The 144,179-nt window shown below is 37.6% G+C and overlaps 2 protein-coding genes across 5 annotated transcripts in view; both read left to right on the forward strand.

Annotated features, from left to right (window-relative positions):
- Positions 1–17,263: 17,263 nt before the first annotated feature.
- met.L (MET proto-oncogene, receptor tyrosine kinase L homeolog) lies at positions 17,264–102,133 on the forward strand. 3 transcript variants are annotated; one of them, XM_041584854.1, is made up of 21 exons: positions 17,264–17,434; positions 41,184–42,377; positions 58,670–58,861; positions 61,731–61,865; positions 62,249–62,419; positions 66,400–66,560; positions 68,055–68,157; positions 68,239–68,375; positions 68,933–69,097; positions 73,770–73,869; positions 79,923–80,141; positions 83,178–83,324; positions 85,721–85,877; positions 85,962–86,102; positions 88,260–88,490; positions 89,766–89,846; positions 90,466–90,647; positions 90,815–90,924; positions 97,281–97,446; positions 97,835–97,971; positions 98,508–102,133. In XM_041584854.1, exons 2-21 carry the CDS (start codon positions 41,196–41,198, stop codon positions 98,716–98,718), a joined length of 4,128 nt encoding a protein of 1,375 aa, XP_041440788.1. In that variant the 5' UTR covers positions 17,264–17,434; positions 41,184–41,195; the 3' UTR covers positions 98,719–102,133.
- Positions 102,134–129,839: 27,706 nt separating this feature from the next.
- Positions 129,840–144,179, forward strand: part of capza2.L (capping actin protein of muscle Z-line subunit alpha 2 L homeolog) — a 22,597-nt gene continuing 8,257 nt past the window's right edge. Inside the window, exons 1-2 of one of the 2 annotated variants that reach the window (XM_018250920.1) lie at positions 129,840–130,601; positions 143,639–143,702. In XM_018250920.1, coding sequence (XP_018106409.1) covers positions 130,563–130,601; positions 143,639–143,702 — 103 coding nt within the window. In that variant the 5' untranslated portion in view covers positions 129,840–130,562. 2 annotated transcript variants of the gene reach the window in all.

Genomic DNA, 144,179 nt, shown 5'->3' on the forward strand with positions numbered 1-144,179 from the left:
TAATTTTCTAAGCCACCCTATGGAATTAAGTGACACACTGAGTTCTCAAAGGTAACAGCACAAAGGAGCAGCTATCGGATAACTTTAAATTGAGATACTTTAATGAAAGATCTTCTAAAAGACTGAAAAGGATTACATCCTACAGGTAAAGTCTGTTGGCATAGCTAAATTCCTTGCTGAATGATGGGAGAAGGCCATAAATATGTATATATAAAGTGTGGCCTTTCACTTACTGCATCAATGTCAAATCTATTGCCCTACTGCTGAACTTTAGCCCACATTATTCTAAGGCGTTCACAGTTGAAGGACCATCAGACTGTGATCCTGCTTACAATTGTGAAGGATGGGATGTTGCAACTTATCACTGGTTATTTACTTAAACATTAACATGGTCCCCAAACTATAACTAAGCAGCTAACTATTATTTCTATTAGTTCTAAATCAAGGGGACTAATCTGCATCTGAGAAATCTGAGTAAATGTAAGCAATAAGAATTATTTTTAGCTGTATTAAAATCAAATCAAATTACAGTAAAGCTTCCGAACCCAAAGGCAAAGTGCTAAAATAGACACAAAATTGCTCCCATATACTGTATCCTTTTGTGTATAGTGTCAATGTGCTCTTGGTGAGGACCATTTATCAACATCATTTTAATGGTGATTTTTAAAATGACAACTACTTGAATTCTATTTAACTAAAATAATGAATGCCTTATAATTTATTAAAAGCTCTGAATATAAAAAGCACAATTAAAAAAATGCTGAGTGATGAACACCTCTAAAAGTTTGAGCTTTTTGAAAAATTACTAGCACGAAAAAATCCGAAAAACTACAACATGATTATATGATGTATTTACATTCATTTGTAGCATGTTCATTTATAAACACACTGTGTAATTTATTCTAATAATATAATGATGTCTTCACAAAAATGTCTGTGAGCTCTCGGTCAGAACATCTTGAGAGGCTGCCTCCATCTGAAAAGTGCAGCAGCTGCTCTATGCAACCAATACAAATGGATTTCTTAGTAGATTAGTACAGAGGGTCATCATGTTGGACAATTATGAATTGATTTGCCTTAAGGTACAAGCCACAACAACAGGCTCAATGCTGCATCAATTAAAACGCCATAAAATAAATTATGTGCACCCTGCTACTTAGTATCAGTCATGTGTCCACTATATTGAATAAGGTGCAACTCCATGTTTGCAAGGGAACGTATACAAGAGAACATCTATAGCACATCCACATGATACCCACCTTAATGCACATGCACATTGCATGAGATTTGCACTAAGGGGCAGATTTATGAAAGTGTAAAATAGAGCTCATCAAGGAAAAATTAACCCACTTTCCATTCATTCCTATAGGATTTTTAAACATCACATAGCAATGAATAGAAATAGGTGACTTTTTCTGTGGTGAGCTCTAATCTCACATTTTGATAAATCTGCCCCTAAAGTCTAACCTGTGTCATTGGGGTGATAATGATGTAGTCTTTGATTTTTATGAAACCTAATTCTTCCTCACTCTAAACAGGAGACCTATGACAGGTAGTAAGGACAGAGTTGCCTTGCACCCCCTTGTGTCAAACTCTTAGGGGGTTATTTACTAAACCTCAATTTTTTTTCTGGTGAAGGTTTTTGGAGCAAAAATTACAATGTTTCGAGATTTATTTCCCCCCCGAAGCTGCTAAATTTCAGAAATCCGCCATCTCAAACCTGATGAGTTCACATAGAATTAAATGGCAGATGTCCCTTTTGAATTTGATGATATTGTGGTCTGCACTGGGTTTCATCCGATAATCTGAAAAAATTGGAGTTTTCAGGCAATAACCCGAAAAAATCTATTGATTTGGGTGTCAAATCCAATTTTATTCTGCTCAGCAGGGACAAAGATAAGAAATGTATCCATTTAGAGCAGTTTACAGGGTCGCTGACCCCCCCCCTCCCAGAGCAGCTTCAGAAGGTTAAAAATGACACTTTACACTTCTATATTAGAAAAACAGTCACACATAGAAAGTAGAAAGTCATTGGAAAAAGTCGTTATTTCTGGTGATCTATCTGAAAACAACTAGTTGTTTGAAGGTGAACCACCCCTTTAATCTTGCATGAGGTTCAGTGTGCAGCAAGGCCCCGGGCACAAATGCTTCTTCAGTGAGCACCAAGTGGCATGATTTCATTCTAGCACTTGCATCCAGGGCCATGCTAAATGGCCCAAAAGTTCTCATACATCTCAAATCCATTGAATCTCAGTGTGTCTGTCTGTACTGGAAAAAATGGCCATGCCTTTATAAGCAAATGCATGATACCATGATATGATTTATTAGCAAAAAAACGTATATCTCAACTCATTTCGCCTAAGGATAAACAGAAAAACATACTATCTGATTATTCGTTCAATAAAGAAATATCTATGGTTTTGTACAGTAAACAAGAAGATTTTTGACTGTCCTGTTCTGCTGAGCAGAGGAGAAAGTGATAAAAGAAACATCCAGTTCACAGATAAGCACTGTGTATAACGAGATGATCCTTACAGCAAATTACCCTGTTTATATGGTGAAAAGGGAAGTAAGTTCAGTGAAAATAAAATCCATTAGTGCTTTATATGGGACAAAAAAGGAAAATATGAATTTTTCTTATAGCCAGAATACATTTTCAACAAAAGTCCAAATGTACTTATTTTGCAAAGGTGTTTTGGGCATATACTTACGCTTAAGGTTGCTTCCCAGATAAAATAGCCTTCACAGGTATAAGCTTTTTGAGGATCTTTTGACCTCCTTTAAGAACTACATTTACTAACAGAGGGCATTTTTATTTAGACACAGCTTTGGGGATACGCTGACCTTATACTAGTGATCTCAGACATGTGGCTTGACCTTCCTGTTCATGCCTCATTGCCCACTACTTCTCTTCCCTTGTATGACCCATAACAAGTTGACAAATTTCTGGACCTGTGAAGCCATCCAACGGCTCTTGGTGCATAACAGAAATAGAAAATCCACCTAGAACAAAAGCAGCACCAATAATACAGAGAGGTTTGGTGGAAGTTCTGTTCAATTTCCTATAACCTTGCATTTAGAATTGTAAGCATGCATGTTTTACGAGAAGACGTGAATACAAAACTGTATAGGATTTCTGGTAATACATATTTTTATGAAAACCACCTGCATCCGACGCAATTGTTTGTCTTCTAACACAGAGCAAATATGAAGACACATTATCACATTATCTTTGATTAGCTTTCCTTACCTCTGTCACATCAGGCACATATACCAGTGAGTAATTTATTTTTCTCTCTTTTGCTGGTAATTTTTCACCTTATTTCCTCTTTCTAGCTTAGTTTCCAGGCACCATAAGAAGCAATTAAATGACTAAAGATGAAAAGCATTTTGAATGTTTGTTATATTTCATTGTTAGACATTAATTTTGAACCACACTACAAGGTCAGTGTTTGTTCTACTTCTAATTTCTTTTTCCAAAATATGTTTTTTCAGGTCCATGAACTACTTTATACAGTAAATGCAACATACATTTCTTGTATACTTTTTGCAATTATCTGAAGAGGGACTTGCTTTGTGCTATTCCATGTTCTTGCGTTTCAGAATTTGAAAACATTTTGACAACTTTTGTTATAAATGTGTGAACTTACTGTATTATGAAAAGAAAGAACTGAGTCAGACTATTTACTGAATCTGTTAACACAACAGAGCTTGACATTTCCTTCTCCCAAACTGTAAAAAATGAGTAGAAAGCCAAAAACTGTCTAGAAGGCAGGCTATTGCATTTTATGTTCTGGTATATCTGGAAAAAAATGTGGATCATTTCAGAATAATTATTAAAAAAAAAACAATATGAAAAATGATTTCCATAACATCTGTTGGAAAAGTTCTAAGCAGATGGAAATATCCAAGGGAACAATACAGACCAGTACCTGACGCTTTACCATCCCATTCATGCACATGTACAGCAACATAGCAAAATAGCCAACAAACTCAGCTTTACCAGGGAATATATTTGGTCTTGTTTTCCCATAAAATAAAATATGCCAAGAGATAGAAAAAACATTTCGGTGGGTGGGAAACACCTCTCCTGCCCCACTGAAACATTGATGGTACATTGGTGGCTTCTATAAATGCACTAAACTCTTTGGTTGCAGTTCTTTATGCATACGGATCATTGTACAGGAACCTGTTATCCAGAATGCTTGGGACCTGGGGGCAAATTTACTAAAGGGTGAAGTGACTAACGCTGGTGAAAATTCGCCAGCGTAACATCATTTCGGAACTTTGCCGATTTACTAACGGTTGCTGGCATAACTTCACTAGCGAAGGAGATAGACTCTAGCGGTACTTAACACCAGGCGAATTTGCGCTCTGGCGAATGGACCTAACTACGCAAATTCACTAAGATGTGGATTTTACTGAACGGTACCTCTTGCGCCAGAGTTGTCTTCGCCACCTCAGACCAGGCGAATTGCAATAGTTGAAAAATAGTTGAAAAATTTTCTAAGTCCCAAAAAACGCTGGCGTCTTTTCCTTTTTTTAGGGTGATAGGCTGCAAAAGAGGGTAACAATTTTCCACTGGGCTCATGTGTAGGGCAATATAACAACTCTTTTTTCTTTTGTTAAGATTTCCCAGGCTTGTGTAGTGTAATGTATTTAGTGCAACATATAAGTCCATTGAACTTTAACTTCCCACCGTATGCAAATTAGGCAATGCTAGCTCAACTTCGTTTGCTTGACGCAGTACCGCTATCGCAACTTCGCCAGTGTTCACCGCCCTGGACGTAACTTCAGATTTTAGTTAATTAGCGTTGTCCTGGCCAATCTATGCCTGGCGAAGTGTTGCGCTGTGAGCGAAGCCATCGCTGGCGAATTTTCGGAGGTTAGTAAATTTGCCCCCTGGGGTTTTGCAGATAAGGGATCTTTCTATTATTTGGATTTTCATAGCTTAAGTCTACTAGAAAATCATGTAAAACACTAAATAAACCCAATAGGCGTATTTGGCTTTCAATGAGGATTAATTATATCTCGTGAATCAATTACAAGGAAATGTTTTATTATCACAGAGAAAAAGGAAATCATTTTTTAAAATGTGGATTTTTTTGGATCAAATGGAGTCTTTGGGAGATGGCCTTTCTGTAATTTGGAGTTTTCTGGATAATGGATTCCCAGACCCATACCTGTACGTTATTCTTATTATTTTTATGATGTTTGTCTCACATCTAAATCTGATCAGAAATCTGCTCATCCTGATAGAAATCACACAGAGACCATGGTCCTAAATTGGCAACTTAATATCTTTTTTTTAAATTATTTCTTTTATGACTGTGGGAACTGCCTTGCAGAAATATGCAGAACTCACAGCAAATAACTGGAAAGTTACAATACACTAGTTCCATACATAAATATACAATAATAATGGGTATTATTACAGCCATTTTTCAAGATTGTGGCTTTCTTACACCCCCCCCCCCTTTTCTTTTATTAAATGAAGGTCCAGTCAACTGAAATTAATTTTGAAAAAAAAGATTCAGTTCCAGATATCCAGCTGATCACAGTTATGCTTTTTCATTCTGTCTTTCAATATAGTGTATAATTCCAGCAAACACTATGAACACAAAAATGAAATCTCCTATGATGAATTAAATAAAAAAAAACTCAAACAGAGTTCATATTCCCAAATGTAATGCTCCCATGGAGATTAGTAGTTGTGTCAGATCTAATAATGCAAAAATGTAATAAACTTTCTTACATTTTGTCAGATCTAAACAGTAGATTTGAATGCATTATGATTTATATACACAGTGCTTTCAGAACCCATGGCAAGCTACAGGAGGTGCATTTACTTGACACATAAATGTAAAGATTGGTAACGGCAACTTTTACAGGGTAAATATGCCTGTGTGAATTGCATTTTATTTTCTTTCAACAGAAACATTCCTCTCACTTAAAAAGTACTATAATAATAAGTAGAATGGACAGACCCTGTGGCTTCAGTAAGGCTGGGGAAGAGGCTATTTAAGAGACCTGGAAAAAAACAGGTTGTTAAGCTTTTTTTTCTTTTGGATTATGTGTAATACAGCTTTACTTTCTCTATACAATATGATTTTTAAATAAAAAATATATCTGCATTGGAATATATTATCATATGCTGTTCCCTTCTGAGTAGATCTGACCAGTACCATGATATACTCTCCCACGGCCTGCAGTAGAAATCATGGGGCCCTGTACAGCAAAATTTTCTACCCAAGCACCACCCAGATCTGGCCAATTACCCTGTGTATGCAACAAAAGCAATACTCTTCCCCCACCCATATATAATATCAGTGTTTAGATATACATGGGTTCAGCAGAATAACATACATATGGACAAGGAGTGCATCAGCCACAGTTTACATCAGCCCAAGGGTAGCTTACTATTATCTGCCCATAATAAAACACCACTTTGTCGGCACATTTTGCAAAGATCTGGCGATCCGGCCAAACAACCAGACCAAACATTGGACCTACTTTCCATTATTATTATTTTGTATTCGCTTAGCCACAAATAATTAAGAAATACTATTTATTATAATTCTTATAATCCTATGAACTCTCTTGTTGATTTTTTACTGTTGCAACATTCCTAATTATTTTGTTCTAATCTATCAGGTTTATTCAGAAAAGGATAGTACCTGTAGATGCTGATATAGCAGCACAAGGGTCTGCACTGTGTTGTCAACACCACTAATAGAGTGGGGGATAAAGAATTGATTTATGGGCCCTTCTAAACCTGAAACAGTTCCTACTTTAGCCTAGTAAATCCACCTAATGTGAACTAGACACTTGCAACTGACAGGATAAAATAAATATGTTGTCAAGTAGCCCATCTGTTATCCTTATCTGTTCTTACAATAACTGTTCAAGCTGCCTATCAGACTCTAAATTAGCCTCTAAATGTGAAAAAGGTTAATGATATGTGTAAATGTGTGACTGACCTTGCCTCTGTTACAACAATTGGGATAGGAAGATCATTAAAAAGTACAACATAATGTTTCCATTATATGGAGAATCAGATATCTCTGAAGACAGTGTCAAATGGTATAGTAGTTATATAGGCTTATGGCAGAGATATGAAAGGGCTGAATTTTTCCAGACTGGGATAGATGTTGGCACACTGGTGGGCCAGTCTAAAACCTGAATGTTGATAATGGTTTTCAACCTGGAAATTCGGCTCTTCTAGTGCAGAGAGCGCAATTGCGCTCTCTGCACTAAGCGACATGGACCGCCCCTGCCCTCTCCGGCGCTCTAAAGGTGAGTGCCGTGGGGGGGGGCGGCAAAAGAAGGCCGCCTCAGGTGGCATAATGGCTAGAATCGCCCCTGAGTGGAGTATCTAGTTAGCGCCCATTCAGAGGGACCTTGTCCTACCCCGCTCCCCACCTGCATCCCCCACTCGCCACCCAAAGGTTGGAGAGCAGCTAGAGAGGGGGCTTTGCTTACAACTATAGAAAAAGCAGACCCCACGGTCCAGTCCCACCCGCAACTGGGTCTATTTTCTTTATACTTATTAGGGATGCACTGAATCCACTTTTTTGGATTCGGCCGAACCCCCGAATCCTTCGTGAAAGATTCGGCCGAATACCGAACCGAATCCGAACCCTAATTTGCATATGCAAATTAGGGGTGGTAAGGGGAAAACATTTTTTACTTCCTTCTTTTCTGACAAAAAGTCATGCAATTTCCCTCCCGCCCCTAATTTGCATATGCAAATTAGGATTCGGATTCGGTTCGGCTGGGCAGAAGGATTCGGCCGAATCCGAATCCTGCTGAAAAAGGACGAATCCTGGCCGAATCCCGAACCGAATCCTGGATTTGGTGCATCCCTAATACTTATACGAGTGTTAACAGGGCAACTGTTCCTCTATATCTATGTCAGTCTACGGGGCAAGAGTTATATTAATACATATATATATATATCACTCACTGAAACTTATTTATTAATAATGTACCGCCTGTACATCATCTTGGAGTTCCATGCCCTGAATATGTTTATGGAACTCCTCTGTGACTAATATCCTTATATTTCATAACAGGGGGTACTTTATTCATTATATATTGTTAGGGCAATGGTACTTAGAGATTTTAGTTGTTCTGCCTGCCACATTATTTAAAAGCTTGCTGCAGTGTTGTCTTTAGGCAAGTATCAAATACAGAGATATCAACTGTAGCCATGCCATGAGGATGATAATGATGCCCTTTCGATGCATTTTGAGATCAGAAGGCTCATTTACAATTGGCATTGTGCAATTTTTTTTCTTTTTACCCACAATGCTGTGTATTTCCCAGAATTCCATTGTATAACCAACTGCATACTATGGGGCAAATTTACTAAAGGGCAAAGTGATTAACGCTGGCGTGATGTCATTTCGGGACTTCACCGATTTTCTAAAAGGCACTGGCATAACCTCGCTGGCGAAGGAGGTAGACCCTAGCAATACTTCGCACTCTAACGCCAGGCGAATGGACGTAACTACGCAAATTCACTAAGATGCAGATTTTAATGAATGTTACCTCTTGCTCCAGACTTGCCTTCACCACCTCAGACCAAGTGCAATAGAGTAGATAGGAGATCTTCCGTGTCCCAAAAAACGTTTCAGTTTTTCAAGGTGATAGGCTGCAAAAGATCTTAATTGTGTTTTTTAGGTTACCCGGGTTCCCCCCTACATTTCCTTACATATGGCATATAAATTATACACTGGGCTCATGTGTATAACAACTTTATTTTATTACGGTTCTCTGGGCTTGTGTAGTGTAATGTATTTTCTGCAACATATATGTCCATTGAAATTTAACTTCCCGCTGTATGCAAATTAGCCAACGCTAGCGTAACTTCGCTTTGCTTGTCGAATTAATGCTAGCGGAACTTTGCCATCGTTCGGCACCCTGGATGCAACTTCGCATTTTAGTGAATTAGCGTTGTCCTGGCGAATTTTCGCCTGGCGAAATGTTGCGATGTGAGTAAAGCTGTTTGCCCCTATGTTCCATCTATTGCCAGTGGAGTAATTATATGATGCCAAGCCCCCCCCTCAAAAAAAATCTCTGGGGGGGCCTGGGGCACACCCCCCAGAATGCCCTCTGCCCAGTTGCATCTTCCCGCCGGGTCGTGTCCCCCTCTCCCCACCCACTCAATCTCAGGTAGGAGAGAGGCTAGGGAGGGGGGTTGTTTCTACAACTATAGAGCTATAGTTTATAAAATCTATTGTTATGCCTCTATTGCAGTTGTGCACAATGTGCCAAAGCATCAAAAATTGCTGCATTTTCTTTGTACTTGTGTGTGTCACATTTTGAATACTCTTTATTTTACCCTTGGCAAGGATTTTTGCCATATTGTAATATGGTTGTTGCACGCCAAAGACTGTGTAAAGAACAAGCTCTGTTACTCCATTTTCCTGTGGTGGAATGCATTAAAAAGCCACCACACTGGAACGCATGACAAAGTGATCTGTAAAAGCTCTTACAGCATTAATTGGCTAATTAGCAATCAGTTTAGCTTCTGTGTAACCATGTGGTGCCAGAAAATGTTCTCACTACAACCAAAATAAAACATTGCTATGCTCCACATGCTGCAGGGCTAATTTAATATTTGGTTTAGATGTACAATACATGGCAGCGTAAAAAAACACCAGAATTATGCATCAGCCCTGCAGCATACAGTATGCTTGTTTGCTTCTAAATTGATGGGCTGCAAAAACAGGATTCTTCTGTGTGATCTGACTTGTAGTTCAGACTAGGGGTTGCTGAAACATTACTAAATTAGATACAATGGACAGATTTAAATGCTCATCATGTTGTATGTTGCTGCGTTAGCTCAATTGATAATTATGTAGTGCCTCAGAATACCACAAAACTAGATACCTATTAGAGACGTAATGGGTCATTTATTTTCTCTAGGGGCGCATGTGCTAGAGTGCTAAGTGCAAGCATACAAGTTATTCAAATACAATGTAAGATATGATAAAACTTATTTTGGATCACAATTAACTTATTCCTATATTTTGAACAGTATTTCCTACTTGGTCCTAATGCAAGTTAACAGCTTTTCAAAACATCTTATTTTATTTCATTGCATTCAAATAAATTGTCTGTGTCCATTTTCAACCCTTAGAAATTAACTAAAATATACTATATTTCTATAGTTAATAAATATATTTCTAGTTAATAAATTAAACCTCATATCAGTTCTCATAATCAATCTAACACTTCACAGTTCTATTGATTGTCTTCTACTGTATCAACAGAATTGATTGCTTGGATGCCTAGAAATGTCATGATCTCAAGAAGGTTTTTTTTCCACAAAAAATTCTAACTTTTGCCCAAAAATCTTGACCAAAAAAATTTGAGGTTTAGTAAATAACCCCCTCGATCTTAATTCCCATTTAATCAGGATATTGTACAACTGTCTGAATTGCTTACTCTTAATAACTATAGATATTACAGATATATTGAATTGCTATAACAAATAAATTTAATACAATAATTTTTATACTTCCCACTTTGCATCCTGCAAATGGATGTACTGAAAATGAGTATAGGCTTTTTTAATGTTAGTAGTTTGGGCACTACCCCTTGCTACTCAGGGCCCGGATTTCAGACTTGGGTGCCCCTAGGCTAGCCCCTACCCCAGCTGGGTCCTAGTGCCCTCACGAGCATACCAGACCCCCCACCCCCTGCGCACGTGCAAGCATGCGCTGGAGCACTGGGGATTTCTCGTACAGGAGAAGGCATAATACAAAAACACTATTATAAAGGCCCTAATAATATCTCTCAGGAGGGGAGTCCTGCCATAAAACTTCGGAAAACAATTAAACCTACCATTAATAAGGCTGTGCCCACTTGGTAACACAGTGAACTATTATTATAAAAAGCCTAATAGTCACCCTACATAAATATAAGGATGAATTAATAATAGCAAAGGTAAAAGTGAAAAACGAAATAAGGACATTATGCTTGCCAAACATTTTTTGTCACAGATCAGATTGCAAATACTACAAAAAAGGCCAAAATAAGGCCACGATAACAAGACATTGTTACTTCAAGGCAAGCATTGTGTTTATTTAGACATTATTTAAGTGGCCAGCTCATTTATTCTTTCATCACAGATAAAATAAATATGAATATGCATGAATAAACATCAGGGACAAGTATTCATGTTCCCCTTCCATTTTCGTGTAGAGTAAGACATTATGCTTATAACATTTGCTTGTTACATTTGACTGCTGCAACTTTGTAACCATTACTTTACTTGTAGACTGTTTGAAATATTTTTGGATATACACGTGTCATGAATCATGGATGTTTAACTTCATTTTACCTTGGACTGTTCAGTACATAGATTATATGTGTATATTAGACGTGTTATGGACTAGCTTTACTTAACGGGATTGTTCATCTTCCACACTTTCTTCAGTTCAGTTGTTTTCAGATTGTTCACCATAAACAAAGACTTTTTTCAACTGCTTTATATCTTTTATTTTTTACCGTTTTCCCACAATTGAAGTTTAAAATTGAATGATGGTGTCTCAGCTCAGTGATCCAGGAGCATCTGAACTGTTACAATTTGCTACATTTAGTTGATACATTTCTCAGCAGTATTTGTGGAATATTAGCAACTATTGTATCAATTCTAACAGCTGCTTTTACTCAGGGATTCGGCTCAGCAGGGACAAATATAACAAATGTATCAACTAAATGTATCAATTTAAAGGTTAAAGCGTCGGCCACCTCTCCCTCCCTGAGCTGATTTAGAAGGTGAAAAATTAAACTTTACACCTCAATATTAGAAAAACGGTCACAAATAGAAAATAGAAAGTAATTGGAAAAAGTCTTTATTTCTAGTGATCTATCTGAAACCAACTGAACTGGAAAAAGTGTTTGAAGGTGAACAACCCCTTTAAAGGAATAAACACCCCAGTATAATTCCATATACTTCTTCTTTTTTTTGCCTACTAATTATGCTAATTGTTGGTTTATTCATTTTGTAAATTTGTGTCATTTTTAAATTAACCTCATCCCTGATCTTTGTGCTTGACAAAGGGACATGTCCCTGAAACATTGCACGCCTGCATTAAGCTTGCAATACAGCAAACCCCGGAACAGGGGGCTCAGACCACAGAGTCAGCTGTATCTTAGTCCCCCCTCTCCTACCTTCAATTAAACAGGATGGCACAAGCAGGTAACTGGCAGGGGAGATGGGACTTTTCATGTCAGCCCCTCCAAAGAATTTTTTATGGGGGGCCTGGTGTGTGAGCACCTTCCACATATGCCAGATAAAAACAGGCATAACTAAAAACTAGCACAGGGAACTGGCAGACAGGTACAGATGCTAATAAAAAATACAGACACAATTAAGGGGTACACACTGGAATCACACCATAGCATATATGTAAGCCAGCCAAAAAATTCATGGTCCTGCACCTATATAGTACTACTAGGGATGTAGCGAACTGTTCGCCCGCGAACTAGTTCGCGCGAACTTCGACCGTTCGCGTCCGCCGAATGTTCGCGAACGTTTGGGAACGTTCGCATTTTGAGTTCGCGTTCGATCGTTCGACCATTCGACCATTCGAATTCCTTCGACCGCAGTTACACTTTCACCATCCACATGCCATGTGGCAAAATATTTCATATGCAAATATTTCCAATATTCAAGGATACAAATTAGCCATTGACTTTTAAAATACATAAACACACATAATAAAATCATAACTTGTATGATGTATAAGTAAGACTTTGCAAGGGCTGCACCCCTCCTCTGGGAACTCTCTCCCACGGTCTGTCCAAATTTCTCCAAACCTTTCTGCTTTCAAGAAATCTCTTAAAACGCACTTCTTTTTTAGAAGCCTACCCTCACTCTGCTTAACTACCAAACGCTACACCACATACAGTACTACATTTCTCACCCACTTAATTCGATCTTGCCCACTCCCACACCTTGTGTATTACTCCCTTCCCTTTAGAGTGTATGCCTATGCATAGGGCCTTCCTCACCTTTTTTTGTACCTGTATTGATTGTGATGTATGTAACTCCATATGTTCTATGTATATAATTCATGTGATTTAGTTGTATAATCACATTTACTTTACAGTGCTACGCAATATGTTGGCGCTGTATAAATACATGTTAATTATAATAAAATAATAATAAGTAATAGCTAATTAAAAACAGAAACTGAGAAGGTATTGGTTTTTGACTGAATCAATGAAAATGAATTTTGAAAAGCAATAGAAAATTAAAATGACACCTGGCTAAATAAAACCTGTAAAAGATGTGTGTGTGTGTTTTTTACATTTTCAAAATTGCAAATACATCTTTTGACATTCAATCTATATGATCTGGAAATGTAGCCCCAAAAGATTTAAAACCAGTGTATTTTGGCAACTGGACAAGGTGCTCAATGGTCTATGCTAGAGATGTAAAAAAAGAATAACAGGACAGAATGTCAATGAGTTTTAAAGACTGGAGAAGATATTTTTCTTGAAAGCTCATAGATGGGCTATATTATAAAATATCAAAATAAGAATAACTGTTATAAAACGCATGCCTGTATTGTTGTTGATATTTCCTCCATTATATGAAAACATAAAGTTTGTTATCTAGAAACTCATCAATACTCTGGCACAACAACCTATATATATATATATATCTATATATATATATATATATATATATATATATCTATATATATATATATATATATATATATATAGATAGATAGATAGATAGATAGATAGATAGATAGATAGATAGATAGATAGATAGATATATGATGTTTTATGTTTGTTTTCAATATTCTAACTGCTCTAGAACTCCTACCCAAAACATAACAGGAGTGTGCCAGACAGACGGTAGAGCGACTGGCAGTCATAATTTGGTGTTAAAGTTGGGCACCTAGCAACTAATAAAACAGGGACAATGGGGTTAAAGTGCACTGTGGGCACTAGATGAGTCCCTACTACAATGTAAGAGTGATCAGAGTTTTATGGCAATGCACTGTGGTGCTGTTGTGTGTGTGTATCATGAGAACTGGGGTAGGAACCTCTGCAATGGAATGTATACATAGGGGTTTTCTTCAACTTATGATAAAGACACTGTAGGAGAATCCAAGAATTACAAAATTATTATCTACATTGGTCTTAGCAGAATCTAACCATGATGGAAAGACTGCAATGTCTAATGATCATTTTATGCAGTGCTATGCAGTTCCAGTAGAGAAAACAAATGTAGCAACTCTGGTCACATTGATGTGAGGATTAAGTTTTTACTGTGGTACAAAGGTACTACCAATTTACAGTAATGTTGGAAGAGCAGAATAATTCTGTTAGAGTATGATTTTATATACCAAAATTTCAGTGGAAGGCTGCAGAAATCAGTTGGGTACTGTGCACTAAAAGAGATGAATACTGGAAGATGCAGTGTGCTAAAGAGCCACCAGATCTGCCATATTGCAAAAATGCCAACGTCCATAGCAATTAAATTAAAAAAATAAATATGTTTAATGAACATACAATGGAAAGTTGCTTAGAATTAGATTTTCCTACATCTCCTTTCAACAATTTTATTTTGGGGGTTACGTCCCCTTTAAACAAACAATTCTTCATTTTTGTATTGATTTGCTTTTTTTCAGTAATTAAATAGGCCCACATGCTTGCTTGTAACTAAGTTAGCAGACTTTCAGACATGTCAACTCACCAGCATTTTTCAGAGTACCTGATTTAAGCTCCTTTACATGGTCACCTGCAGTAACAGCTCCATCACCTGCAGTCAATAATTTGCATGGCCTAGATGCACCCAGACCACAGATCTGGTTTGGCATTTCTGTACATTCATATTGATGGAAAAACAATCTTTTTTTTTTTTTTGGTTTTTAATGCTTAAATATTTATTGGTAGTGTTAAAGGGGAATTCAACCTGAAAAATAAATATGGCATGAAATGCTGTATTTTATATAGCACACTTACTCTACCAGCCTAAAAGTTGGATTTTCTTAGTAGTGACACACATGTGCTCAGTTTGTTCAAAGTATAATGTGCAAAACATAATGTGTTTCATTTCTCCCCTACTTCTTTATAAAGCCTTACTTCTCTATTAATGCATATTCTCCTCAATAAATAACGTCTGTAATCCAGAAAACTCCAAATCCCAAACTTTGCAATAACAGACACCATACCATATACAGCAAATTTTTTTCGGAGACAAGTGAATGTATAAAACAAAATATATAAATGCTTTTGCTTTAAAAGGTTTGTTCACCTTCCAACACTTTTTTTCAGTTCTGTTGGTTTCAGATAGTTCACCAGAAATAGATATTTTTCATTTACCTTCTACTTTCTATGTGTTTTCTAATATTGATGTGTAAAGTATATTTTTTCACCTTCCGAGCAGCTCTTGGTGGGGTGGTCGCCGACTCTGTATCTTTGTCTCTGCTGAACAGAATCCATGCATTTCATTAAAGGCAGCTGTTAGAACTGATACAATAGTTGCTAATACTCCAGAGATGCTGCTGAAAAATGAATCAACTAAATGTTGCTAAATTGTAACAGTTCAGAGTCTGCACCTAAATTACTGAGCTGCCAGACTCAAACACCAGAGACAGGAAACATTCAACTTTATACTTAGATTTTGGAAAAACAGTAAAAAATAAAAAATGGTTTGCAAGGTGAACAACCTCTTTAATTAATGGTTTATTCATCTCTTTCTCAAGAGATAAAAAATAAGTTTCATGATTGGCTGCATGAACCAAAAATGTATTCTAGTTTTGCAGCATCAGGAGGAGACATTTGGCTGTGCTAAAGATAAGGGGCGATGACTATGAAAGATAATCACAAATGAGACATCTGTGCAAAAAAATGCAAAACATCAACTTTTAGATGAAAAGCCAATGTTTCCATTATAAAGAGGATAAAAGTGACCCTAATATTCAGAATGTGTAAAAGTACTGTTGCACAAGGGCTCTATGAAAGGGTGGTTCACCTTTAAGGTAAGTTTTATTATGTTATAGAATGGCCAATTCTAAGCAACTTTTCAATTGGTTTAGATTATTTTTTTATAGTTATTTGCCTTTTTTTCTCACACTTTGGAGCTTTGAAATGGGCGTTGGTGATTTCCTTCTAAAAACAAATGCTCTCTAAGGCTACAGATTTATTGTTACTTTTTATTACTGATCCTTCTATTCAGGGCAGGCCCTCTCCTATTCATATTCCAGTCTCTTATTCAAATCAATGCATTGTTGCTAGGGTAATTTGGACCCTAGTTACCAAATTGCTTAAGATGCAAGTCAAAGAGCTGCTGAATAAAAAGCTCAAAAACAACAAATAATAAAATATGAAAACCAATTGCAAACTGTCTCAGAATATCACTCTCTACATCATACTAAAAGTTATCTCAAAGCTGAACAACCCCTTGAAGGAATACACTGTATAACTTATTAGAATACACAAAATTCCATGAATATCTTGTAAATTATATCCTTATAAACGGTGAGTTCTGATGTCATCAGTTATAAACGGTGAGTTCTGATGTCATTTCTGTCACATGACTCACTGAAATGTGTGTATTATAATAAATAAAGTACCCCCAGTTGCAAAATATGAGGATATTAGAAGTTACCTCGGAGTTCCATGGCCTGTATAAAAACACTCGGCCTTCAGCCTCGTGCTTTTATATGGTTATGAAACTTCTCAATAGCTTATAATATCCTTATATTTTACAAACGGGGGTATTTTATTCACTATATTCACTTGATGATACTATAAAATGTCCTTACTCTTAGAGACTAAAGTAAAGTACAATAACACTAGGTTCCAAACTGTGGCTGTAGCCTTTTTCTGCGCTGACTGCACTAACTGCAATGACTGCACCCTCACACGAGTTCATTGGAGTCACAGAGAGCTGCTTCAAGCCTATCTGGAAGGATGATAATTCCGAGGAATGTTTAGTACAAGATAAAGCAGCTGTTTTCCATCTGCAGATTATCCCTGCCCCTCTTTTTTCTGCCAACACTAACTGGAAATGAAGTATCAGTTGCTTGAAACTTGTCTAGACTCCGCTGCTTCTGCTTCTGCTTCTGCTGCTTACACTGTGTCCCTAGCAACCCTGCCTGTTAGCTCCCTCTTTCTCTCAGTCCCGGAGAAGGGGAGGAGACACGAGGCTAAATTGCTTTTCTATTGGCCGCTCTGTGTTGTCGCTCCTCCCCTTCTTTCTCCCTGTGTGAGTCAATGATCAGAATCCCATGTGGGCAGGAGCCACAGATATCGCTTAGTTTTCTCACTGTGGGATTGCCCGGTGCTGCTTATCGGCTCTTAGGTGTGTGTGCCCTGGATTGAACGAGCATGCCGAGACTTTCACTTTGAGCCCTTCTCTCTTCCCTGCCAGCGATCCACATTTAGGTGCAAGGTGAGTCTTATATATATATATATATATACAGTTATGGCTAATAATAATGTGCATATTCCGGTGCCTTATTGCTATAGGACAGGGCTGGCCAACCTTTAACCCCCAGCACTTGTTGGGTAAATTCTCCCACTCGACTGACGGCTGTTGGAGTTCGCTTAAAGAATTGGTTGCACTACAGCTTCATGTGCACTGCTTGGGCAGCTCTGGCAGAGACTAGCGCACTGGAGGAGTGGTACTGAGTATCTCCTTATGGGTAGTTGTGCCCAGCTGCTTTAGGGAATGTTGGGGGAATCTATAAATGTGATGCTTATTGTGGTGTTACTACTTCTTATTGGCTGCCAGGAGCCACAGGGCACAAAGGTGGCAGTGAGCAGGAGCCACAGGGCACAAAGGTGGCAGTGAGCAGGAGCCAGAGGGCACAAAGGTGGCAGTGAGCAGGAGCCACAGGGCACAAAGGTGGCAGTGAGCAGGAGCCACAGGGCACAAAGGTGGCAGTGAGCAGGAGCCACAGGGCACAAAGGTGGCAGTGAGCAGGTGCTGGGCACTGGGAAAGCTGGTGAATAGAGAATGAGAATTGATATTCTTTTGCAATAAAGGAACCAATAATGGGCACTTCTCAGTCAGAATATACTGATGAAAGTATGCAATGCTGCCTAGCGGAAAGTTGTGTGAAAATTAGAACTCGCTTGGACTGTACTGAGTGGTTTAGGAAGGGGGAATCCAGATTAAGGGCACATATCGGATTATCATAAAACTGTCAGGTGCCAGACAGCCCCTCCTCTTCCCCCAGTTCCCTGCCCTGCACTCTTGGCACACACAGGGTTAACAGTCTCCATAGGAATATGACAAAATTGCATTATTCATCTAATTACAGCGATTTCCTTGCATTGAGTAGTGACTCCAGTGTTGGTGCCAAGGGTACAGAGAAAGGAAAGTCACAGGGGCTTCCCTGCCGAGTGGGTTGCTATTCAGTTTAGCTCTCCTGATAATAAACATGAATACATCCAGAGTTGGTGCTTTATAATTAATAGCAGTAGTATTATACTTGTTAATATTTCATTTGTAAGACAAATCAGTCAGTCCTGCTTTTAGAACTGCTGCTGGATAACTGCCTGTACATGTAAATGTTATTGTTAAATGTTATTACATTATATAGTGTTATTGTTAAATGTTATTAAAATATATATTGGTGCTAAGAACCTTTCCCTATGATGCAGGAATGAATTTGCGTAAAACAGGAAAGCAGACTGTGCATGGGGTTTGGGAGAGGGTAATCTGTTGGGTGATGCCCTGACACCTTTGGCTATCTTGCAAATTCAGGGACAGTATGCAAATATATTTTAGTTAGGCAATTAGGGCTTGCCAACTGTAAACATTTAATTTGCTTATTCATTATTTATCTAATCAAGGATCTGTATAGAGGGAATCTGAAATGTCTACAGTGTACTGTATAGAGTAGAAAGCATACAATGTACACAATTATAATATATATATATATATATATATATATATATATATATATATATATATATATATATATATATATATTTATTTCTTTATCTCTCTCTCTCTCTCTCTCTCTCTCTCTCTCTCTCTCTCTCTCTATCTATCTATCTATCTATATATATATATATATATATATATATATTTTATACATTTTAAATGGTATACCTATTCAGTACAATTAGCACTGTAGTGTAGGAGGAAGTCTAGCACAGATTTCCCATTTACATGTTAGCCTAGAGACTGGCACAAGGTGTTAAAAAAGCCTGCCATTTTTACACTTATTAACATTGTGGCTTGCTAAGCTTGTGGGACGCTCCGTCTCATTTAAATGGAAATTATAATAAAAAAAACGTGCCTTGTTAAATCTGTCATGAGGAGCATGACTGGTAGCTGAAATTTACTTGCTTTACACTTGCTTAAATAACAACTTAACAGATTTTTTTTAATCACTGTGAATTATAAATATCTGCATGGGTTTTTTTTTGATACTTGTAAATTATTTCTTTTTAGAGTGGTCCCTTTCTAGTCAGCGAGCCTGCTGCTGTGTCTGAGTGCTGTGCCCTAGGCATGCCATGCAAATTAGTGATGCCATCTCACGTAGGTTGCTAATTATGGGTGTGTTGGGCAGGCATGCACCTGACTCACACCTTGCAAGAAAGGGCATTTGAAAACAGTAAATGCAAATCAGGGCTGCCAAACCATAGCTGTCAGTGTGGAGAGCTAATAGGAAGAATGGGCTCACAGGTTAAAGGGGATGCAAACCCTAGTTGGTGCATCTGTAATGCTATCATTTGAGAGTAATGGTGGCAGTACCTGTCTCAGATGAGCTACTGACTTATTCACTGTAATATTCCATGGAGAAATTTCAGTGGATTCCCCTCATGTTAGCTGTGGTGCAGTGTGGTAGATGGTCCTGCAGTCGATCTGGTACCCACACATTACCCACACCTACAGGTTGCATGAAGAACTTTAAAATTCGGGTTGGTGGGTCTGTGGGTTTTTTCCAGCCTCCCACTTTTGATGATGTCACTCCCGGTTTGCAGCAACAACACTTCTTGGTTAATGGTGGTCACTGGGTCCTGGGTTGGGTTGCGGATAAGGCAGTTGCATCTCGAGTTGAGGAGCATGTGAAAAAGCAGGTTGTGGGTCTTGGTTGGTTGCGGCTTTGAAAAAAATGGACCTGCACAGCACTCTACTTAGCAGCATGTTGCCTTTTAATTATTTTTTTCCTTTACATGCATGTGTAATTTTGCAGAAATGCAATGCTTTTCCATGTATGAGATTATTGTTCACTCTGCAGAATTAAATACACTTAATTGGGCATTCCCCACAGGTATTTAATGACAATGCCACCCAAGATATGTTAAATTGCACCTGTAGTGTTGGCAGAATCTTCTTAGTGCCACTTGCAATTTGTGTTATAGAGATTGCCAGTACAATGTAGTTTGGAGTTTATGGGTTACAAAGTCTTATTGTCTCATTAAGCAATATGTTTCTCTCCTGCTTTTGTCAGCAACTCTACCCTGGGAGCCCACCCTTTATTTGAGAAACCATGGATCACTGGCTTTATTTGCTTTGCTAATTGAATTTGAATAATGGATTTTTGGATAGCAACTCCCATACCTGTACTGTACACAAATAATACCACCCTTAAAAATGTCATTGGGTTAAGAATATGATGTGATGCCTGATTTCTCACATTCAGAGTTAGTACCATTAGGCCACATAGAGGGGGGCTGGTCAACAAAGAAAGTGTATTTATGTACACTCTGCAGAGCAACTTTCAAAGCTATAGCTCTTCTGTCAAACCAGCTGCTGATAGTAAAGAAAAGGGGATCCTATGTAAGATGAAAAAGCCAGGGCCAGACTGGCCTGCCATAGACTTATAAAACATCTGCATAAAATATCAATATCTATATTTAATTGCTATGAAATTGGACACTGGATGTCAGATTCTCTGGAAGGACCTAGGAGGCCCATTCTGGCAATGAAAATGATAATTTGTGATTATAATAGAAACTTGAACACCTAGGTCAGCAAATGTTCATATGAATTATAACAAATATGCTAGCAAATTAAAAATGTACCTTCTCTCCTACAATCTGCAAAGACTATTTAAACCCCTGTTTGTGCTTAGCAAGGAATTCAACAGGACATGGCAGCCATTGCTGCAGTCATTGTGCAAAGATGATGTGGTGGCAAGATTGAGCAAGGCTAGGAAGGTTAAATAAATGTCAATATATCTGCGGAAAAAAATCCCAACCTTTAGATATCCTGGAATTAGTGTAAGTATATTTTAGAGTGACTAATCAGTTGGTTCTCTGCCCCTTGGAGTGAAGGCAGTGTGGTAACTAATGGCACCAAACAATCGTTGACTTTTCAAACCTTACAGTTAGAAGATCCCTATTTTTTTAACGTGTTTTTTTCTTAGAGTGACTTCCGCCAGAACTTACTTACAAAGGGCTAATGCGGTGTAAAATAACAGCAGAAAATCTGGCGTTTGCATGGTATAAAATAAAACACACCTTCATAAATTCGGCATTTATTTTATACAGCTTTTTATGCTTTTTTTTTTTTTTTTTGGTGAATTTCAATTTACACAGCATAATAAATAGGCCCCTTAGATTTATCAGTTGTCGAGTTGATGGAAAACGCCATCATGGGAAAGAAGTGAAAAAACACATGCAACATTTATTCCATTAGTGCGTTTTTAAATATTTTGGAGCACTTTTTTATTAGATCATTTTAAAAATTAGAATTATTATCTTAAAATGGACTCTATGGAAGATGGCCTTCCTGTAATTCAGAGCCTTTTAGATAACAGGTTTCCAGATAAACATTTGCACGCTTGTATTCAATACTGTAACAGTACAGCCAGTAAACAACAAATAAATAATATTCCTCTATAAGCCAGTTTATGTTTCAATCTCCTTCAATCCTCAAAGCTTTAATTGAGTAAAGCAATAAAATTAATGCAATTTAGTAGACCGCACATTAATTGAATAAAACTGTAGATGTAATGTAATCTAGAGAACAGCATAGTAAATTGCATGCATGAGAGAGGCCGTAAAACCTTTCAGCAGTGGGGGCTGTGTTATGAAAATGAACAATTCTGCATATTCTATACCAATGCATATGACCTAAAGTGCACTCGTGTTCTCTTTCTGCAGATGTTGTGTCACTAAGTGAAACTTGTTTCAAAACATAAAGGTTTTAAAAGTCACTCAGGACATGACAGTTGACATCAGTAAATAGTACAGGTATGGGATCTATTATCTGGAATGATTTGATCTGGCTCTCTTTTAGATTAGGGATCTTTCCCTAATTGTATTAATCATACCATCATTTTTAAAAATCATTTAAAAATGAAATTAATCCAATATCAATGGATTATGGCTTAATGCACTTAGTTACCATCAAATGCAAGGTGCTGTTTTCAGACAGAAAATAGCAACAGTCAAAACACCCCTTTTAGACCATTTCCCATGTAGCGAAAATGCTCTGCCTACGGCTGAACATTTTCGACGTTATGGACCTCTGCTCGGAAATCAGTCGATTTACCATGCAGTAATACATCTGTTTAGGGTTTTCTGAGCAAGGGTATTTTGACACCCATAACTGGTGTTATCACTAATGTTATAATGTTGTCTCTTGTGATTAATATGCTCTCTCACCCCACCTGTAACAATGTTCTTCTTCACCACAACTACTGTATACTGGTGTTCTTTCTAATGACATCAGAACCAATTTTATCTTTTTGTAAAAAAAGAGATGCTCTCTGACCAGAATGCACTGATGTTCTCCCATTTACTGAAACAGTACAGATGTTCTATCTTACACACTAAAGGGTTTAATGTTATGAGTAATGGGCCACTCAGGTTTGTTTGTTTTCACTTGACATTGAAAAGCAACGCCCTTTAGGTTTACTCTTGGTTATTTAGTTAATTAATATATAACCTAGCCAAGCTGAAAGTGTCCATGCTTCACCAGTCTTCATTTCCAAAGCAGGCGAGCTATAACAGCAAAAACAACAGCACAATCCAGTTCCAAACACCAATAACTAAACTGTGAAGCACTTAATTATTTTTAATTTGGAAGTTCAAACTCTGTCTACATATCAGCCACAACGCTAACGGCTGCAAAATTGCTGCTCTTAGCTGTTGGTTACCATTGGAAATCTTTAGTTGCAAATCCTTTACAACCTGGAGACATATCCCGTTGTTTTATTTTTTTGTTTTCAGTATCTAGTTACCCTTTTCTTTGTGTATGTGAATATAAAGCTTGTGGCATTTGCAGGTATCATATGCAGATTTAACTGCATAATATTTTTTGTCAGCAGAAACAAGTATTCTTTCCTTTTATCCTATTATTATGAAATGTCTATTAAAAAAATCAGAAGGATAAAAACATATTGATGTGAATATTTTTGAATAACTTAATAGCACAATTTACACCTTTATATTTTTTTTGCTGAAACATGCCCTTTGATAATGAAGCAATTTTAACAGTTTTGCACTTTGAATTCTCTTCTTTTCTAAGCTACTGATCATCGAGATGTGACAATATTTAGCAAGTGAAAACAATATCAACAGAAATGGTGACCCCCCCCCCAAAAGCGAACACTTCCATTAAAACTGATTAGACTTGATATGAAGCCTAATGTTTGGTTTTTTGTTAGAATGTGTGGTTGTAGGATATAGTAGTTGCCATTTATTAAGAAGCCCAGTGTAACATATTTACACTAATCTCTGGTTAAAAGTACAGGTATGGGATCTATTATTTGGAAACCCATTACCCAGAACATTTTAAAGTATAGGCATTCCTTCAATTGTAAGCAAGCAGTTCTTACATTCTTAACATGGTTTACTTTTCAGTAATCATAAAATAGTACCTTTGTACTCAATGGTAACTAAGATAGCATAAGTTTTTTTCTTCATAAAATTAAGGTATGGTGAACCAAATTATGGAAATATCACTAATCCAGAATTCCCCATATCCCAAGCATTCAAGATAATAGATCCCATACTAATATGTAGTGCCTCTGTTGTGCCATGTACTGGTAGAGTTTTACTTATAGGAACTCCAAATACTGGCAGTCTGTGACTGCTGTTTCATGGGTACTCAATCATAACTGACCTTCTTCCTCTTACAGTGCCCATTTAAAGGGGACCCGTCACCCAAAAAAAATATTCAAAATCCTATTTTATTAGATTAGTCAAGGAAAATGAACTTTAACTACACTATATAAATTATTTGAATCTTGTTTCCTTCAGTCTGGGATTTCATAATTATAGCAAGCAGGCAGCAGCCATTTTGTGGACACTGTTATTAAGGCAAGCCTTGCATCATCTCAGAATCTTGTTTGTGCACCAGAATGGGGGCCCTGATGTCCATTCCCATGCCCTGACCACACAGTTATATGGTGAAGAGAACTGGGGGAATGTGTGGAGAGCAGTGACATCTAGGAAGTGCTGAATTGAAAGTGAAAGTAATTGTCTGCCCCGCCTCTATGCCACGGGCATAGAGGCGGGGCAGACAATATTTGATTGACAGTGGAGATTTTTAAATGAGCTTACAACAGCTATGAATGCTTAAATAAAAAATAGAAATTGGATTTCATGTTTAATTTGAAAAGGACTTTTATTATACAGATTTTTGTGTCTGGGTGACAGGTCCACTTTAATTAATAATCCATGGTTAGGGTTGCCACCTGGCTGGTATTTTACCGGCCTGGCCGGTAAAAATGATGGTTGATCCCAATGTTATTAATAGGGAAAAAAGATAAATATATAGGAAGGCCGGTATTTTTTTCCAGAAAGGGTGGCAGCCCTATCCATGGTAGGCAGGGATAACACTGGTATAGCATAGACCTGTATTTATTAATATTGCCTGAGAAACCCCTCCTATGACATATATCTCTTACTGGGATAATTATTCAGACCATGGGATTTATCTGCTTGAATTGTTGTTCTTGTGCAGAGCTAATACTTGACTAAGGATTCTGGGAGTGGAATCTTAAAACAGATGAAGGGAACTATGGCTATAGCTTCAGACTCATATTTCTGCATTTGAAATTGCCTGTTTGATTGAGTTTATGGTGCCCAATGTCTAGTTTAGATTTACTACTGTACTGCCTTTGTGTACAAAGTAAATATACGTATCGGCAGGAAATACCACATCATGGTGACCCTCTAAACTATGCGCTGGGGGCATGCATGCACAAGTTTTGACACAAGCACAGAGCAGTGGTTGGGTCCAAGACTATATTAAATGATGTGTGTGCAAACAATTTCTTTGCACCTACAAAAAATCATCTTACAGATCACAGCCTGCAAAAAAATAAAAGATTAGAATGTCCAAGACGACCTGTTCATGAGTGAGGACCTTTAGGTTAAGAACTTCTGATAGAGAGAAGTGCTGAATTAGGTGAATATTGTGAGGTACAATTCTGCAAAAATTTAAACATCTTTATTATAAACATCCTTTTTTATGTTCTTTGTCAAAGGCTTGTTGTGCCTTGACCCTCCTGCTTCAGTGCCCTTAGTAACGGAGGTATTTCAGTCCTGAAAGCATCATTAACATGAGTCTGGTCTGAACTGGCAGCAAGCTCAGAAGTGCAGTGTATCCTTTTGTCAAAATATATTTGCTCACCTGTCTAAACTGGGTTTGTAATGTAAAATGACTTAGTGAGTTTCACGTATACTTCATAAATCCAGAGGCAAGTTATCTGACCTTTCCTGCAACTCAGCGTTATTAGCAAAATAAGTAAGAGATGGATTAAGATGAGCATACATTCCCAGGACCAGAGCTACCTTATTATCAGTTTGTTTCCAATGAAGCCAGCAACATCTCTGACGACCCATATGGCCAGAGGCTTTTACTTTGTAAAACTAAGCAATCCCACTGCCATTTATTATGACAGTCTGGCCACTGGGTATTATCTCTTTGAAGCATAAAAGTACAGAAGAAGCAGTAGGACATCACCACAAAAAACAGATGAAGCTACCATTCAACAGAAGGCTAGTGGGCTTGAACTTGTAGATAATCACAGTCTAATTTTATAGTTCAGAATTTCTATATTCATTCTGAGCAGTTTCAGTGAGATGCTGAAACACAATTAACTGTATTCTTATGTTGTTTCATGAGATGAGTGTTTAGAGCATGGAGAGGTGGGAATTTAGCTCCCCATTTGCACAGCCATGCAACATGCATCTACCTTACTGTACTTGCTAATGAGCCATTATGCCTGGTGTCCAGGTTTAAAGGGATAAGGTGGCAACCTTGACATATCTTGAATAGTTTTCTATGCTTCTTTGGAGAACTTTGCCTTCATAAAGTATACACTATACATTTTTAGTGCGTGTGTAACATTTCAATGATTAGAATTCAGATGGCTCAAAGTTTTCGGGATATTGCAACAGTTCCAGGAGCCAATCCCCAACTGACTCACTTGATGTTAATGTTTAACTAATCTAAGTATGTTTCACTGGAATGCTAAGAGGAGATTACTTCCACAGTAAAATGGTTCATGCCTATTTTCATTTACTTAGTGACACATTACCTGGTCTCTGTGAGCTTCAACACTGAAAATATGTACTGCAAACTGACTGTGAGGGTTCTTCTAAGCTTCAAAATATTGGCAGTTGTAGTTTTTGGTCTTTCTACTGCCTCCTATAGATCCAACTGGAGGTGATTGCAAAAAAGAAAAACTTACACTCGCACACCCTGGCCGTCCAAACTCAAACGACTCCCAGGTGCTCGATGTTAGAGGGATTGGGAAACCTCAAAAACAGCGTAGACACAGAACACACCGGCACAACATGGGTAATTCTAGCAGGTATAACCTTGCTCGTTTATTGCGGATGCAACGTTTCGGGGCATGCTTGAGTAAGGGGTCATGCCCCGAAACGTTGCATCCGCAATAAACGAGCAAGGTTATACCTGCTAGAATTACCCATGTTGTGCCGGTGTGTTCTGTGTCCAACTGGAGGTGAGGCATAAGTCTGTACCCAAAGGAGCTTACAGTTGCCTTTTGCAATGCAGTTTCGTTATAGTTATAGTGTTCCATTGCAGCATGGTATTGCATTTTGTGGTGTTTATATAAATGGCCTGCGGGTGTCACTGTGCACAGGACTTGTACTGTGCATACACAAGACTTTCTGTACAGCTTGAGAGTGTTAAGAGTTTAAGCTTACTGTTGTGTAATGCCTGCATGACTCTGCTAATAAAGCACTGTTATACTCTACTCATCCTCGGCTACCCAAAACATAACACATTTCATGTGTAAACTGTTCCAACTCTGCATTGCAGGTCTCTATTTTTGCATTTAGCATTTCTATTGCTCCAATGGGTAAAAATATATGGAAGATTTAAAGGAGAAACCAAACTATTTTGCCAAATACATCTGGGAAGATCAGAGTCAGCATTGATACTGTATAAGGAGCATGTCATCACTGGTGCCTTAACATAACACTCAATACATGTTCCACTAAGCAGGCAACAGAGGTCGAGCAACGAGGAAGGGTCTAATGCCAACCAGTGCTACAAAAGAAAATACAATTTGTCACAAACTGATTGAAGATAGCAGTATCTAGCAAACATCAAAGTAGATATAGGAAAGTAAAACATACCAAAGGTTCAGTGAGCAGAGACAGTAACCTTGTACCTATTCTTAAAAAAAGAAAACCTGGCAGAACATGGTGGCACAATTCTTCCTCTGCTCCCAGGTCATTGACCTTCAACATCCAGATAGCATTTTCAGTTGCAGTTTGGAAATAGGCTTCAAAATAACAAAAAAAAAAGTATCAAAGGTTGTTTAGAATATTTATGTCTTGTCTGTGTTTTGGCGGGTTCCCCCCACACTCCAAAAACATACAGGCAGGTTAGCTCTTGATAAAAGTGATCTTTTTTTAATGAATTTAATAAGGCTCCCAGTCTGCATTTGTTATTGTCGCATCATCATTTTCATATAATCTGGCCCTCGAGCATGCGATGAAAGAATCATCCTAATAAATGTAAAAGTTTAACAGCACTCCCTTTAATTATCAGGGATTTATATGAATTAGGTATCATCTCTGTATAGCGTAGCAGCATAGGTTGGTGCTATCTAAACAAAGAATAATAATATTAAAAAAATGTTAGCTTAGTTAACAATACAAAGAATTCCCTTTTTATTTTACAAAAAATAAGCAGATCAGACAAAAATGAAGGATACTATGGGAACTAGCAAAATTGTATTTGGAGCTTTCAGTATAACAAGTTTCAGAATAAGAGATCCCAATGTTTAATTTCTATATAGTAAAGTCAAGTAATTGCCATTGTTTTTTCAATTAATGATAACATCTTTGAAGGTAGATTATATCTGGAGGTGGCAATCTGTCCACAAGTGATTTGATTTATTAAACACATGACAATTCCCTAGTTACAGTATATTAATCACGTCCATGCTCTTTCCAAAGATGTGTGGAGGCCAGCCCAGATTTACGAGCTACATTCTTTGGACGCAATACCTTACAAATCCTGCTGGTTTCTGCATTCCTGGGACGCAATAACATTGTCCTTTCCTGAATGAGAACAGAATTGTCCAACAAGTGCACAGCAGGGAGGCACATCTTCAGTGTGGAACTTGGCTTGGCTCAGCATCTTTCTTTCAAGCAGGACAATGATGATAAAGCTCTTTACTGTACACGGCTACGACATTCTCTGCAGGCACAAAGTGGTAATGTGCAATTTTCCAGCCAGCTGGTCACCATCAGCACTCAGCATGGTTTGCGCTATGGTAGTTTGGGCACTGAAAATGAGAGGTTCAGATCAGTAAAAGGATTCTGACAGGCATATGATGTATATTCTTTCCCATTGCATTGAAAACACTAATTGATTCTTACTATAAAGCCTTCTAATCCTTCTGTCCCAAGGACCTAAATGCCACAATAGCTAATAATAACAATGATAATCTCCTATAACATCTAAAGTCCTTATTACAGAGAAACCTCATACAGTGATTGTAAAGGAGAACGAATAACATTGTATTTGACATTGTAGCCATACTGAGGAGCTCCAGAAAATGCCCAATGCCTCTGTGATGGAAGAGGTCTGTAATACAGCAATTTAATACTGTAATTTACTATAAACACTCAGCTCTTACGTTTTTATAAATTGTTGTCAAACATTAACAACATAAAAAAGTGAAGATGTGATTACTGCTAATACTGAATCCCCCACACTCCTTTTGGCTGAATATAAAAGATTTGTTGAATAGAGGTTCATGTGTATCCTCTGCATTCCTTCTGGTTTCAAGGGATCCCTTTCATAAACACCTTCAGATGCCCTTGCTGATAGGTTATCCATTACATGTTTTTCATGTTATAGCACAGAGAGCAGTCTCATGATTTTTTTTCTTTCTATTTTCTTTTTTTGTTTGTTTCAAAATGAATCTGATTTATTTTCACCAGTATCGCTCAGTAAGCCAGAACATTGACTAGCTAGACTGTTAAAATGTTATACAGGTATGGGACCAAATTACAAAAAGATTACAGATCTTTTTGTAATTTGGATCTCCATACATTAAATCTACTAGAAAATCATGTAAACATGAAATAAACACCCAATAGGCTGGTTTTGCTTCCAATAAGGATTATTTATATATTAGTATGGATCAAGTACAAGGTACTGTTTTATTATTACAGAGAAAAATTATTTTTTTTAAAAAAAAAATTGCATTATTTGGATAAAATGGAGTCTATGGGAGACGGCCTTTCCCTAATTTGGAGATTTCTGGATAACGGGTTTCCGTATAACGAATCCCATACCTGTACATTTGTTAATGAGTTTCTCAGCAGAAGCTTAAGCCCTTACTGGGCATACTCTTAGGGGTTTATTTACTAAACTCCAAATGCAAAAATCACAAACATTTTTATTTTTCGGAATTTATTTAACCCCGAGGATGGAAAAGTCCGAATATGAAAATCCGGCATCTCAGACCTGTCGAGGTTGCATATAAGTCAATGGGAGAAGTCCCTATGATTTTTTGATGTGCGCTGGGTTTTGGGCAATAACCCGAAGTTTGCAGAGTTTTCTGGTGAAAATTATGAAAAAAATTTGAAAATCAGATTTTTTCCCGCAAAGCAAATTTTGCTTTATAATTTATAATGAGATAAATTCGTACTTTGATAAATAACCCCCTTAGTGCTTTACTAAAATCTGTTACAGAGCAACTGTTACTAATAATTCCTATCTGAACAAAAGTGGGCAACTTTTGTTACAAAGTTTATATGATAGGGAGGGTATTTCTAAATGTTAGAAAAACAGTACATTTCAGGTATACTGTTTGTAAAAATCACCTGCCCCTTAAATGCCAGTGTTAATGATTATTGTGAGAGCATTGCAGCCTGTAGCGTGCAACTATTTAAACTACTAGCTACTTTGTTTTTACTTTACTGATGGTTATTCTGTATAGCTACCTCTATTTCAGATTTTTTTGTATTACCCTTCTGATTAAACATACTAGTTCTAGCCTACCTTCTCCTCTGTAAAATGCTTCCAGCATGAACTCTGTTGACTCCCTAGATTTATTTAAAAATTATCTTATCTCCTCTGTCCCTTCTCTTGACTCTGGAATGCTTGTTATCTTTGCTGACAGGTTAAGGTTGGGGTCAGGTGGGCAACCTATTTTGCCATTCACCAGAGAGCTGCTGGCATTTAATTGAAACAGCAGAACTTCTTGGTCTGCTAGTTCAGCATTAATAGAATACATGCACCAGACTACAAAATACTGCAATGCAGAACAACTGCATGGTTCTTCTTTTCCATCTCTATCTTAGGTATACTATTTATGCAGCAGCAGCAATGCACAAAAGAGGTAATTTATAAAAGCAAGTGCACAAATGCATTTTACATTACTTGCACTTTCTATCAAACCCCAGTTAAAAATGCCTTGGTGAATTAGGTGCAACTTACAGTGTACATGAATACAAGGGAGCCTTCTTCATTTGCATGTTGTACACTTAAAGCATATTTATTAAAAAGCGTGATCCCAGTTTTCCCAAGATTAGCAAAAATAACTGCAAGAAGCTACTCCACCTGCCGTGATACAGTTGAAGTTGATAATAAGTATATTGCAACATTGAAGCAATCAGTGAGGCAATACCAATTTGTTAGGCATTCCCCATTGCTTATAATTGCTTACCTCCTTTCTAGTGCCTTCACTGCTAAAAAATATAAGCACACAGCCCAGGTGCGGAGCAAAGATCCTGAAACAAGAAAGAAGGTGACTCACTAGAATAAACATCAAGAAACACTTGCGTCTCTGCCATATCTGCAGTCTGTACCTTTCACCAGAGTGCAGCACCAGCAGGAGCAAGGTAGCCCTGTCCTTAACACCTGTCATAGGGTGTCTATGTGCAAAGTGAACTTGTGTTTGTGAATGAGGAAATAAATATTTCTCCTCTGCAGCTCATAACAAGAGGCCTAATGACATGGCACATCAGAAAATACCTGTGGTAGTTTTAATGGCACTTCTTTCATTGGAGTGCAGTTTATACTATAGTGTGCACTAACACCAGGTGTAGAAAGCTGCTAGTATAATTCTAAAACATATATTATTTTCGGTATGCCCCAAGTGAAATCATATTTCTTATGTAGAATGTGTGCAGTCAGGGTTGGATGAGTCACTGCCACTACTTAGCTCATGAATACATCTGGCTTATTTTATGTGGCATTGCCTGTCTTCCTTACAACAAAGGTCTATGTTGCATTCTGAATTCTGTACCTTAGCCCTTCCAGCAGCTAAAGCCAGAATAAAACAGAGGCAGAACAATACGGCTCCTTAAAGTATGTATAATATATTATTTCATCAGCTCATAATATCAGCATAAATGTTTCTCCTTCAGCAGTTTTTTCTTTGTCTTGCTCTTGGTGCCATATTAATGTCAACTTCATCTTGCTTTGAAGCTCAGTAATTCTGCAGATATGTCCTTCTCATCAATTTTGCCTTAGGTCTATGACCTGTACTGTACATTTTGGAGTCGGCTCACATCACATAATAGACGACATTTATTAAAATTCATTTTATGCAGTTGAGCTCCTTGTGACCGCATAGATGAAAACAGCAGGGGATTTTCTCTTGCAGATGTGTTTTTGTGCTTTCTTGTCTGAGACATTGTGGCTACCAGCTTGAAATGTCATGTTGAATATTATTCTACTATAAAGAGTGTTTGACATTGTATTTATTTTATTCTGCTTCAAGCCCTGTTTCCATTGCTTATAATCCTAGGGGTGTATTGTAGCGCTGCATGTTGCCTTTGCTAAACCATGACACATAGTCATGACTGAGTCCTGTTTTAAAGATTCAGATCTTTAAAGGTCATAAAAAAGATGAATAGCAGGCAAGCCAAGTCATAAGAGCTCACAGTCTAGGTGATATGGAATATAAACACTTCCATTTCCAGCTGTAGACAGTAAAGAAACCTGTTCAGAACACAAGGGAAGGGTGCCTAAAGGTGGTATAGTAGCTTTATGCAATATAAATAGCAGTGAACGGTTAGTACAGGTATGTGATATATTATCCATCTCCCATAGACTCCATTTTAATAAAATAATTAAACATTTTATAGCATATTTCCTTTTTCTTTGTAATAATAAAGGAGTACCTTGAACTTTTACGAAGATCCAAATTATTGAAAGATCCCTTATCTGGAAAATCCCAGGCTCTGAAAATTCTGGAAACAGGTCCCATACCTGTAGTTGGTGGGATTTGTGAAGAGTGGAATGGCAACAGAAATATAAACTTGAGTACAGTTGTGTATGGTTATTCAGGGAAAAAGGAGGAGAAGAAGTATATATCATATGTAGTTACAGGGCAGATCTTCCTGAAAGGTGGGATTTTCAGTGAACTTTTAAAACTGGGAAAGTTGTACATACGTCTCATGGGTGTGAAGTAGGGAATTCTAGAACTTTTTTTATAGGATGCGAAATGTCCTGTAGACATAAAGGAAACATTTTGAGGAAATCAAGTAAGAAACTGTATGCAGTTGGGGGAGGATTACATTAATAATAAAGTAGTAATCCAAGAGGAAAAAGCATCTAAGTGCCAATCTTGGTTGTTTTGTATTACCTGTTTACCTGCACTACAAAGATGATGCTGTTTGTGAATTCCTTGCCATTTGCAAATAGTATATGTATCTATAGATACATAGGCGCAGATTTTCTTAAAGGGTGATATGGACGTCGCTAGCGAAAATTCTCCATAAATCCATCCACAGGGACATTGGCAATTTCCTAACATGCATGGAGGACAATTCACTAGCGAAAGAGACCGTCGATATCGCAGTTTCACGTCCTTTTGGCAGGTGCATTATCGCGAACAATCATTACTCCGCAAATTTCACTGAACGTTACCTCTTTCATGATAAGCTGAAGCTATATCCTGCTCAATCTTGTCTCAGTGACATAATATCCTGTATGCCGTAAAGCCATAAAAAAAATGTAAAACGGCGTTTTTTCATATTTTAAAGCAGGATTGTCTTTAAAAGTTAAACTATTAAAAAAAAATATTTTAAACTTTTTTTTACCATTTGAGGGGCATGCCACATTTGTTTTAGGGTGGACTCATGTCTAGGGCATTAGAGATTCTCTTTTGCCTTTATTTTGCTTCCTTGAACATTCTTAATAATAAGTGGCCACTTCAAGCATTTTCACTATCTCTAATAAGGTCATATATGCGAAGTGGCGTGAAGTGTGGCAACACCTTCACAGGTGAATTTGCCCCATATTGTTTGTGTAATACATAACATTTTCGAGCTTGTCTCTAAAGCTACACCACTAGAAGAAGGTTCAGAAAGAAAATTGGACCCTGCAGCATTTCACCATACAAGTCACATTGTCTGATGAGTCTAATAAGCTTTTACTCACTATCAAGTCATAATCAGCCAATCACTTGGCGCCTGCATGGGGAGTCTTTGTTCTAGCTGCTGGCCTCAAGCTGTCTCATCCACTTGTTTTGATGACAGCAGTAATGCCACTTATTGTTTATTTTTAAAAAATAAAGTATGCAAAATGCATTTAAAGCATAAGCCCTAATATGAATTTTTTATTATTTGCACGTTGTGTCTAAATACAACTAAAACATCCTCTAGAGTTATCTTGTGTTTTGTTTTTCTTTCAGCTAAGGTGTTACTAGTCAGTTATTTGGAGCCATAATTTGCATGCAGCAGGTGATGGTATAAATCCTTTGTTATTATAGGGGCCCTTTACCAAATAGTGGAGTGGAACCTTTTCACATTGCAGATAAAGATGTTCTCCTCAGTTGACTATATAAGCAATAATTAGTGATAAATCAACCAAGAAAGATTTTAACATTTGTTTGCCGCAAAAGACAATGGCACAGCATTTTAATAATACAGTGGCTGTTAAAATGTAAAACATCTAAAATATTTTGATTTGTGGTTCCTGCTGATTTGTATATGAATAACAGTGTACAATGTTTGCTTCTTTTGTTCTTGATTCCACTTTTGTCGCAAAGCAATTGCAAAGTCAGACAGCAGCATTTAATACAATGCAGAGTGTATAAATGTGAATGAGTGTCTTTGGATGATTAATCACTATCCCTCTTCTCATATTATTAAAGATGTTAATTGTCTGTCACTGTATTAAAGCAGCCCAGCATTTGAATAAGAGCAAATAGAACTGTATGATTTTATTTCTCCAGTGAAACAAAACATGTCAGACGTATGAATGATGGGTTTGATTTAATATTGATACAAGCACATTTTATACACAATACCCACAAATTTTGCCTACCGACAGAATGAGGAATATATAAAACATTATCTGTAAATAACCTATAAAATATAAATTCCTTTATTGATGTCGCCTTGCATCACTTGACCTTTGTAAGAGCAGCACTCATCTTGCAGACTCATGCCTTTGTTTCATCATTAAAATTCCCTGGTAAATAATACTTTATATATTTTACAAAGGGGGTATCCTTCATATAATAGCACTAATTATAATTATAATTAACCCCTTTGCAAAAACATGCCATTCATTAAAGGTTCTTGCTTCAAAAGCTGCTCTTTTAACTTGTGTATATCGTAGTTGTGTTTGGAGCACAACGCACCTATTGATACAGGTAAACCCCAGAGCTACTGCCAACTCCCATTCATATATTAGCCCTATAGTGTTCATCACTGCGTATCTTGACAGCGCTATATAAATAAATGATGATCATTCAGTAAATTATCCCTGGTTTCACATATATTAATAGATCTAATTGATTTTTGATCCAGAATATAGATATGTGTATATTTTTTATGGCACAACTTGTGCACACAGTGCAGTACAGTAGAACAATACATTAATATAACAAACAGGAACAATACAACAGCAGTAGAAATGGGTGGTGTGGATGGTGGTGAGACCAGGCGGTGGCTCTGAGAGGAACGGAGGAGGCAGCCAGGAGAGTATTGAGACAAGAATAGATGCAGTTAGGTGCATAGGAATGGAGGACTTTGAAATTCATGAGAAGTTATTCTTTCTTTCTTTTATTATGATTAATATTTGTATAGCTCCATCATTCTCCGCAGCACTTTACAGGTTAAAGAGATGCAAATACAAGACCAAACAATTTACATATAAAGACAAACCCCTTGCATATCATCAGCATGCAGATATTTAAAGCCAACTGAGATCTTCCAAAGACAGGCTATATAAGGAGAATAACAACAGATCAAGTATAGAATCTTGTGGCGCCCCACATTACATGGTACTGGTGATAAGGTTCTATTAGAATATGATATAAAAAGCATCTTAATCTTTCTATGCGTGTTTTTCACAAATTCACTGCAGGCTATTCTGGATGCAAATGATCAGACTGCATTGTATTATCAGCTTGCAGGATCCTTAGTGTTTACCTGCCTTACTAAAAATGCAGAATACTCCCCATTTACACACAGCTAGTCAGTGTGAAACAGAAGAACCACAGAGGTTACTAGTTAGAAGCAGATCCCATCTTAACCACAGGACAAGTACCAAGACTGATGGTAAGACATTTTGTACAGCTCCTTTTCAGTATGAGGGCATGGTTTCTTCACATAATGTGGAAAACCATGGCTGAAGGCTACTTAAAGCAGTAGGATTAATTTGCCATTAACATGAATTGATGTACCTTGGTTAATGTCAAGATGTCTGTTTCATAATTACAGAGATAAAGAGAACATTACATCTGTGGTAAAAGTCCATATTTTGGAGCTTTCTGCATAATGAATTTCTAGATAATAAACCTGATGCCTGTACCTCCTTCTCAGTATTAGGACAAGTACTAAGGATACTGGTGAAAAATACCACCATAATGGCTACTGGTAGCTTCTACCTTTATTTCAGATACCAGAAAAATAGAATGTATCTCTGTCTATTTTTTCTGCAAATGAGTTGAAGTTGGGCTTGGAAATACAGTGCCTGTAGTTTCTTCTTCTATGTTCCTGATGTGCTGAAATCCAGCTGCCTCTGCTCAAGATTCTTCAGTCATAGGGAGAAATGGTGTGTCCTTTTCATGTCCTTGTGCCCTTTACCCTCTCTGTGCTTTGTCTTAATCCTCCTCTACCCAAATTGTTGGTTAGCATGAAAGGTATAGACGGAAAAAGTATCCTGATTTACTGAGACTGGGAGACACCTGTTAGAAATAGATCAGTTTCACAATGAAATGGATCCAGTACCACATTTAGTAGGGTCCTGGGAAATTGTTGCTGCAAAAATAGTTATTTTAACAAATAAATATGTATGTTTTTTAAATGCATATGTTTACTAAACTGTTTAATATAGACTTTTTGTCTGGGGTTGGACTCCATGTACAGTAAAATTTTGAAAAACTGCTATTAATAAAATCACCAGTGCCAGCTTTACAAACCTAACAAACAATACAGGTATTGGACCTGTTATCCAGAATGATTGGGATCTGATCTATCTGGGTGTTCTGGATAATGATCATTTAGTAATTTGGATCTTCATACTAGAACTAGAAAATCATGTAAACATTAAATAAAACCAATAGGCTGGTTCTCCTTCAATAACGATTAATTATATCTAAGTTTGGATCAAGTACAAGGTACTGTTCTCTTATTACAGAGAAAAGGGTAATATTTATTTAAAATCTGGATTATTTGGATAAAATGGAGTCTATGGGAGATGGCCTTTCAGTAATTCATAGCTTTCTAGATAATGGGCTTGTTTTAATAAAAATATATTTTTAGGTATATGTATAAAACTAAATTAATTAATATGACAAAACTCTGTTTTTTAATACTAATGTAATAAGGCACCAAATAGCTTAGACTGTTTAAAATAGGCGGTAAGTTCCTGGCAGCCAGCTCATTATTCTCCTTGTTTTCAGACCAACTAAACAGTCTGCTTAGGATAATACAATATTTTTACTCTGTCCACTATCAGTGTCATTGTGTAATTGCATTGGTGCATTTTATAGTAATATTTTTATTTTAATATTAATTCATAGTAACTTTTAAGAACCAGGACTCACAAAGGTACCCAATTCAAAGAATTAGAATAAAATTTGAATAAATAAGCCAACAGTGTAGCCCTCTGTACAATAAACAACATGCATTGCAGTGCAAGTCACCACACTAAAATATAAAAATAAGCTAGATTTATACAAATTAAGCAATGTTATAGGGGAAGATGCACCTGTAAGCTATGCATTCGCAATTTTGCTTGCAAAGATAATGCTTCTTCCTTTGGTTCTCCTTCACTCTCTATGCAGAAGTTAATCAAATAACCCCTGAGGGCTGTTTATCAAAGGATGAGCTGTTATGCAAATGCAACTCTTCGAAGGAAAACATGTTAAAATGCCCTAGGTTACAGATGAAAAAAAGGGCTTGTAGTATGCATATCTTTAGCTGCAACATTCCCCTTGTTCATCAGTAAGTTTATAGTTACTGTGTGTGCAGCTTTTCATTAATTTCAACAGCAGCCAGGTCATTCATACTGCTTACAATAGCCATTACTTAAGCATAACTTTAAAACCACTGAATATATATTGAAAAGTTGCTTAGAATTCAATTTTCTTCTTTCATCTTAAAAAAAACAGTTGTTGAGTGGAGTTCCCCTTTAAAGTTCTGTTTCTCTGTAGTTTGGTTTTAAGTTTTAGATTGTAAGCTTTGATTAACAGGGACCTCTACCTGCTTTTTAATTACTAACTATATGTCATTTGTATAATACATGTATACAACACTTCTATTGTGCAGAATATGTTGTTGCTATACAAATACATGTTATTAATTAAAATAATCTCCAATAGGCAGGTAATGATGATAGCCACAGCAAAAAGGGAAAACCCTTTTCTTACGTTTATCCTGACTTTTTCAGGGGCAAAGTTACAGGTGTAGCAACTTCAGACAGATCATTGAAGCCTCAAGGGGCTTCAAGGACATAGCAAATGTAATATCTCTATCCACTTCAACATAAGCATTCAGCCTCATGTGCAGGTTTTGAGGCTGAAAATGGGGTAGAAATTAAAGGTGAACTGCCACTGATATAAAATAAACCTGCACTCAAACTGTAGTGCATGCTTAAAACTAATTTTCATTAAAACATTTATTTTCCGATGCATTTGAGATGTACATGATTAAATTTGCTTCTTCAACCTAATATTTTTCTACTACTAACAACTCAGCCATGCTGTTTATAAGTGGTGCTTTGACTCATGCTGGAATCAGCCAGTTAGAGCAGGTGAAATCTGTCAGTGACTCACAGGCTGTGTTAATTGGTTGCAGTCATGAAAAAATCTTAGGCTTAAGAACTTGGAAATTAATTGGTAATAAAGCAATTGCGCTAAACAGGTTTATTAAACTACTACATGTTTTAGTAATAGTTGCCTTTGTGGAGAAGCATGTTTGTTTGAACTTTAAGCCAAATATTTACCTTGATAGTGAGGAGGATCTCTTCTTAAATTACTGCCTGGCGGGAAGTAATTAGGATTACTTTAAGAAATTTTGTAATTTAGGTTAGATTCTCTTCTTTAATATTCGACAACATATGTACATGTACAAACAGCAAGTTTGAGGCTCTTTATTCACCTGTGTATACTCTATCTAAAGCCACTGACAGGTACATTATACATATAATCCTTTCATTTTCTGTTGTTTCTGTACTAGTCTTATTACATATCATGAATCATCTTTGGATTCTAAGAATTGTTGAAGAGGAATTTAGACATATTAATATTAGTTGGGATCAAGAACAATGTACTGTTTTATTATTACAGAGCAATATGAAATATTTTTTTTTGAATTTTAATTATTTGATTATATGAAGTATACAAAAAATGGCCATCCTGTAATTCAAAGCCTTCTGTGTAACATATGTCTGGATAATGGGTTCCCACATCTATACTTTTGTAAGAACCAACAATAGTGAAGCATTACTTGTGAGCTGCATTTCCTGGCTGGCCATACTTGGGTTGAGTTATATGTGATCCAGCTATAATTGTATTATGTGCAATTTCATACCTCCCAACTGTCCAGTTTTCCACAGGACAGTCCGGATTTTGACAGCTCAACCTGCAGTCCCGGATTGTTACTGAAACTGAACTGAAACTGCACTGAACAGCCAGAAAAAGATACACAATATCTTAACTGGCAGAATACGTAGCAGGTGCACAATTTAAGATAAGCAAAGCAACAATTTAAGATAAGCAGGTCTCTTGGGAAAACTGTGACTTGCAGCTTAAAGGGCACCTTCATTAGCAAATCTGTAATAACACATAAAAACCACCAAAATGTGTTCAAACTTTCATAACCTGACAAATTTTGTAAAATGAACATGGTAATTAGGAGGTGTGTCCACAAAAAGGGGCACGTCATAGAATTTATTTTATTGTTGGGAGGTATGCAATGTCACAAGGTACTTGAATGGCTAAATTGTACTGATCCAATTGTAAAGTCTCTTTGCCAAAATTCAGGTCGCATGCAATTAATGAGTGATTTCTCTCACTTCACACTTGCAAATGGAGGTTAAAAGCTTGAGCTGCCAATTTCCATCCTGTTCAAACCCAATAAAATGTCTAACCAAGGCCGCATGTTGACCTTTTCTTTACCTGTGTTTTTACCTAATCTTGTAACAATATCTGTGTTGAAATTCACTGCTCTAATATCCCTGTACCCCAACGATCCAAGTGCTCCCTACAAAAACCAAGTGCACCCTCCAATGCCACCATTTAACCTAGATAGAATAAATGCTTATATGATAGCTCTTGGTGCAGACTCTGGTATTTCCCTGCTGTCTCTCTAGATTGAAGTCAACTCTCACCGTTCATGGTTCAGTATTCCTGACTGCTTTCTCTTATCTTATTATATAAAAATATACAAAGAAAAATAGCACATGCAGGACTTTCTGCTGGCTGTGTAGCAACAGCAATGACATCAGTCTGATTCTCTGTTTAGATCATTAGATCACCAATCGCCCCAATCCCACCACAGAGATTTGCAGTGACCCCTGAAAGCATTCATGGAAATAAGATGACAGGCTAATAAGCGATAACATACACAGGCATTTGTCATTATATATAAACCACTTCTTTAAGAAATATCTTGCTTTATAAGATTTATAACAAATAGCAATTATGAATTATTATTTCTCACCATTATTTCGTGCTGTAACATGCCTGTAAGCCAGTGTGGATATAAGCAATATTATGTGAATCACAAGGGTTTGCAAAAATCTTTTCATCAGTTATAGTTTTCTTGTAAACAGCATCTGGCTCATTTCTGTCACATTTATAATTGTTGACTTTCTTATTTTTAGCTCAATAACAGAAGAGCACAATTAGCAGGATAATATAAAATGTGACTCAGTATATATTTGTGGCGATTAGGCCTGGGTAGCCACAAGTCATTTACCCGATCCATCACAAGGTTTAAATGTCATGCTACTCGTCATTGTGTACCACATCAAACCACTCCATTGTTATCCATTAGAAAGGAAATGTGCTCGTTTGCAAAGTTGGTCAAGGCACAAAGAAAACTGCATTTCTTCTTTCTTACCTTGAAACCCCATTGTTTCTTACTCAATTTATTTATTTATTTTTTTGTGTATGGAGGCTAAAAATGTTAAAGTGAACTATATCTTTTGTTAGTTATAGTTGTATTATTACAGTCAGCCTCATGACTCTGCTGTCTAGACCTGAGAATCAGGGCTGAGTTTAACTGTTCTAAGCCTTCTTGCTTCTTGTCTTTTTCAGGTACATGCCAAGATGCTTGTAGCTGTTCCTGTGGCTCTTCTGTTCTTAAGCTTGCTGCCGCAATGTATGGGACAATGCGAGGAAGCAGCCAAAATGGCAGAAATGGATTTGAATTTAAAGCTCAACCTCCAGAATTTCACTACCGATACACCAATACAAAATATTATCATGTTTAAGGGCTACGTATATGTGGGAGCAGTCAATAAGATTTATGTTTTGAATGAAAACCTTACAAAGATTTCTGAGTATAAAACAGGCCCATTGTTGAAGCACTCTGATTGTTTGCCATGTAAAAACTGCACAGATAATCTTCTGTCACCAAATGGCACCTGGAAAGACAGTGTTAACATGGCTCTGTTTGTGGAGGATTTCTATGATGACCAGTTAATTAGCTGTGGAAATATACGTAAAGGTGAATGTCAGCGTCATACTTTGCACTCTGATAAACCCTGGGATATTGCCAGTGATGTTCATTGCTTATATTCATCACAAATGGTAGAAGATAAAGACAGTTGTCCTGACTGCATTGTTAGCACAGCAGGAAGCAAGATCCTGGTAACAGTGGGAGACAGGTTTGTAAAGTTTTTCGTAGGTAGCACTCTAACAGGCCAACCATCGACCATTCATTCCGTGTCAGTTCGTAGACTGAAAGAGACCCAGGATGGCTTTGAGTATCTCACGGATCAGTCGTACATAGATGTACTTCCCCATCTCAGAGATATATATCCGATTCGATATATTTATACATTTGAAAGCAACAATTTTGTTTACTTTTTAACTGTGCAGCGAGAGTCCCTTGACTCTCAAGCCTATCATACTCGAATTGTAAGGATCTGTTCTTCAGACTCTGAGTTGCGCTCCTACATTGAGATGCCCCTGGAATGTATTTTTACTGAAAAACGAAGAAAAAGGTCTACCGCCAGTGCAGTTTTCAATATTGTACAAGCAGCATACTTAGGCAGAGCAGGTGAAGATTTGGCAGAGGAGATGGGTGTCAAACCAGATGATGATATCCTTTATGGTGTCTTCGCCCAAAGCAAACCAGACTCTCCTGAGGCAAACAACAGGTCAGCTGTCTGTGCTGTCTCTGTAAAAACCATCAATGAGTTCTTCAACAGTGCGGCAGACAAGCAAAACACAAAGTGCCTTGAGCACTTCTATGGAAAAGACAACAGATTATGCATTAACAACAAGGTAAGTCTCAAAACCTGACCAAACAACTCACTATATGTATCCCTAGACTCAGGTTAGCATACCTTTGTCATTGCACAAGTGGGATTTAATTGATAAATATATTTAAATGTTTAATATGGCCTACACTGGTTATGTCCATATACAGTCCATTGGATATCAGGACCAGTTGAAGGTATGTAATTCTCAAATGCATTGTGCTGATTTAATCTGTAGAAAGAAATACAATTTTTGGCTTGAAAAAAGTGACCAAAAAATGTGACTTGATGGGTGCTATAGGTTAATACCTCTCAATATTAAAAACAGTTTTAAGCAAAACTCCTACTTGATTAGAAATAGTAGTACACATATAAAGGGAAAACAAGCAGAGATAGACTAGTGCAACAGGAAAATGCTTCCCTCGCCCTTCTGGGTAACACAACAAAGTATGATAGTTAAGTTGATCATAACCTATATACAGTCTTTACAGTTTGCTGTAGAATTGCACATTTCCATGTTGTAATATATATACCATGATGTCACCTCTAACAAAAAAATCGTGGATATTATTCAATAACAAGATCTGAAAATCGTTTCAGAGCCAAAACAAAATCAGGCGCTGAAAAAACAGTATCTTTATGGTCGGCAGCTGCTGACTTTGGGGATGATAATTTATTTACTGACAGATAATGCCTCCAGGGAACACAAGGACAGACAATTTATAATAAGGATTAACCCTTTCACTAGAGACTTTTCCCTTTCAGAGCACTCCAGCTGTCACATTAATCCAACCTCTTTGTGCTGGTGAAGTTACATGTGACATTTTAAGAGTTGACAGACCATTTGATTAAAGCTACATGATATGAATAGTGTGTCAACTCTGTATCTCTCATCAGTAACAAATTTAATAAGCACATTTTCCACATATACACAGTCTAAATGTTGACTGAAATCAGATGCAGGTTTTCATGGCCAGAGCGAGCATCCATTGTCTTTAGGTGCTGAAAGACTTCATCGCCGGCACCCACTTTACACTTATTTCCTGTTCTTTCCATAAAACATTATTGCAGTTATTAGTTTTATTGAGCACAATACTTTGGCAAGGTTTCTTTTACTTAAAAAGAAAACTATGGTTTTTTTTACAAGTGAGGCGTACTTGATGATTTGAGCACATGAGTGTGAAGAACAAATTCTTAGATGCACAAGTCAGCAACATTGGTACATTCCAGAAGGATGATGGGTCAAAACCAAATGTTGCTGATCTCAGTTATAATAGACAATGCAGAGATTAACATTAAGCCATAGTAACCAGGTGTTTTTTTGTTATTCTGCATATTTACTGGCAGTGGCAATATTTATAATGGTATTTACAAGCATGAAAATGCATCATACATACTTGATAATGAAAACTATTAGGGCCCCAGGGGTTCTTAGCAGAGGACATTGTATGTACAATATATCTATTTTCAGTCTACAAAATAAGCTCAGTCACTATCTGTATATAGGAAATGAATGGATTCTCCTGGAGCGTCAATTTTATCACATCACATTAGTATCAAAAATGAACAAACAAAACTAGAAAGTAAAGATACGCTGTAATAGGAATTATTTTAAAGGCACATAATTTATTTAGTGATAGCTATCAGACTATACAGTGTTCTTGAAAAGAGGGCCATACTAAAACATTAGACATCTAACCAGCTATACAGCACTGAGAACATTGCCTTTAACATGATGAGACCAGAATTCTTCTACCTTACCAGTAGGGGTCCTCTGGCAAGACCCCCTAATGCTACACATACCTACCACAAATATGGAAGAAACACAAACTAATAGAGTTATGACGGCACAGACGTTGACCAGATTAACAGGGTTTATGCCAGGTGTTGAGGAACCAGGACAACACGGTGATAAATGGTCTACTGGAACAAACCATACTAACTAAATAACTTGGAATTGATGGATTGCTACTACAACTGAGAGGGGATATGCTAAACACATGAGAGGACTATGGATGGACAGAAAACCTACATCCACCCTATCTGAAAAACAGCTAGTTACCCATTACAACTTTAGGTAGACCAGCTACATGTTACAAACCAGATTTAAAAATACCCAAAAGAACAACTGGATGTTCAACTGGGTGTATAACCAACACCTGAAGTTGGAACTTCACTGCCACCTCCTCCTTTACAAAGTACAACAGCTGAAATGAGGCATAAGATCATGGATCTTATGTCTGCTACCCCTCAGACACCACAGAAGGTTATGGAGAATAACAGGGCTAAGATCCTATGGGACTTCCAGATCCAGATGGACAGCCAGGTACTGGCCAGTCAACTGGACATCTTGTTAGTAGACAAGGACCAGAAGTCAGTGTCGATGGGCATTTTGTTGCTGCAAATCAATGTCTGGTGAAAACAATTTGTTCATTATATGAGGCATGTCCTCAGTTTCTACTGGCACTGTAAGTTCAGTATGAAAAATTTCCTAGGCAAAATGCTTTTCGACTTTAGGTTTTTCTTTAAACTGAAGTTATGTTATATTAGGCCTTTAATAACCCTTCACATTACAAATGCACTTGATATAGTTATACATACACAACCTCCCACTCAGTTTCAGAGCCATAGTTCTCAGCCAAACATAATGTAATTGAGATTCATGACTTGGAACTGGTTGCTGTACAAGTAGAATGTTATTGTATTTTTAAATACAATATTTAAAAATATTGTGCCTTCTTTAGACATTTTGTCCAAGGCTAAATCTACTGACTACAAGTTGGATGTACAAGTCATGCACAGACATAGGCCATTACTTGTGTGTATCTGTTAGTTCTGTCAGAGATACAGCAGGTGGGATCATTATTCCTGTCCCTCTCTGATGATCTGATCCCTGGCTTTTCAGCTATTTTGTTGAGCTTTTTAAAATGATAAACATCTTTTTTTGAATTAGACTGCAATTGTGTGGAACAGCTGCAAACCTTTAGATGTCAGTTTCTTGGAATCCAAAGAAGCAATATTCATTAATTTTATGATGTTAGTCATTCTTTAATTGTATTATTCAACATAGATTCTACATATTTGATTAAGAAACATAAATGTGGAATTTTTTAACTTTTTTGGTTTTTGATGTGCTTAACTGGCTTCTAAACCAATAGCCTACAAGCCAGACCAATTTTGCTTTGATAACAAAAGGGGCTATTAGACACATTTGGTTCTCCTTCTGATTGGCTGGAGACTTTATAAGATCATTCTTCGTAGTGAAAAATGGGACTCAAAAGAAAGAATTAGCTTTTTTTATTTCAGCTCCATTAGGGGGGATTTCACCTTTTGAAGTAGTTGCTTATGTACTAAAGAGACATCATTAATTCTTTATGAAATAAGGCTTGAAAAAAATCACGATTGTTGAAATTGATATGTGACCCCCATGAGTCCTTGGCAGGAGGTAATATATATATATATATATATATTGTAAAGTTCAGGGGGAGAGGGATCGCCCATGCACTACGGCCACAACACAATAGCAGTATAAATGTCCTTTTATTTCGCAGTCAAACTTAAACAAGCTGTATCTTCAGCAGGTACAAATGACAACTTAAACAGGCTGTATCTTCAGCAGGTAAAAATGGCAGTTTGAACACAGTTTTCAGCATAAATTAACATTGGCTTTCATGCTCAGCAAAACTGACAAATTAAACAGTTCATTTTCCCATTCAGGGATCAGGCTCACCTAGCCTTGCAAAATGTTGAACTCCCAGTCAGGAGAGCAGTTCCCAAACACACTTCTCTTGTGCAGACCTCACTTGTGTCTACCAACCCCCTTCCTGAACTCTCAGGGCTCTCTTAACTCCTGCACTGCTGCAGTAATTAGCCCTGCTGTGCACCCTCCAGGTACCTGAATAAAGGGGAAATATACCTGCTGTCCAGGACCCACCCCTGGAGTCCAGTACAATATATATATATATATATATATATATATATATACTATTTTATTTCAGTTTTTCTTCCATAAATAAACATAAGTAGGGATGGGCGATTTTTTTCACCTTGCTTCGGTGAAAAAATGTGCATCAAAATAAAAACACGCGCGTCAAAAAAAATTTCGCCACGCAAAATTAATTTTTTGACACCCATAGACGTTAATGGGCGTCAGTGACATTTCGCCGCTGGCGAATTTTTGACGAAACGGGACAAATTCGCCCATCCCTAAACACAAGTACTGCAGTTTTTATAGACAATCCAAATATGGCAATGTCCTCCCAATCATCGTTCATTTTAGTTATTGTGCATTATTATCTTTGTTCATAAAAGAACTAATGCAAGGTTAAAGAATGATAGAAACAGAAATGATCATTGATGCTAAAGGTCATTGTATGGTTGTCTCATGTTGTAAGGGCTAGAAAATGTGTTCCATATGTTGTACAGCTGGCTAAAATGAGTAAATCAAAATATAGTATGATCCCCGTATACTCAACTAGCTGATCTATCTTGTACATTTCACTCACTGGCCAGGGTCGCTATCTGAATTTCTGGGGCAGACTAGACCCAAAACATCTGCTATTTTTTCCAGGAATGCAAACTGTTGCTGTGTTGAAATAAGATTAAGAAGAAGTTACGTGATAGTGTTGCCAGTTAGTTTGTAAATGATTATGCAAATGCAAACCAAAAACATACTCATAAGACAAAACAAATATTTTCTGCAGTTGGAGTTTCGGCCTGTGACCCTGGGGCAGTTGTGTAACTGTACTGCTTGTCAATTAGCTCTTGTGCTTTAGTTCAATAACAGCTCAAGGGCTGAACACTACCCATCCAACCTTACCAAACACCAGATGAATAACATAGTATTGGAGGGCAGAATTGTGCAGCATGACCAATAATAATTTCATTTTCCTTCAGTTTTCTTTATTACCATACTAATAACCAGCCATCAGAGCTAAATGAACTAATAACTTTGCATTTGTTGTCCGTTCGCACACACTGTATTTTTGGTTGGTTGAGAATGTTGGGAGTTATAGTATATTTTAGGGATATTTGAATATGCACATTTTATGGCTTTGAATTCTTAAATGGAAAAACAACAGTTAACATGCGTGAACACATGAAGGAACAAGTAAGTCCCCTTTTATTTGCACTTAGACATGTGGTTTGGATAAGACACCCGGCTTAATCTAATTGGATTTTTTAAAAACAGAACTCAAATGAATTGTTTGTATCCCAAAGTGCTTTATAAGTTCAATGAACTTGGTGGAACTTGGCTTTTCAACTCACCTGATTTGCACAGCTCCCCTGGCTGAAAATTATAGTCATTTACCTATGTCCAGGTAACACTCCCCACAGACACCCTATGCTTACACGTTTTGCAATGGAGTGGGCCAAGAAGGGTTGCGTCCCTAATGCACTAGAACAGCCTAATTTCTTTTTTAGAAAATGTAAATTGAGTTCTTAAAGTTACAAGAGACAGGTTTTTGTAACCCCTGGTATTGGCATATAGGTTTTGTTCCACTACGTTCCTATACAAAAATATATATATACATATATGTATAAAAACATGTGTCTATACCATATAGGTATATAGCTACCTATATAGAAAGTATGACCCTGAATTAGAGAACATATACTTACTTATATCTACTATCTGCCCTGCTATCATACATAGCCCCATGGTGTAAGAAATTACCCTGGTGGTCTAGTGGGGGGACGGCAGGGACGCCCGCTGCGTTCTTCTTCCCTCCTAGGTGCCGGTAGCTAGGGGCGTGCGTGGTGCGCTCCTGCTGTTTTGTTGGAGCATGCACGCTGGCGCAATGAAGTCAGCGCGCAACGGCGTGAAAATTCAAATATTTAAAGGGACATCTAACTAGTGTTCATTGCCCGTTATAGGTTGTTCCTGGTGCCTTTAGCTGTTGCTATTCTGATTCTGTATTTGATTCTGACTACCTGTTGTGACTCCTGCCTGTTCCTGACGATTCTGACCTCTGTATCCTGATCCATTTCCTGAATTTCGACTTCCTCTTCTGCCGTATCCCTCTGATTGATCTCCCGGTTTTGACCCTTGCCTGCCTGACCTCGCTTTGAATGCTGCCTGCCCAGACCCGGCCTGAATTGTTTATGCTGACTTTCTGCCTGCCTCGACCCGGCCTGATCTGACTACTCTATTGCCTCACGCCTTGTACTACGATCTTCTGTCCAAAGACTTTGCTTTACTGTCGTGCCCCTCTGCCTATCCAGAACTCTCATCTTGCACCTCTCGTTTAAGTCCAGGTGGCATCCAAGTAAGCCGAGGGCTCCTCCCGAGGCCCAAAGGCGGTCACACTACTGGTAAAGCACGAGCCGAGGCCAGGGTGCCTGGTGTTTGTTCTGGTGTTGGGTGCCGTCCGTTACACATGGGGGGCAAACTAAAACTTGTTATTTATTTGTATTCAGGGTTGGACTGGCCAGACCCCCTCTCCCAACATTCAGTTTTTTTAAAAAAAAGTATTTATCTGCGCTGTCTGCGCATGCACGCCGAGCAACACTGTTCACGTATGCACGTGGTGCTGTTGGCGCCGAGTAGCGCCTTTGTGTCACAGTAGGGGGTGGGGGGCTCTGGACAGCAGTCCCGGTGGGCCCGGGCCCCCCAGTCTGACCCTGTTTGTATTTAATCAAAATAGGGACTGCCATGAAGTAGTTGTCACCTATTTGTTTAAAGCATGTCCATTTATTAGTGTACAGATGATTTTGGTTGCACAGGTATGGGATTTATTAACCTGTTATCCAGTGATCTATCACATATAACAGTGCCATTTCCTAAACACGTATAATTCACTTTTATTGTATGAAAATGTATTTTTCAAGTCAACTTGTAAATTGCAGAGCTGTGTTTACCCTCTTATCTTCCCATCATGTATATATCCAAGCCCATCTGCCATAACTCTGTGGGGTCCAGTTTAGTCTAAATGAAACCTCAGTGGGAAAGTAACAGCCAGATACTAGAAATCATTACCCTTTCTATGTCTGTGGTGGGGCTAGATTTGTTCACATTACACAGCTTAGTTGACGAGGGGGCCCCTGAGAAACATAGTGTTTATATTCCTGTAGTGCTATTGTACTAACTAGAGGGCACAGGTTAAAGAGGTGGGCGAAAACGGGCTGCCCTAAGCATATTACAATTTCATTTTCCACAGACAAAAAATACATAAAACTAACTCAGGATATAATTTATACAAAATCCGTATAAATGGTTTCACTGAAAATGCTACGACATTGATTTACCCAAGTCTAAAAATATCAAGATTCAAAAGGCCATACACAAGCTACTTTATTTTTTTAAAGAAAAAAAGATGATACATGGTTACAATTGCTGTGTGCAGGCTAATGGAAGGATACAATTATGGCGTTCCATCAAAAAGCCACAACAGCTTATATTGATCCATCATCCTCTGGGAATGGCCAGTAAGATAAAATAAAATAAACTAAGACAAATGGCTCTTTAGAGACCTTATAACTGGAGTCCCACACATCATTTGCTCTAGTAATTTTGGCTAAATTAAAAGTAATAACACAACTGCATATGAATACGCTTCCGACTGATCCAAATAATTCAACGCCAGTAAAAGAAGCCTTGGTGAATATATTGTTCTCAAGGAGACAGAGAGAAAAGATCAGCTAAATAAGATTTAACTTTTCTGAATGATATATTAGCAGCGATTTTTCAGCTTCTACCTGACATCATAATAATGGGATGGTATTAATAACGAGACAGATGGAATACATTACATGCTTTTGATTGATTCCTCCTGCCCAGGCTCCCACACAGTACAATCAGCTGGGTTTTACCAAGTATATAAACACAGTGCAAAGCCCATGGGAGAGGACTGGCAGAAAAATAAAATAACAAATCTCTTACATGACAAGTAATTTGATATTTACCTCATACATGTAAATCTAACAGGGAGCAACAGAAATATCCCATCATAACAGCATGGTGTGTCATAAACATATGAAAACTGCAACAAATCAATCCTTTTACAGCCATGTTCTTGTATGAAAAATAATATGAATGAGATAGAAATATATGTTATAGGGGGTGGGGCATTGGTGCCCACCCATATAAATTACAAGTCAATATATCATTAATAAAATTATATTCAAAATAAATTTAAATCTGAGGACTGAGCATGAATAAAAAATGCTCATGTCATTTTTATGTTCTTAAGGGCAGAGGCACGCGAAGATTCGAGGAGATTTAATCGCCCGGCGACAAATTGCCTCTTCTTCAGGCAAACTGCCTTCCCACCTACAATCTAATTGCCGGGATGCCTCAGAAGGAAACTTTGGGCAAAAAATGAAGCGCTCCGCATGCCACCCCGCCGGCAATTTCGATTCCAGCCTGCGGGAAGGCTTTTCTGGGAGATTAGTCGCCTGAAGAAGTGGCGATTTCCTGCCTGGCAACTAAATCTCCCCGAATCTTAGCATTTGCCCTTACCCTAAAGGATAAGCCCCCATATGTAATAAAAGGCACTAAGTTAGCCCAGGAGCAGTAGCTCATAGCAACCAATACAATGTTTGCTTTTAAACAGGTGACCAGTAAATGCTTCCTGCTTATTGTTTGCTATGGGTTACTGCTCCTGGGCAAACTTAGTGCCTTTTATTACATAACCCCATAAGAAAGCTAAAATCACTGGTGCCAAGTTGATAGGCATCTCTTAGTGGTTCTAATTGTTACCTCCAACCCTAGATGGTGTTCCTCTCCTTCAAACAGCACCAGCCAGGAGTACTGTTTGCTTTCCTGAGATAAGAAAATTTGTGAGGGAGCTAGCACACGGGCAGATTTAGGGAGATTTAGTCGCCTGGCGACTAATGGCCTCTTCTGTGCGGTGACAATCTCCCCGAACTGCCTTCTGTCTGCTATAATGAGAAAGCGCCAATGCACTCGCGGCACTTCAATTTCCTAAGTCGCCTCACGAGGAAACTTTGGGCGACTTCGGATATCAAAGCGCGGTGAGTGCATCAGCACTGGCGTTTTCTCATTATAGCAGGCGGAATTTTTGGGCGACTTCGGAAATCGAAGCAGCACAAGTGCATTGGTGCTGGCGTTTTCTCATTATTGCAGGCGGAAGGCAGGGGGAAGGCAGTTCATGGAGATTGCCGCCCCACAGAAGAGGCCATTAGTCGCCAAGTGACTAGTCGCCAGGCGACTAAATCTCCACGAATCTGCCCGTGTGCTAGCTCCCTGAGTGTCTAGGCATTTATTAGGTGTCTGAGAGACTGATAAGTCAGCTGCATATCAGAATACATTGGTTAGGCTGATAAAATAAGTTATTTAATAAATTATTTGCAAGGCCAAAATTATCATCTAAGTAAGCCAATATCCTAAGACTCTTCTTTCCTTCTTTAATTTCTGTTTATCTTATAAGAGTCTCTGCTGTTCTTCGCCAAATACAACTTACCTTCAATTTATACTTTCAATATTAATTAGTCATTCAAACAGGCCTGTGTTAAGCATGTTCTTCAATAGCTACACTGGACCCATCCTGTTTCTGTAACTATCATCCCTTCTACAGCTAGACGCTAAGATCCTGTCTTGTCTCTTTTCACACCCATTGCCGCTTGACCTTATACAATCTAGTTTTGCGACTTGCAGTTACTATTCAGACAGCCTTAGGTACAGTTACAAACGATCTCCAGATTGCTAAAATTAAATAAGACTCTCATTCTCATTCTTCTGGATATAATATCTGCTTTTAATAGTGTGAACTGTTTCATTTTAATGCAAATTCTCTGTTCTCTTGGTAGGGGCATCAAGCTACATGCTGGTTTTCATCATATCATACAGTTCCTTACCCTGAACTTACGCTAGCAGATCATCTTCTAGTTTGTTCTATACTTGACTCAATGTACATACTGTCTTATTGGAAGACCTTATCCATTCATATGGCTTTAAACACAGCTTGTTCATTTTACATTTTACTTCCCAAAAAATATGATGAAACAAATTTAAGCAGTTGTCATATTTATTTTGGAATGAGCATACAAAATGACATCAGCTACTGCAATGTTGTAGTATACCTAGTTGACAACATATGTATACAAAAAAATCCTGCATAGGTTTAAGATAAAATGTAATATCTGAATGTCTGTATGTTGCTGAAAAACCTACTTTGTCTATGGGTGCAGCTTTATGAGTCCAGAACTAATGGCTCATGATGGGTACAAATTGTTAGTAATGCATGCAAAAGCAAAAGGATGTCCAAAAATAACTAAATAAGGAAATATAAAAACAGTACTGGCAGAGAATTAAGTATGGCATTCTGATCTATTGCACTTACAGGAAGAGAGATGCAGCTGATGGTTGTTACTTTAGTCACACTTGCCTCTCTTGTGCTAAAACGCCAATTTTCCTTTTAATTCATTATCTGAGCAGCAATAAATTCTCTAGTCATTTCTTGTTTCTGGTGTTGACGTTTAGAAAATATCATAAAGCTAGAGGATTTGTACATAATAAAAGCTAGCCTACAGCCAACCCATGTATATATCCACAACAATGTTTTCTAACGTTACTTAGGTGCAGATTTGTAGATCTCATTGGGATTCGTGCAAACCACCGCAGAAACTGCTGGGAGTTCCTACTTTAATTTGTTGCCTAATGGATTTTCTGAAAAATATAAAAAGTTCACTAGGTTTTGGGTGGTGAGCTTTTTATTTGTATCAAAAACCTTGACGCAGACAGGTGAAGATTCAAATATTTGCCCAATGTGCAAAATTTGGGCACATATTACCATGTTTTCCTTACCAACCAAGCAGATATGTTCCCTGAATTCCAGCAAATACATATGAGCATCCACCTTGCTAAGCAGCAGAAAAAGTTTTTCCTACAAAGTGCATAATAATTAGCATGCTATTTACTAGGTAGAGGTCAGCTGCATAAATAATCCTGATGAGATGAGGCAATCTTTAATATCTTTAATATCTTTAAGGCAGGTGTTAATTCGGGGGTTTCGTGCTATCAGGCTGAACTGGGGCATTGGCACTTTGCCAGGAGCGGTATAGGTGCAAGGTAATAGTATTTGCAAATAGCTCCTAATATTGCACTTTGCATGTTTTTGTTCATGAATAAGCCTTACTTTGTACCAGACCCAAGGCACAGGGATCTGTATCAAGCATTTTGCCCATCATGTTTTTGTGCTTTAAAAATGCAGAATCAAAATGTCTCTGACTTGTGTGCAGCTGCTCTGCATTAGCAGGGTCTGGGCCTCTTGATAACTGAAGTTTGGACAATGTTCCCAAAAACAAGGCCAAAGTAACTTTCAGCTGGACAATGTCCCCAAACAAAAGGCCAAAGTAACACTGTATTTACTCAAAAATATGAATATCCTATAATTGGCCACATCTTCATATAAATAAGACTTTGTGGCTCTACTTGAAAACGAAGGTATGAAAGAACAAATGTGCCTGGAAGGATAGGCCAAAATCAGCCCAAACTTCTTATATAACTGGTTAAGACTTACCCAAAAGACCAGTTATTGCTGCAAGAGCTAACTGTACAAAATATTATAAAATGTGAGAATTTCATTTTTTAAGCAGACGATATATTTTAATTTTATATTTTTCTTGAGATTCATTTTCTAACAAAACGTCATTTTTGAAGCAAAAATAATTTCGAGTTTCAGTGGTTTGCAAAAAATATATCTCAGAGAACAAAATGTAACTATGGGATTTGTTTTTCAGTAAAATCAGGGCATTGGCCAAAGGTCTGAATATTTTTACTGTATGTAACTTGAGGAAAAAACTTGTGCCAGTCAAGAGCTGGCCATAAACACTAAACACATTCTTCAACAAGATATCTGTTGTGTAATTCTGGCAAGCTCTTTAGCCTTACCTTGTAACTATCTGTATTTTTTGACTAATGTCAGAATGTGTCCTGGTATTCATTAGGGATGCACTGAATCCACAATTTTGGATACGGCTGAACCCCCAGAATCCTTCGCAAAAGATTCGGCAGAATCATATGCAAATTAGGGGTTGAAGGGGAAAACATTTTTACTTCCTTGTTTTGTGACAAAAACTCACGCGATTTCCCTCCTGGCCCCTTATTTGCATATGCAAATTAGAATTCGGTTTCGGTTCGGCCGGGCAGAAGGATTCAGCCGAATCCGAATCGTGCTGAAAAAGGCCGAATCCTGGCCGAATCCCGAACCGAATCCTGGATTCGGTGCATCCCTAGTATTCATAAATAGAGACTTTTGCATTCTGTTGTACAGTTATCTTCATATATATGTCATTCATTTTATATAGACAGGTATGGGACCTGTTATCCAGAATGCTTGGTACATGGGGTCTTCCGTAATTTGGATCTCCATACTTTATGTCTACTAAAAATCATTTAAACCTTAATTAAACCCAATAGGTTTGTTTCACCTCCAGTAAGGATCTATAATGTCTTACAATAGTTGGTTACTGTTTTATTTCTACAGAGAAAAAGGAAATCATGTTTAAATAATTATTTGATTAAAATGGAGTCTATGTAAGCTGGCCTTTATGTAATTCTGTGCTTTCTGGATAATGAGTTTCTGTATAGTGGATCCCATACCTGTGTTACAATTTATGAACCACTTCCTCATTTCCTAACGTGTTCTTATACATTGTTATTTCCAAGAACTGTAGCTATTTCGCTCATTTTAATGCTGACTACTTTAGTGTACGGTTGTATACGGTTAGATACATTATCCTCTATTTCTTCTACTTGTACGTCTCTAATTTTACATAAACTAGTCTGGTTGGCTGTCACATATGATATGATAAGCACTGAAATCTAACAGTTGGATATAAACTGCTGCTATAAATGATCTGTGCAGTGCAGTTGAACCTATTTTTAGTAGTATGCTAATAATCTCATGTAAAACATGTTTGCAGGTCAAATTATATTAAATCATGCAAAAAAACTCAATTATGTAGCCCCTGCTTAAGGCATATACCAATGGTGACAGCCAACTGAAAATGTGCATTTCTGACAGAAGCAAACCATCACAACCAGTATGTGCCATAAGCAAGAGATGACAATTTTAAGTGTTATAACCGGAGCTGTTTTCCACTTGAGCATCACAGCAGACACAACTTCCCATATGTCATAGGTTATAGACTGCCAGATGTAGAGTAATATAATGCACCATGAAATGACTACAAATTGTCTCAGTAGGAACTGATTATAATGTTTGGTGGAAAAGTTCAGACCTTATACTTCCATTTCATAGTTTAGGCATTATGACTACCAGTGTCTACATGTATTTACATCAGTGAACATGCAGATTTGTTATTTCTTGCTCACACCACAAAGTAAAACACTACGTTATATTTTCACACATCTTATTCTACATGCCATTAGACAGCAGATTTTCTATTTCAGTATTGTGATTATTATTAGCACAGGGACCTAGAAATCAAAATGCAGATTACTCTGTCTACTAAATGGGCTGACATTTTCATTTTTGATTTGCTGAATAAGAATAGTCTAATGAAAAGTTACTGATTTGGAGTCAGAGCCTGAGTACAAAATGTACGTGACATGGAGACGGAAGATGGGAAATGTATTATAGACAGTGAGGAACTGCTGCTTTCTTCGTTTTGATGTGTATTCTCCAAGGGCCTTCATTTATGGCAAGCATCAGCTCTGTGCAATGAGAGGAAAACATCAATATAAAGCACATTACCAATTAATACATTCCTATTGAATTGTCAAGGCAGTTAACGTCTACACTGAAAAACTCTGAAGTACGATACACCGCTGAAGAATTTCAATGAGTTGTCTAGACTTCACTAGTACAAAGCATGAAAGAATAAAATAAGGACAGTTTATTAAAGGTACATCAATGCAATTGCATTATATCTGTACGGGAAAGTACCGGCAGCAGGTTCCAAAGGAAAATTCCCTCCTTGTTAACAACACACAAAGAAATTCTAGGATTGATTTAAACATTAATTATAAATTGTGCAAGATCCCCCCATAGTAAGGGAACCCTGGGTGCACCAGATGTTATAGAGCTTTCTCCCTGACAGGCAGGGAGTTGTATTTACTAATGGGTGAATAGCAATGGTTGCCAAACCTACAGTTCTAACTAATGGTAGGAAACCATGATGAAAACAAATATAAATATGACAGTGAATTGTACAGGAAAGAAAACGTATTTGCATGATGTCCCAGCAAAAATGCACTGAAGAACATGCAAATTGTCATCTCTTGCTAAATGTGAATAGTTATGCTTGGTTCTAGTTAGAAAACCTGTCTTGAATACCCTCCTCACACAAGTCAACTTACATGTAGGGGCAGATTCACTAAGGGTCGAATTTCGAAGTTAAAAATACTTCGAAATTCGACCCTCGAATTGAAATCCTTCGACTTCGAATATCGAAGTTGAAGGATTTAGCGCTAATCCTTCGTTCGATCGATCGAAGGATTTTTCGTTCGATCAAACGATTAAATCCTTCGAATCGAACGATTCGAAGGATTTTAATCCAACGATCGAAGAAAAATCCTTCGATCAAAAAAAGGTTAGCAAACCTATGGGGACCTTCCCCATAGGCTAACATTGACTTCGGTAGGTTTTACCTGCCGAAGTAGGGGGTCGAAGTTTTTTTTAAAGGGCAAGTACTTCGACTATCGAATGGTCGAATAGTCGAACGATTTTTCGTTCGATTCGTTCGATTTCGTTCGAATTCGAACGAATTTAACCAATTCGATGGTCGAAGTACCAAAAAAATACTTCGAAATTCGAAGTATTTTTCATTCGAATCCTTCACTCGAGCTTAGTGAATCTGCCCCGTAATGTAACAGCCCACTCCCTGTGACTTGCACCCAAACTGTTCCTAACCCCCTTCAACTGAAAAGCATATTGCCCTATACTGTATACCGCAGAAACAGCCAGATACCAACACGTGGGGGGGGGGTTGTTATTTTGTAAACTCATACTGATTAGAACTTCAGACTTTTATTCAGAAAACTTGTAGTACACAGCAGTTGAGCCTCATGGCTGAATACCAGCTCCTGAACAAACAAGAAGGCTGACAGTAAGAACCACAGAAACACTTATTATCAACTGAAGCCCTCTAGTGTCTGGAGGTAAACACACCACATCTTACCCTTTCAGCCTGTGAAATAAGAAAGATGAAAAGAAAGAAATACTGTAACATTGACAATTATAACACGCCTACATTTTTTTCAAAGTGGACAGAAACTCTCAGAAAGTCTAAAATGAGAACTTTAGCATTGTTCAATTAGTCGCAATGGTTTGTGAATAACTCGTCCAGATGAAGTTACTTCACTTGCCTATTGTTTGACAGACTTCCTGTGGCCAGCATTTCCACCTGTTGTGCTATCATTAATGACCTGGGCAGAAGGTACTTGTTCTTCTGGAATTTGTAAAAGATGCCTGCGATTCCCATGCTGGGTCTGCCCCATATCTGTACGAACCACATATGACCTTGGGCTCAGTCTGTGAATCACATTGGCGGGCACTTCCCAAGATTTGGAACTTTGAATGAGAACTCTACTATTGTCACTCAAAGGTGGAAGTTCTCTGGAATGTTTGGCATGAACTTAATTTCTCTTGGTTTTAAAACTAAGCTTTTTGTACACCACTGTTTTATCTTAGTATGGCGGCCATGTTGAGTGGCCGAAACTCTAGTGACAATCTGACACCCAAACAGAAGTTCTGCTGGAGATTTTTCAGCTTTGTGGAACTGCAGGGTAACACATCAATGCCAAAAAGGGGTCTTCCTTTGATTCCCATGCTTTTTTGAGTATAGTTTTTAATATGAATACTCCTGCTTCTGCCAATCCATTTCCCTCTGGATGCTCTGGACTTGAGGTCTGATGTATGAATTCATATGTGGACGCAAAATTCTTGAATAATCTACAGGCAAATTGCGGGTCATTATCAGTGACAACATCTCTAGGGATGCCATGTCTAGCTAGAATTGACTTGGTGTGCTTGACAACCTCTTCAGCTTGCAAATCTTGTAGCTTTGCCAGTTCAGGATTGTATTGTGATCAGGGGGTCAGGGTGCAAGTGGCTTTGGTGGAGAATATATTCATGTTGGTGTTTTCTGCCCACTGCTCCTAATCTCAGCATTACCTCCTCCAGTCAAAGATACCTCTTTTATTTTTCTATATGCTTTAATAAGCTATTTTGACTTTTTTCTTTTTAACACCCAATGGAAAAACTAAGTTGAATGTATAGTTGTTTCTGTTTTTCTTCTGTGATAGTGTTTTTGACCAAATTTAGGGGCAGATTTAATAACTGTCAGTATTTTCTAACCCACAATATTTACCTGTTTTGTTTTTCCCAGAGATTTCTAAGAAATGCTTCACATTGTTCAACACCGATTGACGAATATCGAGTAGAAGTCACCACTGTATTACGACGCCTTGACTTGTTTATGGATCAATTTCGTAATGTGTTGCTAACATCAATCTCAGTCTTTACCCAAGGACGTCTCACCATTGCCAATTTGGGGACATCTGAGGGGCGCTTCATGCAGGTAAATGTCAATATTGATTCAATATGCACGGCCCTGTAAAAATGAATCATCTATATGTTTTGATTTATCATTACATTTTTTCAATACATGATGCTAAAGACAAGGTGGATTTTAGAAGCCACGCAGATCTGGTTCTATTACCTGCAGTCTGGTCAAAGGCAAATTTAATGACTACATGGCTTAGATGACCTGCAAAGAAACAGACTATAAGACTGCTATGTAATAAGGTGGTGTTGGGGAAAAAATGTTATATTTTCCATTTGCATTAGTGAGCATTGAAAGCGCAATGCTAAAATAAAATTTGCAATGTAATAAACTGCATGGGGAACATTGCTTTGCGAAGCAATAACTTGTTCCATTAACTGCAATATTTCCCAATGGCATTCATGGGAAGTGACAAAATTCTGTTTATTTTGATTGCTGGCGTTTCCAGAATAACATTGTAGTCTTTAAAGGCCCCTTACTTGGGCAGAGGACATCATATAACCTTTTAACATGTTTTTATACACTTGCCTTTATTATTTATTGCATGATCTCCTTGCTAAGCACTAAGTCAAGTTGAAAAAGTACATTATCCCTTGTAAAATACCTCCATGAAGAAATATATAGAGAACCTTTTGTCCTTGCAACATAAAACATGATAAAGATAATGTGTGCATGACACACGTGTACATGTTGTGACAAGGTGTAAAAGGTGCTGTAAATTATTGATTGCAGCGTATTAAGCGAGATGTTATGACTGAACAACAGATTAAACTTGAATTCTGCTCATAGGGTCTGATTATTTGAGAGTGTGAATATGACAAAACAACGAGTGTAATACAGTTTTTACTGCAGCTGCCAAGTATGAAGAGGAAAAGAGAAACAATTTTACTTCCTTCCTATGCTTCAACTTGTTGAAAACCTTTGCGTTCTCATTTTTTATGAAAGTTTGCAGCTGTTTCAGGCTCGTTCATTGTTTCCAGTCTGGGGCTGGGAAAAGGGAGCTGAGAGCCCAGCTGCTGGGTGCAAAATGAATTGTGTATTTTGCTGTGGGCATCCGCTGTAATGTGTAACACGGGGCTTCAGTGCCAGGTCCTAACACTTCTGGGCTTAGCACCATTTTCAAAGTAATTAGATATTTTAGGGTAAATGGCTTGGGCATGTCAGTGTTTATTTCACTGTGAACTTGCAAAGCTCTAAATAGACAGGGTTCTTTTTGTAATGGCTGTTGCCATCGTTATGTGTGAGAATTAGAGCATGAAACATACTCGAGATGAGAAATTACAAGCACAACATCTTTTCATTAGGCTGTGCCCTTTGAGTAAATACTTAAGCTTCAAACTAAACATGTGCCAGAACCACTAATCTATCTCGTCCCTGTCTTCACCAATAACATATAGTCAGTAATGACAGGCTGTTATACACATATCAGAAAGATGAAAAAGTTGTTGAGTGCACTTTACATTCATAGGTAAATGATAAATTATTTCTGTGCTGATTGAGTAAAAGTGCTGTGGCTGGGTTCATAAGCTAGGCTTCAGTAAGACTTTTGATGCAGTTTAGGGCTGCCAAGTCCATTTGCTACTTGGGCCCAGTTACAAATACTGACTTTTAGGACCCAGTAAAGTTGTTTCCCCAACGGATTCCCTAATAAAGACCATCATAAAAGTTCTCATCATTAAATATAATGACTAATGACTGCGAGGATAATCAGACTGCCCATAAAGGGTTGGAGACACTTCCCATATATTGTCCGATTCATCTCCTGGCCAATATCAGTATGTTATTATTAATTTACTAATTAGTAAATATTAATAGCCAAGGATAGTGCAGGGTTGATTTATGTTCAAATAACGAATTTGATTCATATACTAGACATAATAAAACTAACAGTTATTCCACTGTGTTGCTTCTTTGCCCTCCCAGGATACTTAATTTCAAAGATGTGGCCTGCCTACCCCTACTTTCAGTTTTGGTGTGCAAAACGAATGTGTGTCTTGGGAGGGTGTGTCCATCTGCTTGTGTGTCATTCAAATGGGCATCAGGCTCTCCTCTTTGCCTGGGGTATTGTAAATGACCCCAATGATGTCTCAAAATGTAGTATACGGTAAGATAAAACCAAGGTGAGATAAAACCATTGGTTTGCGGAGGGAGCATAAAAAAGTTGCTGCAGACTCATTAACTGGGTGCAGCACGTTTCCTTGTGATACACTAAGGCAGTGATCTCCAAACAGTGGTTCATTAGCATCAGGTTGCTTATCAACCCCTTGGATGTTGCTCTCAGTGGCCTCAAAGCAGGTACTTATTTTTAAATTACAGGCTTGGAAATAACTTTTGGTTGCATTAAAAACAGGTGTACTGCCAAATAGCCAATCACAGCCCTTATTTGGCATCCTCTGGGACTTTTTTGATGCTTGTGTTGCTCCCCAGCTCATTTTACATTTGAGTGTGGCTCACAAGTAAATAAGGTTGGGGACCTCTGCACTAAGGCATAGCATGAAATAGGTGTAGGATAGACAGAAAAAAAGTGATAGGGTAAGGCACAGTCACAAAAAGAGACACAATAGAAATAATAGCTATAACTGGGTTACAGTTGAAGGAAACCTTGGAAAGTTGAAAGTAAATTGGGAAGTAATTAATGGATGTAACTAACTTAAAAGGCACACATTGACTCATCGTCCTATTTATTTAGAGCTTTTTATAGAAATATTCTGCATACTTTCAAAACACAGCAAAGAGTAGGAGATGTTTCTGTTTGAACTAAACCAAAAACGTAAGCATCAGATGTACCTTCAGCAATCTTCTCTTACCTAGATGATACTTGGCAGGATGAATAGTTGAAGGAACACACACCATAACTGACTTTTTTTTTACATTTATTTTTCAGGTTATTATCTCACGGACTGGTCAGCCAAAGCCCCATGTTAATTTTCTCCTTGAAGCAAGACCAATTTCTCCAGAAATTGTCATTAATACAGCATCTGAGGAAAGTGGATACACTTTGGTTAACACAGGAATGCAAGTTAGTTGGTTCCTTCTGCTCATAATTTACACAATTACAAATATTATGCTGTAATACAAGAATGTGTTATTGATATGAGATTTCTTCTGCTCATAATTTACACAATTACAAATTATTATGCGTTAATACAAGAATGTGTCATTGATATGAGATTTGATATGAGATTTACTGCAGCCCAAACCTCATTATTGTAGTGTTTATAGGCACTCAAGGGCCTGTGCCTAGGGCAACAGCTCAAGGGGGTGGCCTTTGAGTGCCTTTATGGTAAATCCAAATGTGCAGAAAACTATAACTATATACAACTGTATGCAAGGTAAATATGTATGAATTGATAAGGTCATTCTTAGAAAGTAGATTTTCTAAATTGCTTTTCTGTGTTACAGATAATAAAAGTACCACTGGTGGTCCTTACTTGTGGACATCTGAAATCATGCAGCCATTGCCTTTCATCTCCCTCTGTGAATTGTGGTTGGTGCAAGAATCGCTGTAGCACAAAACAGGAGTGTTTAAATGAAGAATGGATTCAAGAAACCTGTCCTCCTGCAGTTTATGAGGTGACAGTAATATTCTGCCCATGGTTTAATGCGGAGGGGTCCAGCTTCAGGCTGCCAACCGCTATTAAATTTCAACTCCTATTTAAGATAGTGGTATGAGTAGTTTTCATACCGGGGAACCTAAGACCATTCATTACATTACCCACATACTGTAGTTCCTTAAACAGTTGGATCTTGGATTAAAGAGTATATATTATCTCACTATATTTTACCTAACTTAATATTAGTATGGATACTTTAAGTAAATGGAGACAATGGTAGTAAAATCTTCAGAAGTAGTCCAGGTTTTCCAGAATGGGTCCCCTTACTTTACACATTTGCACTTTAATACAATATTCTACCAGTAGGTGACAACTAGTTGATAAGAGTTTCTCATTTGATTATATACAAAGAAGTATATACAAAGTACATTTTTGGTTTCTTGGCTCTTAGACTCTAGTAGACCCATATCTACAAGAATGCCCACAGACTGGGCTAGGATTCTTGTAGATAACTAGATAATGTGCTGGGGGTGCCAACACTGTTTTATAGCTCTATTTATTTTAGTGCTTGCCACACTGGTGCCTTGAGTTCTTAATCCTGGTCGTTGTCCAGTTTGCTTTGGATTTCCTGTTTTTGTAAAGTATATGGTCATGAAACCCTCTCCACTAACAGAGAAAAGTTTTAGAATTGCCTACACATGCAATGATTTATCACTCTTGCAACATATGGAAAATAAAAAGTGCAAAATACAGTGACTCATTCTTCTGCTAAAGAAGGCATCATATAATATGTCATTGCAATTTATTTTAATTATATATATTTGTATTCCCACTGTGCATGTTAAAGCATGTCCTTTCTTATTTCTGTACTTTCTCCATATAGTTACATGTTAGATTGCTGTTGTATTTTATTGTCTCTGTAGGTATAGTGTTTATGTTGTCTAGGCAGGTATAAAGGTATGAAGGAATAGCTGAGTGTGTGTTTGAAGAGTTTACCAATCATGCACCTCAATCCCCGTAAATATGTCTGATGCTATGAAAATATCTTTGCACATGCTGTGGAGACACAAAGATTTGCCCAATAATGGCTTGCAGTGGCACATGTTTATAAGTGTGTCGTTTCACAGGTGCATGCTCAGGTACCTCTGGAACATCACTTCACCACTGCACATTTATATTTAGGGGGTAATTTATCAAAGTTCAAATTTATCTCAATATTTTCTGCTTTGCAGGAAAAAATCAGATTTTCACAATTTTTTCGGATTTTTCACCCGAAAACTCTGATTTCTTATGCTTTTTGCCCGAAAACTTTGGGGTATTGCACGAAACCCAGCGCACATCAAAAAATCATTGGGACTTCTCCCATTAACTTATATGCAACCTCGACATGTCTGAGATGCCAGATTTTCAGATTCAGACTTTTCCATCCTGAAAAATTCATGATTTAAGTCCGATTTTATTTGGGGATTTTGGGGATTTTTGCATTCGGAGTTTAGTAAATAACCCCCTAAATTTCTGGTAAAGAGAATTATACTAACTCAGGTATATTTTTGATTTAAATAAAAGCATTACACAAGACATGTCATTTTGAAAATGTCATTTTGAAAATGAATTGATGTTTTAAGCATATAACTCTAGGCCACTATTCATTTAGCAGAATAAAAATGTGACACGTCTGTCTCAGTATTTACACATTAGTTGTGTGTCATGCACATTTAACTGGCCCAAGGGACTACAGTTATGTCACAAAGTCACAAATCCCTTTAAATTATGCTATTTGCTATTATAGCACTTTAAGGGAGACTGCGGCAGGGACCCTCAGAGGCGACAGAGCATCAGCCTTGTAACCATATCAAGCAATTAGGGATGAGTGATCTAAAACTCACTTAGAAATGGATTAAAACAAGGAGTTCCAAGTCTTCTCCTGACATTACTGAACTATAACCTTTACGCCACTAAATCTTCTTTCTAGTTGCTATGTGCCTATTCCCCCCTCTCATAAATCATGTCATGACTCACAGAAGAGCAGAACATTTCAGGGCTTGTGTGATGCACATCAGTAGGAGTATTCTATAAAAATCTTGTGTGGTTTGTGGCAAGAATTACAATCAACTCACCCCATTCCTATATTAGGAAACCTGTCTATTAGCCATAGGCAGCTTGCAGTGCTCAAGATGTTGTTATAACGCTTCACTTTTAATATGATGTTTGTAGAGCTTTCTTTTAGCTAAAAGGAGAATCCTGCTATTTATGAGCAATCTTTACTTGTCATTGGGGCTTAAAATATAACACCATACATAATGTATATCGAATACCAACATTCAAAAGAGTTTTAAACTATGTCCCTGATCTACCATTACCTTTGGAGTAAGGAAAACTGGGAGGTATAATTATTGCTCCTCTTACTCTATAATCGGTGCTGGAGCTTTACTTGTTATCCAGTACACAGCAGCCTGATTGATCTCAGATGATCTTTAGTTGGTGCTCTTTGGGTGTGAGTCAAGGTCAGTACTATATTTTGCATTAAATACCATTGGGATATTTCTGTATTGTGAGCACAACCTAGGTAGTTCCTTTCAACTATGGTCTCAAATAATAATATATCATTAACAAATGTGAGCGCTCTCTTGAAGGTGTTATTGGGACTTTTTTTGCTTTGTTTATTTGACTTAAATTCAATTGTTTAAGAGCAACAAAAATGTCCCACATATGCCATTTAGTAGTTTTTATTGGCACTGCTCTACAGGATTCATATTCCCACCATTGTTGTAATTTTAGCACAATTTGCACTATATAGAAAGCCCTTCCTTTCATAATTGTCATCTAACTGTTTGGGGGTACTTGTGCATTGTATTAGAGGAAGAACAAAAGGTAAACAAAAGTTCATCAAAAGAAAGCAAAAGTAATTTTATTGTATGATATTGGTTACAGTTGGGCTGCAGTACTTTAATTTCGCAACCAATTAAATAGATGCTATCAACAAATCTGACTGATTAAAGTATCCATTAAATTTCATATTTCAAAACTACCACTTATTCTGTTTGGATTCTGTAGCTTTAAAGGGGGGCCTCCAACCATAAATTGTTTTTTTTTAATGGAACACAATCTGAGCAGCTTTCCAATATACATTCATTAAACAGGTTTATTGGTTTTAAAGTTTATTAAATGTAATTGCTATTCAAATAAATAATTGTATCCCTGTATGTTATTTGAGTCTTAACACAATGTAACCAGTTTTTCTTCTGGTCTGTCAATCAGCTTTAATGTGCTGGCTTACAGCATTGTTTCAGGAGTCAGACACAGCAGTGCAGAGAATGTAAACAAACAAATATCACTTAACTAGCAATTGCGTTTACAAATAACTTTAAAATGGCTGACAAAAATGTGTAATGAATGTGTATAGGAAAGTTGCATAGAATTACATTTTCTTTTCACTGTGCTTAAAATAATTTTTGGAGAGATATAGTTCAGTTAGTTCATATAATTCTCAAATTGTATACTGCAAATCATGTCTTAAAAATGTCTGATTTGTTGTTAATTTTGAGGGCAGCATTAAACTGGGTGTCTGAGGCCCACTGAGGCATCAAGAAAGGGTTCCCCCTCCCACACCCACATTGCTCCGCCTACCCTTTACCCCTATCATATTACTTTACTTGCTTGCAACTTTAAAGGGGAGCAGGTCAGGGTCACCTGTGTCCCCTGGGGTTTTTCCCGGTGTTCCACCAGTGCAGTCTGACCCTGTTTAAGGGATATTGTAATAAATGTTCCTATAAACATCTCATTGGTTATTATGGGTCATTTGTGGGCAAACATAAGGCTTAAATTACATTGCCCATTTTCAAGGAATTATTTTATTATTTACCTTGGCTCTAAGCCAGGTAATCAACCTTCAAAATTGATAAAATAGCAGGGAAATAGCAGCAATTAATGTATTATTTAAAACTGAATATAAAAATATAGTTTATGAGTGGTAGTAACTCTTATTTTACTGTATTCTAGGTTTTCCCCTCTTCAGCTCCATTAGAGGGTGGCACACAGCTAACCATATGTGGATCGGATTTTGTCCTGAGCAAAAATAATAATTTTGATTTGAAAAACACTGTGGTAATAATTGGCAAAAAGCGTTGCAAGATAGAAGGGAAATTCAGTAACCAAAACAAGTAAGATTTATTGACTTTCATAGTTTCATATTTGTGCTTTTTTTAAAGAAGGGGGAAAAAGAATAAATTATAATCAGTCATGTTAAAACACAATTTAATGTCCATAACAGACTCCACAGCCCATGCCCCAAGGCATAGATACTGGAAAGATTACTGCTAAATTCCATCAGTTCAGTAAAGAAATGTTGGCAGTTAGATGTAGTTTGACAGCAGCTGCACATGGACAGTTTACAGAACTCAGCTTTGCATTATGTGTTATTGAAACCTTTATCATGTCACTGGGCACATCACAATGTTATATTTGTTCATGATCATTTATTCATTAGGAAATCACACGTGGATTTGCAATGGGAGTAAAAGATACAGACAATATATGAAAGAACAATGAGTAAATAAATAACATAAAATGGGAGAAAGTAGGAAGGGCAGTCTGAGCATGAGCTTGATTTTTCCTCATCTAAACTGGCTACCTGTCTTCTGCTTATACCATAGGCTGTATGCTCTGTATCAGTTACCCATGTTTTATCTCACATACTTACACTTATACTGTCCTTCTTGCACTTATTTAATGAACGAGCTAAAGCAAATGTTAAAGTTGGACCAGGAGAATTGTCTTAAACATTAGTTTGTTTTAAATTAAGCTTTAGTATGATGCAAACAGTGGTCTTTTATAACAATTTGCATCTCGTTTTAATTTGTGACTTTTGCAATTATTTTGTTTCCAATCATTTTACATCTAACTATAAAAAAACACATAACAGCGACAGTGATTTGGTTAGAATTGTCATACACAGGCCATTTATTTCATATAATTCACTGACAAACAGTTTGACCATCTATCCGTGTCTTGCCAACCTTACAAGATGTATGGTACACACAAAAACTGAACCATAGAAGAAACAGAAGGCACACAGACACGGACAGGCAAATTGAAGGAACTGCAGCCTTTATGTCAGACATAAAAGGAATAAACACACAGCTTTATGCGTTTTGTGCATTCAGGCACTTAAACCTTGGCTGACACCAAAACTCAACCAACAAATGGCTCCAGTAGCCAAGGTCATTGCCTAGCACAAACTTGCACCTTCACATAGCAATTGTAAAGAAGGCATATAGCGTAACATGGTCTTTAGGGCAATTGTTGTTTATCTTTCTTTTTCTCTTCTCTTCTCTCTGTGAATTCATTTTAAAGATGACTGGTTGTTGAGTTTGACTACACATCTAACAACCAGATTAGAATAGATTTATTCAGTGTTTAGATGTTATATTTTCTTATAAATATTGTTTTATGTTTTGTCTCTATCCGTGCCCTTCCTGTTCACCTTCAAATCTGTCATCCAGTCTTCTTGGTTAATAGGACAATTGGAACCCCCAGCGAACAGTTTCATTCCAACTGCAGAATAACCTAAACAGCAACTGGGGGATTTACTTTAGAACAAAATTAGAGAAAGATCGCAAAGTACAACATAACATTGCATTGCTTCCTCTCCAAAGGTTGGTGTGTAGAACTGACTCCTCGGTCAGCAGTGTGTTTAACATGAGCAGCAGTGTCTCCAATGGAAAGCAGGTGGTCAACTTCACAACTTTTTCCTATGTGGTAAGTTTCACAGGTATATTGGAAATCGTCTTCTTCACTTAATTCTTACCCAGAAACTACCAAGTGTTTTTTTCTCCTTAGAACCCCATTATAACAAGCATCAGGCCATCTTATGGCCCAAGAGCAGGAAGAACTTTGCTCACCATAAAGGGGCATTACTTGGACAGTGGGAAAGATCGAAAGGTTTATATTGGCAAAGAAATGTGTAACATTAAAAGGTAAAAACAACTTGTTAAATATGATTTTCAAGCTGTGTTTTGCATATACAGGTATGGGATCTGTTATCTAGAATGCTTGTGACCTGTGGTTTTCTGTATAATAGGTAGTTCCGTTTTCTGGAATATGTTAAGGCTACTAAAAATAATAAAAAATAAAAACAAACCAAATTGTTTTGCCATTAGAATGGATTTTTGATAGTTTAGTTTCCAACATGTACAAGGTACTGTCTTATTACAGAAAAAAAAGAAATCAGTACAAGATAAAGAGCTTTTTGTTTATATATGACATTGTGGAAAACAGCATTACATTATTTCAGATAATAGGTTTCCAGATAATGGAGCCCGTACCCATCCCAAATTCAACAAAATCTGAATGCTCTTCTAGCTTTGGCAAACCAATTAATTAAAGTAACAAATGTTTAGTTTCAGCACTAGGAGGGTGTAGGTGTAGAAAAGCAGTCCTACAGAACCAACACAAACTAAGGAAGTGCATTTTTAAGCTGAATTCATTTTTCAACTTAAAAAAAAATATAACATATGCAATGTCCTTGTTTCAGTGTATCCAGTGCAGCTATAGTGTGTCTCACACCTGGGCAGAGTACCACAGGAACATATTTGGTTGCCCTGAAGATTGACAATGCTAATCGGGAATCAAGCACCAGATTTACTTACATGGAGGATCCTAGTGTTTCTACTATCAAGCCAGTGAAATCTTTCCTTAGGTAAGCTGCAACATGCTCAATAAAACTACAGACATAGAAAAAAAGAAGAAAAATTGATCAATGCACATTCCCTGGTCCCCTGTCATATCAGTAATCTATGCAGATGCATGTATTTACAAAGACAGGGTTTTTTTTAGTTACAAAATTATGATCATAAGATTGATAAGCCACCATAGCATGTCAAGGTAAAACCCATATGGCGGTCCCTAACTATTTACCTCTGGTCATAATTTCAAATGCTAAAGCCTCCCGGCATAGGAGCATTACCTGAAATAAAAGGTCCCTCGACCTGGGCATTGGTTTTTCATCATAGGGCTTAGTCTTCCCCCGCCATTAGCTTTCAAAGGGGAAAGATAACCTAGACCCAAGCATTGGTTCCATGAGATTAATCCTCCCCCGCTTGCGGCTTTTAAGAGAGAGAAACAGCCCAGACCAACACCCATTTCCAAAGGCATTGTTCCACCATTTAAAGGGACAGGTGTGGGGGTGCTACAACCACATGGAAGCCTGGCCTGCAGCATAGCTGCTGAACTTCCGAACAGAATAGATCTGCTACAATACAAAGTGCAAAAAGGAAAGGTTGTGGGAGCACTCCATGGCTTAATAAAAATGTACTAAAATACAATGGAAGTGCTCCCACAACCTTTCCTTTTAACATGCTCAATAATATTTACATGTTACACGTGTAACCCTTTCGACACCCCTTTGTTGGTGTTACACCCCACGTGTGCTGCTTACCTGATGGCACAGGAGAGACTGGATACCTGGTACTTACTAGCGCAGTGCCTCCACCTAGTGGGATCCGGGAATGCACCTACGGTTGGCCCCACTAGGAATACAGTAACAACACACACAGTATTGGTTAAACTGAATATCGGTTTATCATAAAATAAATGGCCAACTAGTACATGCAGCACTCCTAACCAGTGGCAATAGGTTCTCACTAACTAACTTGCTAGCACAATCTGTCTAGCTAACTAACAAGGCAAAGTCCTTTAATGTACTTTAAAATAAACAGTCTGTTTATCTTCAGCGCTTTTTAGGGTACTGTCCCTTTAAACAGGATACTCACAAATCCTCTTTGGATACTTTACTTTAGAGCTCTCTTCAGGCGAGTCCAGCACAGTCAGTCATACAGTGCAACTACCAGCCCCTTTGGATGCTCAGATAGGAATCGCCTGCTGGTTGTTCCTCCAGTCTGTATTCTTTTCACACTCTCTGTTTTTCCAGGCACAGTATCTGGCTTCCCTGTGCCAGTCCGATCCAAATGAATCCTTTTGATGCAGCCTCTCAGCTCTCTGGGCCCACCAGCAGCTCTCTGGCCTCTTTCTCTGTCCACCATGTGGCTCTCTATGCCAGGCTTCCTTCTTTTGCCAGTCTCTGTGACTTCCTTTTCCTGCCAGCCACTCACTAGCTGCTGTGTCACTTCCTACTGCACTGAATAGCTGATTGCTAGGTAACAGCTTACAGCACACAGACACAGGATCTTTGCTTCTGCCCTTACAGTGATAAGAGCAAGGAGTTTGCACAAATTCCCTACACATGTTACAAATATTTCACACTCTCCCAGGTATTGCAGCACCACACAGTCTACAGTGGCCTCTTTAAGGGCTTTAACTAGGGCAAAAATGACTTTTGGAAGATTTAAAGGGCAGTGGCTGTGCTGCAGGCAAACAATGGAAAGTTCTGCTCACCACTAATTTTCGAAAACATTTAATGTTGGTACAATGAGGCTGTGACCACAAAATTCATAAAGACAAAAACAAGAGGTCCTCTGCACTCAACTCACTAACAATATATTTGAGACATGTCGTACCTTAAGCTACCAAAAATGCCTTACCCTTTAAACAAAACAAGGATTTTCTGTCCATATATTGCAATATATTTTAGCTGACCAACTAAGTCAAAGTCATCCCTGGTCTGGCCAGTCATACACTCCACTTTCATCCGATAAATTAAGAATTATATCACTGCATTATACAGGGTTGCCCTTTTATTGGCCGCCAGTGGGACATTTAACTATAGTTGGAAAGGGTGGAAGCTACAACATGGAGCTGGCCATGGCTCCTATATAAACTATAACAAACAAGGGAAAGTTGGGCTGCAGGCAAGTTGTTGAAGTAATTAGCAATGTCTCAGATACAATTAGATACTTGCTGAGCTACTAATGCTTGTCTGTATGGCTATTTTGTTGGGACATAGTTCATAATTTCCCCCCTCATTATTTTATTTCCTCTAGGAGTCACCCACTGTGTAAAACAAATGAAACATGCATTGCCATGATACATACTTTTCAATCATGTCGGAATATAATGATTTTCATTTTTGCATGTACATTCTACTACATACTTTGTTTAATGTTTTCTTTTATTGATGTTCTCGTAAGAATATATATTTTTGCATAAAATTCTGTAGAAAATTTGGTGAGTGCTGACAGCAAGTACTAACAATAAAGTAAAAGGACACATTGAAATAACTTAATACTTAAATATAAGGGCCTTTGGCAACATTTTTACACGTTGCAATAAAAGTATTCAATTCACAGGTTAAGGTTTCTCACAATTTTATTACTTCATTGCTTTTCATTGGAATTGAAATTGCAATAACAGTACGTTTCTGTAATTTTAATTTATCCTTCTGCAGATAACCATAGTAATTCATCATGCTGACAGAAAACAGTGAAGCTATCATTGAAACTAGACATAATAATAGTTATTCCTAGAGTGATTTCACTTTGGCCATAACAGTTCAGTTAACTTTTCTGAGATTGCTGGGAAAATTGGGAGGCGTAGGCCAACTATTACAGAAATGCACATGGCTAACAGCCAGCTTCCTTCCTTGGGCTCAGAAAGCAAACTGATGGTAGTCTGGGGTGTGAAAATAAACTGTCTAGCAAACTTAGAGGCTGAAATAAGACTGAAATAAGTAACATTTTGCTAACAGATATCTTGAACAGATGTAAAGTACTTAACTGAAATTTCGTGAGCATTACAAAGCTCACAGAATATTGCTGCAAAATATTGATTGGCTTTAATCTATCAGGAAGACTGCTGAAAGTTTGTGATTTCCTTTAAAAAGCAAATAAAGCCATCGACAATATCCAAAGATACAAAAATGTTTCTAATGAAAACAATTTAAATATAAATCATGCTATATTCTGAATGAAGCATAGTGTTTCAGGGGTCATTAGCCTTCTTCAGCCACATATTGAATAATATAGTATTATCAATCAATTGTTAAATCCCCAACTAGCGTCACCCTTAAAGACTCATAGGTTAAAGTGGCAGGAGACTGCTCGTTCAACATGAGTTCAGTGATTAGGACTTGTACTGAACATATGTTCATATTTATGTTTTTGTTATTTCTTGTGCTAAACTACAGTAAGCTACTGTTTGGTCCTTGCGAAGAAGATGATTAGAATACCAATATACCACCACCGCCCATCCCCCTTTGTTGTGACAGTAAGCAGGAGTCCAATATGTTGGGGGGTTTAATTATCTACCTTACAATGACCAAATATGTAATTGCTTACATTTCCCTGTTTGCCCTGTTTAGCTAAACATATAACAAAAAGAACCTAGATTTGTCATGATTCAAAAAAATAGGCAATATATGTTAAGCACAAACCCTGTTGAACCAGGGGTTTATAGCCCATTTAATAATAACGGCTTACTGTACCAGCTTGTAGAACACCATCTTTCTTTCTGTTTGTGAAAGGTATTAAGCTGCTGTGCATGCTCCATGGTTCAGTCACGTTTATAGGCACATGAGCTTCGGCCATAGTGGGAGTATGTTGGAGAGGCAGAGTAGTTAATGAATATCTGCAATTTTAAGCATGTATCTTATAAAATAAACGTTGAATAAAGGCTTTATTTGCCTTTAAAATGAAATAACTTATCTGTTCATTTTCCATTAAAGTCTGTGAAGGTTCTCCTTCATCCAGGTAATGGTATATCTATAGTAATAAGTCAAATCAACTGGACTTGCTGTATTTTCTTTTTCTTTGAAGATGTTTCGCTAGTCATCCGACTGGCTTTCTCAATTCAGACTGACCTGTACAAAAATATTTGTGGTTATATACCCTGGAATCTTACTCTAATCAGCATAATCTGTTTAGTACTACCAGCATGGGGTAAGAGACCTCATGGAGGTAAGGTGTTGATTGTATTAGCATGATTGGAGCTACGAGGTGTTATTAAACTGTCCAGGGAGAGGTGCTGGTTATACTAAACAGATTACGTCTACAGACGTCTTCAAGGAAAAATAAAATAAAATAGAGAAAGTCCAGTTGATTTGACTTATTGCTATAGATATTTCCCATTTATCTTCTCTCCTCCTCAAAAAGTTAATTGTGTGCACAGAACCAGTATCTCTTTCCTGCAAGGGTGTAGTTAATATTGCATTGCAAAATAAAGAGAATAGAAATACCGTGTTTATGTAGGCAAGTCCTAGCAGACTGCAACCTTTTAAAAATCACCCTGCTCCACATAGCATGATAAGCATTAAAGGAAATCTCAGGGGAAGCTAAGAATATGCAAAGGTTCTCTGAAGCAAGACAAAAAAATACAACAGGTGCTATATGTTTGTCATTTTATTGTATAATTATTTTTGAATGTTATTTAAACTAATATTAATGAAGAGAATTATTCATAAGGTTTTATGTATTACACAGTGGAGGAAGCTCCATTACCGCCTATGGAAAAAACCTAAATGCAGTTGCTTCACCTCTAATGGTAATTCATTTGTCCAAACTGGAAGTAAGCTACAACATGGTGAGTTTTTTTACATAACAAAAAAGAATGTAATTTTTAAATCATAAAATATCTGCTAAACCAATTAGTATGGAACATTTCGAGACTTATGAGTATATGACATGACAATTCCAACCACAACCCAAAAAAAACCAGTACAAGTATAAGCTCTGTTATCCAGAAGCACAGTATGCAGAAAGATTATGGGAAGGGGAAGGCCATCTCCCATAGGCTCTATTTTAATCAACTAATTCGAATTTTTAAAAATGATTTCCTTTTTCTTTTTAAAAATATAAAATAGTACCTTGAATTTGTTCCCAACTAAGATATAATTAAAACTTATTAGAGGCAAAACAATGCTATTGGGTTTATTTGATGTTTAAATAATTTTTAGTAGACCTAAAGTATGATGATCTAAATTACAGAAAGAGCCCTTATCTGGAAAACCCCAGGTTCTTGAACATTCTGGATAAAAGGTCCCATACTTGTACAGGGTTTTTTTTTTTAAGTTCCAAGCATGCAAGACTAGCCTTTAACCCAGTCATCCTTTAATAAATATTTTTTCTAGCCAGGTCCCCTATTTATAATAACACACAACTTAAATGGAAGACCCAGACATAGGTCTCTCATTATTATAAAGCAGAAAATAAAGATATATTGGGGAAGTGAGAAAATAATTGGTATTTAAAGTGCACAGGTAAAAATAGGTGCATAGGCAGTGTCGGACTGGCCCGGCGGGACACTGGGAAAAAACCCGGTGGGCCCGACCCTCTAATAGTATAAAATTTTTTTAAAAGTTTCCGGCGATGCGCATCGCATCACCGCTTGCGCATGCGCACCGAGAAGCGCCGCTCGCGCATGCGCATGGCGGCGTTCGAGCGGCGCAGTAGGGGGGCGGGGGGCCCTGGACCAGCAGTCCCGGCGGGCCCCGGTCCCCCCAGTCCGACCCTGTGCATAGGTCCCACAAACTTTCACAGTTATGCATTATATGGCACAGTAATCTTAGCATACTGGAACAGTGGCTTCCACATTAAATAGCTGTCATCACAGACCCTATGGCACTGAAATAACAGTGCACTCCAGTGATTACAGGTTCATTTATAGGAAATGGTGGGTTGGTTGGAAAGTTGCAGTCCCAGTCGTGCCAAATCACGTGTCACAGAAAGGGTTAAATCCCACACTCTGCTCTGTGCACTTGTAAAAATTAGCAGTAAAGGGCAAGTAGTAACAATAAGCCTCCATATTTTTACTATAAACACAGCACTATAACAAGGATTCTGTTTAGCCAGCAGGACATTTAATAGTACTGCTCAGATCTAGAATGCAGGAATTTTCTAAAAGGAGGTCAGTCTGGGAAATCTATGATTGATTGATATCCTACCCAAAAAGCAAGAGGGAAAAACTGGTATGTAGGTAATAGCAGCCTTTTATATTCTGTAGGGTTATACTTGAAAATCTATTCAACTATAAGCTGATAAACATGATATTAACTTTATCCATTAAAATACAAATAATTCAATCAGAACCCAAGGCGCTGCGTTGTGAGCAGTATTCTAATTGAGTAGCCAGTAGATTAAATTACAGCATTTCCTCATTGTTCTGCAATCCAATATTTCTTGAAAACTAAAACCTTCATATTCTTCAATTGCTAAAACCAATTTGGAGCTTAAAATGTCATGTCAAATCACATAACAATAAGGTCACCACAAATGAGATTCCCCTGCCCTCACCGATCCGTCACATTGCATCACTTCTAAAGAGCATTATTAGATTTTTATCATTCCATGAGAGGCTCTTCCTTACTGACCTGCCTGGAGAAATGTGTGGTCTGTAATTGGAAGCCTGTTCTGCGGAATGGTCTCAAAGAGACTTACATCTACCGCCATGATTAATTTAAAGGGCATCGCTACTCTTCGGCAGCTAACAAGAGCAACAAGTTTAGCAATAATACAATTAGAGAGGATAACAGAGAATACCGTCAGTAAGAATGTAACCTTCTCTGTAGTAGTAGCAATAGCACAATGGGCCAGATCAACTAAATGGCCAAACATTGCATCATTCATAACTGGTCTTTGCATTTTCAAATATCAGTGTGCAGGGATGACAGTGTTGTTTAGGGTTTTGCAATGTGATGCAATCATGTATGTGGCAAATGAGCAATGAACAAAAGTGGGGAAGAAGAAATGCTATATTATTTTGATATAGAACAGCAATTCAGCAGCACTGCTTTTAAGGGGACTTAATGTGTTAATGAAAAGACAGACAAGTCTAAAAATGGTTCCTTATTTCACAACCATTTACTGGCATAGGCAGTGTTCATTGTCAATTGTAGGTATATTGAATTGGGGGACAAGTCATTCCACTAGATCAGTGATCCCCAACCAGTAGCTCGTGAGCAACATGTTGCTCTCCAACCCCTTGGATGTTGCTCCCATTGACCTCAAAGCAGGGGCTTATTTTTTAATTCCAGGCTTGGAGGCAAGTTTTGGTTGCATAAAAACCAGATGAACTGCCAAATAGAGCCTCCCGTTGGCTGCCAGTCCACATAGGGGCTACCAATAGCCAATCACTGCCCTTATTTGGTACCCCAGGAACTTGTTTCATGCTTGTGTTGCTCTCCAGCTCTTTCTACATCTGAATGTTGCTCACAGGTGAAAAAGGTTGGGGACCCCTGCACTAGATACTGTAGTTTATGATCCCACAACACCCCCTTCACTAAACGCACAAACTCACATACACAAACTCATAGACACATACATACATAAATGCCAAAAAGAAGATATAAACTTAAAGGATAACTAAAGCCAAAGCCTAAAAATATTATGGCAAGCAATAATGTATTTTATATACAGTATGTATCTTACACTAACATCCCAGAGCTTCATTAGCTGTATTAAAGTAAGTATCCAGACCCACAGCAGCTTGCCATCTTTGATCTGTGCCAGCGACACTGCACATGCTCAATGTTCTCTGTGCTGTCATTGACAAGATAAACTTTGGGCTCACAAATTAGCAAAACAATCACAGAATGTAAGGATACATCTGTCATAGTAGTTGATGCTACAGGGCTTATAATTTATATGCAGAACCCAAGGGTTTCTACACTGCCACGCAATATAGATCAGTTTATCTATTAATAATCAAATAAGTGTGCTGTTTGTCTCCAAAAAAGAAAATATTATCATGTTATCATTTGGCGTCTACATTATCTTTATTGTGGTTTACAAAACTCTTCAATTAGGAGGCAATCAGAAGGTTCATTCCCTGTATAAGACAAACATGAACTTGTAGCGTTCAAAGTGTACAGTATATCTCCTATAAGACCAATGTTTCTTCCTAAGAACAGCACCCACAAAAAGCATGCTTAGGGACTAAAAAGCAATCGTCGACTTTGTGTTTGTTCCTTTTTATACATGAACCTCATAGGATCTTATTTGGTGGAATAAAACTGAGGATCTCTGAAAATCACATGGTTTTCACTATTTCATAAATATACTGTATCACCCACACTATTGCAATATTATATCTCGATGGAACAAAGACCCTGCATGATGCCAGACTAATTAAACAAGGCAGTCAGATTTATGATGGAAGTTTTCACCAATTCATGTATTTATATAGTCTACTCAATGCCTCTACAGAATGGAGAACAATAAAAGGTGTAGCTATGTCATCATTTACTTCATATAACTAGCTATGTTTGTATTCAATTCTGTTATTTCATAACTATAGTTAGTTATGGGCCTAGTTTATATCAATATAGAGCAAAGGGGAGGAGGGAAGATGGCTTTTTATTGTTAGGACTTCTCACCCTAATGTTATTTTTAAAGGAAACCCTTCAAGCATTTACTAACTGTAACTGTTTACTAACTGTAATAGATGACTCATAGTCATTTGCTTAGTAAGGGGAAATAAGATTTTAATAGCTTTATCAGAACATTGTTTTTCTGGGAAACAATGTGTAAAATAGTTCTTGTGTCCCACTCAACTATTTTAAATATAACGTAATAATATAAATTAGCACCATTTCCCAGAAGAAATCTGGTTGCACATATTGGAGCAGAATTCACAGAAACGGCTCATTCGTATTATTCAGAATTTATTGCACTATGAATTGCGGACCCTTATAATCATAATATTATTATTAGCTTACCTATAGAAATTGTACAGTAATAAGTTAATATTCCAAAACAAAGATCTAAGTAAAGTGACTTGGACTGTTGTGATATATATCTATATATATATATATATATATATAGATATATATATATATATATATATATAGTCAAATACAAGAGTCCTCTGCACTCAACCCATTATCAATATATTTAAGACAGCGACATTTTGTGCATACTGCTACTAAAAAATGCCTTACCCTTTAAACAAAACAGGGATTGTTTGTCCATATATTGCAATATATTTAAGCTGGCCAACTACGTCAAAGTCATCCCATATCTGGCCAGTCCTATGCTCAATTTTATCTGATTCATTAAGAATTCTATTGCTTCATTATACATTTTACAAAGGGACTAGGTATTACCTGCAACTTAACTTGCTGCTTTCAAAGTAAACCTCCATACTTGGCTGCCCTTTTATTAGACACCAGTGGGATCACCTGACTATAGCTGGGAAGGGTGGGAGCTACAACATAGAGCTGGTCACTGCTCCTGTATAAACTATAACAAACAAGGGAAAGTTGTGCTCACCACTATTTTTTAAAACCATTAGGCGGGGGTGCAATGAGGCTGTGACCACAAAATACATATAGTCAAATACAAGAGTCCTCTGCACTCAACCCATTATCAATATATTTAAGACAGCGACATTTTGTGCATACTGCTACTAAAAAATGCCTTACCCTTTAAACAAAACAGGGATTGTTTGTCCATATATTGCAATATATTTAAGCTGGCCAACTACGTCAAAGTCATCCCATATCTGGCCAGTCCTATGCTCAATTTTATCTGATTCATTAAGAATTCTATTGCTTCATTATACATTTTACAAAGGGACTAGGTATTACCTGCAACTTAACTTGCTGCTTTCAAAGTAAACCTCCATACTTGGCTGCCCTTTTATTAGACACCAGTGGGATCACCTGACTATAGCTGGGAAGGGTGGGAGCTACAACATAGAGCTGGTCAAGTTGCAGGTAATACCTAGTCCCTTTGTAAAATGTATAATGAAGCAATAGAATTCTTAATGAATCAGATAAAATTGAGCATAGGACTGGCCAGATATGGGATGACTTTGACGTAGTTGGCCAGCTTAAATATATTGCAATATATGGACAAACAATCCCTGTTTTGTTTAAAGGGTAAGGCATTTTTTAGTAGCAGTATGCACAAAATGTCGCTGTCTTAAATATATTGATAATGGGTTGAGTGCAGAGGACTCTTGTATTTGACTATATGTATTTTGTGGTCACAGCCTCATTGCACCCCCGCCTAATGGTTTTAAAAAATAGTGGTGAGCACAACTTTCCCTTGTTTGTTATAGTTTATACAGGAGCAGTGACCAGCTCTATGTTGTAGCTCCCACCCTTCCCAGCTATAGTCAGGTGATCCCACTGGTGTCTAATAAAAGGGCAGCCAAGTATGGAGGTTTACTTTGAAAGCAGCAAGTTAAGTTGCAGGTAATACCTAGTCCCTTTGTAAAATGTATAATGAAGCAATAGAATTCTTAATGAATCAGATAAAATTGAGCATAGGACTGGCCAGATATGGGATGACTTTGACGTAGTTGGCCAGCTTAAATATATTGCAATATATGGACAAACAATCCCTGTTTTGTTTAAAGGGTAAGGCATTTTTTAGTAGCAGTATGCACAAAATGTCGCTGTCTTAAATATATTGATAATGGGTTGAGTGCAGAGGACTCTTGTATTTGACTATATGTATTTTGTGGTCACAGCCTCATTGCACCCCCGCCTAATGGTTTTAAAAAATAGTGGTGAGCACAACTTTCCCTTGTTTGTTATAGTATATATATATATATATATATATATATATATATATAATTTGGAAAGTCCTTTTGCATTATGCTAACAATATGTTTTCTTTCTCTTTTGGCAGTCCTGTATCCACAGATCTACTTCAGAGTTAATTTGCTGTTCAACTCCCTCCCTTAAAGAGTTGAATCTGGAGCCACCAATTACCACTCGGGTTTTTTTCATTCTAGATGGCGTCATATCTAATAACTTTGAATTAAGTTATGTGAATAATCCTATCTTTGAGACTTTTGAAAAACCTGTTGTTTTTCCAATCGGAAATAAGAATATCCTAGAAATTAAGGTTAGTACTTAGTGGAGTATTATTATTAAATCAGTTAATAAAGAGTTGTTTGTATCAATGAAGGCTATTTTGTAAAAAAAAAATTCACTTTATACATTAAGCATTAATACACATTGCAAAGATGCTATTGAGTGCAAATAGAAGAACAGTGGAATCCTCAGGCATTGGCAAAATGATGGGCGAGGGCTGCTTGACAGATGTATCTTAAGGGAATGCTGACATACTTAGAAATTAGGAGACAAATTCCACATAAAGGGTGTGACTGAATTTAATGTTAAAGTGTGAATGTGATGACATAAATAAAGATGAGAAATAGGTAGGGAGCACAAATGGGTTAGGTGAATATTTGGAGGTGAGGTGAGAAATCTAGGGCGTAACAGAGCTACAGACAGTTATGCATGTGAATGTCAGGACTATACACAAATGCTTTAGAATACTGGAAACCAACATAGAGAGAAATAGAAAGCAATAGAGAAACGGAGGTGGTTATATACTGTTTAACTTGCTGGTGCTATAGAAATGATGATGATGATATTTGGATGCAATATGTATTATAGATAAGAGAAGAAATACAGATTTCTTTATAGCATCGCCAATGAAAATGTCACATTCCAGTGAGACTGTAGAACAACATAAAGAAAGTTAAAGGATGTATGTGACTAGTAGTATTATCTACCACATCTGTAAATCAGGAATGTCAGAGGGTATTAAGTGGGAGTTTTGATGACAATAACTAATACTTTAAGTGCAAGTAGACATTAAAATCAGTTTGGAAGAATGCCAAAGGGGACAACAGTAATACTTTTTACCATTTACATTAAGGGGGTTATTTACTAAACTTTATTTACTAAACTCCGAATGCCAAAAATCTGCAAAATCTGCAAAATCTGTGTTTTTTTAGTATAAAATCCAAATTTTTAGCTGAAAAAAAAAATTGCTGGGTTTATTATACCGCGAGAATTGAAAAAGTCAGAATCCAAAAAATCCGGCATCTCAGACCTGCTGAGTTTGCATATAAGTCAATGGGAGAAGTTCCAAAGATTTTTTGATCTGCGCTGGGTTTCTTGCAATAATCCTAAGATTTCTGGCAAAAATCTGAGTTTTCGGGTAGAAACTTGTATGATTCATATTTTGCACGATTCTTCCGGGTTTTTTTGGGGAAATGTATTAATAAATAAGGCAAAAAAAAAAAAACTGTGCAGATTTGGTCAGAGTTGTTTTCAGAAAATATTGAGATAAATTCGGACTTTGATAAATAACCCCCTAAAAATTTTCTTACTACAACAATGCTTTATCAGCCTGATCTGAGGGGACATGCAAAGAGAAGGAAATTGGACATTGAAAAGCATATGTTGGATATGAAGAGTGCACAGTGGCCCACAAAATGTATAACATTTACAAATGATAGGAGCAGTATACATTTCAGGAGTTTATGTGAATTCAGAGGATGCATAATTATTAGATTTGACTGTACCTTTAATATTTGACAGTATGCCACACTGTATTTGTGTCTGTATTTGTGGATATAATTTGTTCAAAATTATATCCATCTTAACTCTCCCTTAAACTGCAACTGGAGCTGCTGAATAAAAAGTGAAATAACTCACAAATAATTTAAACAAATGAAAACAAATTGCAAATTGTCTCAGAATATCACTCTGTACATCATATTAAAGTCAATGGTGAACAACCTCTTTAAGAGAGTTTCGTGTACATCATCATTATTAGAATGTAAGCTACTCCACAAATATTTATAGTCCCCTATGCAGGAAATGTTGTACAGCACTATTATAGGCACACCAACCTTCCCAATATAGGATCAAAATAACATAATATGAATATCCTGAACCTTGGGCTGTTTCACAAATCCTACCTAAGAAACACTACCTCCAATCCATGTCAATACCTCATATGGTTATTTTAAAAAGATGCCAGTATTTGGAATCACTATATTAATAATGTACATTTCAGATTAATCAGCCAAAAGTCTATTACATATTTGTGATCTGCAGTATTTCATTGTATGTAAACAATATATTTGGCATCAAGTCCATTGTGAAGTCCCAGAAAAACCAGACTAAAGAAAAACTAGACTTTTTAATGCTGCACCAGACTTAAGGTATGATCCCCCACAAATAAGATGATAATGTCAATATCATAATGTAATACTGTTTAGGGAATGAACTTGTGTATGCAAATTTTATTGAACATTTTGTCTTTCAATGAAAACCACTTGTTTTACATTTTTTTTTCTGGGGGATGATATTTTGTTTTTTTAAATCTAAATTCTGTGCTGGAAATACACAGTACTTTGAGCAAAATTATATGTGCACAAACAGTACAGTATTAGGCAGTGGCAAGTTCCCACCTGCTCTTCTTTATGGTTGAAATACAACAACAAACAGTGTCATTGTTACAGCGCAGGTGTTGTTATGTCCACAGAACAAGCCATGTGCTAGACGATCACACACAAAAAGAAAGCAGCTTCGTGGCCTGCACATCGTGTGTAGTCGTTATTACAGCTGGAGCTGAGTGATACCCAATATCTAAGATTTTGTTTTTTCAGCTATAACCAAGATTGCTAACCAGATGTACTAAGGGACACGAACATTGGGCTTAGTTATAATCCTAACAAAAAACGCATTTGCAACTCTCAGAGGGATGTACATTTCAATGTGAGGCATTTTTCCAGTCCACTGTGTCTTGAACCTTTTTTACTACAGTGTCTGAAAACTCTCCAATTTGAAAATGAGTCTCCCTGGAATAAGATATTAATTTGGAACTGATAAGCCTTTCACACATTAGTGCCTATTCCCCTTATTTTATTAAGGTAATAAACCTCACTTCAGCAGTAAAAAAAAATGAAACAGGCAAGAGAGACTTACAGCCTAGAAACGATTGCTTTTAGTTAATACAAGTTAATGCTGGTTGCCAACTGCACTAAAAACATTAAGGATTACCAAGTAGTTATTCCTAAATAAAGCATTTTCTTAGGTTACCATCATCTTTTTATGTGTATTTGTTTTTTTCATCCAGGGAGATCATATTGATTCTGAAGCAGTTAGAGGTGAAGTTCTGAAAGTTGGCAATAAGAGCTGTGAAATTGTTCAATCGAAATCAGATTCTGTGTCCTGCTCAGTTCCCACGGACCTGTTTAAATCCAACAGTGAGTTAAAGATAGAGGTAAGATGCATGCTTTGAATCTTAGAGAAGCTTCATTATACAACTTTTGTGCATATAATCATTCCAGTTGTCTCTGAAAGTTATTTTGCTTCTGTAAACAATAATTTGCATGCATCTTGTTAGCATATTGGTAGCCAAGGCTCGGCATGCAAGTATATAATAATTATTTTGTATTTCCTTGTTTGTTGAACAATCAGCTTTTAGGAGTTGATTGGATTTTTTTTCATAACATCTTCTCACGACACTTCATGAATAATGAAGCTACACACCTGCTCTGTATTAGGAACGTTGACAATTTGCAATCCATTTAAAACAACAATTCTAATGACTTTGAGGAGCTGTACAAATCAGGAGCAATTATATGTGACATTTTACCCTTGCTCTAAACAGCCAGTGTGTGGCTGCACAGCTGTTTCAGAACTGCAAGTTCCAGTAACCTCAAAGTAGACACTATCTGTCCAGTAGCTCTTTGGCTGCTAAGGGTAAGGCCAGACGAGAAGATTCTGGGAGGTTTTGTCGCCTGGCAACTAATCGCCACATCTTTTGCGCGACTATCTCCCCTAACTGCCTCAGCGTTAATTCTCCATAGGCTACAGCACAAAATTGCCTGCGCTAATGCACACGCGGCGATGCGTTTTCAATAGTCGCCCAAAGTTGTCCATGTAAAATGGACTGAAACAGACTGGTAGATGAGTTACAGAATAAGTAAAAATAGGTAAAAATATCAGCAAGAAGGTACACCTAGATACTATATAGTAAAGACATATCACTGGCAACAAAGGAATCTTGCCTTTGGGTATATGGATTGAAGATCTGCTCAAAGATCTAAGAGGCAATGACATGTAATCCATTACAGTAGGAACAAGAACAAATATAGAAATGTTACAATGGCAATAATGGGCCTGCCTATATGTCATGCTGTATAAAAAGTGGAGTGACGCATTGCTGGTGATGTTGCCCAGAGCAACCAATCCGCAATTCAATTTCAACAGTTAGAAAACAAAAGCAAATGTCTGATTGGTTGCTATGAGCAACATTATGTTTCACTCCATTTTTTACACAGCATGATATATAGACCCCTAAGTGAATATGGAATCCAGCATCACATCCACAGTTCAAATATCAATTAGAGACATAACCATCAAAATGCTTGTGTCTGGCTTACCTTACAAACATGTGATCATTTACAATGGGGAAAAAGTAGCTGGTGGGAAGCCTGCATCTCCTACAATTCAGCAAATTTGGAGTAGAAATTCCAGCTAAGTTTGGGACAGGCAGCAAAAAGAGAATCAGGTCAGAGGTTAGGAACCAAGAGACAGAAGGTCAGTAACAGAAAGCCAGCTAAATGTAAGGCTCAGTGTATTATAGGAATATGAACAATCACCTCACACAGAAGTAGAAATCCTGGCATACATTTAAAGGATAGGAGGTGAATGCATGACTATTAGTACCTGCTGCGTTTGTCCATGCACAGAAGCTAGTGCATAAATGATGCGGTGGCCTAAACCCTATGTGTAAAGTCAGCTATATGAAAATAATAATATTCATCATTTCAACGAAATGCAGCCAACTCTCACACATTAGTGTTTGCAATACTGAGCACAACAGCACAGAAAGACATATTAGCACTTGGTTGTACAGAACCCAAGGCTAATTTCATGTTATGTGCTATTTAAACGTATCCATACCTGCTGTCAGCTAGAGTTGAGCTTTGCACAGAAGGTAGTGCAAGATACAAAATACAAACTCCGTTTCAAAGGAGGAATATATTCTCCAATGGTTATTTGTGTAATTCATCACAATAATCTACTCTGCTTCCATAAAAATGAAAAAACAACAACCTGAAAAATGTTTGCTACCACCTTACATGTTTTGCCATCAATAAATGTGGTTCTGGGCCTTACTCCCTGCAATACTGTGCCATATGATTACTTACATCTGCAGTACTTGGTGTGCCAGTTTTAACAAGCTGGTGAGAGGAACATATTAAGTGTGTGTGCCTTTTACTTGCAGGCACTAAGCGGGATGGTTCACCATACCTAAAGTCTGCTAAAAATCATTTAAATGTTAAATAAAACCAGTAGGACTGTTTTACCACCAATAAGGATTAGTTATATCTTAGTTGGGATCAAGCACAAGCAATCAAGTACAAGGTACTGTTTTATTATTACAGAGAAAAAGCAAATCATTTTTAAAAATTAGAATTTTCCAGATAACTGGTTTCATGGATATGGGATCCCATACCTAAATGAATAATGAATGTAATGCAGATGATTACTTCAAGATAAGGTTAAATATAAGATGTTAGGAAAATAGGCAGGTTCGTGGAAGGAAATGAATAGATACAGAATGAAGAATCCATTATTTGTTGCTAACTTTTTTTTTTATTCCCAAAGTTCGTGCAAGAAGTCTCCTCCATAATTATTGGAAAAGTGATGGTTACACAGGATCAGAATTTCACAGGAATAATCACCGGGGTTGTTTCTTGTGTAGTTTTGCTTTTATTAATGTTTGGAATTCTAATATGGATGAAAAAGCGAAAGCAACTAAAAGGTACAAGGTTTAAATTGTATATTAAGTGAGCTGCTTGGCCAATATTGAATGCTAACGGGCATGTTTTGCTCACTGTATTTCAAGATCTAGGTGGAGATATGGTTCTGTATGATGGGAGAGTGCATACTCCACACTTGGATAGACTTGTGAGTGCCAGAAGCATTAGTCCTACCACTGAAATGGTGTCAAGTGAATCTGTTGACTACAGATCAACAGTACAAGAAGGTAGGAAATGATCTTCATATGCTAGGTAGAATCTAGGTGCAAATCATTATCATGTTTTAGATTATATCTTATACAAGTGATGTTTCCTTAGAGAACTGTTAAGACAAATACTGTTTGTTTCCACATTTACATTGGTCGATGCCAAGGAGCCAGAAATGAGGGAAATATACTGTCCACAGTCCTAACCTTTGGAATGTGTGACTTCAGCATGAATCACCATGCTCTTCCTTAGGCACCGAAAGATGTGCATTTCATGCCTACTAGATTATCATTCTGCCCATCCCTGTGGAAACTGAGCTGTGTTTAAAACAGCTACAATGAACTTCCTGTAAAAAAAACGGCAACTCTTGTAAAATAAAAATAAAAATCTGCCTTATATCTTAATTTAATGAAGCTCATTTGTTAGTAATATAGTAAGTTTGAATTTGAAACCATAAAAATATGCGGGGGGTAAAGTTCATTGTGAGATTGATGTGTATTCTTCCTGTCTCAGTGTTTACATTGTAAAGGATACTTTAATCTGTGCACTGGACAGAGGCCAGCAGAGAGTTGCTGTAGCTTATCTAGACTATTGGCAAGATCCTGAAATTCACTGATCCTGAATGTTTGCTTTCCACCAGCTGAGCAGATAACAAGCCTTATACGCAGGAATTCAGGGCTGTCATTTTCTTTCTTTTTCAGTGCATTCCTGACAAATGTAAGGCTTCTGAACTATAATTCTTAAACTCCAGGATATGAATCACCTTCTGGCATTTTCTTGGTTTCATATGTACTGTACCGTGATATAAAACTTCAATGTTTCCAAAAAAAATGTGATTTCTCATTCCAAAAGAGACTCAGTATTTGTTATGTTTAACCCTCTGTAGACCTGCAGGTTAACTTCATATTAGGACTACACTGGGATTCTCAAGGAAATACTGCTGTGTTGTCACCACATTAACCTTAACATTAGGCTATAAATGTTTAGGTAACACCCAGAAACATGAGATATTGTTTTGTGTAAAGGGAATTATAGCATAAAAACGGCAATATGACCTTGTACTGTAAACATTTATGAAGTATTCTGATATAGTTTTAAAGAAAACGGATGCCAAGTACAAAAAACTGGTGCAAATCACAATGTTGCCCATTAAACTGGCACTTGTAATCCTGTGTGCTGGCAAATTTTTTGTGAATAGTACTGCATAGGTTGCAGCATATGAGCAGCACTTTTCTTGCACATCATCCACATCATCCACAAGGTGAGTTAGAAATACCTGTAGGCTCAAAGCATATAAGAATTTCTGTACTACACTTGCCTATGGAAGGATTTAACTACAGGTCCCTCTTAGGCCCCACCACTGCCCTCTGCACCTTGGGTCAGATTCCAACAAAGATAGAAGAGTACTGCTTCACTGTACTAGAGGAAGCAGAGGAGGAGTCCCGCAAGCATTTGCCCTCAAAGCCTTTGTGTCAGGCATTATTAAAAAAGCCCTTTTCTTTTTTAATGAGGACCTTTTAAATGACAAGATTTGGACTTTGTACTCTTATCAGGAAATGCACTAAAAAGGAAAAAAATGCATAATTAAATAAAAAATATTAATTTGCTGTATAATTTCCTTCACATGACAGCTATTAGTTTCGGTATGGGACCTGTTACCCAGAATGCCTGTACTTTGGATCTCCATGCCTTAAATCTACTAAAAAAAATGTAAACATTAAATAAACCAAAACCAATAGGATTGTTTGCCTCCGATAAAGATTAACTATATTTTAGTTGGGATCAAATACAAGGTACTTCTCTATAATTACAGAGAAAAAGAAAAATATTTTCCAAAATTTGAATCAAATGTTTAAAATGGAGTCTATAGGGGTTGGTCTTCCCATAATTCTGAGCTTTCTGAATAACAGGTTTCTGATTGATGGTGGGGTAAATATAATATCATTTTATCAAAGACACTGCATTCTGGCACAACTAAAAATATGCAATATTTTTTCCACTGATGCATGAGTTGATAAATACTTTTGCAGGTTCAAAGACCTATATTAAATTAGTGGAAAGGAAAAATGATTTGCACTGTGCATATTTTTCCCATGAATGTCTTTTATTGATCGAGTACCGCATTTTTACCTCTGGTTAGTCTGAATTTTTAAACTTTCTTCCTATTGTTTGAACAGATCCATTTCCTAATTCATCTCAGAACGGGTCATGCCGCCCAGCACAGTATGCTCATCGGGACCTCTCCCCAATTTTGTCAAGTGGAGATTCAGATATTGCCAGCCCACTCTTACATTCATATGTCCATATCGATATAAGTGCCTTGAGTACAGATCTTATGAAAGAAATAGAACACATGGTAATTCGGGTCGACAGACTAATAGTGCACTTTAACAGAGTCATTGGAAGAGGTATGTATTTAGCTCATATTCTATTATAATTATCACATTGAGGTATTCTCACAAGGGTGCCATATTTTGCCAAATATGCTTATTTTGTGGTTGAAAATACAGACCACAAATCGTTTATGTCTCTACTAATCCAATTCACTGTTCTGATGTTTTTAAGCTTTCTGAAATGTTTTTAAGATTTGTGATTGTTTTAGAAGATATAAGACTTTCACTTTTTCAATGAAATGTTTTTTAAGACTTGTGAATGGTTTAGAAGATATAAGACTTTCACTTCTGATTTTTTTCTTCAACAATAAACAATCATATTGGAGTAATTCACCCCAGTACAATAAGCCAGTGTTTAAAAAGTGCACTAGTACTTTAAAGGAAAATTTCTAACTGTATTTTTACATTGGTATAGATCCCCTTTTACAAAAAAAACTAAGTAACTAAGAATTTCCTGTTTTCATCATATTTATGGCTGTTACACTTCTCTCTATAGGAGATTATGCATTAAAAATAATAAAATATGTCCTGTTTTCTCTTTATTATTGTATTTACACTAGACCAGTCATGGCCAAATGCTGGACTTTATGTGCAACTTAACCAGTGCAAACATTTTTTTTCATATTTCTACATGGCTTTTTCTTTAGTACCAAGGATCTCTATATGAGCTACTGTAATCTGCTGTGTGTAAGATAATAAGATTGTCATTCTAAAAAAAAGACGGAATTATGGCACACATAGGAGCATATTAATTAGGGATGCACCGTACTCCCGACTCCTTTACAAAAGATTCGTCCGTTTGGATTTGGATTAGGTTCGGCTGGGCAGAAGGATTCGGCCGAATCCTGCTGAAAAAGGCTGAATCCTGAACCGAATCCCGGATTCGGTGCATCCCTAATATTAATCAAATATTGAGCATTTGTGATGCATTTTTGCAAATTATCTCTTACTATTCCACAGAACCTATAAAAAAAACTTTGAGTATCCACTTTCCATTTCAATTGTATCTCTGTATATCTAAGCTGGAGAGAAGAAACTTAAATTTGATTCAAGTTCAATTATATAAAGTATCTGGAGAATTTGTGATTAGAAAATCGGCAAATCATTAATAAATTAAGTGAAACTCAATTAGTTTGCATCAGCCTTACTTTGTTTAATCGACCCCATATTGTTCTACTTACAATGTTTTTCACAGCATGTGGTGCAGGTAAAAGTCCAGATATTGCTAAAGATCATTTTGCACTTATAATGGGAAGCTAATTGTCATGTAATGTTATCTGCCGTCTACAGGGCATTTTGGCTGTGTCTATCATGGTACTCTTCATGATACTGATGGGAAGAACATTCACTGTGCTGTTAAATCTCTTAACAGTAAGTATAATATTATATTGCACTACAGAATGGCGCATTTAGAAAGAAATTGACATTAAATAACAATATCACTATATGGAAGAACACATATGCTGCCATACACATCTGTTTATGGCAATCTTTAGCAGCTCATACTGACAGGATTTAGCAGCTTATACTGGCAAGAAAGTCTCTGATATCTGGTCATCCAAGTGTATCCAAATTAAAGACAGTTTCTTGGAGGTTGTAATGAGCATGGTCACACAGATGATACCATAACTACCTTGTAGTATCAGAGTCTTAGTTTTAATCTCAACAAGTGCATTAAATGCAGGTAATCTGTATGCTATGGCTGTCTTTGCGTGGATTTCTCCTAGGTGCACTGGTTTCCCCTCACAGTGCAATATCATTTCAGTTGGGTGGTTAATTCTAATAAATTATAATTTAGCGCGTGGGCATAAATATGTGCATGAGTATACATGTTTATACCTGTGGTAAGAAAATTAGTTTAATTATGACAGGGACTGAATATCTTCTGTAAAACACTGCATAGTATGTCTGTTCTAAATAAACAGAGAATGTAGCTAGCAGGTTGTGTGTATTTAGATGTATTCACTTGTTTGTTTATTGAAATTTCCAGGAATTACAGATATTGAGGAAGTGTCACAGTTCCTGAAAGAAGGCATCATAATGAAGGATTTCAGCCATCCCAATGTGCTCTCCCTGCTGGGCATCTGTCTACCTACTGAGGGCTCTCCTTTGGTAGTGTTGCCATTTATGAAACATGGAGATCTGAGGAACTTCATTCGAAATGAAACTCATGTATGTACATTGTGTAAACTTTTTTCTTGCACAATATGTGATCAACCAACCCATAAATATAATACAAAGATTTTTGTTACTCTACTTTATATTCCTTCTACACAAACACTATTTTATGCTGTTCTTAATGGCAGTGCATTAATCCTGAAATACATTAATTATTTCAGAACCCAACAGTAAAAGATCTCATAGGATTTGGACTACAAGTTGCTAAAGGTATGGAGTATCTTGCAAGCAAGAAGTTTGTCCACAGAGATCTGGCTGCAAGAAACTGTATGTAAGTAATAAGTAATATTGATCACAGATATTTAAACTTGAAAATTCCTTGTAGTAAATGTATGGTTTGATTTTCATTTAAAGTACTTAAATAAGTGTATAGTAGTGCTAAAATAAGTGTATCCTGACCACTTCTCACCAAGACCATGGGGCAAATTCACTAAAGCGCGAAGCGGCTAACGCTAGCGCAAATTCGCCAGCGTGACGTCATTTCATTACTTCGCCGATTTACTAACGAGTGCTGGCGTAAATTCGCTAGCGAAGTGGACCTACTCTAGCGCTACTTTGCACCCTTACACCAGGCAAAGTTGCGCTATGGCGAAGGAACGTAACTACGCTAATTCACTAACTTGTGCATTTTACTGAACGTTACCTCTTGCGCCAGACTTGCCTTCGCCACCTCAGACCAGGCGAGGTGCAATAGAGTAGATAGGGCTTGCTTCAAAAAAAAAAAAAGATCTACATTTCCTAACATATGGCACCTAAACTATACAGTGGGCACATGTATAGGGCAAAATAACAACTCTCTTTTATTTTATAAAGCTTTCCCAAGCTTGTGTAGCGTAATGTAATTGCTGCTACATATATGTCCATTGTACTTTAACTTGGCGCCGTATGCAAATTAGGCATCGCTAGCGTAACTTCGCTTTGCTTGATGAATTAACGCTAGCGCAACTTCGCTACCTTTCGCCTCCCTGAACGCAACTTCGGATTTTAGTGAATTTAGCGAAACTTCGCCGGGGAAGTGCGACAAGCCAATGCTGGTGCAACTTCGAAGGTAAGTAAATTTGCCCCTATGACTGATAATAATTCATTATGAGTCAATGGAATTGCATTTTGAATCCATAGTAGGTTTTTGTTGCTGTTATGGGCAGCTGCAGCAGAGATCAAAGCATTTAACATATTTCTAAAATCTTACTGGTCAAATGTGGTTGGACTCCTTCAACACGTGTTCCTAATGTGGAATGGTCACCACCTTCTTTTTTACAAAATTGTCCCCAAGCTGTCTGCTCTGTTGTACTTATGCCTACATTGCTCCCATGATTGATAGTATCACTCACTCTGCCCTGATGGCAGTATAGTCCTTCAGTAGGCTGGAGTAGAGTCCTGTGCAGAACAAAATGGCTTAATGGACCTCTGCCATTGACTTGTACATTAACTCGGCAGGTTTAAGGTAGCGGATATTCGAATTAGGACTCTTTCCATGGTTGAGATGTGATAAATCTCACATTTGAATTTATATTCAAATTTAAATTCGAATAGGGGGATTAAAATTCAAATGTGTGAATTTTGATACTCAAAAATTAAAATTCTAATTTACTATTCGACCCTTGATAAATCTGCCTCCAAGTGTATGAATTTAAATAGAGAGAAGATAAGGAATGTGTAGCAGGTATGGAAGGATGTGAAAAGAGGAAAATCTGGCCCTAGCATTTCAAGCAACTAGATGTGGAAGCACTGAGTGGAATACAAGAAAGGAGTAACTTACAGTAGTCTAGACAGGAAGTATCAAGGAAGTGGATATGTTTTGGCTATTTCATATATATGGAAAAGTTGAATTTGCAGCAAGATTTGTTGATAGTTTGAATATATAAGTAAAGCATAGTAAATTAAAATATTCATTATTTTTCTGCAGAAGCTGTGCAGAACATGTGCTTAAGCACAGATAACATAAATATTGATACTGATGTTGAAGCTTATATTTAGGTACTGTTTATAGATCAAAGTACAACTAGTATTACATTATCTTGCACTAAATTCTATTCATTACATGGAAATATGATTGTTGTGGTTATAGCACAGTTACTAGTGTAATTAGTGGAAGCTGTGATCAGGACCGCCTTCAGAAATCACAGGGCCCCATACGACAAAATTTCCTGGGCCCCCTGGGCTGCGCCCACCGCAAGCCCCACCTACAGGTCCGCCCTCCCCACCCCACAGGTCCACCCCCCCACCACACAGTAAAAAAAACGAAAAAATATTGGTGGCTAGGGTTCCCACATGTTAATAAAAAATAAAAAGATATTGGTGGTCAGGGCCCCCCCATAAAAAAACATTTGTGGCCAGGGCCCCCATTAAAAAATATTGGTGGCTAGGACCCCACATGAGAAAAAAAAATTGGTGGCCAGACCCCTCCCCCACATTATAAGAAAATTGGTGGCCAGGGCCCCTTAAACGTCAATGCCTTCCCAACGTCAGCAGCTCTCAAAAAGATGGGCCCGGCTAATCAAGTAAGTGTGGAGTGGCCGGGCCCCCCTTACCCTCGGGGCCCCCTACAACTCTCCCCCCAGTCCCCCCCTGATGGCTGCCCTGGCTGTGATACATCAGTTGCCAGACGAGCAGTGACAAAGCATAGGCATAGAGATTGTCACTTCTCTAAAAATAAAATGGCAAGAAAATAATAGTGAACTGAGATTGGTTCTCAAAGGGGATATCCAGCCAAACAAAGCTAATATCCTCAAAGGAAAAAAGGAAGTTGTTAGAGCTACAATTATAGAACATGAACTGAATTTATTTAATACTTCCTGATCTAGAACTGTGCAAACAATGCAATAAACATATTGTTGTAGATGAAACAGAAACCAGTATGATTTTTAACTGCAAGGTAATGTTTAAGTATAACGTTCTACCTTTAAATATGATAGATGTAAATCAAGCAGCTGATAACTGCTTCCATTAAAACGAAAATTTACAAGAAAGAACAGAGGGGTCATTTATAAATGCGGCAAGCTAACATGACTGCAAAATTGCATGCACATTCAAAGCATTCATAAAAGATACTTGCACCCATATATGCTCCCTGCAATTGCAAGTACTTGTGGGCAGCACCAAGGACTTGAAACAATCTGTAATAAATCAAAAGCATTTTATTTATATTTCAAATTACAAATCCAAGTATTCCATCTAAATAAGGAAGACCTCTATTTGTATGAGGCACAGGCGATAACTAAAGATAGAGGGGTGCTCATGTATACTGAGGAGTTATTAAGTGTAAAAACAAAACAATTATCAATTAGTACTTTACAATATGTGGAATTTTTTTTAATTAAGTATAGTAAGTATAGTAAAGAACATATTTTCCCCGCACTGTATTTATTTGGCTCATGTTGAACATACAATACCATGTATTTTTATACCTAACTGAGCCCTACTGTCTTTCTTTTGAGTATATGTAGAGCCGATTTATTTAATTTATTTATTGTCTTTTATTTATGGTCTTTATGATTACATGTGGATCTAGCTAAGAAATACTGGCTATAAATGAAAAGTGTATATGGAATGTATTCTGTATTTTTTAAAGTGGTACTAATATGTTCATATCAATGTTAGTAATCAAATCAAAATAACTTCCAAAGGAGGCTGTAGTATATAATATACTGGTTATTTTTTTTTTTCTATATATTACATCTGTTTTCTGTTCTGTACCATTTTATACACAAAAATATATACCGTATGTACTGTAATGTTATATCAGCATTTCAAATAAGGGCTCATGAACAATAAGCATGTATCTTAAATAGCTTCAATTTCCATGTTTCCAATTGGTTGGACTCATTCTTTTATATTAATTTTAAGGAATAAGTTAAAAAATGTACACCACCCTCGGTACCACAGGGGACAGGTTTTTTATTTAGTGTGCCCTATAGCACTTGCTCTATACTAAGTGAAGTTGCTCTTCTGTTGAGAGTCATACATAGTGAATCAGAATGAAGGAAGCAGGAAGAACAGAAGAGACCTCAGTATATATATATTAAACCAACCATGTAAACGCTTAGTCGAACACCTAGGATTTTTTAGGAGTTTTACAAATGGAAGCAAATGGGTTCCAAAGCTAACACTAGCTTATAGGATGGTTTAGGGTGGGTATGTGGTCCCATTTACTGCAGTTATTCTGTTAATATAACCATAGGGAAAAAACTGCACTGTTTCTTCTTATCCTAATAAAAAAAAGTGTTGCTCTAGTTATTTAGAGTCACAGGCTTAATTGCACTGATCTGTAAATTCCACGGCATCCTTATAATAAACATCCTGTCAAATTTGCAACATTCAATAGAACAGAAGAAAGGGACATATGCTAACAATGACACAACATTACTGTGAAATCTATGGCCAGTAGTTGAGTGATGGTGGGGGGATTTCATCTCTATACTTAATCAGTAATGCTCTAAAAATATTAGCAAATAGACAGCTTCCAGAAGACAGTCTCCTTTCTTAGTCCTTGCTAATTAGATTATAGCCAAATCTGAAGATGAACAGTATACTGCAATGTAATTTGTGCACACAGCACTTATATAAAGGAATCAATTTTATAAAAAAAAAAGCCTTGATTTTTAAGCCCCTATCATATTTTACATCTAAATGAAAAGTAGAACAATAAATCTTTTCAATATTTAAAATAATATGCAGTTATCCCTTTGAACCTTAATTATCAAGATGTTAAATTGCTATTTTCAAACATTTTCTAATATGAGCAACAATTATATTTTGTGAAAAATATGTCAAAGCTACCTTTATATTCTGCAAGATAACCAAAATATATTTGCTAAAATTTAAATGCCTACTTCATTACTTGTAACTTGTTTTACTAATCAGTGCCATAAAATGTATTGTTATCTGACAGGTATCAGACAGACAGGAAATCCTATTGGTATGCAGCAAAGAGTAAAAAGAATTTTCTTGGACAAGTATAATATCCAAGGCTATTGTGATACTAAAATCTACAATTAGTATAGATATTGTTATATATATTTTATGTGAGTGTATGGAGCAGTCAATGTGATTGTGTGTATATATGGACGCTGAGTTTCATTTGGAGGGGTTGGACTTTGGTCTTTTTTCAACCCGATTTTAACTGTGTAGATATTAGAACCTCCAGCAGGATACCAAAAGTGGAGGGGTGGGAGATTTTCCCTTTTATGAACTGAGTATTTATATATATATATATATATATATATATATATATATATATATATATATATATATATATATATATATATATATATATATATATATATATATATATATATATATATAAATTAAAGATGTATTCAGTCGAATAGCCCTGAATACCTTCCTGTCTCCTGTGGAATTCCTGGTGTTTACCCCATTGTATTCTACAATCCTTGGTAAAGTTACAGTTTTTGTCATTCCCAATTAATTGATGACAGTTCTGAGTCATTCTTCTCTTTGACCCATTGCAGTAATGTCTACATTTAATTAAAAGCAGGTCAGTGTAGTTAAATAGTCTTTAAATTAACTTTGACATGATAATTTTAATGTTCTAAATCCATAAATTAAAACCAGACTAGATGGGATAAAGTGCTAGCAGAACAGTCTATATTACAGAAACATAATATATAATGGTTTTGTCACATGGCATTCTGTATCTAAACTGTCATCTAATTGAATAATATCGCTGTTAAAAAATACATGATTTGCTATACCTACAGTGATCACATAACAGTACCATGTCCATAATGGCAACTATTGGATAATATAACCAAATGGCAGAATGTGAAATCTGAAATTCACTATCTGTCCTATACATATATATATATATATATATATATATATAAATTCAAAATGTATTAATAAAATGTAATAATTTCAACTTTGTCAAATTGAAAACGACCAGAAAACTCTTATCGAATTCGAATCTGAATCTGATCAAACTTGATTAGAGTTTTTTCTCCAAAAAAAACTTGAATGTCAGGAAGGCTGCAAACATCTCCAATTTGATCCCTGGACCTCTCCCATTGTCTTAAACAGCAATTCAGCAGGTTTAAGGTGGCGAATAGTCAAATTCAAATTCTTAAAGGGCAGAGTAAGATACATTTCAAAAATCAAATTAGATTTTTTTTTTTAAAAACTCAAATCCAATTTGGATAACTCCCTAATCGAATTTGACTTTAAAAAATATTTGAAAATTCGAATTTTCAATTCAACCCTTGTTAAATCTGCCCCTTAATGTCTAAAATACAGAAATATCCCTTATCTTGAAATGCGCAGGTCCCAAGCATTATGGATAACAGGGCTCATACCTGTAATTGATAGTTAATCATAATATTTATGATTTAAAATAATAACTAAATAAACCCACTGTCTGTAAGGTTTTAGCAGGAGCAACTCTGCAACAAGAATCATGTTCATTACAGGGACACGTTACCTTTATTCTCTTGTTTATAGCCTCCTGCATTGGATTGGGTTTCCAGATAAAAGACATTTGAATACTTTTCCATTTTTATTGTTTCCTGCTCTGGTATGATTTTCTTCTTCCTATCTCCCACATCGCCTTTCTTCGTGGAATATTATAAATAAGCAAGAATAGTACCTAATTAATTGTTTTAATGCTTTTAGGCTTGACGAGAACTTTACAGTGAAGGTGGCTGACTTTGGCCTTGCTAGAGATGTTTATGACAAGGAGTACTACAGTGTCCACAATAAAACAGGAGCAAAACTGCCGGTGAAATGGATGGCATTGGAAAGCCTGCAAACACAAAAATTCACTACAAAATCTGATGTGGTAAATATACCCTATTATGGAGTATCTTTTTCCAATAATTTTAAGTAGAATGTTGTAGAACACTGAGGCGGTTCATTTAAATTCATCACTAATTAATTTAAAAGAAACTGGACACCAGCAGTTTCATATCAGGCCTTTTTGTAAACATACTGAAATGAGTAATGTTTCTTCTGTATACGTATATATTAATAATTACCCTTGTTAAGCTTCCTGACCAGTTCCTTGTTTCTGAAAGTAGCTTAGAGATACAAAAGGCATGCCAACAACTTTACAAAGGGCAGCAGTGTTATAAATTGTCTTTTTTTGTTATATGAACATCTTTTTTTGTTATATGAACATTTTTATGGTAATTATCACATTAAGTGACCATTTCTGAAATGTATTTTAGTGGTCATTTGGAATCTTGCTGTGGGAACTTATGACAAGAGGAGCCCCTCCTTATCCTGATGTCAATTCTTTTGATATAACCATTTATTTGCTTCAAGGACGACGACTTTTACAGCCTGAATACTGCCCAGATCCGCTGTAAGTATCAGCTCTAAGTATTAAACTAAAAAATTGTATACAGCAGGGAAGCCAAAAAAATAGATTGGAATCTACCAGTAGACCTTTAGCTGGTGATCAGTAGACCTCAACACTGTCAATAAACAGCTTGTCTGTCACCCTCCTATTTCATGCTTTTCATTCAGATATTTATTATGTTACGGTTACATAAGAAATATTTGTTTGTTAAATATAGCAATAAACATTTTCAGTATTTAAGTAATATTTTGCTAACAATTCTTTTATAGATGTAGATCATAATGAGAAATATATCTCTAAAAGTAGACCTTGCATTAGTAATGTATGGGTGCTCCTGGTATACAGCATGTTGCCCATGACAATGGTGTGTGCAACACCAATAACTATTTACTCTGAAAACTATACCTTTGGGAAATAACAGAATCGTGGAACTCTGTGAAAACAGCTAAATGTGATTATATATAATACAGAAGAATGAGTAGGGGGCATTTACATGCTTGTGTTTATTAATGCTACTATACACCCCCTTCTTTTAACAGATTTGAAGTCATGTTGAAATGCTGGCATCCAAGACCAGAACTACGTCCAACTTTTTCTGAACTGGTCTCAAGAATTTCTTCGATATTTTCAACGTTCTTAGGGGAACACTATGTACTTTTTAATGCAACCTACGTGAACATAAAATGCGCTGCTCCCTACCCTTCCCTTCTGTCTCCCGAAGGCAACATTGAATTCAGTATAGACACGTGACCTGCAAGATAACTGTGACTGAAATATTAGTCTTTTATCCGTGTAGGAGAAAATGTATTGCTCCGTACCTCTTCGGTGTGTTTTATGGCAGTGCTGTTGGACACGTTTTCTGTTTCTCTTTCTTTGCACTATAAGATTTTCATACAGTTTGCTTCAATGAAGATGGTACACAGTAATTATTACCACATTTTGTTAAAGATGAAGATAACAGGAAATTCTGCTGTGGATTTTCGCTAGTCATATGTTTAACCTATTGAATGATTTGATGGAAGAAATAGCAGCCTCTTTTATGTTACTATGATATTTCTTCCCCAGTTAATGTGAGGTCTTAACCTGCTGAGTTCAATTTTGTATTGCACTTTTTTGTCAAATGATGGTTTATGTTCTAAATCTGTACATTATTCTAATATAACATCTAACTTTCAAATATTCAGGTTAAATATTCAGCTTAGTTCTGGGTTAGCCAGTAGGTTATTATACACTGGTAGTGTGTTCTCGTATTATTATGGACATACACATTTTTACTATCATTCCCTTAAACTATTCAGCAACATACAAATCTGCACTTGATATCAAGTTCAGTCAATCATTTCATGTCAGACTATATTTTTTTATCATTCTCATTTTGACTGATGAAAGTAATGGGACTGTTTGGTCCAATGGTGATAGGATAGGTTGGTCAATGCAGCTGTGGGGTTACACATGTTGTATGGTACAGCATAAAGTTGTAGTGCCTGGGAATATTTTGGGTCTACCAGATGGATGTCATGTGCACAGACACAAAGGCATTTTATAGTCTGCTGCCATGTAAAAACAGCCCTTTCTATACTTACAGGTATGATTTAAAAAGCTTAATTTACAATATTGATAACACTGCTGTTTTCCAGTCTATACTTAAATGATTAAAATGAAGCTGGTCACACACAACTAGACTGCCTAATGATGCCTGTTTGGCCATAGAGATGGAGGGTTGTATTGGAGGTTCACAGAACTAGATCAGAGAGGAGCCCAACAAGTTCAGGATTAAACACAGATCAGGTCAATGCAATCACTGTATGATTCACTGTTGTAATCTGCAGAATTAAACAAATTTTCTGATCTGATTGAAATGGGTTTTGGCCAGCTGTATGCCATCCAGTAACTACCTCATAGTGATTTAATGCTGTTGTGTGAGCCACAACCAGCTAAATGCTTATGTGGCTTATCTGTCTTAAAGGAGAATTAATGACGTCTTCTGGGGAGGAGTCAGAGAGGGGGGGCCAGTAGGGGGGTTTAGTTCTTCTTTAAGGGTGGCTGTAACTTCCCGTCAACTGAACAGTTTAACAGGTATGGGACACTGAGCCAGCTTTGATTGTTTGATCTGATGATAGAACGTGTTCTTTGCCCAGTGGGTGCAGTTATATTATATTTAGGGGGTTATTTATTAAAGGTCGAGTTTGTGAGGTTTTTTTCTACCTCGAATAAACTCACAATTTAAACAAACTCCAATGTTTGATTATTTTTTAAAAAATCTGAATGTAAAAAATTTAATTTAATGATATTGGTGAAAAACTTAAATCCCTCAAATTTATCATGTTTATAGGCTAAAAACCTTGAATACCTCGAGTTTTCAAGCGCAAACCAGTGTAAAACAATGTAAATCATTAAGGTCAAAAAACATCTTTAAATGGTTAAAGGGACCTCTGCCTTGACTTTTACATGAATTTGACATTTTTGGATTTTTAGCAGCTTCGGGGAATAATATATGAAAATCAAATTATTTAGTAAAACTACCCTAGAAAAACTAGAATTTTTTTGAGAAAATACAACTCGGCCTTTAATAAACTTAATGTAAGTCACATTAGTTTAATACTGTATTTGCCTGTGTTCCAGACATGTATTGTTAATGTCTAATCATCTCTAAAAGAAGGGTTTATTTCTACTTCTAAATCATGCATTGTCTTCATCGTTAGGCCACTTACAAGAGACTATACACTACTTTAGAACTGCCCTGTTGCACATTATTGTTAGTAATGCAGTCTTGTCATGTTTGCAGTAAGAAAAATTTACTTTTTCACATTCCATTTCTTTCCTAAGGCTGGGAAGAGGCATTGGATACTTGTTTTATCTCATGTTCACCCATTAAATGCATGCAGCTTGGATATGGCCTCTAGGTCCTAATTGCAGTATTGACTGCAAATCAGACATGTGTAAAGCTTGAGTATGTATGTGCTCAGCATTACTGAAACCATGCAGAAGGTAACATTAGCCTGAGCAGAGAGGGGACAGCCTACTGCTTCTGCCTGATAAGTCTGTGGGACTGCTGCTGAGGCCTGTACATGGTTACAATCATTGTTCCTTTATGTAAAACAACTTATTTGGCCTTATTCATGAGAGCATTTCCATGATTTCTCTGTTGTAGTGTATTTAGGATTCTGGTACTGTAGATCTATTGAGTTTGCTATAAAGAAAATACAGCATGTCTTAAAAATATGGAAGTCTTTTTTACAAGCTGTTCAATGGAAGGTACCCGAGTAGAGGAGTTGGAAAGCACGGTCCATTCTAGCATCAATGTGAATACTAGCAAATCCATTATGTTTGCTGTGTGAGTCAAACCAGTGACTAGAGTTATAATGTTCGTTCCTGTGGAATCTTTTGCTTAATGCTGTACAGTTTGTCGGTGTCGGATGTAACTGGATTTGTTTATTTCTTGTATGTATCACTTAAAGTTTTATATTTTTATAAATAAATGTTTATTTTTAATGCTGTATACAAGGTTACTCTAATAATCAGGAACCGTTCAAAGATGGAAAGAGTGAAAATGTTTGTGTCATTTTGATTTCACCAGTATGATTAAAGTTTTAGGAAACGTTAAAAATGTTGTTTTTTTTATTTAAATCAAATCAGTGAGAAGCATAGTAGGGAGCTAAACATACACATTTTCCCATCTTGATATGGGATCTTGTTGGACATCTGGGCAAATCATGAAGATTTATCATTAAAATGTGAATCATTTATGGTAGTCTTCATAATGTAATTAATGTATGTAAGCCCTAATTTTTATAGGGCAAATAGAAATGTTTTGTTTATTTTAAAACACAGCAAGCACAATCTAAAGCTTTTAGTACTTATATAAAATTATAGCTCTTCACATTTCTAAAAAGCATTATTTAGATACAGTGAATCACACAAATACAAATACAATCCTGTGATAATATATATATAGTGGAGTGTTTCTTATAGCATGTGTGTACACCTATGTTGAACATCAATGGTTAGATATTTTTAATAGATGCTGGGCATTTCTCTGCACTAAACCACATGCTTCTATTGTATTAAGTGATAACCACAAATTATTCCTGTGTATATAATAATAATGTTTTTATTGATAGTGGCTATTCTTGGCATGCCTTAATAAATTCATATTATTATTTAATATGGACTGTTGATTGTAGTGGTTGGTGAAATAGTGTTGTTAAATTATATTCCAACTCATAGCCAGCATATATACATGGATGTGTATTAATCCAGGTTAGCGGTGGGGAGGTTTGCATTAATACATTTAAAAATATGCACTTTAATTTTACACTTTCACAAATAAAAAACACATTTTCTGTGATTTGGTTTACCCCTAAAAGCTCAATATTAATTGACAAACAACAATCGTACGAAAGTTATGAAGACAAATAGTAGTGAGTCACCCATGGATATCGCCAGATAGGCAATACATGCAGAGATCTTATCGTTAGCCAATATAAATCTTTTAACCTGTCTGATCGACTGAACGACCGATCGACATGGTACGAAAAATGTCAGGACATGCCACACACAGTCTGAAAATCATCCAAACCTTAATTTCGTACGATGGTATCTTTGGGGCTGTGGCCAGTATAAGTGTTAGAGAGCTGCAAAGTAAAAAGTTGGGTTCTGTTCTGTTATATAAGACATCCGCTCACTTCAGCCTTTATGGATTACATTTTTGGCTAACTAACTATATTAGATTAATAATTATTAACCCACTTTTTATTTTTACACTGCACTATCCCTTTAACAGTTCTGCTCAGCTAAATTATAATGCATTTGATTTACAACGGGTAAAAACGTTTTTTTTATGGACATTCCATTTCCTCAACAGGCATATAATAATGTAGATCATTAACTGCTATTTGACGTTATGATTTTTAATACTGTAATATAACCATTGTAAGGTACAAGGTCAGTTCCAGTATACTTGCGGCATTATAGTGACAGGTTTTGACATACTGATTGCGTTGCATTACTAGACCATTATGATAAAGTATTTTTTGTATCCAATATAAGTGTGAAGGAGAGTGCATCTTTTACCACTGCAATAAAGACAACAAATTACGCCTGGGAAAACGGCTAATAAAAGTGTTTTTATTGAAAGTCTGCAATTAGTTCTGTGAAAGATCTTCTAAAAGGATTATTAACTTTAATCCAGTTGTCAGAAACACTTCATTTGTGATGCGTTCTTCTAATGATGCCTTCTCATATATCACACTGCCGTTCCAGCTGTTAAAATACAAGAATTTTTGGAAAAAATTCTACAGTGGATATTTTGGAACATAAAGCTTACTTGTTTTCTTGATATTGCTAATTGTCAAGTAGTAAAAAGTGTTCATACTAAAGGGACCATCCATAATATATGTGGTAAATATATAGCCCTTATTAAATTGTGTTCATACTAAAGGAACAATAATATACTGTATGTGGTAAATATGATAGCCGTTTTTAAATTAAGTTCTGAATGATGGTCATCCATGCGAGAACAAAACATCGGCACTAATTTTGTCAACAAAGGTGACAAAATGCATCCTCATCTTCATGTGTTACCCAGGGCTGTGTTTAACACTGGTGCTGCTCTAGACACTGAACCTCTTTGCACCAATCAGAAATGACATCAAAGCGCAATGTTTTTATTACTTCAGCTCCTCTTCTCTGCAGTCGGATTTCATGGAAAAGTATCTGATGGCATGGGATGTTTGTTTTTTTAAATAAAAAACAAGTGTCACCCACTTAAAGCTGCTATCCGAGGCACAGGCCCTCGAGGGCCTATATGGTAGATACTCTCATGGTGCAACCAATAAAGAAGTTTTTGTATATTTCTAAGTGTTGTACTGACAGATTGGCTTTTATAATATTGTGTTAAGATTTGGAAGTCCTGGCTTTATCCATTTAGGGAGGAACCAGTATGATAACACAGGGGCCTTATTGGTTCAATATGGAAGTCACTGCTTTCTCTTGTTGGAAGAGAACAGAGATTTCCTTTATAAAAGAGGCATGTGAAGAAATATGGCCAAATTGTGGCCCTGCTTCTATTATAGCGCTATAAATATTAGCATCTTTGGCTATACCAGCTGTCACATAGAGCTGAAGGGTCAATGAGGCAACAAAATAATTCCAGCTGCATTGTTAATAGTGACTTTTGCTCACTATTGCTTACGTGATGGGCGCCTAACAGTTTCCAGAGATGCCTAGGGTACAAAAAGTTATTACATGTTATTTAAAAAAAATAATAATAATGTCTACTAAATGCTGCTGGGTTAGTGTGCTGTGCCACTACATCACTAAATGAATTGCAATGCAAATACCCGGGCAATGGACAGAGGTGTATTTTGCACCGTAGTACAGTAAAGTATTTGTTATCATATGTTTTTCTCAATGACACACATCTTCTATTACTTACACTTAGCTTTTATTGAATTTACCTTCATGATTCAGGACTGGGTTTCTGCATGACTGCCAAGTACAGTTTAACATTGTCTGGAAGGAGCAGCCACATTACTCACAAGATGTTAATTATATTGCTAGTATTTTCAGCTGGATCAAAGTCATTTGGCAGAGGGCTGGGAGCCACAATTCCTGGTTAAGCAATATATTTGTTGTTGGGGTTTTTTTTATAGAGTGATCACCAGCTCACAAGAGTTAGTAATTCATAGAGACACACAGTGCTGTGTATATCATATTCTTACAGTCTACTGGAAATTCAGTCTGGTGATGCACATGCTTGTCAGATCACATCTCTACATGGCCATGGGAAAATGATTATTCAATATTAGAGGGCAGTAAATAAGGGCAATAATTCACATACCTGCTGTTTCATAACTTTACTGTATGTAGCCTGCTAAATCTTTGGATTAAAGCAGAACTGATAAATTATATCTTAATAAGTGACCAATGAAAGAATCTTTTCAATTTAGCATATACATATGAAAAGTTCCCTTTATTTTTTACTTTGAGTCACAATTTTCCTATGTTCATTCTATGATCACTTGACAGGAAATAATACAGGTTCTAACTGTAACAGGAAGAAGTCAGGGAGTAAAAGACACAGCTCTCTCATTGGAATATGTAACCTAGCATGTGTGTGTGTGCGTGTCTTTGGTTTGTGTGAGCATCATACAAGCAAGGAGGAAAGACTTTATGATGGGATTATCTAATTTCACTTATTATTATTAGAATATATATGAAACAATGATTTTATCACATGCACTGATTTTAAATTAAAAATGTATACATACAATGATCCCCATACTTGCAAATGTAAAGGTAGGACTAGTGATATGCTGTTGGGGACAAATTGTGTGCCCTTGCACTTATGTGATATATATTTATAGATATAGTACCTGTTCAAAGGATGTATACCCTTAGACTTATTTTAGTATGACTTATTGAGAAACCTTTTCAGATTTTCCAACTGGTCTACCTGTTTTTTTTATGAGTCTTCTTATCATGCACCTCTACTTTCTGCAGCTACAAATTTTGATTTGTTGTCAGGGTCACTGCACTGCCAGCAGAAAAACATAGACTTTGAGGCTTCAGTTTGATTGATATTCATATTTTCAATGATTATCTTTCCTTATCCTTCTCTACGGGGCATTTACAATTCATTTTAGTTCTGCTGCTTGGCATATAATCATTTAGTAGTTTCATTTCCAACTTGAGAGATTCAGAAAAAAACAGTAAATAATCTAACTATGATAAAAGTGGAATACTACTGTCTACACCATACTAAAGTTTAATTCAAAGGTCAACTTTACCCTTTAGACCAGGGTTACAAGGGTCAACCAGTGCAGTCTTATTTTTATGTAGCTGGCTGAGATGAACTGCAACTATATTACTCGTTAAGCCATTAAGGAGTTTTGCCAGAGGGTGAGTCGCAGGATGTCACATAATTATATCAGTGTTTCCCTAGTGACAAGCTATTGCTACTGACAGCATTCTCCAGTTAGTGTCTCTCTGTTTAAACACTTTATGGAATTAAGCTAAGTGTCTTGTGCTGCTCTGCCTGCAGATGCTTAGGGTAATTTATCCACATAAACACTGTCGGACTGGGACACCAAGGGCCCACCCAAAAACCTTAGACCAGTGGCCCATCAAAAAACCTTAGCCCAGGGCCCACTCTCAGTATTATTATTCTTCGTCTCCTCACTCAACCTCTATTCCCCTAGTCTCTTTTCTTTACATACTATAATCAATTATTCCATCTATTTAGTCTCTTTTTCTCATAGAAATAGGGAATGACCATGAAATAGGCCAAATGTTTAGCAGCATGAGGGCCAACTGACACCCGGGCCCCCGGGACTTTTCCTGGTATCCCGGTGGGCCAGTCCGACACTGCACATAAACAAATTCTGCAGCAACCAATCACATATTTGCTTACATTGTTCTAAATCAACTCGATCAGTAAAAACACATAACCCTATAGTTTATGCACATAAATATGGCTTGTCGATTTACCACCGAGAAAGGCTATGCTGCAAACAACAAAAAAACTTTCCTTGGTAATTATTCAATACTTAGGGGCAGATCTATTAAGGGTCAAATATCGAGGGTTATTCGACTGGCGAATTAAAATCCTTCGACTTCGAATATCGAAGTTGAAGGATTTTGCGCAATTCATTCGATCGAACGATAGAAGGAATAATCGTTCGATCGAACGATTAAATCCTTCGAATCGAACGATTTGAAGGATTTTAATCCATCGACGAAGGATTATCGAATCCTTCCCCATAGGCTAACATGGACTTCGGTAGCTTTTAGTTGGCGAACTAGGGGGTCAAAATTTTTTCTTAAAGAGACAGTACTTTGACTATCGAATGGTCAAACGATTTTTAGTTCGAACCATTCGATTCAAAGTCGAAGTCGTACTCGAAGTAGCCCGTTTGATGGTCGAAGTAGCCAAAAAAACACTTCAAAATTTCAAAGTTTTTTTTCTTCTGTTCCTTCACGCGAACTTAGTGAATGGGCCCCTTGATCTTACGAGCAAGAATATACATTTGGCATGAGATGCTATTTTTAAATGAATAGTTGATTAAAACTAGCTATAAAACTAGATCAGCAATAAATAATTCAGTATATTCAATCACAGACATATTTAAATATATTGGAAAATCAGATGACTTTTAAAATGGCATGCATAATAGTGCAGACATTGCTTAATTGAATCTTGTACAGGAGGATAGCCATCATTTGTAAATTGGGGGTAAAATGTAATTGTCATGTGTTGCTGGGAAGGTCCTAGCCTCACCATGGAAATGAATTGGATAAGTAGCCTCTAGGGAGGATGTGATAGTTGCTGGGAACCCTAAACCCTTATAATGATGTAAAAAGAACACGCTCGGTCCCAACGTAAAAAAAAATCTTCAGAGGGGCAGCCCCTACCCATGTATCCCCTGCACCTTATTTAGACTTTCAGACTTAAGGCAAACTGTTGTGGAAGTCAAGGCATATGACACAGAAGCTGTGTTCTACTGCTCGGCGATGTTTGTTCATACAGGAACTACACAGAAGGCTCGTCAGGGGGAAGAGTAACTTGTGACCTCATCACAAACGATAATGTCAGTGATATATGCAAAACAGCATCTAGACAAACCAGAGGCATTTTGGAAGCAGGCAACAGTTAGACATGGGGCAGATGTATTATGTTTTGGGGGGGGGTGTGGCAGCCAGTGGTAAAAGAAACATTGTAAATGTAGATGGAATATTGGGTTCCACTAATCTCTAGCAAATTCTGGAATCAAGTGTAAAACAGCTAGCCAAAAAGCTAAATCTGAAAAGGAGTTGGCTCCTACAAGCCAATGATCCTTAATATACCTCAAAAGCCACCATGAAGTTATTCAAAGTGCTCATCTGTATCAGTGCTCATCAGTGCTCTTTCGTAATTTGCATTCATTTTCAGTTTTATGTGGCTTCTGAGATACTTTTTAGACAGTGTTATACTGCTAAGTAGGCTTGGCTCATCAAATCTTTTTGAAAGTCCAGAATGTCAGCGACCTTAACTGTCCATGTATTTTCTGGATTCACTTAACCCTAAGGTTGCTGAGCTATTACTGTTAGCAGTCGAATATGCAAATATCTCAGAAACCGCTAAAATAGAAAATAAATGTAAATTGCAAAACGCTCTTAAATAAGCACTTTTACATCAATTCATTTTCTTTGATTTTTCCAAATACCCACAAGAAAGAATGAATTATTTAGCATGTTATATAGTCATTTGCCACCAGAATTAGGCTTAAGTGAAATTGTAAGCAAATTGAAACACCTTTTAATTTTCTTACCCACATTCAAGCAGTAGCTTTTAAATACATTTCATTTTTTTTATGAACGTTTATGATACATAAGAAAGGAGACTATAGCTTTCGAAAAAATCAATACTGTATAAGATTCACAGCGAATTGATTTTAATGAAGAAAAGTTATATAGATGCATGCTAAAAATCCATTCCCTCACTCAGTGACTAAAATGCTAAATCAGTATCAAGTTGCAAAACAGACTTTATTTTTTAGGAAGTTGCTACTCCGAAAGTACTTTTTGGCATACTTTATGGTATACTTTATACAGAATCCTCAGTGTATAGACTTATAGAGGGGATTTCACAAAAGTGGAGATATTGAGACAAATTAAATGTGGAGATTTTCACAAATTTTGTCTTTTGCACAAAAAAAAAAACTACTTAAAAAACCTTTAAGTTAGAATAGGATGGCCAATTCTTTTTTTTTAAACTTCTTTTTATTGAGTTTTGTACAGAAAGTAAAGTACCAAAGACAAAATGAATTAGAATAAAGGAAAGGAGAGGGAAGAAAAAGAAAGGAAGAATGGCCAATTCTACATAACTTTTTAATTGGTCTTCATTATTTATTTTTTATAGTTTTCAAATAAGTGTATGTGCCTTCTTCTAACTCTGAGATTAGCAATGCTTAAACCTGTTATACTGTGTATAGGCTTATATATATATTCTTTCTTACTTTAATTTACTCTAGTGGCAGTGAGTGACAAATCGAATTGAAATAAATGACTAACAAAACTAAAATTCCTTTTGGCGACTAAGGATGTACTCTTCCTTACCTTCTATTTCTCATGGACATGAAATATGAGGAAGCAAACAATAGCCCTACTGTACTGCAAGGAATGCCTTTCTGTGCATATTGCAACTTTCATAGCATGTGAATGAAACAAAATATATCACTGAGAAAGCTGTGTGTTTTCTATAACTAGGCTTTTTGTCCATTCATTTTTTTTAATAGAATGTAAAGGAAAGAACACAACAATGATGGAATTACCACGTGCCGGGTTAGGGTCAGGGTTGTTCAGCGGCCAACCAATTCTATCTTCACACTTTCCGAATGTATATTTCATGTTACAGCTCTTACAATTAAGGGTCCATTTACTTACAATTATGCAGCTATCTGCCATTTCCTTTCTTGACATTCTCTGTGGTATAGCCATGAATGCATGTTAGTAATGCAACTGTACATCCCGTGCATTGGTTGTGTCACTCTGAGCAGCATCAGGAAGAGTAAATGTAGTACATTTTTTTTTTTGGGCAGTTGATTTGAGACCTTGCTGAACATTATTCACTATTGAAAGGCCAAAACTGTGCAAACCACTAACTGCAAATGGGGTTACCAGTTTTTCTATTTGGAAAGCTATAAATATCAAATACTTAAGAAAACAAGGTCAAGAAAGCAAATGGAAATTTTAACTTTGTTCTTAACAGTTTTTTTTTCCAATAATTCATGCCAAGGGCTAATTTCAGCAGTAATTTGAAGCCTTACTTTGATTGGTTTGCTCTTGTGTTAACTGTGAGTATCTGAGCAAGCAAACAGTGCAGTCACAGGTCTGGTTGTCCAGGGTAGAGTCTGTATGCAGAAGACTGCTGTTGTGACATATTAGCTCATTTATTTTTAAAAAGTTTAGCTCAAACACAAAGGTGAGACATTTTGCAGCAATTTAAAGGCAATTTCTTAAGGAAACACTTAGGGGCCCATTTACTTAGCTCGAGTGAAGGAATAGAGGAAAAATAGTTTGAATTTCGAATGGTCGAATATGGCTACTTCGACCATCAAATGGGTTACTTCGACCTTCGACTACGACCTTCGACTTAAAATCGAACGATTCAAACTAAAAATCGTTCGACTATTCGACCATTCGATAGTCGAAGTACTGTCTCTTTAAAAAATTCTTCTTAACAATTTTCTGATCGAAGGATTTAATCGTTCGATCAAACGATTATTCCTTCGATAGTTCGATCGTAGGAATAGCGGTAAATCCTTCAACTTCGATATTCGAAGTTGAAGGATTTTACTTCGACAGTCGAATATCGAGGGTTAATTATCAAGCAAAATTCAAAGACACAAATTAGTATTTCTTAGATAAATGGATTAAAATTAATGTAAAAATAAGTCCCATTATTTTCACACTTTTGGCACATAAAATTTTATTTTACTCTTTAAACTTTATGGTTTCCTAAGATATTGCCCTAATCATCTGTTTTATTTTGAAAATAATTTACAGCGTTTGCCCATTATACGTATTGTAAAAGTACTTGACTTACTATAGCTATTTATATTTAGCTGAAGCAACATTTTTCTGCTGACTTATATTGCTTTTCAATGTATTTCAGCCACTTTGGCAGTTTAAATCTCCAGTAACAACATAAAGTTCCTATGTTTTATCTACATTAAAAAGTTATAGTATTAACACGTTTGCCTAGCATCTGCCAAAAAAACATTTTTTGACAATAACAGATGTGTTTTAAAAAAATATATATTTTCATCCTATAGGTGCCATAAGGTCAAAAAAGAGTTGACCCACACTCGACCCTAATCCATTCTCTCCTAATATGTTCCAGACCCTACCCACATAGCCTTCTGTATTTATAGGCCCATGCCCAAGCTGCTCATCTCTGACATCACCGAAGGGGGTGGAGCAACAGGTGCAAGTGTATAAATACTGACATCTGGAGGCAGAAGTGGGGCATAGTGGTAAAGAGGTGCCAGATGGTAAAGTTTGAAGAGAACCTGCCTGTGACCCTCAAAAGATGTGTGGATGTTGGCCCGTATCCCTGCCCAACCCAGGTTTTAATCCATTTTTAGCATACATACCAGTGTGTGCTAAAAAATATTCAGTTTTCTCTAAATGTGGGCCACGGTACCCTATTGGAACTTGGCACCTCCCATGACTGTTGTATGCTATTTATATGAACTATTAGGGTTTCTTAACCAAACACATTGGTCTGACCAGAGAAAAGCACTACATAGAATTCAAATCCATGTGAAATCCCTTACATTTTTGATGTTAGAGTGCATAGACTGAATGCTGAAAGCTTCTCTTGTATTTATGAAAGAGTCTTTAAGGTCTAGTACTGGAAAAAGTAACACAAGTTTGAAAGCTTTATTTTATGCAAAAGTCCATTACTTGTGATCTTAGACTCTGTTGGCCATAGATGCCCAAATAGGTTCACCGTTTAAGTTTCAACAGACCAACCTGCAATCCAATAGGATGTCAAAATATACTCAGTCGATGCAATGTACTTACTCATGCATGAAACATGGTAGAAGAATGAATAAGCAGCTGCAGAACCAATCGATTGGAGCAATTGCCCAAGTGATCTCTGTGTATCGTCAGTCATGCAGTCACTCTCAATTTGTTGTGAGACTATGGGGCACATTCACTAAAGTACATTTTCGGGAACGATCGATTTGCCACACTCGGCACCATTCTTCGTTACCACTACGCTAATTCCCTAAAATGTGAAGTCGAATCTCAGCAGCCAAACGCTGGCGAATTTTCACTAGTGTTTCTTCTGTTGGGTAAGCATTTAATATCGAATTTTCGCTAGCGTTCATTTCTGCCTAGCGCAACTTTGCTATCATTCTTGCGCTTAGGTTAATTTGAAAAGGGCGGGTACCTAAAAGTCTTATGGACGTCTTTAATAGTAATGTTGGTGCAAATGCTTGAAGTGACCACTTTTACAAACACGTCCAATGAGCCATAATAAAGACAGAAGAGATCCTCTTATGCCCTAGACATGAGCCCACCCTTAAACAAATGTGGCATGACCTTCAAATTAGTTAAAAAAAATTGTTCACACATAAATCTTTAATAGTTCGAACATTTGAAGCCAATCAAATGAATAAAAAAAGTCGCCAGCGTTTTTTACAACTTTAATGCATTTCCAGCATACAGGATATGATGTCATATGGGCATAAAGGACATGTAAACCCTACATTAACCTATCATGTTCATGTATATAAGTACATCCCACCCACCAAAACCACATCATTTGTTCTGCATATATCACCTCTGGCTGCAGCTTTATCACATTTTCCTAAAACTAATAGAAGTTTTCACCCGGTGGCCATTTCCCCTCTGACACATCATCAGTAACATTTACATCTGCAGCACATGTGTGATTTAAAGTTCATGTAATCAAGAATGCAGGTTTACACAGGCAGAAGTCCTGCTTGGATTGTGATACTAAAGCTAACTCAGAAGAGGAGGTTAGGATCAAAAATAGGAGCAACAGCTAGAGCAGAGTTTCTTTGGGAACCAGAGATGCCATCTCTTCACTGGCTGCTTGACTGAAGGGCGTGTTGAAAAGAACTGAGCATGCTCAGAAGCCAACAGCAAATGTCAATTCCTAAGGGAGGGGCCAAGTAGGTTAGAGGAGAAGAAGGAATCCTATGTAATTAAGTGGATGCTGCAGCCTTACTATTACCGTTTTAAAAACTGAGGCCTGGATTTGTGGGAAGGCCAGAAAGGCCCGGGCCTAGGGCGGCAGAAAATTAGGAGCACATTGGCGGATGGGTGCTGAAGATGTTAACAGTGCTATGTTATCTCCCACATGACTAGTCCCAAGTGGCAGGAGAGAAACTAAAGAACAGATGGGAGCGCATGCTCAGTAGTGCATGTTGAGGGCTGGATGGGCTTTATGAGTTGTGGCTGGCCTAGGGACATTGAGTTTAGAAATTCCACCCTGTGAAAACTGGAGTGGAAGGTATTTAAAGATAGGTATGGATAGGCAAAGATAGAAATGGGCAAAGTTGTTTCACCAAGCATCATTAGCTTCATAGAGCATCACAGAGGTGTGCTGGATCAAAAGTTAAAGGATTGGCTTGTTGAAAAATTCTGCTTTCTTAGGGCTATGAGATTCTAGGTATAATTATCGCTGAAAACATGTGAATAACTACCCACATGTCACTTTTCACATATCATGTGTCTGTATATATGTTTACTTCAGTGGTAGGCAAATTTTGTTTATTTTCTTGCCGTAAATTGTATTACCTGATCAAACAGAGTTGTATTATTGTCCTACTATGGGTGCATAACAAACAGGCAGTTTCTAAATACCTACAATAATAACTCATTTTATAGTTTTACAGCATTCTACTTTGAATATTCCCGAGCAAGGGTTTTGCAGATATTTCATAAGCAATCAATGCAGCTTTAATATTGCATAAAATTAGTGCTATATAACAATGTCAGCAAAACCATAGCGCTATAAACTTAAAGCACAAAGAAGCAAGTACAACAGAAGTGGAATGTGTAATGTCTGAAATAAAATCATCAATGGATCAGCCCCATGCAGTCAGGAACCTGTCTGAATTAGCAGGCAGAGGGCAGGTGCACTCATGCTTCTAAACACATTGCTTGATTCATTAGTGACACTGCATGTTTTATATGAGTGACATTCTGACTTTTGCCATTTGGCAGCAAGCTTTTTAGCTCATATGTGTGATGTCAGTTGTAAAATAAATAAGTAAGCATGTTTGAGCAACCTAAATTGCCAATGGATAATGAGATTACACTAAAGTCAGAAGATTGATTACTTCCCTGTAGACAGAACTACAGGCTACTACAAATGTATTCAAGTGGTCATAATTATTTGCTTCATAGTTAAAAGGAAAATATACCTTACATGTAGTCATTTTCACTGCATGATTAGGGCAGCTATTATTTGGTAACCCTTTTTACCATTAATTAATTATTATTAATTATTATTCATAGACTCCAAACAACATATACCCCATTTTATTATTTTAGGATATGTACCTTATTTATTAGGTTATTCTGTTGTTGGGAGCATCTAGACTGCATTAAGTATGTTTATATAATACACTTGACATCACCATATTCTGTTTGCAATTTGAGAGCAGTATGAGCTTACTATTTTGTCAATTATGGTATACCTTGAATGTAGTATTCATTTTCGGTAATCAAATTTGTTTCTTGCAGCCTTTCTTCATACCATTCAATAAGAGTTTTGTGCAATTTTTTTTTCAAATTTCCCAAAACTTCTCTCTTTGCTTAATATTATGCATCATGCTTGCAATATCATGCATTTGACAATAAGCCTCTATCTGCTCATTTATATTTATTAGCATATCTGCAGATAGAGTGATCTTTGTGGGTTTATCTTGCAGTTAAAGTTAAAGACTTCATTTGCCAAGAGTTCCATCAAAGTAGGACTTGCCTACAAAGCTTAAAAGTGTTTCTGCTGGTCATAAGGATAGTAAAATACACAGTAAAGTAAATGTGTAGAAAATATAGCTGAAATCCCATTATTTATTTCATGGCTTGCTTAACAGTGAAACTCATTTACATACTCTGGGCAAATCTGCATCAGTAATTCATAGCAGGCAATTAATTTGTTTGTTTTTTTTTTTGTAGGAATTAGATTCTGCGGAATCTTTAGTGCCATATTTCTTATTATTTGGAATTTTAATTTTTTATTATTAGAAAATGAAATAATCATAGATAAAAAAAAAAAGAGCAATTGATGCAAGAAAACACGTGCAAGATAAATTTCTTGCAACAATAGGCCCAAATCACAGGAACGACTATTAATAAGTCTGCCTCTGTGTTTAGCCATACCCTGAAAATCAGTGATATTAAAGTTTTAAACATCGATCAAATCGATAATTCATCATCGCATGCATCATTGATGCATCTTTTATGTTACTCAAATATGAATATGTAATATTCAGACTGGTATACAGCCTAATACTTTGTGGAGATATGCGGCCAAATCCATAAGTTATGGATTGGTGCAACTCTAGTAACTTTACTAGGTGAACAGTGGCCCAGTATTGGTATTAGTATTGATATTAGTATTTTTTATACTCACAAATGAGTATTTCCTACTCACTGTTCTGTCCTAAAACACCAGGTATGTAATCTAAAATTGATTAATGAAATGGAATACATATATATATATATATATATATATATATATATATATATATATATATATATATATATATATATATATATATATATTCACTCTTTTCTACACATAAAAAATAGCAGTATGTAACATCCTGCACACAACAGTGATTACTTATTAAAATATGAGCATCAATATTCCTTGCTCTGAAATATCAGAGGATCTTATGAAAGCACCCACCTGTGACCACAATGTGGTCATAATATAACATATAACATAATGCATATGTTACTGAGCAATAACTCAAAAGTCTTTGTCACCACAAGAATACCTCTGAATATGTTCCATCTGAGGCACTAAAATGAATATGCCATTTTCCTTCTGACTTCCAACAACAAAATATACAGGAGTCTGTATATACATCTACCCCTTCTAACTAATGACTGTCAGAAATATAGGGTTTTGTGTATACACCTTCCCTCATTTGACTACTAGCATCCAGATAACCAAGAGTCTGTAAATATACCTTGTCCTTTTGATGCTTAGAATCTGTATAGCCCGGCGTTTGTGCAACCAGACAAAGTGTACTACACAGGTATAAAATTTATTATCCAGAATGCATGGGACATGGGTTTTTCAACATAAAATATTTAAACATTAAATAAATCCAATAGGATTGTTTTGTCACTAATATAGATTTATGCAGCTTAGTTACCATCAAGTGTAAGGCATTGTTTTATTATTACAGAAAATAATATAAGAAATAATATAAGAAATAATTAAAAACAATATGAATTATTTGTACAATATGGACTATATGGGAGATGGCCTTCTTGGTAAAATAGCCATTAGGCACATGACAGCAGGGATTTTCTCTGCCATTGGAGAAAACATCTATATTATAGTGAGACATTACAATAGATAGTTTCATTTTTGCTTTGATGTGATGTTTATAAAAGGTGAAATAGCCTTTGTGCTATGTGAATACAATTATTGGTAAATAATTGGTAATAATCTGGTGAATATATATGCATAGAAGAATGATTTTTGGTGTAAACCTGGTAAATGTATATGCAACAAAGTATGTAAAATGGTGTTCATGTTCAAATGTCCTCAGTGTTTAGAAATGAGCCCCAGTATGACATACGGAAAAATGCCTTATTAGATAAAGCTCACAGATGTAACATCAGTGAAGTTTTGTGTAAAATGTAGGGTTAATAATACCTGCAGTTTGCTCCCTTTTTTAAGAAAAACTATACCTTCAGAATGAATATGACTATGAAGATTTTCATTCATCCAGGTCATGGTATATCTAATATAAGTAGTTCAAAAAACAACTGGGCTTGCTGAGTAATTGTTGAAGACGTTTCACTACTCATCCGAGCAGCTTCTTCAGTTCAACTGACTGGTGTGGGAAGTTCACAGGATATAAACTCTTCGACTAATCCAATCACAATGGCACATTGTAACTCTTCAGAGAGTTGACATCTGAAGAAACTCACAGAGGTGTTGATTCTGTGGAGTTACTGTCATAAGATTACCAATGTGCCATGCAACTCCTAGAAACAGGGGTTACTTAACGAACAGAATGAATACTTAACCAATAGACAATTTATAGCATATTAAGTGCCCTATTAAAAAATTGTATCATACTGGCATGTACATATTGGGAAATATTGCCCTTTTACATCTTTTTCCTTGAGACATCAATTTGAGGTGGTAACTAGGGATGTAGCGAACGTCGGAAAAAAAGTTCGCGAACATATTCGCGAACTTGCGCAAAAACGCGAGCGGTTCGCGAACGGTTCGCGAACCCCATAGACTTCAATGGGAAGGCGAACTTTAACATCTAGAAAAGACATTTCTGGCCAGAAAAATGATTTTAAAGTTGTTTAAAGGGTGCAACGACCTGGACAGTGGCATGCCAGAGGGGGATCAAGGGCAAAAATGTATCTGAAAAATCTGCCTGTGTGTGCTTGGAAGAGATAGTGTAGGGGGAGAGCTGTTAGTGATTTCAGGGACAGATGATAGTAAGTTTGCTGGCTAGTAATCTGCTTGATACTGCTCTGTATTGGAGGGACAGAAGTCTGCAGGGATTTGAGGGACATTTTAGCTTAGGTAGCTTTGCTGGCTAGTAATCTACTGTTCTCTTTAAACAACTGCCATACGTTGACCTTGTAGGCATTGTTTGCCCAGTTTTTTTGGACGCAGCCACTGAAGCACAGTTGCCATAAAAAATATGCCATATAAATGCTGAAAATAGTAATTTTTCGCCATACGTTGACCTTGTAGACATTGTTTGCCCAGTTTTTTTGGTTGCAGCCACTGAAGCACAGTTGCCAGAAAAAATATGCCATATAAATGCTGAAAATAGTCATTTTTTGCCATACGTTGACCTTGTAGGCATTGTTTGCCCAGTTTTTTGGTCGCAGCCACTGAAGCACAGTTGCCAGAAAAAATATGCCATATAAATGCTGAAAATAGTCATTTTTTGCCATATACGTTGAGTCAACGTATGGCAAAAAATGACTATTTTCAGCATTTATATGGCATATTTTTTCTGGCCTCTGTGCTTCAGTGGCTGCGGCCAAAAAAACTGGGCAAACAATGCCTACAAGGTCAACGTATACACTACTACAGCGGTGGATACGGATTACGTAAAATATATTATGGCTGCTTGAAAAAAGTCACTCCGGTGTTTTTTCTGGAGACGGTAATATTATGGATATTTAGACAGAATGTGAACAAGGTCACACAGCTAGATGGCGGGTTGAAGAAAACAGTGTGCAAATAATGCCTACAAGGTCAACGTATACACTACTACAGCGGTGGATACGGATTACGTAAAATATATTATGGCTGCTTGAAAAAAGTCACTCCGGTGTTTTTTCTGGAGACGGTAATATTATGGATATTTAGACAGAATGTGAACAAGGTCACACAGCTAGATGGCGGGTTGAAGAAAACAGTGTGCAAATAATGCCTACATGGCAAATAATGCCTAAAAGGTCAACTTATACACTACTACAGCGGTAGTAAAATAAAAAAAAGTAAAATAAAAAAAAAATTAAAGTTGGTGCTGCTGAACTACTAGGAGCAGCAGATTAGCACACCAGTCCCACTCCCCAACACTGCTAGACTAATAGCACTGGGCTCTTATAGTAGTAGTAGTAGTAGTAGTAAAACAACAAAAAAATAAATAAAAGCAGTCCTTACAAGGACTACTGTTATTGCAGCAGTCAGCAGATGAGATCAGAAGCAGGACAGCTGCCCACTGCAGCTACATACAGAGCACTGCAGTAGAAGGTAGATTACTAGCCAGCAAAGCTACCTAAGCTTAAATGTCCCTCAAACCCCTGCAGACTTCTGTCCCTCCAATAACAGAGCAGTATCAAAACGATTACTAGCCAGCAAACTTTCAACTGTCCCTGAAATCACTAACAGGCAGCAGCTCTCTCCCTACACTATCTCTTCAGCACACACAGGCAGAGTGAAAAAACGCTGCAGGGCTTCGGTTTTTATAGGGAAGGGGAGTGGTCCAGGGGAGAGCTTCCTGATTGGCTGCCATGTACCTGCTGGTCTGGGGTGAGAGGGCAAAAAAAAGCGCCAACAATGGCGAACCCAAAATGGCGAACGTCGCGCGACGTTCGCGAACTTCCGGCGAGCGCGAACACCCGATGTTCGCGCGAACAAGTTCGCCGGCGAACAGTTCGCGACATCTCTAGTGGTAACATAATAACATAGTGTTGTGGAAGTTCACATACTGGACTTCATTCAAAAAAAAAGATTACATTTATTTGACATGAGCTCCATGGATTCTAAACTCACAAAGACTCAGAATCCTGAACAAAGAAATCAGAGTTTTTATAAATGTGGGAACATATGGGCATAAAAGGGTGTTACCATTGCGATAGCAAAGAGATATTTCTTCACAACATAGAAAAACAAAGAACTGCTCAAATAACCAATGAAATGGTTCTTCCTCAAGGTCAAGGTGATAATGACACAGCTAGCTTGAGAACAGAATCCGTCCAAGTCAGGGGGCTCCCAGGGGAATCTGCATACACAGAATTTTATTCTTTCTCAGTAGTAACATAGTAAATTAGGCTGGAAAAGACACACACCCATCAAAGTCAATCTTTTATGTCTATAAATTACCTGCCTAACTGCAAGTTGATTCAAAAGAAGGCAAACAACTCCATCTGTTTGCTGCCTCAGAGATCACCTGCCAGGAAATAATGCAGCTCTTACTGTAACAGGAAGAAGTGCATACCTCATTGCATGCCTCCTAACATTTGAAAAACAATAAGAGGGACAAACGAACTGGCATGCATAGTGCAGTGCATCTACCACTTATTCCTGGCATTCCTGAGGTCAAAGTTTTCTCAGCCTCAGCTTGACTGGCTAGGAAAAACATTACAAACATCAGATATATTTTTGCCTTTCCTAAGCAAAAGAACATCAGACCTACTTGACTGGATTACTGACCAGCAGCTGTCATGGTTGTAAGAAAATGAATTAATATTAACAATGTATATTTCACTTAATATCTTGGGATTGTTAAAAAATATTAATGATATAAAATGCTAAATTGTTTAGAATAGCACTCATCAATTTTACATTTAAGGTTTACTTAGCCTTTAAATAAACTAGAATTTAAAGAACCAGTGATACGGCAGCCAATAACTTTTTAGTTTTATAATGAATTGCACAACCTATATGAAATTGCACTAGATAGTTATGAGTAAATGGTAAATAACTGATGAAATCTGATGCCCAGAATTCCTTGATTGTGAAATGATTAAGCAGTTTGCACTTATGAGGTTCTGTCAATTCTAGCTTGATTAAATCTAAATAAGTTTTAACCTGTGCAACACTGTTATAGCACAACAGTGTCAATATCCTTCTTATTAAAGAATATGAGTGCACATTTTAAAAAAGCCCATTTTGTGAGTATAATAAACTGCCACTGACTTAAAATCCAGGCATACAATAGTTGTGAATTATGCTGAGTTAAATATTTAAAATTTCTTTAAAATATTTGATGGATACAGAGGTTAAAGTTGTAAAAAGGAAAAACTATTGTGAAGTCAAAGCAAGCTGATAAAAAGGAGATTATTGTAAACAGAAAACAAATACTGCCATCTGGTGTTTGAATATCATTCTGTAATCTCCATTCAGTATATGCATTCAGTATACGAAAACACACTTTCTGTCAGTCTCTCTCTGTGTACAGATCATCAGATTATATATCAAAGGATATGCTTATGTTACTGTTATGAAACATATATTAATAATAGGCAAAAGTTTACCTACATATAATATAGTAGACCCATTATACTGGATCACTGTTTTATATAGTTTAAATGGAACCAAATGGTACCCTGTTCTGTATAAAGTATGAGCACACACAGGGGTGCAGTTACTATTAATTAACCAGTGAAAATAAAAACATATTAACCAATGATAATAAATACATTAGTGCAAGGAGTTTCAATACACGTACTCCAAATAGCTTACAGTCTATAAGTACCTCAGTGCCCATTTTATCTGAATACTGATACTTGTTTCATGGTCAGGTTTTTTTTTGTTGTTTTGTTTTAACTGATTTGATTATGTATGCCCTACCAAATCTATCTGGGATAGTATGTATATTTCAAATGACTTGAAAGGTTGTACATGTTCCACACTCAGTGGCGTAACTACCGGAGGAGCAGGGGGTGCGATTGGGCCAGGGCCCGCACCCCCTCATGGCCCCCCCGGCAGCTCACGTGCCACGATTCCCGCGGTTCCGGGTGTACGGAGGGGGGCGGGGGCCCGGCAGCACGTCCCGCGCCAGGGCCCGCCCCACTCTAGTTACGTCACTGTCCACACTAGGGGGCATTGGTGATGGGGAGCTTTACATTTTGTCATTTAAAAATGATGTTTATGCTCTAGATTTACAAAAAAGATATCTGTTCCTAATAATTGTTGTCATTCTTTTATTAAGATGATCTGAGTCTGATACAGTCATTAATTCCCTGTCAGCAATGTTCCTTGAAGGGAGCAAGCAGTCAAGGAAGGAAGCATCTTGTGCACCGCTTAGGGTAAGGCCACACAAGGAGATTTGGGGAGATTTTGTCGCCTGGCGACTATCTCCACGAACTTCCTCAGCGTTTTTCACCATAGGCTACAATGTAAAGTCGCCTGCGCTAATGCACACGAGGCGATGCATTTTCAATAGTAACCCAAAGTTGCCTCAGTATATATCTGTACTTTTCCGGTAGATTTTCTTTTATAAATAATAAAAATATTTTATTTCGCCTTATTGACAAAGTGCCCCTGCTGTCGAGGGTCTCTAATAACATCTCCTCACCCCATTGCTAGCTAAGCTAAAATTCTGAACTTAAGCTTTTTGGCACCCTGGTAAAGTTACTTGCCTTGTGGCTGAAATGGAGCATTCTCTTGCATTCTTCACAGTTAGCTCTGGGATTTTTTTGTCGTTGTTTTTTTTCATTATAATTTTACAGCCCAGCAAGTAGAAAAAGAAATCGGGATTATAGCAGTTTTATGGAAATTAATTTAGCTCCTGAGTCTTTACTCCTGAGTCAAGCCGAAAGACAACATCTGTCCTTGCTATGGGCAATATAACGTTGATGTCACATATATAGCACATGCAGCCACATTGATGGAGGTATTTGGACGTTTCTCGTTCCAAAGTTTCTTTGATCTCTACCTGAGGCTTCTTCAAGAGAGAGACATTAGATGAGGCCAGTATTTTCTGTGCAACAATATATTTAAAAATAAGCAAGAAGACTTACAGCAACTGATGATTACTCTAGACCAGTGATCCCCACCAGTGGCTCATGTTGCTCGCCAATCCCTTCGATGTTGCTCCTACTGGCCTCAAAGCAGGTGCATATTTTTTAATTCTTGGCTTGGAGGCAAGTTTTAGTTGTATAAAAAACAGGAATACTGCCAGAGTCTCCTATAGGCTGCCAGACCACATGTAGGCTATCAATAGCCAGTCACAGCCCATTTTTGGCAGCCCCAGGAAAGTATGCACTTTTTATATCTGAATGTGGTTCATGGGTAAAAAAAATTTGGCGACCCCTGCACAAGAAAAAAAGCACAACCTGGATTGTTGAGTAAACGCGTTCCAGAGAAATTTGAGAAATAGTTACATATGTTAGCACAGAAAAAGTGATTACTTAATTCTGTATGAAGACAATAATTGCTCAAAAAAAAAATGTTATTAATATATATCAGATTGATCCAGACAGGTGTTCCTGCAAATGTTCTAACACTATAAATATATTTGCTAACTAGCAACAAAAATAGAATGCAAAGAATTTGCAAATATTGTATATAGTTAAGTTCTACAAAGCATTGAAAACAGCCATAAAACATATCATATATGCAGTAATCATTAAATTGTGCATTGTAAAATTCAAATATTGAAACCAAGAATTTGCTTTGAACTATATATAATTTATCTTGGCAGAGAAGTGATTTAAAATAAAAACCAGCCTTCAGTATGACAACTTTCCAGCACAGGTGTAGAATTAAAATAGCAGTGCTAGAATGGCAGTTTGGTGTTACTTGAGAATATAGAAAGTGTCTTAGATACCCAACTGAGTAGCACACACATGCAGTATTTGTATTAGCATATGTGCTTTGACTGCAAAATGTATTTTTAATCCAAAACAATTTATTTTTTTCATTATACATCCCATGAATTGCAAAAAAATATCAAGATATTGGTCATATTATCTGCCCTTAATTTATCCCTTATTTACTTTTTTGGCTATTACAACAAAGAAGCTATCAAATTAGTAAACCATGACATGATCATTTGCACAATTGCAAAACTTGCACAATTGCAGAAATATACATAGGAAATGACAACAGAAGGCTCCTTTGCCACCCACAAACCCACATGTTAGGATTCCATCCAACCCTAGTAGGGGTAAATTCCTGTTTTCACTCTACCCAATCACTCAAAATTAGAGCCCTTCATGCTGGAAGAAATTCTAACACAGCACCCATACCCGTACCTTCAATTGCCACCAACAACCAACATAACATCTGCTTTTTTGAATGTAACCTGGGATATCTGAACTACTTCAGAACATAAAATCCAGGATACTATCAATCAAACAAGCAACACAGTCTTTCATCCCAGGCTCCCTTCAAAGGTCCCCTGCACCTCCAGTTAGCCCAAAAAGTGCCTAATCAATTTTTTCAAGTTAAAAAAGAAACCTGCAACTGCATAAACTGCCTTTTTTGCAGACAGAAATTTGCACACATGCGAAATCACATTGTTCCATTTATTTTCTATTAGGTTGGAAATCTCATATGTTTTAGAAAAAAGTTAAAACTGATGTTTGTTATATGTTTACAGGTATTACTTTTTTTAATGCACATTTTTGCAGTTCCCTTTGATAAGTTACAACTACAGTATTTGAGGATTCAGTGAACATTCTCTTATGTATATTTGCTTTTTACCAAGTTTTTTTTGCAAATTGAGAAAAAAGACAGACAGACAAGCTTTTTTTTGCACTCCACACTTAAAAGGGTACCCACATTTAGACAATTTTATGCACTTCTGTACAATATATTCCTCTAGTATATTTCTCTGGGACGGTGTAACTTGTTTTCCTTGGGTGTCTTTCTTCACATGGTTACCTGTTTATGCTGTGTTTATGCAAGTTTGATTTCTCTTGAGCCTATTTACTCAAACCAGCATTTCTTTGGAACTTCTTTTTACAAGATCAACCGCCAATTGTGTATGCATCAATAAGCTAAAGGTAACCTTATAACATGAGCTTATTGTTTTGTTCTGTAATAATTTTGTACACATAACAAAAACATTAAAGAACTAAAAGATTCTTCCTGCATTACTGGTGACACAAAGTATGCACAGTTGAAGCCAGGTCAGGATCAGCTTCAACTGCTCATGCTCATGTGGTGGTCGTCAACACAAGAGGACCTGAAGAGGCACTGGATGGTGCCTGCCAACCCTGATGTGCAACTCTGTAATTTCAACTAGTACTTTTTTCTAAAACCTAAATACTAAGAAATGAAATTACAATTTCAATTTATTTATATATTTCACCAAAGATGGCTGCTTCTCAAAAAATGTTAATACTGAATTAGTGCCAGAAAAACAAAACAATATAGTTTTCCTTTTTTTAGTAGCAAACTGCGGGCCTTTTATTACATGACCCCAAATGAAAGGGTTGGGAGGACCTCAGTAAGTTAATGTGGCAAGTTAAGTTGTATACCACTCCATTTATGCTACCACCTCACCTTTGAGATATTAACAGAGTGGTTCGCCAGATTTGTACAGAATATACCAAATTTTGCCCCCATATAAAACTATAAATACCACTTTTGCCACATTATTGCCAAACCTAGGATTTAGGATTAAAAATGTCAAAAATTCAGAACATCTCTCACATGTTGGGTACAAAATAGAGAATTTGTTGTCATAAATCTTCATCATCATCATCATCATTTATTTATATAGCGCTGTCAAGATACGCAGTGCTTTACTGCAGTTATAGCAAACAGGGAATAAATGGTGGCTAACAGACAAGGATTACAGAGTACAATAGGGTTTACAAACTAAGAGGTTAGGGTACAATTGAGACAAAAGGATCATATAAACACTTTGTCATTTTTGATACAGCAATGATTAATTAAGGTACAACGAATAGGCCTCTTTAAACAGATGGGTCTTTAAGGAGCGCTTGAAAGTTTGGAAGGAAGGAGAAAGTCTGACAGCTTGTGGCAGAGAGTTCCAGAGAAAAGCAGAAGCCCGAGAGAAGTCTTGTAGATGAGAATGGGCAGAAGTGACCAGAGGAGAAGTGAGGCGAAGATCAGAAGCAGAGCGTAGGTTTCGTGAAGGAGTGTATTTGGAGATTAGAGATGAAATATAGGGAGGGGTTTCATTATTAAGGGCCTTGAATGTGAGTGTAAGTAATTTGAATTTGATTCTAGAAGAGATTGGGAGCCAGTGAAGGGACATACATATGGGAGCAGCTGATGTTGAGCGGCGAGATAGATGAATGAGTCTAGCGGCCGCGTTTAGAACAGATTGGAGTTTTGAAAGGTGACTTGTTGGAATACCTGTGAGGAGTAAGTTGCAGTAATCAAGGCGGGAGATGATGAGAGACTGAATCAGTGTTTTAGTTGATTCTGAACTGAGATAGGGTCGTATTCGAGCAATGTTGCGCAGTTGAATACGGCAAGATTTTGCAAGTGTTTGAATGTGTGGTGAAAAAGACAGATGAGAGTCTAAGATAACTCCTAGGCAGCGTGCCTGTGTGGTGGAATGAAAGGTGGTGTTGTTTACGGTGAGTGATATCTGAGGGACAGGGGAAGATCTTGGAGGAAATATGATGAGTTCTGTTTTAGAAAGGTTCAGTTTCAGGTGGCGCTGTGACATCCAGGAGGAGACAGCAGAGAGACAGTCTGTGACTTGGGAAAGGACAGAATTAGAAAGATCAGGAGTAGACAAGTAGAGTTGGGTGTCATCAGCATAAAGGTGATACTGAAGTCCAAATGACTGAATGAGTTTTCCTAGTGAAGTTCTGTGCTACTGCGGGCAACAAATCTCCTGGAAATATGAAGGAGAAATTATGAAAGAAATATTCATATCATTTCCTAAACTATGTGGTTGTCATTACCCCAAAATATGAGCAATGCATACCAATTGTTATAGCTGCAATTTTCACTGTACCAAAACTACTTCCGGTATCTCACAATACCAGATATATTTTTGGAAACAATGCATTCCAAAGACCTCAGAATAGGTAATATCTTTGTACACAAATACTAAACTGAAAATGTTGCTAAAATAGTAATTTTACAAAGGGACAGAGGGAAAGTTAGCCTTATATAAAGTATGATATGATTTCATGATTTTGACACCTAACTAACCCACTGAATGTTTACTCCAATGAAAAGGAAAATTTAATTCAAGAAGATTCAATTGGTGCTTAGAGATATTGATAGGCAGAGCCTCTGTTTTGGAAATACTAACTTAAAGAAAGTTTAGGAAATTTATCAAGGACATTGAAAAGATTAGGAAGGTTAATAAGGGGGTTAGTTAAGGTAAGATTGATGTCATCAGTATACATGTTCAATGTATACATTTGGTGAGATGTTAGTGTCTTATTGAATTAAATGAGCCAAGGGTGTAATACCAAAGGAGAATAGGAGCGGGGATAAAGGACATCCTTACGTGTGCCTCTTGCAATAGAGAAAAAAAAATTCAAAAAATTCAAATGAGCTATTGGATGTATAAACAAAACTTGGAGGGCATCTAGAAAGGGGCCTGTAATATACATAAAGGGACCTGTAATATATTTAGGGAATATGTACAATAAGTACGTTGAGGAGCAAAGGAATAATTAATGCTGAGGAGCAAAGGAATATAAGTTTGCATATAATTCGTAAAATTGAGTAACAATATCAGATTGGGCTTTAACAACTATCCCATCAGCAGTCCTAATAGACAACATGGGCCCAAAAACCCTGGTCTTGCTGGAGCTTCCTAGTTAAAATGTGGTCCAGCTTATCTTTGAGACAGAAAAATTGATGTTGTGTATGCCTAAGGGACTCACCTGTGTTTGACAGGCTTGCATCAGGGCTGCCAAAGCATGTGAGCTGGAATTATGCTTATGTAGGTGTTGCACATTAGAGACACCCTTTTTCAGCAGTAACAATCTTTTTTTGTGTGTGAGGCAATACTGATTATGGGCTTTATGGGCAGCCTAGAGTATGCTCATGGAAAGTGATTTGTCTAAATTATCAACCCAATAATTCTCAATGGCGTCAGCAATCTTATTACATAATGCAAAAGCTGTCAGGACAGATTCATACAGACGCCATGCATGTTCTCCTGGAAGCCGACCAGGGACATCCAGATTGAGAAATATAAACACAATCAATCCTGGAGTAGGAATTATGAGGAGCTGAATAGAAAGTGTAGCCATTTGTATTAGGGTGAAAATATCGCCAGGGATCTATTACGTAGGAATCGTGAGGATGCTGTTTCAGATAGTTTGGAGCTAATGAGGAAGTTGAGATGACTGGGCCTTTCCTATCCTGCTTAGGATTCATTACTTAAGTAAAATCTCCTAGTAAAACCAGTGTCTGCTGCACATGTTTGAGCAACAAGGAGAACACATCTAAATAAATTATTGAAGGCTTTCTGAAGATGCATATATATTCATAAGGGTAATTGGTTTGCCTAGGATAGTGCCATAAAGTAATAAGTACCTAGTTTCAGTGTCTAACATAACTGTTTCGGGGACAAAGACTACATAAGGTCAGAACGCTATCAGTCCAGTGGGTCTCCTGTAAAGTTACAAAATCAGCATGTGACTTAAGATAAGATGAGGCAGCTACTTTCTGCTTTGTGGGAGAGTTAATGCCCTTGACATTATGGGTTACTATAGTAATTTAAGTCCCCTTATTGCAATACAGTAAGCTCCAATGTAAAAACCCTTATGGTCAGTGAATAGGCATAACATTATCATTATCTGTGGACAGTGCCCAAAAGGGCTGAAAGTAAAACAAAGTCCTAATATATGTCCCACAAATAAGGAAAAGGCCCTTATAGAAAGCTGGGATAGATTATCAGTGGCATAATGTCCTGAATGTCCAACAGAAATAAACTCTAGTAGTAAAGAGTGGTGCATTGTACATATTTTATTTAGTCTTCGAGCATTCCCACAACCCCACTTTTTATGCATTTTTGTACTTTAGCAGAGTTGCTCTGCAGGAAGTATGGTCAAACTTCCAAGTAGTTGCAGCACCACCAGCTCAATGCTGTAGCTCCCATACTTCCCAGCTATAGTCAGGTGATCCCAGTGGTGACCAATAAAAGGGCAACCATGTTTGGGAGTTTTAACCTTGAAAGCAGCAAGTTGCAGGTAAAACTTAGTCCCTGAAGCAATAGAATTCTTAATAAATCAGATGAAAATTGAGTGTAGGACTGGCCAGATATGTGATGACTTTGACGTAGTTGCCCAGCTTAAATATATTGCAATATATGGACAAACAATACCTGTTTTGTTTAAAGCGTAAGGCATTTTATAGTAGTTGTATGTACAAATGTCTCAATGTCTTAAATATAGTGATAATGAGTTGAGTGCAAAGGACCTCTTGTATCTGCAGCACCCCCACACCTGTCCCTTTAATGGTGGTCTGATTCCTTTAAAAATGGCAGGTGGCCTGGACAAGCTGGGGAGGATTAAGCCTGTGAAAGCAGGTTTTGGTCTTGGCAGTCTCTCTCCTTTAAAATCTAATGGTTAGGGGACCAGTTTGGTCAGGGACACATCCCAAGAAATGTTTTAGGGGCGGCATGCTGCTCTGTTGCTTACTAGTAGAGGTTGCAAATAAAATGGCGCTGGACAAGAGATTCAACAGCTGTTTTAATCTCCTGTCCACCTAGTTTGCAGTGCAGCTCCATTCTTCCTTTTAGTAGTGCGGAGGGAGATGGCAGGCACGGTAGGTAATGGGAGCTGGGAAGGAAGTGCACGCCATTGGTGGGGGGAAGAAAGATCAGTCATGGCCGAGGAGTGTAGGCCCGAGGGCAGAGGAAGTGAGCATAGTCACGGCGGGTTGGAGCCCACTACCTTCATCGGCCTAGGGGACACCTCATTTCAAAATCTGGCCCTGTCCAAATGAGGGGTATGCGTGTCCTAATGATCCCTGCCAGAAGCACAGTAGGAGGGGAATATCATATCACAACTCTGCAGTCACACAAACATACCTCCCAACTGTCCAGTTTTCTTCAGGACAGTCCTGATTTTGACAGCTCAGCCTGCAGTCCCGGGTTTCTTACTGAAATGTCCTAACTTTCTCTTTGATCTCCTGCACTGAACAGTTTCAACAATTTAACATAAACAAAGATAAAATTATAACAATTTAAGATAAGCAGGTCTCTTGCGAGAACTGAGACTAGCATCTTAAAGAGGCTGTTCACCTTCAAACAACTAGTTATTTTCAGATAGATCACCAGAAATAACTTTTTCTAATTACTTTTATTTTCTATGTGTGACTATTTTTCTAACATTGAAGTGTAATTTTTCAACTTCTAAAGCAGCTCTGGGAAGGGGGGGGGGGTCGCAGACCTTGTAAACTGTTCTAAATTAATACATTTAGTTGATACATTTCTTATCTTTGACCCTGCTGAGCAGAATCTCTGGGTTTCATTACAGGCAGCTGTTAGAACTGATACAATAGTTGCTAATACTCCAGAGATGCTGCTGAGAAATGTATTAACTGACTGTTGCGCAACTGTAACAGTTTAGAGACTGCACCTGAATTACTGAGCTGCCAGACTCAAACAACAGCGACAGGGACATTAAACTTCGATTTTAGAAAAACAGTAAAAAATAAATAATGGAAAGTAATTGGAAAAAAAGTCTGGGGGAACAACCTGAAAACAACTGAACTGAAAAAAAGTGCTTGGAAGGTGAACAACCCCTTTAAAGAGCAATTCCTCTTTATTCGCAAAACTGTTATAACACAGAAAACATTGCACTAAAACTCCCAGAAATGTGTTCACAACCTGCCACATTTTGTAAAATTGACATGGTAAATAGGGGGTGTGGCCATAAAATTCCCACACAACCTTTCCTCCCTCTTTCCATTTTTTGAATGTTGGTTGGTATGCACAAAGCAAAGCTAGGCTCCAGTTCTCTATCAGGTCAGTGTAGCTGCTCAGGCAGCAGGAAGTGACACAGATGGGTGGGACCAGTAGAGTCCTTGCAGTCATTTCTAATAAATCAACCAGACAAAATCCCTTTTAAAGCACATTCCTTCTACAGTTTAAGGAGTATAATGCACTGGCACACTTATTTTGCACACACTGTCTCCTTTAATATTTGTATCTTCTATTCAGATCAGAATCTGTGGCACCATCATAAGAAGGCTGGAGCAGTGAAAGAGCTTGATGACAAAACCTAAACGCAGAACCCTCAGCTACAGAGCTGCGCCCAGTTCTAACCATGCCCTCAAGCGTCGAGCTTGGGCAGAGCCCACAGCCTCATATCTATGACACACTATCAGTTTCCCGGAAATGTATTTCACGTGGGTCGTGGCAGTGACGTAAAACATGGTGCACGGAAGTACACGCGATTAAGCTGTGTCTATATTCCCAGGCTCGCGGTTTTACGGTGGCTAAACCCCTGCAATGACATATTTACTGTAGCACAAAAGGGGGCACCGCTGCTTCGCTACTGATCAAATAACTGTCATGGCTGCGTTTCAGCTTCCTTCCACATAGCTTGTACGCGCCCTCTCTGCCCTGCCCGTGCGCGCTCTCGGCTTCCTCTCCCACACGGCGAGACCCCGCCCCACGGGTACGAGCAGTCAAGAGAAGGGGGCGAAGAAGATGGCCGACATGGAGGAGCAGCTGTCTGATGATGAGAAGGTTGGTTGTTGGTTCTTTGTATACGATATGAAAGCTGTCATTTAAAGTGTAGAGGTGTCCAGTAAGAAGGACTCAATCCCCTCCCCATCCCGTTTGCTGGTAGAGGCCAATGCTGCTTTGAATAACTGGGCGAGGGGTCGCAAGCCGCCCTCTGAACACGGTGGGTTAATTCAGGTGAGAGCACTTTGGTTAAAATGCTGCAGACCCTGTAACGAGCATAAGTACAGGCCGGAAGGAATAGGACAGGCAGTGCGGCCAGCGGCTTGGCTCTTCCTCCTCCTCTAGTGTTGCCGCTCCATGTACGGCTAATGCACGAAAATAGGAGCCAGGAGGCTTGAGACCTCCCCCAGGCCAACTGCAAACTTGTCTGTCTGTTGCAAACTGTCTGCTGTCACCCCCTCCCATTCTTTCCCTTTGGGGTCTGTCACTTTATGGGGCATAGACTGGACGGTATATAGTAGCCCAACTGTGGGCCTTAGAGCAGCTCATATCTATCATCTCTCCTTTATGTTGCCTAATCTCTCCTCACAGCATTGATAAATCCAGTACTGTAACTTCCACACCACACTGTTACAAATGGCAGGCACTACCAGCAATGGGGGGTGAGGGTTATAATGTCTCTGATTAGTTTCCCAAATGACAGCGATCCATTTATGCTGCCCAACATTTGTGCTGATCCTCACTATTATCTGGCTTGTGGGACAACTGAGCAAAACATGGACTATTTGCCCAGACATTTATTTGTATAGACCGACCTATTCCATAGTGCCATAAATGTGTGAAATACAAAGAATGCCATCTAAATCTATTCTTTTGCAATTGCTAGACAGAGCACTGTTTGTAAGAGCTTGTAATCCATAATCATACTTTGAAGCAGAAAAGTCAAAATACTTTAGACTGCTTTATTTTTTTTTAATAAACACAATCTGTCCGCCTGTGGATTCATTCAGTCCAATAGTTCGGCCTTACAGTGGTCGAACTTCATTTTCCGACAGCTTGGGTTTCCAGACAAATGGTTACAATACACAGAGAAGCCGCTTCTTTCTCTGACTCTGATTTCTCTTATGTGCCAGCGTCAGTCATGGTCCACCAAGATTCTTCAGTACCTTACCCAATTAAAGGAGAAGAAAAGCTACCAAGGCATTTCATTGCCAATAGATTAGCTATAATAGTGCACCCTAGAACATATTTATTCTGTAGAATGCTTTACCATACCTTAGTAAACAGCTCTAGAAGCTTTCTTATTGATTTAGGATAGCAGCTGCCATATTAGCTTGGTGCTACATCACTTCCTGCCTCAGTCTCTCCTCAGGGAGGAGAATAGGGTGAGCGGAGCAAACTGAGCATGCTTGAGCCCGTGTACTGTAGGTTTAAGCTGAAAGAAGGGAATCTGATACAGAAGCCCATATATACACAATAGAAGGAAAGAAATACAGTGTTTCTTTTGACAGAGGACTCAGAGTAGCTGGGTTTACTGGTGTATTTACATAGCTTTTCTTAAGCTTACTTATTTTTAACCTTTCCTTCTCCTTTAAAAAGATAATTTGGTTAAAAATGCACAATCAATGATTTGTTTATTGTGATGGCAACTTGAGTGACCTAAAAAGTATTCAGGGGTATCTCCTTTGTATGACCTAGGTTGATTGATATGCAAAGTGATACTATAGAGCAGAAGTTACCCACAACAACCAGTCAGATCTTTTCTCCTATTTTTATTTTGTTTTGATTGCTTGCTGTAGTTAACTGCAGTGTTGCAACCTAGAACCTCTTTTGATTAATTCCCATGGTGTCACCTATATGTATGTGTATGCAGTGAATAACTGACACACATTGATTTAGGGAAAAACCATCCTATACATTTATGGGTCTATAAACATGTATATAACATACATAATATATAATATGCTGCCTCTTTTCCCAGGCTATGCAGGGGAGTCAGTACACTGCACTGTAGGATAGGAACTAATCAGCAGCTAGGCTGACCTGATAATTTGGTTAAAAATGCACAATCAATGATTTGTTTATTGTGATGGCAACTTGAGTGACCTAAAAAGTATTCAGGGGTATCTCCTTTGTATGACCTAGGTTGATTGATATGCAAAGTGATACTATAGAGTGAACCAGTCAGATCTTTTCTCCTATTTTTATTTTGTTTTGATTGCTTGCTGTAGTTAACTGCAGTGTTGCAACCTAGAACCTCTTTTGATTAATTCCCATGGTGTCACCTATATGTATGTGTATGCAGTGAATAACTGACACACATTGATTTAGGGAAAAACCATCCTATACATTTATGGGTCTATAAACATGTATATAACATACATAATATATAATATGCTGCCTCTTTTCCCAGGCTATGCAGGGGAGTCAGTACACTGCACTGTAGGATAGGAACTAATCAGCAGCTAGGCTGACCTGATGGGAAACTAAAGCCTGTCTTTGCGTGTGTGACTGCAGAGCTGTAATTGGCTTTTCCTCCTCCTACTGTGTTTCTGGCAGGGACTGTTAGGACACGCCCACCCCTCATTTGAAACAGGGACCAGAGAACATCTATGGGGAACACAAATAAAGGGGCTAATTTTGAAGACAAAATTAATTTACAGCCAAAACTAAAACCCTGCACCATATAGTATACATTATTGCCTACAAAATGAGGAGGGGGGGGGTCATTTATCTTTGTCTCCTTTAAGGTATAGCATCCGTTATCCAAAAAGCTCAGAATCACAGAAAGGCCATCTACCATAGACTCCATTATAATGAAATAAATCACATTTTTACAAATGATTTCCTTTTGCTCTTTAGTAATAAAACAGTACCATGTAGTACTTAAACCTAACTAAGAAATAATTTATCCTTTTTGAAGGCAAACCAGTCCTATTGGGTTAATTTAAAGGAGAACTATCTCAAAAATGAAATATAGAAATTTTTTCATACTCACCGTAATTTCTATTTCCAAGTCACTTCCATGGCAGCATTCACCAACATGGGTTAATCCCGCCTATCAGGTCACTGGACAGGAAAGAGTTAACGATCGGTATAAATACCTTGCTCCTCCCAGCAATCCTCGTCTAGTAACAAGCTCCAGAAGAAGGGAGGGAAGTTGGTGAATGCTGCCATGGAAGTGACTTGGAAATAGAAATTACGGTGAGTATGAAAAAATTTCTATATTTCCCAAGTCACCCATGGCAGACAATTCACCAACATGGGATTTCCCCAAGCTTAAAGAAGGGAGGGACCATTATCGATCAACCAAAAAACTTTATTTAGCATGAACAACAGATTGCAAAATCTTTCTTCCAAACTTTGCATCTTGAGACAGCATCACATTCAGTCTGTAATGACGAATGAAGGTACAAGAAGATGTCCACCTCGCAGCCTTGCAGATGAGGTCTGGCGGGGCCTTGGCTTCCGCCGCCCAGGAAGTAGCCATGGCTCTTGTAGAGTGAGCCCTCAGGTCCTTAGGAATCTCATTGCCTGTCAACCGATAAGCTAGAGCAATGCAGGAGACAATCCAGCGGCCAATCGTAGATTTAGCTGGTGCCATACCCTTTCTAGGGCCCCTCGGAATCAGGAATAACTTGTCAGATTTTCGCCAATCCTTCGTTCGCGTCAGATAATGCGAAACGGCCCTCACCAAGTCCAAAGTATGCCATTCTCGCTCCTTGTTAGACTTTGGAGACGGGCAGAAAGAAGGTAGTGTAATTTCCAAATCGGCATGAAATTGGGAGATTACTTTTGGAAGAAACTCAAAAGATGGTCTCATAATCACTTTGTCCGGATAGACAACTGTGTCTGGCTCTTTTGCTGACAAAGCAGAAATCTCACCAACCCTGCAAGCTGAGGTAATAGCGACCAGAAACAGGACTTTCAATGTCGCATGCCAGTCCGAGGCTTTCCGCAAAGGCTCAAAAGGTGAAGACATTAAGGCTCGTAAGACAATCGTAAGGTCCCAAGGTGGAACTCTGGATTTCTTGAAAGGACACACCCTTCTCATTGCGTTGAAGAACCGGTTAACCAGAGGCTCCTCCGCCCAGGAATGACCACACAATGCAGATAATGCGGAGACTTGACCTCGCAGGGTGCTTGTGCTAAGTTTTCTCTGGAAACCCACAAACAGGAACTGAATCACCTGTTGGACAGTAGGATCTTTTGGGTCAAACTTGTGTTGTACTGCAAATTCTGCGAAACACTTCCAGACCCTGTAATATTGAGCCGAGGTAGAAGCCCTCCGAGCCTTCAATAAGAAATTCACCAGATCTTCCTGGAAACCATATTCTGCTAGCCTCTGCCTTTCAATTTCCATGCCGTCAGTGACAGGGAATCCACTCCCTCGTAGACCACTGGGCCCTGGGATAACAAATCCGGCTGAAGAGGCAGTCTCAGAGGTGGCTCCACTGCCAAACTCTGCAGGAGCGGAAACCAAGGGCGTCTCGGCCAATACGGAATTATGGCTATGACCAAGGCTTTTTCGATATCCACCTTTTTCAACACCCTCCAAATCATTGGAAAGGGCGGAAAAACATAACCAAATATCCTGCTCCAATCCTGGAGGAGTGCATCCACTGCTTCTGCCAGAGGACATGGTGCCCTGGAGAAGAACCTGCTGCACTTGTGGTTTTTGTCCGTGGCCATAAGATCGATTTCTGGCCTTCCGAACCTCTGTACTACGCCTTGAAAGGTTAGCAGACATAAACTCCATTCTCCTGGTTGCAAGGTGTTGCGACTGAGAAAGTCTGCCTCCGTATTCTGACTGCCTGGAATATGTAAGGCTGTCAGCCCTTCTAGATTTTCCTCTGCCCACGTCATTATTGGGGCCAGTTCTTTTAGCAGTCGGGCGCTTCTGGTGCCACCTTGCTTCTGCACATAAGACACAGTTGTAACATTGTCTGACTGAATCTTTACCCAGGCATGTAGAATCTTTTCTGAAAAGGCCAGCAATGCCTCTTTCACGGCCCGTAGTTCCAGAATGTTTGAGGAGACACCCTGCAGGTTCCAATGACCTTGAACACTGCGGCCTTCCAGTACTGCACCCCAGCCTCTCTCTGAAGCGTCTGTCGTGATCACCACATACGGGGGGTTTGCAAGGACCATCCCCTGAGTCAAATTTCCTACAACCAGCCACCAACTTAAACTGTCTTTGGCGTCCTCTGAAACTACAATTCGTGAATTTAGTTTCAACTGTCTTGAAGCATTCTCCCTCAGGAAGAATTGTTGGAGAGGCCTCATGTGCCACCTGGCCCACTTCACCATCTGGATCGTAGATGCCATGAGACCTAGGACCGACATGCATGATCTTACTGAGACTCTTTGTTGTTCTTTGAACTGTCTTATTTGTCTCAATATATGCTGTATCTTTTCTTGAGGAAGTGAAACTATTCCTTCCTGCGTATCCAGGTGTGCACCCAAGAAGACCATCCTTTGTGACGGAAGTAAGCTGCTCTTCTCCCAGTTTATTACCCAACCGAACTGTTGGAGTACCAGGATTGTTCTGTCCCTGAATTTCAGAGCTTCCTCTCTTGATGAAGCCACCAACAGAATGTCGTCCAGGTAATGAAATATAGGCACACCTTCTACTCTTAGAAAAGCCACGACCGTGACCAGGACTTTTGTAAACGTTCTTGGGGACGTTGAGAGGCCAAAGGGAAGACAGGTAAACTGGACATGTTGACCTCTGAAAACAAATCGAAGATACTTCCGGTGTGTCTTGTGCACTGGTACATGGAAATATGCGTCCTTCAAGTCCAGATTTATTAGCCATGATTGTGGAGGAACTGCTTGTAGGATGGACGTCAGTGATTCCATTTTGAAGCGCCTGCAGTTGACAAACTGATTCAGAGGGCGTAAATCCAGTACCGGTCTGAATGCCCCCGAGGCCTTCCGGACTAGAAAGAGCTTCGAATAGAAACCTAAGCCCTGTTGGGACTTCGGAACCCATTCCACTGCCCCCGAGTTCAGGAGTTGATCTACATACTCCTGTAACACTTGGTCCGAACCTGGTACCTGCGGGACTGAAGACACCTTGAACACATTGCGAGACGGCACCCTGTGGAACTCCAACTGATATCCTTCCTGAATCACCCTCAGGACCCATTGGTCTCTGATTTTTGAGGCCCAGACCGCATAAAAGGATGTTAGACGTGCCCCCACTCTGCTGGTCTGAGCCGGCCTGATCTCATTGCTTCTTCTCCGTATGGCTTGAGCTGAAAGTAGAACTTCTCCTATTGGGAGGCCTACTTTCCCCCCTTGTGGGCTTCCAATTAGTCTGTCTTCCGGCAGTCCTTCCATATCTAGGCTGTCTTGAACCCCGAAAGGACCTGTTAATGGGGGAACTAGGCCTCCCCCCTTGACGCCTGAATCTCTTCTCCTGCGGCAAAAATACACTCTTGCCCCCGGAAGCTTTCTTAATGATGGAATCGAGTTTCTCACCGAAGAGCATCTCTCCCTCAAACGGCAACTGACATAAATTCCCCTTAGAGGCTGAATCCGCCAGCCATGGCTTCAACCACAAAGCCCTTCTTGAGGACACCGAAAGTGCCATAGTTCTTGAAGCTAGATGTACCAGATCTAGAGAGGTATCGGTCATGAAATCCACCGCTAGTTTCAATTCAGACAACATTTCACGTAACCCAGACCTTTTGACATTAGAAGAAATGGCATCTTCCAGGTTATTCAACCACACCTTCATAGCTCTTGATGTGGAGGTCATAGCTACTGCCGGTCTACAAGTTGCTCCTGCCGCTATAAACGTCTTCTTGAGGTTGGTTTCGATCCGTTTCTCCATTGGATCACGGAAAGCTGCTGCATCATCCACTGGCAGCGTCGTCTTTCTTGCCAACCTTACCACCGCAGCGTCGACTTTAGGCGGATTGTCCCACAATTTAGAGAAAGACTCCTCCACCGGATACTTTTTTGCAAACTTCCCCTGGATAACAAACTTTTTCTCTGTTCTCTTCCACTCAGAGCTGATGATTTCCTTAATTGAATCATGCACCGGGAAAGTCACCTGTCTTTTCCTGACCGATGGGAAGAATTTATCTGCTGAACTAGACTTAGGTAGCTCTTCCGAAAGACATAGCGTCTTCCTTACTGCCTTTACCAGATTCTCTATCGCTGTAGGATCAAATGCAATCTCTTCCTCAGAAAACACTTCTCCCTCCTCTGAGAGTTCTGAATGTGCGTCCCCTGGAGAATACAATTCTTCATCTGACACATCTGATAGAGACTCATATGGCAAATCTCTGACCCTCTTAGCTTTCCTCTGTACCCCAGAGGTAGAAGCAGTAGCCTCTTGCATGCCTTGTACTACAGCTTGCTTGATGATGGAGACCAGAGCATCCAATTGTGGGGCTCCTGAAGGCTGAGGGTCTGCAGACGCTACTGGGTCCGTAGCTGAAGCCGCTTTCTTTGAGAGAGTAGGCTCCCCTTTCTGCAATTCAGTTGACATATGTAGGCTGAAAATGGAAAAGACAACCATCAGCCACTAATTATCGTTCTCTCTCATTACATCCATATATCCACAGCCAGCTTACCTAGGACCTTTGGGCTGAGATCCTTTTCCAGAGCCAGGCTGATCCATAGTAACCTGTAACACATTATTCCATAAGCATAAATTCAATTACAAAAGCAAGATTCCACTGGAAAGGCACTCACAGTCTGTAGCCGAGTGAACCAACGCTCTCCAACTTCCGGCGAAGTGTACAATCACATCCAGCCAAAACGCCAGCCTTGCACACACTGCCAGCGTCTTCTTATTGCGTCACTTCCTGACGCCGTTTTCCCGCGCGTCAGTCCGGACGCGCGTCACTTCCGGGCGCGCGCGTCCATTTCCGGGCGCGCGTCTTCTTTGAGCGCGCGTCTTCCGCGTGCGTCACTTCCGGCACGCGTCACTCCGTTCGCGTCAACTCAGGCGCGCGTCTTACACGCGCTTCCGCGTCCGTACTCGACGCGCGTCCGCGTCAGTATTGGCGCGTGTGCTCTTCCATGGAACAAAACACTTTACCCAGCCTCGAATCCATCTGAAACGGCTGATCTCTGGACTGCTTCATCCTCCTCTCTACCTTAGGAGGGAATTCTTACAGCAGCTCCAGCACACAACCCTGCCCAACGGGTTCTTCTCACCACAACCCGTATAGGGTGCACTTGGAGGCATCAGAGGGGAGAGAGAGAGAGAGAGAGAGACCCACTCTGGTATGGTAAGCTTAGCAGCCTTTTAGCCATCTGTAGCAGCCTGTAGCAGTCTGTAGCAGCCTGTCGTGACCTGGACAGGAAAAAAGACGAGGATTGCTGGGAGGAGCAAGGTATTTATACCGATCGTTAACTCTTTCCTGTCCAGTGACCTGATAGGCGGGATTAACCCATGTTGGTGAATTGTCTGCCATGGGTGACTTGGGAAAATAAGCTTCAGCATACTGAAACAAGAAACTTTCTAAATACAATCGATTAAAAATTCTGTACTGTTTCTGAAATAATCAAGTTTATCTTCTCTATCCCTATCAAAATGCCACATGTGCCCAAAATCTGGTAGCACACATGGCATTTTGATTGCTGTGTTTTATTTTAGTCAGTATTTGCCATGTAAACACCACATCCCACTTGACACTGCCTCCTAATACTCTAAGGGGAATGTAATAAAATTCACCTGTCGCAATGTAATATTCTTCATTAGGCTTTTATTGCATTGCAAAACCTGCTCTGGATTTTCGTTAAATATTTTGTTGCAAAAAAACAGTTTGCGAAATTTTATTACATACACTGCGTACTTTGGCAAAAGCAGTTTGATTGCAAACTTTGTGAGGAAGTCATTAAGGTCTTAATCAGTCAAAAATTGAGCAAACGTGGTTGCTAACGGGGTTGTTTAAAACGACTTCCAGGTATTAAACCACTGCAATCTGCAAATTCCAAATTTTATAGCCTGGCTCTGGAACTATTCAGATGCCTGCAGGCGCGAATATTGTGCATGCAATAGAGGCAGCTCTATGTAATAGATATGCATTATAGCAGATTCGTAATAAGAAATTGTATTTTATTAATGCATTCTAATAAAAATGCATTTTTAGCTTGGTTGGTTTTAACTGTGTTTATTAACTGGTATTTGCAGTTTAAAACTCAAGCCACTGAAAATAGAAAATACACACTGGTACAAAAACTGGAAAAAGATACAGGCATTGTGCAAAAATTTGTAGCATTGTAGGAAAGTTCTAGCTCAGTGCAACCACAGCAGGACAACTGAAAGTGGCCATACATGGAGAGATCCGCTCATTTATCCCCCGACGGGCTTCGATCGGTGAAGCCCGTCGGGGGGCCCCATACACGGGCCAATAAGCTGCCGACACGGTCTGTCGGCAGCTTTTATCGGCCCGTGTATGGCCACCTTGAGACTTGCCGTTCTGAGGCCCAAGTGGGATAAATGTAACTAATTGCAAATTGGTTTGTAATGTGTCACAGTGCTGTAGTCACTATTATTAGGACAAAACAATATGGCCACTTGTAGTATTATGGGAACATGGTTAAAGTCTCTTTTCTGGTCTTGTCTTTTACTATGTTTCTTAATATTTTTGTTAATGTTGTGCTTTAAAGGCTGTTGAAGCAACACAAATCTCCCAGCATATGTAGTAGTTAATTAATTATGGGTTTTATTTATGCATGGCTGATGGCAATTATTTCTATGCTGTTAAATGATAGGGTACATTGTTTGTATTTGAAATGCAGAATGTTCTTATGTGAATGCGAGTTAGAATGCCCTTGTATGGGGATGCATTTCCTTTTTTGGTTATTTCATTTAGTTTCATGAGGCTGGGACTGTTTAGGGCAGAAAGAGGAAGTCGTATCTCTTTCTGACCTTGGTAAGATGGGTTAGGCGTGGTGCACACTAGGTTTGTCCTGGATGCAGCACTCTTGCATTATTGCATGTCTTTGAAATGTATTAAACATTGAGGGGTATTTTATCTTCTATTACTTTACTATGTGTACCATTCACATCAGTCACTGCCCCAATAAAGCTTAGAAACAAAAGTTCCCTAGCACATTCATACATTCCCATAAGAGTGAATTCTATCAGAAGTCATTTAACCTGTCTGTGGTTGGAAACTAGAGTGCATGGATGAAATCCACACAACCTCTTTGTAGATAGTGCCCTGGTTTTAATCATGATTTAGGACCCCAGTGCTGCAAGGCAGTAGTGCTAGCTACTTTGCCACCTGTTATGTACAATATTTGATTGGTAATCCATAATAGAAGGTATTTATTTGGCAGGAATCTTATCTCCAATAGACATTTACACATTATGTTCCAGACTAAATATAAAAAAAAATTCTAGAAGCAATTTATAAAAATACCCTGGCTTTAACTGTTTTTCTCTTTCAAGGTATACCTCAATGTTTATGCTTGTTTCTTCGATCTATATTATTAATCTATTGAAATAATGTACACTGCTGTGAATAATCTTAGCATTATGGATTATTGCATATATGTTGCACTTTTAAAGAGGTTTTATACACCTAGGACCTTTTGTGTTGAAAATGTGTTAGTTCTAAAAAAAAAAATGTTTTTATATTATGGTCTTACAATAATGATTATACTCTTACTTCTGTCTGCCAACAGTAATTATGAGAGAGTTTTTAAATAGGATACTTCCCCTAGCTACTGCCTGTGCCATTGGCTTACAGATCAGGGGGTCATATAGTGGAGAGGGTATTTTAACAGGGAGGAGTACGTTAATTACAATTACAGGAAATCACAATTACTTTTACAATTAAATTTATTTTGTCACAGTTTAGTGCAGGAGTGCCCATACTTTACTTATGTGAGGTCTAATTTTTATGATGTCCCATTATGATCTGCATTCATAAAAGCATTGTTAGCATTCTGTTCTATTGAGAATATTATTTAAATATATTGATTAATGAGAAAATGTACAGTGCTATATTTAACAAACAACTGTTTATTATGTAATCTTAAGAAATAAACTGTAATAAATAGCTTAATGAAAATAAACAGGAGGGTAATTTAGTCGAGCTGTTTGTTGACATGGAGTCATCAGATCTACTGATCACCAGCTAAAGGTCTAGATTTAGCTTTTGGGCACCCCTGGTTTAGTGCAAGAAATATAAAAAAAAAAAGCCAAAAGTTACTTGGAGCAAAAGCCTTGTATTGCCTTTATCTGGGAAAATATTTTTCCTTTTAGGAATGACATTGATCTGTAACATATGGTGTGGCAATGAGTCCACCTAAGCCTTTCTAAATTTGGAAAGAAGTCTCACAGTGTGAGAAATACTGGTTTTGTTAATTTAGGTTTTGCTACTTTCATGCTTTATTTGTTGTGTTAAAACTTCCTGCCAATTAAAGCAAATCACCATTCCACTGAGAAGCCCTCTGTATAATTAGAGACTTCATTTCTGAAACAAGTTTTTGGAATGGAGGGACTTGTCAATGGAGGGCAATAGACTGGGACTTGTTTTTATTGTAGACTGTGACTTTAACTTAGGGAAATGGCACATGAGGAGATTAGTTTCCCCCGATAAATCAACTGTTCTGTGTAATATGTATTGCCACCAACATTATCGATGTTGGGAAGGAGATTAGTCGCCCGCAAAAGAGGTGATTAATCTGCTTGTGTGCCATTGCCCATAAAGATTCTCACTGCCCACTACAATAAATAGTAATCACAGTGCCTCTCAAACCAGAGGAATGGAAATTAAAATTTCTATGTATTAATATGAGGTTGTCCAGTGGCATATACTACAACGTTGTGTTGGATGTAATCAAAACACACTTGACATTTGTTTTTGTGGTTTTCCCAAAAAATCAAGTTTTTCAAGGGTAGTTTCACTAAAACTCGAACTTTTCAGGAAAAAAAATCTAAAATTTTTCAAGATTTATTATGCCCGAAGCAGCCAGAATCCAAAAAAACTCCAGGTAAAATCTGTCAAGGTCCCTTGAACCATTTGGTTTTCACTAGAAAACTCAATCAATTTGAGGTATTCAAGGTTTGTTTTAGCCGAAAGCTTGATCAATTCAAGTATTCACGTTTTTCCCCCGATTGCATTCAATCAAGTTTTTTTAAATTTGGGTTTTTCATAAATAAGCTAACATTCGAGTTGAGTTTGATGTAGAAAAAAACCTCAGAAACTCGACCTTTGATAAATAACCCCTTAATGTCACCCTCTCTATAATGGCAGTATAGATTTACCACTGTGCAAAGCTATACCTATAAAGTTAATGCACCGAATCCAGGATTCGGCCTTTTTCAGCAGGATTCGGATTCAGCTGAATCCTTGTCCCCAGCCGAACCGAATCAGAATCCTAATTTGCATATGCAAATTAGGGGCAGGAGGGAAATCTCGTGCCTTTTTGTCACAAAACAAGGAAGTAAAAAATGTTTCCCCCTTCCCACCTCTAATTTGCATATGCAAATTTGGATTTGGATTCGGTTTGGTATTCGGCCGAATCTTTCGCAAAGGATTCCGGGGTTCGGCCAAATCCAAAATAGTGGATTCGGTGCATCCCTAATACCTATAGTATGATTGTAAATTACTACTGTGCAGATCAAGAGAGAAAGGTAACAATTGTCTGCTTTCTTTAAAAAAAAAGTACCTCTGCCTTTAGTGTGTTTTTAAATGAAACAATAACTGAATAAGCAAGGAGGCTGAGACAGCAGATCTAGCTGCTTATAGTGTATTTTTGCCACACTACATGCTTCCAGCTCTAGACGGCCTTGTCAAATGTCTTCTTCAATTTTTGTTGTACTGTGCAGATCACTTATCCATTTTGAGACTCGATTCCAAATTGGTTTTGAATGTTACCACTGCAATTACCTATAGCAACCAATCCTAACTTAATTTATGAAAAATATTTACACATTTGCTTTCAGTCTGTGGCTGTCCTCGAGTGATCTGAAATGGCATGACACTATGCTACTGTATTTGTGGTGCATATGCATGTAAAAGCTGAAATATAAATTAAGAAAAGATGTCCGTGGATGTGTTTGTTTATATACTCTCAACCAGTTTCTTTCATTTTTTTCGTTGCTCCTGATTCAGGTTCGTGTAGCAGCAAAGTTTATCATCCATGCTCCACCAGGAGAATTTAATGAAGTGTTTAATGGTAAGTAATGTTTTCTGCTTTCTTTGTGTGAGACCTAAAACAGGAGTAGTGTTTAAGCTGCTCACCTATATAAACTGGGAAATATGGTCTCCCATTTTTAAACAATTTACTGATTCTTGCAATTGGGACTAGTGATGTAAACTTGACATTTCTATTTACTTTATAATGGATAGAGATGAATAACTCACCGTAAAGGCCAGAATGTTAGCAAGCTTTAACAGAGTTCTTTTTTTTTTTTTTTTTCCAAAAAATTTCCTGTTATGTATGTTTATTTATGCTGTGAGATAACTGACCTCTGTTATAGCACAAACAAGATCAAAGTAGAATTTGTAAGTGATTGATTTGTCCATGCTTGTTTTTTTTTGTTTTTTTTAGCATGCTTGGTTTAAAAAAAACAATGATAAGAAAATAAAAAAAATGTATGCACCAGAAGTAATAAAAAATATGTTGCAATAAACCACAGGGCTTTTGCTTCAT

The sequence above is a fragment of the Xenopus laevis genome, chromosome 3L (genome assembly GCF_017654675.1).
Source record: "Xenopus laevis strain J_2021 chromosome 3L, Xenopus_laevis_v10.1, whole genome shotgun sequence".
NCBI classification, from domain to species: Eukaryota; Metazoa; Chordata; class Amphibia; order Anura; family Pipidae; genus Xenopus; species Xenopus laevis.

What these genes read in the sequence shown, in the direction of transcription:
- met.L (XM_041584853.1), top strand. An exon ending in GATTATGCATTAACAACAAG is followed by an intron (nt 42,378 to 58,669) that starts GTAAGTCTCAAA and finishes TGTTTTTCCCAG; the next exon opens with AGATTTCTAAGAAATGCTTC. An exon ending in GAAATGTGTAACATTAAAAG is followed by an intron (nt 68,376 to 68,932) that starts GTAAAAACAACT and finishes TCCTTGTTTCAG; the next exon opens with TGTATCCAGTGCAGCTATAG.